This window comes from Pan troglodytes, chromosome 22 (genome assembly GCF_028858775.2).
Source record: "Pan troglodytes isolate AG18354 chromosome 22, NHGRI_mPanTro3-v2.0_pri, whole genome shotgun sequence".
NCBI classification, from domain to species: Eukaryota; Metazoa; Chordata; class Mammalia; order Primates; family Hominidae; genus Pan; species Pan troglodytes.
The window spans coordinates 48,033,045-48,177,223 of NC_072420.2; positions in this window are offsets into that span (position 1 = coordinate 48,033,045).

The following is a 144,179-nucleotide window of genomic DNA, read 5'->3' on the forward strand; positions in this document are numbered from 1 at the left end:
TAGATATTTCCATGTTTATACAGATGGCAGTGTAGATATTTCCATGTTTATAGAGATAGCGGTGTAGATATTTCCATGTTTATACAGATACCAGTGCAGATATTTCTATGTTTATAGAGATATCGCTGTAAATATTTCCATGTTTGCACAGATTGCGGTGGAGATATTTCTATCTTTACAAAAATAGCGGTGTAGATATTTCCATGTTTAGACAGATAGCTGTGTAGACATTTCCATGTTTACACAGATAGCGTTGTAGATATTTCCATGTTTATACTGATAGCGGTGTAGATACTTCCATAACTATACTGATAGCTGTGTAGATCTCACCATGTTTATACAGATGATTGTGTATGTATTTCCATGTTTATACAGATTGCGGTGTGGATATTTCCATATTTATACAGATCGCGGTGTAGATATTTGCATGTTTATACAGATAGTGGTGTAGATATTTCCATGTTTATACAGATAGCGGTGTAGATATTTCCATTTTTATACAGATCGTGGTGTAGATGTTTCCATGTTAATACAGATAGCGGTGTAGATATTTCCATGTTTACACAGATAGCTGTGTAGATATTTCCATGTTTATACAGATCGCGGTGTAGACATTTCCATCTGTCCACAGATGGCAGTGTAGATATTTCTAAGTTTATACAGATGGCGGCGTAGATATTTCCATGTTTATACAGATGGCTGTGTAGATATTTCTATGTTTATGGAGATACCGGTGTAGATAATTCCATGTTTATAGAGATGGCGGTGTAGTTATTTCAATGTTTATAGACATAATGGTGTAGATATTTCCATGTTTATACAGATAGCGGTGTAGAGATTTCCATGTTTTTACAGCTCGTGGTGTAGATATTTCCATCTTTATGCAGATGGCAGTGTAGATATTTCCATTTTTATAGAGATAGCAGTTATTTCCATTTTTACACAGATGGTGGAGTAGATAGTTCCATGTTTATGGAGATGGCGGTGTAGATATTTTCATGTTTATAAAGATGGCGGTGTAGATATTTCTAGGCTTATATAGATGGCGGTGTAGATATTTCCATGTTTATAGAGATAGCTGTGTAATTATTTCCATGTGTTTAAAGAAAGCGGTGTAGATATTTCCATCTTTATACAGATGGCTGGGTAGATATTTCCAAGTTTCTACAGATGGCAGTCTAGATATTTCCAGGTTTATAGAGATGCTGGTGCAGATATTTCCATGTTTATACAGATGACTGTGTAGATATTTCCATGTTTATACAGATGGCGGTGTAGATATTTCCATGTTTATAGAGATAGCGGTGTATATATATCCATATTTACACTGATAGAGGTGTAAATATTTCCATGTTTATTCACATGGCAGTGTAGGTATTTCCATGTTTATACAGATAGCAGTGTGGCTATTTCTACGTTTATACAGATAGCGGTGTAGATATTTCCATGTTTATACAGATGTCTTTGTAGTTAATTCCAGGTTTATACAGATGGCAGTGTAGATATTTCCATGTTTATACAGATAGTGGTGTAGATATTTCCATGTTCATACAGATGACTGTGTAGGTATTTCCATGTTTATACAGATGGTGGCGTAGATATTTCCATGTTTATAGAGATGGCGATGTAGATAATTCCATGTTTTTACAGATAGCGGTGAAAACATTTTCATGTTTATAGAGATATCGGTGTAGATATTTCCATGTTCATAAAGATGGCGGTGTAGTTTTTTCCATTTTTGTACAGATAGCGGTATAGATATTTCCATATTTATACAGATAGCGGTGTAGATATTTCCACGTTTATAGAGATAGTGGTGTTGGTATGTCCACGTATATACAGATAGCGTTGTAGATATTTCCATGTTTATACAGCTCGTGGTGTAGGTATTTCCATCTTTATAGAGATGTCAGTGCAGGTATTTCCATGTTTATGCAGATAGCGGTGTAAATATTTCCATGTTTATGCAGATAGCGGTATAGGTTTTCCATGTTTATAGAGATAGCGGTGTAGATATTTCCATGTTTATACAGATGACTGTGTAGACTTTTCCATGTGTATTCAGATGGCAGTGTAGATATTTCCATGTTTATACAGATGTAGGTGTAGATATTTCCATGTTTATGCAGATATCGGTGTCGATATTTCCATGTTTATATGGATAGCGGTGTAGATATTTCCATGTTTATAGAGATGGCTGTGAGGATATTTCCATGTTTATACAGATGGCAGTGTAGATATTTCCATGTTTATACAGTTAGTGGTGTAGATATTTCCATGTTTATACAGATGACTGTGTAGTTATTTCCATGTATATACAGACGGCCGTGTAGCTATTTCCAAGTTCATACAGATAGCCATGTAGTTATTTCCATGTTTTTACAGATAGCCGTGTAGACATTTCCATGTTTATAGAGATAGCGGTGTGGATATTTCCATATTTATTCAGATAGCGGTGTAGATATCTCCATGTTTATACAGGAAGAAGTGTAGATACCTTCATGTTTATACAGATCACGGTGTAGATATTTCCATCTTTCTACAGATGGCAGTGTAGATATTTCTACGTTTATACAGATGTCGGGGTAGATATTTCCATTTTTACACAGATCGCGGTGTAGATATTTCCATGTTTATGCAGATGGCGGTGTAGATACTTCCATGTTTACTGAGATTGCGTTGTAGGTATTTCCATGTTTATAGAGATAGTGGTGTAGATAATTCCATGTTTATAGAGATGGCAGTGTAGTTATTTCCATGTTTATAGAGATCGTGGTTTAGATATTTCCATGGTAACAGTCAGCGCTATAGATATTTCCATGTTTATACAGATAGTGGTGTTGGTATTTCCATGTTGATACACATAGCTCTATAGATATTTCCATGTTTATACAGCTCGCGGTGTAGATATTTCCATCTTTATATAGATGGCAGTGTATTAATTTCCATGTTTATGCAGATAGTGGTGTAGATATTTCCATTTTTATACAGATAGGGGTGTAGTTATTTCCACGTTTATAGAGATAGTGTTGTAGGTATTTCCATGTGTATACAGATAGCGGTGCAGATGTTTCCAAGTTTCTACAGATGTCTGTGTAGGTATTTCCACGTGTATACACAAGGTCGTGTAGATATTTTCATGTCTATAGAGATGGTGTTGTAGATATTTCCATGTATATACAGATGAGTGTGTAGATATTTCCATGTTTCTACAGATGGCGGTGTAGATATTTCCATGATTATAGAGATAGCGGTGTAGATATTTCCATGTTTATACAGATAGCGGTGAAGATATTTCCATGTTTATAGAGATAGCGTTGTATATATTTCCATCTTTGCACAGATTGTGGAGCAGATATTTCCATCTTTACACAGATAGCGGTGTAGATATTTCCATCTTTACACAGATAGCGTTGTAGACATTTCCATGTTTAAACAGATAGCGGTGTAGATAATTCCATGTTTATAGATATATCTGTGTAGGGGTTTCAATGTTTATACAGATAGTGGTGGAGTTATTTCCTTGTTTATACAGATAGCGGTGTGGATATTTCCATGCTTATAGAGATACAGGTGTAGATATTTCCATGTTTATAGTGTTAGCGGTGTAGATATTTCCATGTTTATTCAGATGGTGGTGTAGATATTTCCATGTTTATAGAGATGACTGTACAGGTATTTCCATGTTTTTACAGATGGTATTGTAGATATTTCCATGTTTATAGAGATAGCAGTGAAGATATTTCCTTGTTTATACAGATGGCGGTGTAGATATTTCCATGTTTATAGAGATAGCGTTGTAGATATTTCCATATTTATACAGATAACGGTGTATATATTTCCATGTTTATACAGATAGCAGTGTAAATATTTTCATGTTTATACAGATCACAGTGTAGATATTTCCAGGTTTATAGAGATAGCAGTGTAGATATTTCCATGTTTATACAGATAGCGGTGCAGATATTTCCATGTTTGTACAGATGGCGGTGTTGATATTTCCATCTATACACAGATGACCGTGTAGATATTTCAATGTTTATACAGATAGCGGTGTAAATATTTCCATGTTTATACAGATCGTGGTGTAGATATTTCCATGTTTATACAGATACCTGTGTAGAAATTTCCATGTTTATACAGACCGCAGTGTAGATATTTCCATGTTTATACAGATAGCGGTGTAGATGTTTCCATGTTTATACAGACTGCGGTGTAGATATTTCCATGTTTGTACAGATGGCGGTTTTGATATTTCCATCTATACACAGATGACCGTGTAGATATTTCCATGTTTATACAGATGGTGGCGCAGATATTTCTATGGATATGTAGATGGCGGTGTAAATATTTCCATGTTTATACAGATACCGGTGTAGTTATGTCTATGTTTATATTGATAGCAGTGTAGATATTTCCAAGCATATACACATGGCTGTGTAGATGTTTCCATGTTTATACAGATGGCGGTGTAGATATTTCCATGTTTAAACAGATAATTTTGTAAGTATTTCCATGTTTATACAGATGGCGGTGTAGATATTTCGATGTTTATAGAGATAGCAGTGGAGATATTTCCATGTTTATACAGATAGCGATGTAGATATTTCCATGTTTATACTGATTGCGGTGTAAATATTTCCATGTTTATACAGATCACGGTGTAGATATTTCCATGTTTATAGAGATAGCGGTGTAGCTATTTCCATGTTTATACAGATAGCGGTGTAGATATTTCCATGTTTATACAGACCGCGGTGTAGATATTTCCATGTTTATACAGATAGCGGTGCAGATATTTCCATGTTTGTACAGATGGCGGTGTTGATATTTCCACGTTTATACAGATGGCGGTGCAGATATTTCTATGGATATGTAGATGGCAGTGTAGATATTTCCATGTTTCTACAGATAGCGGAGTAGTTATTTCCATGTTTATATAGATAGCGGTGTAGATAATTCCATGTATATACACATGGCTGTGTAGATATTTCCATGTTTGTACAGATGGCGGTGTTTATATTTCCATCTATACACAGATGACCGTGTACATATTTCCATGTTTATACAGATGGCGGCGCAGATATTTCTATGGATATGTAGATGGCGGTGTAGATATTTCCATGTATATACAGATAGTGGTGTAGTTATTTCCATGTTTATATAGAGAGCGCTGTAGATATTTCCATGTATGTACACATGGCTGTGTAGATATTTCCATGTTTATACAGATGGCGCTGTAGATATTTCCATGTTTATACAGATAACTTTGTAAGTATTTCCATGTTTATACAGATGGCGGTGTATATATTTCGATGTTTATAGAGATAGCAGTGGAGATATTTCCATGTTTATACAAATAGCGGTGTAGTTATTTCCATGTTTATATAGATAGCGGTGTACATATTTCCATGTATATGCACATGGCTGTGTAGATATATCCATGTTTATACAGATGGCGGTATAGATATTTCCATGTTTATACAGATAACTTTGTAAATATTTCCATGTTTATACAGATGGCGGTGTAGATATTTCGATGTTTATAGAGATAGCAGTGGAGATATTTCCATGTTTATACAGATAGCGTTGTAGGTATTCCATGTTTATAGAGATAGCGGTGTAGTTATTTCCATGTTTATGCAGATAGTGGTGTAGATATTTCCATGTTTATACAGATAGCAGTGTAGATATTTCCATGTTTATACAGATCACGGTGTAGATAATTGCAGGTTTATAGAGATAACAGTGTAGATATTTACATGTTTATACAGATAGCGGTGTAGATATTTCCATGTTCATACAGATAGTGGTGTTGTTGTTTCCATGTTTATACAGATAGCGGTGTAGATATTTCCATGTTTATACAGCTTGCGGTGTAGATACTTCCATCTTTATACACATGGCAGTGTAGATATTTCCATGTTTATACAGATAGTGGTATTGATATTTCCATGTTTATACAGATGGCGGTGTAGATAGTTCCATGTTTCTGGAGATGGCGGTGTAGATATATTCATGTTGATAGAGATTGCGGTGTCCATATTTCCATGTTTATACAGATGGCTGTGTAGATATTTCCATGTGTATACCGATGGCAGTGTAGATATTTCCATGTTTATAGTGATGGTGGTGTAGATATTTCCATGTTTATACAGATGACTGTGTAGATATTTGCATGTTTATACAGATGGTGATGTAGATACTTCCATTTTTATAGAGATAACATTGTATATATTTCCATTTTTATAAAGATAGCGTTGTAGGTATTTCCATGTTTATAGAGATAGCGGTGTAGATATTTCCATGTTTATGCAGATAGTGGTGTAGATATTTCCATGTTTATACAGATAGCATTGTAGACATTTCCATGTTTATACAGATCGTGGTGTAGATATTTTCATGTTTATACAGATAGCGGTGTAGATATTTCCATGTTTATACAAATAACGGGGTAGATATTTCCATGTTTACAGAGATAGCGTTGTAGGTATTTTGATATTTGCACAGATTGGGGTGTACATATTTTCATCTTTACACAGATAGCGTTGTACATATTTCCATGTCTACACAGATAGCTGTGTAGATATTTCCATGTTTACACAGATATTGTTGTAGATATGTCCATGTTTATACAGATAGCGGTGTAGATATTTCCAAGCTTAGAAAGATAGTGGTGTAGATATTTCCATGTTTATACAGATAGCGGTGTAGATATTTTCATGTTTTTACAGATGGCGGTGTAGATATTTCCATGTTTATACTGATATTGTGTAGACATTTCCATGTTCATAGAGATAGCAGTGTAGATATTTCCATATTTATACAGATATCTGTTTTGATATTTCCATGTTTATACAGATAGCGGTGGAGTTATTTCCATGTTGATACAGATGGCGGTGTAGATATTTCCAAGTTTATACAGATAGCGGTGTAGTTTTTTCCATGTTTCTACAGATAGCGGTGTAGATATTTCCATGTTTATTCAGATAGCTTTGTAGGTATTTCCATGTTAGTAGAGATAGCGGTGTAGATATTTCCATGTTTATTCAGATAGCTGTGTAGGTATTTCCATGTTAATAGAGATAGCGGTGTAGATATTTCCATGTTTATACAGATGGCAGTGTAGATATTTCCATGTGTATAGAGATGGTAGTGTAGATATTTCCAGGTTTCTACAGATGGAGTTGTAGATATTTCCGTTTTTATACAGATGACTGTGTAGGTATTTTCATGTTTTTACTGATGGTAGTGTAGATATTTCCCTGTTTATACAGATAGCGGTGTGGCTATTTCCATGTTTATGCAGATAGCAGTGTTGATATTTCCATGTTTATAGAGTTGGCTGTGTAGATATTTCCATGTTTATACAGATGGCAGTGTGGTTATTTATATGTTTATACAGAAAGTGGTGTAGATATTTCCATGTTTATACAGATGACTGTGTAGGTATTTCCATGTTTATACAGACGGTGTTGTAGATATTTCCATGTTTATAGAGATACCCATGTAGATATTTCCATGTTTATACAGATAGCGGTGTTGTCATTTCCATGTTTATAGTGATAGCGGTGTAGATATTTCCATATTTACACAGATAGTGGTGTAGGTATTTCCATGTTTATAGAGATAACGGTGTAGATATTTCCATGTTTATACAGATAGCGGTGTAGATATTTCCATGTTTATACATATAGCAGTGTAGATATTTGCATGTTTACCGAGATAGCGGTGTAGATATTTCCATCTTTGCACAGATTGCGGTGTAGATATTTCCATCTTTACACAGATAGCGGGGTACATATTTCAATGTATACACAGATAGCTCTTTAGGTATTTCCATGTTTACACAGATATTGTTGTAGATATTTCCATGTTAATACAGATAGCGGTGTAGTTATTTCCATATTTAGAGAGATTTTGGTGTAGATATTTCCATATTTATACAAACAGCGGTGTAGATATTTCCATGTTTATACAGACAGTGTTGTAGATTTTCCATGCTTATACAGATAGCGGTGTAGGTATTTCCATGTTTATAAAGATAGCGGTGTAGATATTTGTATGTTTATACCGATAGCGGTGGAAATATTTGCATGTTTAGACAGATAGCTAAGTAGATATTTCCATGTTTATACAGATAGCGGTGGAGATATTTCCATGTTTATACAGATGGCGGTGTAGATATTTCCATGTTTATACAGATAGCGATGTGGCTATTTCCATGTTTATACAGATAACAGTGTAGATATTTCCATGTTTATAGAAATGGCTGTGAAGATATTTCCAGGTTTATACAAATGGCAGTGTAAATATTTCCATGTTTATATAGTGGTGTAGATATTTCCATTTTTATACAGATGACTTTGTATGTATTTCCATGTTTATACAGATGGCGTTGTAGATATTTCCATGTTTATACAGATAGCCATGTAGTTACTTCCATGTTTATACAGATAGCGGTGTAGGAATTTCCATGTCTATAGAGATAATGGTGTAAATATTTCCATGTTTACACACATGGCAGTGTAGATATTTCCATGTGTATACAAATGGCAGTGTAGTTATTTCCATGTTTATACAGATGGAGGTGTAGATATTTCCAAGTTTATACAGATAGCGGTGTAGATATTTCCATGTTTCTACAGATAGTGGTGTAGATATTTCCATGTTTATACAGATAGCTGTGTAGGTATTTCCATGTTTATAGAGATAGCGGTGTAGATATTTCCATGTTTATACAGATGTCAGTGTAGATATATCCATTTGTGTAGAGATGGCAGTGTAGATATTTCCATGTTTATAGAGATGGCTGTGTAGATATTTCCAAGTTTATACAGATGGCAGTGTAGCTATTTCCATGTTAACAGAGATAGCGGTGTAGATATTTCCATCTTTGCACAGATTGCGGTGTAGATATTTCCATCTTTACACAGATAGCGGTGTACATATTACCATGTTTACGCTGATAGCGGTGTAGATATTTCGATGTTTACACAGATAGTGTTGTAGATATTTACATGTTTATACAGATAGCGGTGTAGATATTTCTATGTTTATAAAAATAGCGGTGTAGATGTTTCCATCTTTATACAGATAGCGGTGTAGGTATTTCCATGTTTATACAGATTTCAGTGTAGGTATTTCCCTGTTTATAGAGATAGCGGTGTAGATATTTCCATGTTTATACAGATGGTAGTGTACATATTTTCATGTGTATACAGATGGCAGTGTAGATATTTCCATGTTTATTCAGATGGAGGTGTAGATATTCCCATGTTTATGTAGATGACAGTGTAGATATTTCCATGTTTTTACAGATGGCGGTGTGGATATTTCCATGTTTATTCAGATGGAGGTGTAGATATTACCATGTTTATGTAGATGACAGTGTAGATATTTCCATGTTTTTACAGATGGCGGTGTAGATATTTCCATGTTTATACAGGGAGCAGTGTGGCTCTTTCCATGTTTATACAGATAGCAGTGTAGATATTTCCATGTTTATAGAGATGGCTGTGCAGATATTTCCGTGTTTACACCGATGGCCGTGTAAATATTCCATGTTTATACAGATATTGGTGTAGATATTTCCATGTTTATACAGATGACTGTGTAGGTATTTCCATGTTTATACAGATGGCGGTGTAGATATTTCTATGTTTATAGAGATATTCAAGGAGATATTTCCGTGTTTATACAGATAGCGGTGTAGACATTTCCATGTTCATAGAGATAGCTGTGTAGTTATTTGCATATTTATACAGATAGCTGTGTAGGTATTTCCATGTTTATACAGGTAGAGGTGTAGATATTTCCATGTTTATGCAGATCTCGGTGAAGATATTTCCATCTTTCTACAGACGGCAGTGTCGATATTTCTATGTTTATAAAGATGGTGTTGTAGTTAATTCCATATTTATACAGACAGCGGTGTAGTTATTTCCATATTTATGCTGATGGCGGTGTACATATTTTCATGTTTATAGAGATGGCAGTGTACATATTTCTAAGTTTATAGAGATAGCAGTGTAGATAATTTCATGTTTATAGAGATGACAGTGTAGGTATTTCCATGTTTATAGAGATAGTGGTGTAGATATTTCCATGTTTATACAGATAGCGGTGTAGATATTTCCATTTTTATACAGATAGTGGTGTTGCTATTTCCATGTTTATACAGATAGCGGTGTAGACATTTCCATGTTTATACAGCTCGCGGTGTAGATATTTCCATCTTTATACAGATGGTGGTGTAGATATTTCCATATTTATAGAGATAGCCTTGTAGATATTTCCATGATTATACACATAGCGGTGTAGATATTTCCATGTTTATACAGATACCGGTGCAAGTATTTCCATGTTTATTCAGATAACGATGTAGATATTTAGATGTTTACAGAAAGCGGTGGAGATATTTCCATGTTTATATAGATAGCGGTGTAGATATGTCCATGTTTATACAGATAGCGGTGTAGGTAATTCCATGTTTATACAGATAGCAGTGGAGATATTTCCATGTTTTTACAGATACTGGTGGAGATATTTCCATGTTTATACAGATGGAGGTATAGACATTTCCATGTTTATACAGATGACTGTGTAGAAATTTTCATGTTTTTACAGATGGCTGTGTAGATACTTCCATGTTTATATAGATAGCGTTGTGGCTGTTTCCACGTTTTTACAGATAGCAATGTAGATATTTCGATGTTTATAGAGATGGCTCTGTAGATTTTTCCATCTTTATACAGATGGCAGTGTAGATATTTCCATGTTTATACAGATAGTGGAGTAGATATTTCCATGTTTATACAGATAGCGGTGTAGGTATTTCCAGGTATATACAGATGGCCTTGTAGGTATTTCCATGTTTATAGAGATAGCCATGTAGATATTGCCATGTTTATACAGATAGCGGTGTAGACATTTCCATGTTTATAGAGATAGCTGTGTAGATATTTCCATATTTATACAGAGAGCAGTGTAGATATTTCCATGTTTATAGAGATCGAGAGGTAGATATTTCCATATTTATACAGATTGCGGTGTAGATATTTCCATGTTTATACAGACAGCGGTTTAGATATTTCCATGTTTACAGAGAGAGCGGTGTAGATATTTCGATATTTGCACAGATTGCGCTGTAGATAATTCCATCTTTACACAGATAGCTGTGTACATATTTCCTTGTTTACACAGATAGCGGTGTATTTATTTCCATGTTTACACAGATAGTGTTGTAGATATTTCCATGTTTATATAGATAGCAGTGTCGATATTTCTATGTTTATAAAGATAGCGGTGTAGATGTTTCCATCTTTATATAGATAGCGGTGTAGATATTTCCATGTTTATACAGATGGTGGTGTAGGTATTTCCATATTTACAGAGATAGCGGTGTAGATATTTCCGTGTTCATACAGACGGCAGTGTACATATTTCCTTGTGTATACAGATGGCAGTGTAGATATTTCCATGTTTATACAGATGTAGGTGTAGGTATTTCCAGGTTTATACAGATGACAGTGTAGATATTTCCATGTTTTTACAGATGGCGGTGTAGATATTTCCGTGTTTATTCAGATGGCAGGGTTGATATTTCCATGTTTGTGCAGATAATGGTGTAGATATTTCCATGTTTATACAGAGAGCGGTGTAAAATATTTCCATGTTTATTCTGATGGTGGTGTAGATACTTCCATTTTTATAGTGATAGCGGTGTAATTTCCATGTTTATACTGATGGCGGTGTAGATATTTCCATGTTTATGCAGATAGCGGTGTGGCTACTTCCATGATTATAGAGATCGTGGTGTAGATATTTCCATATTTATACAGATAGCGGTGAAGATATTTCCATGTTTATACAGATAGCGGTGTAGATATTTCCATGTTTATACAGATAGCAGTGTAGATATTTGCATGTTTACAGAGATAGCGGTGTAGGTATTTCCATCTTTGCACAGATTGCGGTGTAGATATTTCCATCTTTACACAGATAGCGGTGTACATATTTCCATGTATACACAGATAGCTGTTTAGGTATTTCCATGTTTACACAGATAGTGTTGTAGATATTTCCATGTTTATACAGATAGCTGTGTAGATATTTCCATATTTATAGAGATTGTGGTGTAGATATTTCCATATTTATACAGATAGCGTTGTAGATATTTCCATGTTTATAAAGATAGCCGTGTAGATATTTCCATGTTTATAAAGATAGCGTTGGAGATATTTTCATGTTAATGCAGATAGCGACGTAGATATTTAGAAGTTTATACAGATAGCGGTGGTGATATTTCCATGTTTATATAGATAATGGTGTAGATATTTCCATGTTTATACAGATAGCGGTGTAGATACTTCCATGTTTATACAGATAGCGGTGTAGATATTTCCATGTTTGTAGAGATAGCGGTGTAGACATTTTCATATTTGCACAGTTTGCGGTCTAGATATTTCCATCTTTACACAGATAGCGATGTATATTATTCCATGTTTACACAGATATCTGTGTAGACATTTCCATGTTCACACAGATATTGTTGTAAATATTTCCGTGTTTATACAGATAGCGGTGCAGGTTCTTCCATGTTTATACAGATAGCGGTGGAGATATTTCCATGTTTTTACAGATACTGGTGGAGATATTTCCATGTTTATACAGACGGAGGTATAGACATTTCCATGTTTATACAGATGACTGTGCAGAAATTTTCATGTTTTTACAGATGGCTGTGTAGATATTTCCATGTTTATACAGATAGCGGTGTGACTATTTCCATGTTTATACAGATAGCAATGTAGATATTTCGATGTTTATAGCGATGGCTCTGTAGATATTTCCATGTTTATACAGATGGCAGTGTAGATATTTCCATGTTTATACAGATAGTGGTGTAGATATTTCCATGTTTATACAGATAGCGGTGTAGGTATTTCCATGTTTATACAGATGGCGTTGTAGATATTTCCATGTTTATAGAGATAGCCATGTAGATATTTCCATGTTTATACAGATTGCGGTGTAGACATTTACATGTTTATAGAGATAGCGGTGTAGATATTTCCATATTTATACAGACATCAGTGTAGATATTTCCATGTTTATAGAGATCGTGGTGTAGGTATTTCCATATTTATACAGATAACGGTGTAGATATTTCCATGTTTATACAGGCAGCCCTTTAGATATTTCCATGTTTTCAGAGAGAGAAGTGGAGATATTTCCATATTTGCACAGATTGCGCTGTAGATATTTCCATCTTTACACAGATATCTGTGTATATATTTCCATGTTTATACAGATAGCGGTGTATTTATTTCCGTGTTAACACAGATAGTGTTGTAGATATTTCCATGTATATTCAGATAGCGGTGTAGATATTTCCATGTTTATACAGATCGTGGTGTAGACATTTCCATGTTTATACAGACAGCAGTGTAGATATTTTCATGTTTATAGAGATAGTAGTGTAGATATTTCCATGTTTACAGAGATAGCGTTGTAGATATTTCAATCTCTGAACACGTTGCAGTGTAGATATTTCCATCTTTACACAGATAGCGGTGTACATATTTCCATGTTTACACAGATAGCGGTGTGGATATTTCCATGTTTACACAGATAGTGTTGTAGATATTTCCATGTTTATACACATGGCAGTGTCGATATTTCTATGTTTCTAAAGATAGAGGTGTAGATGTTTCCATCTTTATACAGATAGCGGTGTAGATATTTCCATACTTATACAGATGGTGGTGTAGGTATTTCCATATTTATAGAGATAGCGGTGTAGATATTTGCGTGTTCATACAGACGGCAGTGTACATATTTCCTTGTGTATACAGATGGCAGTGTAGATACTTCCATGTTTATACAGATGGAGCTGTAGGTATTTCCATGTTTATACAGATGACAGTGTAGATATTTCCATGTTTTTACAGATGGCGGTGTAGATATTTCCATGTTTATACAGATGGCAGGGTTGATATTTGAAGTTTGTGTAGATAATGGTGTAGATATTTCCATGTTTATACAGATAGTGGTGTAAAATATTTCCATGTTTATTCAGATGGTGGTGTAGATACTTCCATTTTTATACTGGTAGCGGTGTAATTTCCATGTTTATACAGATAGTGGTGTAGATACTTCCATGTTTTTACAGATGGCAGTGTAGATATTTCCATGTTTATGCAGATAGCGGTGTGGCTACTTCCATGATTATAGAGAACGTGGTGTAGATATTTCCATATTTATACAGATAAAGGTGTAGATATTTCCTTGTTTATAGAGATAGCGGTGTAGATATTTCCATCTTTAAACAGATAGCGGTGTACATACTTCCATGTTTACACAGATAGCGGTGTTGATATTTCCATGTTAACACAGATAGTGTTGTAGATATTTCCATGTTTATATAGATTGCGGTATAGATATTTCCATGTTTATAAAGATTGCGGTGCAGATATTTCCATGTTTATACAGACAGCCGTGGAGATATTTCCATGTTTATACAAATAACGATGTAGATATTTCCATGTTTATACAGATAGCGGTGGATATATTTCAATGTTTATACAGATGGTGGTGTAGATATTTCCATGTTTATAGAGATAGCCATGCACATATTTCCATCTTTATACAGACAGCGGTGTAGATTTTCCATGTTTAATCAGATTGCGGTGTAGATATTTCCATGTTTATAAAGATAGCGGTGCAGATATTTCCATGTTTATAGAGATAGCGGTGTAGACATTTCCATGTTTATACAGATAGCGATGCAGTTATCTCCAGGTTTATACAGATAGCGGTGTAGATATTTCCATGTTTATACAGATAGTGGTGTACATATTTCCATGTTTATAGAGATGGCGGTGTAGGTATTTCTATGTTTATAGAGATAGCGGTGTAGATAATTCCACGTTTATAGAGATGGTGGTGTAGGTATTTCCATGTTTATTCAGAGAGCGGTGTACATATTTCCATGCTTATACAGATAGTGGTGTTGATATTTCCATGTTTATACACATAGCGGTGTAGACATTTCCATGTTTATTCAGCTCGCGGTGCAGGTATTTCCATGTTTATACAGATGGCAGTGTAGGTATTTCCATGTTTATTCAGATAGCGGCGTAGATATTTCCATGTTTATACCGATAGCAGTTTAGATCTTTCCACGTTTATAAAGATAGCGGTGTAGGTATTTCCATGTGTATTCAGATAGCGGTGCAGATGTTTCCAAGTTTATACTGATGGTTGTGTAGATATTTCCATGTGTATACACATGGCAGTGTAGATATTTCCATGTTTATAGAGATGGTGGTGTAGATATTTCCATGTATAAACAGATGACTGTGTAGATATTTCCATGTTTATACAGATGGCAGTGTAGATATTTCCATGTTTATAGAGATAGCGGTGTAGATATTTCCATGTTTATACAGATACCAGTGCAGATATTTCTATGTTTATAGAGATATCGCTGTAAATATTTCCATGTTTGCACAGATTGCGGTGGAGATATTTCTATCTTTACAAAAATAGCGGTGTACATATTTCCATGTTTAGACAGATAGCTGTGTAGACATTTCCATGTTTACACAGATAGCGTTGTAGATATTTCCATGTTTATACTGATAGCGGTGTAGATACTTCCATAACTATACTGATAGCTGTGTAGATCTCACCATGTTTATACAGATGATTGTGTATGTATTTCCATGTTTATACAGATTGCGGTGTGGATATTTCCATATTTATACAGATCGCGGTGTAGATATTTGCATGTTTATACAGATAGTGGTGTAGATATTTCCATGTTTATACAGATAGCGGTGTAGATATTTCCATTTTTATACAGATCGTGGTGTAGATGTTTCCATGTTAATACAGATAGCGGTGTAGATATTTCCATGTTTACACAGATAGCTGTGTAGATATTTCCATGTTTATACAGATCGCGGTGTAGACATTTCCATCTGTCCACAGATGGCAGTGTAGATATTTCTAAGTTTATACAGATGGCGGCGTAGATATTTCCATGTTTATACAGATGGCTGTGTAGATATTTCTATGTTTATGGAGATACCGGTGTAGATAATTCCATGTTTATAGAGATGGCGGTGTAGTTATTTCAATGTTTATAGACATAATGGTGTAGATATTTCCATGTTTATACAGATAGCGGTGTAGAGATTTCCATGTTTTTACAGCTCGTGGTGTAGATATTTCCATCTTTATGCAGATGGCAGTGTAGATATTTCCATTTTTATAGAGATAGCAGTTATTTCCATTTTTACACAGATGGTGGAGTAGATAGTTCCATGTTTATGGAGATGGCGGTGTAGATATTTTCATGTTTATAAAGATGGCGGTGTAGATATTTCTAGGCTTATATAGATGGCGGTGTAGATATTTCCATGTTTATAGAGATAGCTGTGTAATTATTTCCATGTGTTTAAAGAAAGCGGTGTAGATATTTCCATCTTTATACAGATGGCTGGGTAGATATTTCCAAGTTTCTACAGATGGCAGTCTAGATATTTCCAGGTTTATAGAGATGCTGGTGCAGATATTTCCATGTTTATACAGATGACTGTGTAGATATTTCCATGTTTATACAGATGGCGGTGTAGATATTTCCATGTTTATAGAGATAGCGGTGTATATATATCCATATTTACACTGATAGAGGTGTAAATATTTCCATGTTTATTCACATGGCAGTGTAGGTATTTCCATGTTTATACAGATAGCAGTGTGGCTATTTCTACGTTTATACAGATAGCGGTGTAGATATTTCCATGTTTATACAGATGTCTTTGTAGTTAATTCCAGGTTTATACAGATGGCAGTGTAGATATTTCCATGTTTATACAGATAGTGGTGTAGATATTTCCATGTTCATACAGATGACTGTGTAGGTATTTCCATGTTTATACAGATGGTGGCGTAGATATTTCCATGTTTATAGAGATGGCGATGTAGATAATTCCATGTTTTTACAGATAGCGGTGAAAACATTTTCATGTTTATAGAGATATCGGTGTAGATATTTCCATGTTCATAAAGATGGCGGTGTAGTTTTTTCCATTTTTGTACAGATAGCGGTATAGATATTTCCATATTTATACAGATAGCGGTGTAGATATTTCCACGTTTATAGAGATAGTGGTGTTGGTATGTCCACGTATATACAGATAGCGTTGTAGATATTTCCATGTTTATACAGCTCGTGGTGTAGGTATTTCCATCTTTATAGAGATGTCAGTGCAGGTATTTCCATGTTTATGCAGATAGCGGTGTAAATATTTCCATGTTTATGCAGATAGCGGTATAGGTTTTCCATGTTTATAGAGATAGCGGTGTAGATATTTCCATGTTTATACAGATGACTGTGTAGACTTTTCCATGTGTATTCAGATGGCAGTGTAGATATTTCCATGTTTATACAGATGTAGGTGTAGATATTTCCATGTTTATGCAGATATCGGTGTCGATATTTCCATGTTTATATGGATAGCGGTGTAGATATTTCCATGTTTATAGAGATGGCTGTGAGGATATTTCCATGTTTATACAGATGGCAGTGTAGATATTTCCATGTTTATACAGTTAGTGGTGTAGATATTTCCATGTTTATACAGATGACTGTGTAGTTATTTCCATGTATATACAGACGGCCGTGTAGCTATTTCCAAGTTCATACAGATAGCCATGTAGTTATTTCCATGTTTTTACAGATAGCCGTGTAGACATTTCCATGTTTATAGAGATAGCGGTGTGGATATTTCCATATTTATTCAGATAGCGGTGTAGATATCTCCATGTTTATACAGGAAGAAGTGTAGATACCTTCATGTTTATACAGATCACGGTGTAGATATTTCCATCTTTCTACAGATGGCAGTGTAGATATTTCTACGTTTATACAGATGTCGGGGTAGATATTTCCATTTTTACACAGATCGCGGTGTAGATATTTCCATGTTTATGCAGATGGCGGTGTAGATACTTCCATGTTTACTGAGATTGCGTTGTAGGTATTTCCATGTTTATAGAGATAGTGGTGTAGATAATTCCATGTTTATAGAGATGGCAGTGTAGTTATTTCCATGTTTATAGAGATCGTGGTTTAGATATTTCCATGGTAACAGTCAGCGCTATAGATATTTCCATGTTTATACAGATAGTGGTGTTGGTATTTCCATGTTGATACACATAGCTCTATAGATATTTCCATGTTTATACAGCTCGCGGTGTAGATATTTCCATCTTTATATAGATGGCAGTGTATTAATTTCCATGTTTATGCAGATAGTGGTGTAGATATTTCCATTTTTATACAGATAGGGGTGTAGTTATTTCCACGTTTATAGAGATAGTGTTGTAGGTATTTCCATGTGTATACAGATAGCGGTGCAGATGTTTCCAAGTTTCTACAGATGTCTGTGTAGGTATTTCCACGTGTATACACAAGGTCGTGTAGATATTTTCATGTCTATAGAGATGGTGTTGTAGATATTTCCATGTATATACAGATGAGTGTGTAGATATTTCCATGTTTCTACAGATGGCGGTGTAGATATTTCCATGATTATAGAGATAGCGGTGTAGATATTTCCATGTTTATACAGATAGCGGTGAAGATATTTCCATGTTTATAGAGATAGCGTTGTATATATTTCCATCTTTGCACAGATTGTGGAGCAGATATTTCCATCTTTACACAGATAGCGGTGTAGATATTTCCATCTTTACACAGATAGCGTTGTAGACATTTCCATGTTTAAACAGATAGCGGTGTAGATAATTCCATGTTTATAGATATATCTGTGTAGGGGTTTCAATGTTTATACAGATAGTGGTGGAGTTATTTCCTTGTTTATACAGATAGCGGTGTGGATATTTCCATGCTTATAGAGATACAGGTGTAGATATTTCCATGTTTATAGTGTTAGCGGTGTAGATATTTCCATGTTTATTCAGATGGTGGTGTAGATATTTCCATGTTTATAGAGATGACTGTACAGGTATTTCCATGTTTTTACAGATGGTATTGTAGATATTTCCATGTTTATAGAGATAGCAGTGAAGATATTTCCTTGTTTATACAGATGGCGGTGTAGATATTTCCATGTTTATAGAGATAGCGTTGTAGATATTTCCATATTTATACAGATAACGGTGTATATATTTCCATGTTTATACAGATAGCAGTGTAAATATTTTCATGTTTATACAGATCACAGTGTAGATATTTCCAGGTTTATAGAGATAGCAGTGTAGATATTTCCATGTTTATACAGATAGCGGTGCAGATATTTCCATGTTTGTACAGATGGCGGTGTTGATATTTCCATCTATACACAGATGACCGTGTAGATATTTCAATGTTTATACAGATAGCGGTGTAAATATTTCCATGTTTATACAGATCGTGGTGTAGATATTTCCATGTTTATACAGATACCTGTGTAGAAATTTCCATGTTTATACAGACCGCAGTGTAGATATTTCCATGTTTATACAGATAGCGGTGTAGATGTTTCCATGTTTATACAGACTGCGGTGTAGATATTTCCATGTTTGTACAGATGGCGGTTTTGATATTTCCATCTATACACAGATGACCGTGTAGATATTTCCATGTTTATACAGATGTTGGCGCAGATATTTCTATGGATATGTAGATGGCGGTGTAAATATTTCCATGTTTATACAGATACCGGTGTAGTTATGTCCATGTTTATATTGATAGCAGTGTAGATATTTCCAAGCATATACACATGGCTGTGTAGATGTTTCCATGTTTATACAGATGGCGGTGTAGATATTTCCATGTTTAAACAGATAATTTTGTAAGTATTTCCATGTTTATACAGATGGCGGTGTAGATATTTCGATGTTTATAGAGATAGCAGTGGAGATATTTCCATGTTTATACAGATAGCGATGTAGATATTTCCATGTTTATACTGATTGCGGTGTAAATATTTCCATGTTTATACAGATCACGGTGTAGATATTTCCATGTTTATAGAGATAGCGGTGTAGCTATTTCCATGTTTATACAGATAGCGGTGTAGATATTTCCATGTTTATACAGACCGCGGTGTAGATATTTCCATGTTTATACAGATAGCGGTGCAGATATTTCCATGTTTGTACAGATGGCGGTGTTGATATTTCCACGTTTATACAGATGGCGGTGCAGATATTTCTATGGATATGTAGATGGCAGTGTAGATATTTCCATGTTTCTACAGATAGCGGAGTAGTTATTTCCATGTTTATATAGATAGCGGTGTAGATAATTCCATGTATATACACATGGCTGTGTAGATATTTCCATGTTTGTACAGATGGCGGTGTTTATATTTCCATCTATACACAGATGACCGTGTACATATTTCCATGTTTATACAGATGGCGGCGCAGATATTTCTATGGATATGTAGATGGCGGTGTAGATATTTCCATGTATATACAGATAGTGGTGTAGTTATTTCCATGTTTATATAGAGAGCGCTGTAGATATTTCCATGTATGTACACATGGCTGTGTAGATATTTCCATGTTTATACAGATGGCGCTGTAGATATTTCCATGTTTATACAGATAACTTTGTAAGTATTTCCATGTTTATACAGATGGCGGTGTATATATTTCGATGTTTATAGAGATAGCAGTGGAGATATTTCCATGTTTATACAAATAGCGGTGTAGTTATTTCCATGTTTATATAGATAGCGGTGTACATATTTCCATGTATATGCACATGGCTGTGTAGATATATCCATGTTTATACAGATGGCGGTATAGATATTTCCATGTTTATACAGATAACTTTGTAAATATTTCCATGTTTATACAGATGGCGGTGTAGATATTTCGATGTTTATAGAGATAGCAGTGGAGATATTTCCATGTTTATACAGATAGCGTTGTAGGTATTCCATGTTTATAGAGATAGCGGTGTAGTTATTTCCATGTTTATGCAGATAGTGGTGTAGATATTTCCATGTTTATACAGATAGCAGTGTAGATATTTCCATGTTTATACAGATCACGGTGTAGATAATTGCAGGTTTATAGAGATAACAGTGTAGATATTTACATGTTTATACAGATAGCGGTGTAGATATTTCCATGTTCATACAGATAGTGGTGTTGTTGTTTCCATGTTTATACAGATAGCGGTGTAGATATTTCCATGTTTATACAGCTTGCGGTGTAGATACTTCCATCTTTATACACATGGCAGTGTAGATATTTCCATGTTTATACAGATAGTGGTATTGATATTTCCATGTTTATACAGATGGCGGTGTAGATAGTTCCATGTTTCTGGAGATGGCGGTGTAGATATATTCATGTTGATAGAGATTGCGGTGTCCATATTTCCATGTTTATACAGATGGCTGTGTAGATATTTCCATGTGTATACCGATGGCAGTGTAGATATTTCCATGTTTATAGTGATGGTGGTGTAGATATTTCCATGTTTATACAGATGACTGTGTAGATATTTGCATGTTTATACAGATGGTGATGTAGATACTTCCATTTTTATAGAGATAACATTGTATATATTTCCATTTTTATAAAGATAGCGTTGTAGGTATTTCCATGTTTATAGAGATAGCGGTGTAGATATTTCCATGTTTATGCAGATAGTGGTGTAGATATTTCCATGTTTATACAGATAGCATTGTAGACATTTCCATGTTTATACAGATCGTGGTGTAGATATTTTCATGTTTATACAGATAGCGGTGTAGATATTTCCATGTTTATACAAATAACGGGGTAGATATTTCCATGTTTACAGAGATAGCGTTGTAGGTATTTTGATATTTGCACAGATTGGGGTGTACATATTTTCATCTTTACACAGATAGCGTTGTACATATTTCCATGTCTACACAGATAGCTGTGTAGATATTTCCATGTTTACACAGATATTGTTGTAGATATGTCCATGTTTATACAGATAGCGGTGTAGATATTTCCAAGCTTAGAAAGATAGTGGTGTAGATATTTCCATGTTTATACAGATAGCGGTGTAGATATTTTCATGTTTTTACAGATGGCGGTGTAGATATTTCCATGTTTATACTGATATTGTGTAGACATTTCCATGTTCATAGAGATAGCAGTGTAGATATTTCCATATTTATACAGATATCTGTTTTGATATTTCCATGTTTATACAGATAGCGGTGGAGTTATTTCCATGTTGATACAGATGGCGGTGTAGATATTTCCAAGTTTATACAGATAGCGGTGTAGTTTTTTCCATGTTTCTACAGATAGCGGTGTAGATATTTCCATGTTTATTCAGATAGCTTTGTAGGTATTTCCATGTTAGTAGAGATAGCGGTGTAGATATTTCCATGTTTATTCAGATAGCTGTGTAGGTATTTCCATGTTAATAGAGATAGCGGTGTAGATATTTCCATGTTTATACAGATGGCAGTGTAGATATTTCCATGTGTATAGAGATGGTAGTGTAGATATTTCCAGGTTTCTACAGATGGAGTTGTAGATATTTCCGTTTTTATACAGATGACTGTGTAGGTATTTTCATGTTTTTACTGATGGTAGTGTAGATATTTCCCTGTTTATACAGATAGCGGTGTGGCTATTTCCATGTTTATGCAGATAGCAGTGTTGATATTTCCATGTTTATAGAGTTGGCTGTGTAGATATTTCCATGTTTATACAGATGGCAGTGTGGTTATTTATATGTTTATACAGATAGTGGTGTAGATATTTCCATGTTTATACAGATGACTGTGTAGGTATTTCCATGTTTATACAGACGGTGTTGTAGATATTTCCATGTTTATAGAGATAGCCATGTAGATATTTCCATGTTTATACAGATAGCGGTGTTGTCATTTCCATGTTTATAGTGATAGCGGTGTAGATATTTCCATATTTACACAGATAGTAGTGTAGGTATTTCCATGTTTATAGAGATAACGGTGTAGATATTTCCATGTTTATACAGATAGCGGTGTAGATATTTCCATGTTTATACATATAGCAGTGTAGATATTTGCATGTTTACCGAGATAGCGGTGTAGATATTTCCATCTTTGCACAGATTGCGGTGTAGATATTTCCATCTTTACACAGATAGCGGGGTACATATTTCAATGTATACACAGATAGCTCTTTAGGTATTTCCATGTTTACACAGATATTGTTGTAGATATTTCCATGTTAATACAGATAGCGGTGTAGTTATTTCCATATTTAGAGAGATTTTGGTGTAGATATTTCCATATTTATACAAACAGCGGTGTAGATATTTCCATGTTTATACAGACAGTGTTGTAGATTTTCCATGCTTATACAGATAGCGGTGTAGGTATTTCCATGTTTATAAAGATAGCGGTGTAGATATTTGTATGTTTATACCGATAGCGGTGGAAATATTTGCATGTTTAGACAGATAGCTAAGTAGATATTTCCATGTTTATACAGATAGCGGTGGAGATATTTCCATGTTTATACAGATGGCGGTGTAGATATTTCCATGTTTATACAGATAGCGATGTGGCTATTTCCATGTTTATACAGATAACAGTGTAGATATTTCCATGTTTATAGAAATGGCTGTGAAGATATTTCCAGGTTTATACAAATGGCAGTGTAAATATTTCCATGTTTATATAGTGGTGTAGATATTTCCATTTTTATACAGATGACTTTGTATGTATTTCCATGTTTATACAGATGGCGTTGTAGATATTTCCATGTTTATACAGATAGCCATGTAGTTACTTCCATGTTTATACAGATAGCGGTGTAGGAATTTCCATGTCTATAGAGATAATGGTGTAAATATTTCCATGTTTACACACATGGCAGTGTAGATATTTCCATGTGTATACAAATGGCAGTGTAGTTATTTCCATGTTTATACAGATGGAGGTGTAGATATTTCCAAGTTTATACAGATAGCGGTGTAGATATTTCCATGTTTCTACAGATAGTGGTGTAGATATTTCCATGTTTATACAGATAGCTGTGTAGGTATTTCCATGTTTATAGAGATAGCGGTGTAGATATTTCCATGTTTATACAGATGTCAGTGTAGATATATCCATTTGTGTAGAGATGGCAGTGTAGATATTTCCATGTTTATAGAGATGGCTGTGTAGATATTTCCAAGTTTATACAGATGGCAGTGTAGCTATTTCCATGTTAACAGAGATAGCGGTGTAGATATTTCCATCTTTGCACAGATTGCGGTGTAGATATTTCCATCTTTACACAGATAGCGGTGTACATATTACCATGTTTACGCTGATAGCGGTGTAGATATTTCGATGTTTACACAGATAGTGTTGTAGATATTTACATGTTTATACAGATAGCGGTGTAGATATTTCTATGTTTATAAAAATAGCGGTGTAGATGTTTCCATCTTTATACAGATAGCGGTGTAGGTATTTCCATGTTTATACAGATTTCAGTGTAGGTATTTCCCTGTTTATAGAGATAGCGGTGTAGATATTTCCATGTTTATACAGATGGTAGTGTACATATTTTCATGTGTATACAGATGGCAGTGTAGATATTTCCATGTTTATTCAGATGGAGGTGTAGATATTCCCATGTTTATGTAGATGACAGTGTAGATATTTCCATGTTTTTACAGATGGCGGTGTGGATATTTCCATGTTTATTCAGATGGAGGTGTAGATATTACCATGTTTATGTAGATGACAGTGTAGATATTTCCATGTTTTTACAGATGGCGGTGTAGATATTTCCATGTTTATACAGGGAGCGGTGTGGCTCTTTCCATGTTTATACAGATAGCAGTGTAGATATTTCCATGTTTATAGAGATGGCTGTGCAGATATTTCCGTGTTTACACCGATGGCCGTGTAAATATTCCATGTTTATACAGATATTGGTGTAGATATTTCCATGTTTATACAGATGACTGTGTAGGTATTTCCATGTTTATACAGATGGCGGTGTAGATATTTCTATGTTTATAGAGATATTCAAGGAGATATTTCCGTGTTTATACAGATAGCGGTGTAGACATTTCCATGTTCATAGAGATAGCTGTGTAGTTATTTGCATATTTATACAGATAGCTGTGTAGGTATTTCCATGTTTATACAGGTAGAGGTGTAGATATTTCCATGTTTATGCAGATCTCGGTGAAGATATTTCCATCTTTCTACAGACGGCAGTGTCGATATTTCTATGTTTATAAAGATGGTGTTGTAGTTAATTCCATATTTATACAGACAGCGGTGTAGTTATTTCCATATTTATGCTGATGGCGGTGTACATATTTTCATGTTTATAGAGATGGCAGTGTACATATTTCTAAGTTTATAGAGATAGCAGTGTAGATAATTTCATGTTTATAGAGATGACAGTGTAGGTATTTCCATGTTTATAGAGATAGTGGTGTAGATATTTCCATGTTTATACAGATAGCGGTGTAGATATTTCCATTTTTATACAGATAGTGGTGTTGCTATTTCCATGTTTATACAGATAGCGGTGTAGACATTTCCATGTTTATACAGCTCGCGGTGTAGATATTTCCATCTTTATACAGATGGTGGTGTAGATATTTCCATATTTATAGAGATAGCCTTGTAGATATTTCCATGATTATACACATAGCGGTGTAGATATTTCCATGTTTATACAGATACCGGTGCAAGTATTTCCATGTTTATTCAGATAACGATGTAGATATTTAGATGTTTACAGAAAGCGGTGGAGATATTTCCATGTTTATATAGATAGCGGTGTAGATATGTCCATGTTTATACAGATAGCGGTGTAGGTAATTCCATGTTTATACAGATAGCAGTGGAGATATTTCCATGTTTTTACAGATACTGGTGGAGATATTTCCATGTTTATACAGATGGAGGTATAGACATTTCCATGTTTATACAGATGACTGTGTAGAAATTTTCATGTTTTTACAGATGGCTGTGTAGATACTTCCATGTTTATATAGATAGCGTTGTGGCTGTTTCCACGTTTTTACAGATAGCAATGTAGATATTTCGATGTTTATAGAGATGGCTCTGTAGATTTTTCCATCTTTATACAGATGGCAGTGTAGATATTTCCATGTTTATACAGATAGTGGAGTAGATATTTCCATGTTTATACAGATAGCGGTGTAGGTATTTCCAGGTATATACAGATGGCCTTGTAGGTATTTCCATGTTTATAGAGATAGCCATGTAGATATTGCCATGTTTATACAGATAGCGGTGTAGACATTTCCATGTTTATAGAGATAGCTGTGTAGATATTTCCATATTTATACAGAGAGCAGTGTAGATATTTCCATGTTTATAGAGATCGAGAGGTAGATATTTCCATATTTATACAGATTGCGGTGTAGATATTTCCATGTTTATACAGACAGCGGTTTAGATATTTCCATGTTTACAGAGAGAGCGGTGTAGATATTTCGATATTTGCACAGATTGCGCTGTAGATAATTCCATCTTTACACAGATAGCTGTGTACATATTTCCTTGTTTACACAGATAGCGGTGTATTTATTTCCATGTTTACACAGATAGTGTTGTAGATATTTCCATGTTTATATAGATAGCAGTGTCGATATTTCTATGTTTATAAAGATAGCGGTGTAGATGTTTCCATCTTTATATAGATAGCGGTGTAGATATTTCCATGTTTATACAGATGGTGGTGTAGGTATTTCCATATTTACAGAGATAGCGGTGTAGATATTTCCGTGTTCATACAGACGGCAGTGTACATATTTCCTTGTGTATACAGATGGCAGTGTAGATATTTCCATGTTTATACAGATGTAGGTGTAGGTATTTCCAGGTTTATACAGATGACAGTGTAGATATTTCCATGTTTTTACAGATGGCGGTGTAGATATTTCCGTGTTTATTCAGATGGCAGGGTTGATATTTCCATGTTTGTGCAGATAATGGTGTAGATATTTCCATGTTTATACAGAGAGCGGTGTAAAATATTTCCATGTTTATTCTGATGGTGGTGTAGATACTTCCATTTTTATAGTGATAGCGGTGTAATTTCCATGTTTATACTGATGGCGGTGTAGATATTTCCATGTTTATGCAGATAGCGGTGTGGCTACTTCCATGATTATAGAGATCGTGGTGTAGATATTTCCATATTTATACAGATAGCGGTGAAGATATTTCCATGTTTATACAGATAGCGGTGTAGATATTTCCATGTTTATACAGATAGCAGTGTAGATATTTGCATGTTTACAGAGATAGCGGTGTAGGTATTTCCATCTTTGCACAGATTGCGGTGTAGATATTTCCATCTTTACACAGATAGCGGTGTACATATTTCCATGTATACACAGATAGCTGTTTAGGTATTTCCATGTTTACACAGATAGTGTTGTAGATATTTCCATGTTTATACAGATAGCTGTGTAGATATTTCCATATTTATAGAGATTGTGGTGTAGATATTTCCATATTTATACAGATAGCGGTGTAGATATTTTCATGTTTATACTGAGTGTGTTGTTGATTTTCCATGTTTATACAGATAGCTGTGTAGATACTTCCATGTTTATACGGATATCGGTGTAGATGTTTCCTTGTTTATAACGATAGCGGTGGAAATATTTCCATATTTATACAGATAGCGGTGGAGATATTTCCATGTTTATACAGATGGCGGTGTAGATATTTCCATGTTTATACAGATAGCGGTGTGGCTATTTCCATGTTTATACAGATAGCAGTGTAGATATTTCCATGTTTGTAGACATGGCTTTGTAGATATTTCCATGTTTATAAAGATGGCAGTGTAGATATTTCCATGTTTATAGAGATAGTGGTGTAGATATTTCCATGTTTATACAGATGACTGTGTATCTATTTCCATGTTTATACAGATGGCGTTGTAGATATTTCCATGTTTATACAGATAGCCATGTAGTTACTTCCATGTTTATACAGATAGCGGTGTAGGAATTTCCATGTTTATAGAGATAACGGTGTAGATATTTCCATGTTTATACACATGTCAGTGTAGATATTTCCATGTGTATACAGATGGCAGTGTATGTATTTCCATGTTTATACAGATGGAGTGGTAGATATTTCCAAGTTTATACAGATAGCGGTGTAGATATTTCCATGTTTCTACAGATAGCGGTGTAGATATTTCCATGTTTATACACATAGCTGTGTAGGTATTTCCATGTTTATAGAGATAGCGGTGTAGATATTTCCATGTTTATACCGATGTCAGTGTAGATATTTCCATGTGTATATAGATGGCATTGTAGATATTTCCAGGTATATACAGATGGAGTTGTAGATATTTCCATGTTTATACAGATGACTGTGTAGGTATTTTCATGTTTTTACAGATGGCGGTGTAGATATTTCCATGTTTACAGAGATAGTGTTGTAGATATTTCCATTTTCATACAGATAGCAGTGTAGATATTTCTATGTTTATAAAGATAGCAGTGTAGATGTTTCTATCTTTATACAGATAGCGGTGTAGATATTTCCATGTTTATACAGATGGCGGTGTAGGATTTTCCATATTTATAGATATAGCGGTGTAGATATTTCCGTTTTCATACAGACGGCAGTGTACATATTTCCATGTTTATACAGATGACAGTGTAGATATTTCCATGTTTTTACAGATGGCGGTGTAGATAATTCCATGTTTATACAGATGGCAGGGTTGGTATTTCCATGTTTGTGCAGATAATGGTGTAGATATTTCCATGTTTCTACAGATAGCGGTGTAGATATTTCCATGTTTATACAGGTAGCAGTGTAGATATTTCCATGTTTATACAGCTAGCGGTGTAGGTATTTCCATGTTTATAGAGATAGCAGTGTAGATATTTCCATGTTTATACAGATGGCTGTGTAGGTATTTCCATGTATATACAGATGGTGGTGTAGATATTTCCATGTTTGTAGAGATAGCGATGTAGATATTTCTATGTTTATACAGACAGCGGTGTAGATATTTCCATGTTTATACAGATAGCGGAGTAGATGTTTCCATGTTGATACAGATCGCGGTGTAAATATTTCCAAGTTTATGCAGATGGCGGTGTAGATATTTCCATGTTTATAGAGATGGCGGTGTAGATATTTCTATGTTTATAGAGATAGCGGTATAGATAATTCCATGTTTATAGAGATGGTGGTGTAGGTATTTCCATGTTTATTCAGATAGCGGTGTACATATTTCCATGCTTATACAGATAGTGGTGTTGATATTTCCATGTTTATACACATAGCGGTGTAGAGATTTCCATGTTTATTCAGCTCGCGGTGCAGGTATTTCCATGTTTATACAGATTGCAGTGTAGGTATTTCCATGTTTATGCAGATAGCGGCATAGTTATTTCCTAGTTTATACAGATAGCAGTTTAGATCTTTCAATGTTTATAGAGATAGCTGTGTAGGTATTTCCATGTGTATTCAGATAGCGGTGCAGATGTTTCCAAGTTTATACTGATGGCTGTGTAGATATTTCCATGTGTATACACATGGCAGTGTAGATATTTCCATGTTTATAGAGATGGTGGTGTAGATATTTCCATGTATATGCAGATGACTATGTAGATATTTCCATGTTTATACAGATGGCGGTGTAGATATTTCCATGTTTATAGAGAGCGGTGTAGATATTTCCATGTTTATACACATAGCGGTGCAGATATTTCCATGTTTAGAGAGATTGCGGTGTAAATATTTCCAAGTTTGCACAGATTGCGGTGCAGATATTTCCATATTTGCAAAAATAGCGGTGTAGATATTTCCATGTTTACACAGATAGCTGTGTAGACATTTCCATGTTTACACAGATTGCGTTGTAGATATTTCCATGTTTATACTGATAGCGGTGTAGATATTTCCATGACTATACAGATAGCTGTGTAGATGTCACCATGTTTATACAGATGATTGTGTAGGTATTTCCATGTTTATACAGATTGCGGTGTAGATATTTCTATGTTTTTACAGATGGCTGTGTAGATATTTCCATGTATATACCGATACCGGTGTGGATATTTCCATGTTTATACAGACAGTGGTGTAGATATTACCATGTTTACACAGATAGTGGTTTAGATATTTCCATCTTTGCACAGATTGCGGTGTAGATATTTCCATCTTTACAAAGATAGCGGTGTAGATATTTCCATGTTTACGCAGATTGCGGTGTAGATATTTCCATGTTTACACAGATAGTGGTGTAGATATTTCCATGTTTATACAGATAACTGTGTAGTTATTTCCAGGTTAATACAGAAGACAGTGTAGATATTTCTATGTTTATATATCTGGCGGTGCAGATATTTTCATGTTTATACAGATGACGGTGTAGATATTTCCATTTTTATACAGATCGTGGTGTATATGTTTCCATGTTTATACAGATAGCGGCGTAGATATTTCCATGTTTACTAAGATAGTGTTGTAGATATTTCCATGTTTATACAGACAGCAGTGTAGATATTTCCATGTTTATACAGATAGCGGTGTAGATGTTTCCATGTTTATACAGATAGCGGTGGAGATATTTCCATGTTTATACAGATCGTGGTGTACATATTTCCATGTTTATGGAGATAGCGGTGTAGATATTTCAATATTTATACAGATAGCGGTGTAGATATTTCCATGTTTATTCAGATGTTGGAATAGATGTTTCCATGTTTATACAGATGGTGTAGATATTTCCATGTTTATACTGACAGTTGTGTAGATATTTCTATGTTTATACAGATAGTGGTGTAGATATTTCCATGTTTATACAGAGAGCGGTGTAGATATCTCCATGTTTACAGAGATGGCGCTGTAGATAATTCCATATTTGCACAGATTTCGGTGTAGATATTTCCATCTTTACACAGATAGCAGTGTGCATGTTTCCATGTTTACACAGATAGCTGTGTAGATATTTCCATGTTTACACAGAGAGTGTTGTAGATATTTCCATGTTTATACACATAGCGTTGTAGATATTTCCATGTTTATACAGATAGCGGTGGAGATCTTTCCATGTTTATACAGATGGCCATGGAGATATTTCCCTGTTTATACAGATGGCGGCGTAGATATTTCTAAGTTTATACAGATAGCGGTGTAGATATCTCCACGTTTATACAGATAGTGGTGTAGTTATTTGCATGTTTATACAGGTAGAGGTGTAGATATTTCCATGTTTATACACATCGCGGTGTAGATATTTCCATCTTTAAGCAGACGGCGGTGTAGATATTTCCATGTTTATAGAGATGGCGGTGTAGATATTTCTATGTTTATAGAGATAGCGGTGTAGATAATTCCATGTTTGTAGAGATGGTGGTGTAGCTATTTCCATGTTTATGAAGATAGCGGTGTAGATATTTCCATGCATATACAGATAGTGGTGTTGATATTTCCATGTTTATACACATAGCGGTGTAGACATTTCCATGTTTTTTCTGCTCGCGGTGCAGGTATTTCCATGTTTATACAGATGGCAGTGTAGGTATTTCCATGTTTATGCAGATAGCGGTGTAGATATTTCCATGTTTATACAGATAACAGTGTATATCTTTCCATGTTTATAGAGATAGCGGTGTAGGTATTTCCATGTGTATTCAGATAGCGGTGCAGATATTTCCAAGTTTATACTGATGGCTGTGTAGATATTTCCATGAGTATACACATGGCAGTGTAGATATTTCCATGTTTATAGAGATGGTGGTGTAGATATTTCCATGTATATACAGATGACTGTGTAGATATTTCCTTGTTTATACAGATAACTGTGCAGATATTTCCATGTTTATAGAGATAGCGGTGTAAATATTTCCATGTTTGCACAGATTGCGGTGCAGATATTTCCATCTTTACACAAATAGCGGGGTAGATATTTCCATGTTTACACAGATAGCCGTGTAGATGTCACCATGTTTATACCGATGATTGTGTAGGTATTTCCATATTTATACAGATTGCGGTGTAGATATTTCCATGTTTTTACAGATGGCGGTGTAGATTTTACCATGTATATACAGATAGCGTTGTGGATATTTCCATGTTTATACAGACAGCGGTGTAGATATTACCATGTTTACACAGATAGAGGTTTAGTTATTTCCATCTTTGCACAGATTGCGATGTATATATTTCCATCTTTACAAAGATAGCGGTGTAGATATTTCCTTTTTTGCACAGATTGCGTTGTAGATATTTCCCTGTTTACACAGATAGTGGTGTAGATGTTTCCATTTTTATACAGATAACTCTGTAGGTATTTCCATGTTTATACAGATGGCAGTGTAGATATTTGTATGTTTATACAGATGGCGGTGCAGATATTTTCATGTTTATACAGATGTCGGTGTAGATATTTCCATGTTTATGCTGATGGCGGTGTAGATATTTCCATGTTTTTGGAGATGGCGGTGTAGATATTTCTATGTTTATAGAGATAGAGGTGTAGATATTTCCATGTTTATACAGATAGCGGTGTAGATATTTCCATCTTTATACAGATGGCAGTGAAGATATTTCCATGTTTATACAGATAGTGGTGTAGATATTTCCATGTTTATACAGATGGAGGTGTAGATATTTCCATGTTTTTACAGATGACTGTGTAGATATTTCCATGTTTTCACAGATGGTGGTGTAGATATTTCCATGTTTATACAGAGAGCAGTGCAGATATATACATCTTTATAGAGATAGCGGTGCAGATATTTCCATTTTTGCACAGATTACAGTGTAGGTATTTCCATCTTTACATAGATAGCGGTGTAGATATTTCCATGTATACACAGATAGCTGTCTGGATATTTCCATGTTTACACTGATAGCTTTGTAGATATTTCCATGTTTATACAGATAGCAGTGTATATATTTCCATTTTTATAGAGATCGCTGTGCAGATATTTCCATGTTTATACATATAGCGGTGGAGATATTTCCATGTTAATACAGATAGCGGTGGAGATATTTCCATGTTTATACAGATCGTGGTGTACATATTTCCATGTTTATGGAGATAGCGGTGTAGATATTTCAATATTTATACAGATAGCGGTGTGGTTATTTCCATGTTTATTCAGATGTTGGAATAGATATTTCCATGTTTATACAGATGGTGTAGATATTTCCATGTTTATACTGACAGTGGTGCAGATATTTCTATGTTTATACAGATAGTGGTGTAGAAATTTCCATGTTTATACAGATAGCGGTGTAGATATCTCCATGTTTACAGAGATGGCGCTGTAGATAATTCCATATTTGCACAGATTGCGGTGTAGATATTTCCATCTTTACACAGATAGCGGTGTGCATGTTTCCATGTTTACACAGATAGCTGTGTAGATATTTCCATGTTTACACAGATAGTGTTGTAGATATTTCCATGTTTATACACATAGCGTTGTAGATATTTCCATGTTTATACAGACAGCGGTGGAGATCTTTCCATGTTTATATAGATGGCCATGGAGATATTTCCCTGTTTATACAGATGGCGGTGTAGATATTTCTAAGTTTATACAGATAGTGGTGTAGTTATTTGCATGTTTATTCAGGTAGAGGTGTAGATATTTCCATGTTTATACAGATCGCGGTGTAGATATTTCCGTGTTTATGCAGACGGCGGTGTAGATATTTCGATGTTTTTAGAGATGGCGGTGTAGATATTTCTAAGTTTATAGAGATAGAGGTGTAGATATTTCCATGTTTATACAGATAGCGGTGTAGATATTTCCATCTTTATACAGATGGCAGTGAAGATATTTCCATGTTTATACAGATAGTGGTGTAGATATTTCCATGTTTATACAGATGGAGGTGTAGATATTTCCATGTTTATACAGATGACTGTGTAGATATTTCCATGTTTTCACAGATGGTGGTGTAGATATTTCCATGTTTATACAGAGAGCAGTGCAGATATATACATCTTTATAGAGATAGCGGTGCAGATATTTCCATTTTTGCACAGATTACAGTGTAGGTATTTCCATCTTTACATAGATAGCGGTGTAGTTATTTCCATGTTTACACAGATAGCTGTCTGGATATTTCCATGTTTACACTGATAGCTTTGTAGATATTTCCATGTTTATACAGATAGCAGTGTATATATTTCCATTTTTATAGAGATCGCTGTGCAGATATTTCCATGTTTATACATATAGCGGTGGAGATATTTCCATGTTAATACAGATAGCGGTGGAGATATTTCCATGTTTATAGAGATGGCGGTGTAGATATTTCCATGTTTATACAGATAGCGTTGTAGATATTTCCATGTTTATACAGATAGCGGTGTAGATATTTCCATGTTTATACAGATAGCGGTCTTCGCATTTCCATGTTTATAAAGATAGCGGTGTATATATTTCCATGTTTATGCAGCTTGCGGTGTAGATATTTCCATGTTTATACAGATCGCAGTGAAGATATTTCCATGTCTCTACAGATAGTGGTGTAGATATTTCCATGTTTATACAGATGACGGTGTAGATAGTTCCATGTTTTTAGAGATGGCGGTGTAGATATTTTCAGGTTTAAAGAGATGGCGTTGTAGAAATTTCCATGTTTATAGAGATTGCGGTGTAGATGTTTCCATGTTTATAGAGATAGCGGTGTAGGTATTTCCATGTTTATAGAGATAGTGGAGTAGATATTTCCATGTTTATACAGATGGCTGTGTAGATATTTCCATGTGTATACAGATGGCAGTGCAGATATTTACATGTTTATAGAGATCGTGGTGTAGATATTTCCATGTTTATATAGATGACTCTGCAGATAGTTGCATGTTTATACAGATAGCGGTGTAGATGTTTCCATGTTTATAGATAACAGTGTAGATATTTCCATGTTTATAAAGATAGAGGTGTAGATATTTGCATGTTTATAGAGATAGCATTGTAGATATTTCCATATACATACAGATAACGGTGAAGATATTTCCATGTTTATACCGATGGCGGTGAAAATATTTCCATGTTTATACAGATGGTGGTGTAGATATTTCCTTGTTTATACAGATAGCGGTGTAGATATTTCCGTGTTTATGTAGAGAGCGTTGTAGATATTTCCATATTTATAGAGATAGCTGTGTAGGTAATTCCATGTTTATAGAGATAGTGGTGAAGATATTTCCATGTTTATACAGATGGCTCTGTAGATATTTCCATGTTTATAGAGATGGCAGTGTACATATTTCCATGTTTATAAAGATAGAGGTGTAGATATTTAAATGTTTGTACAGATGGCGGTCTAGATATTTCCATGTATATACAGATGGCAGTGTAGATATTTCCATGTTTATAGTGATGGTGGTGTAGATATTTCCAGGTTTATACAGCTCGCGGTGAAGATATTTTCATCTTTATAGAGATACCAGTGTAGATATTTCCATGTTTATACAGTTAGCGGTGTTGATATTTCCACGTTTTACAGATAGTGCTGTAGATGTATCCATGATTTTACTGATAGTGGTGCAGGTATTTCCATGTTTACGGACATAGCGGTGTAGATGTTTCCATCTTTGCACAGATTGCGGTGTGGCTATTTCCATCTTTACACAGATAGCTGTGTAGATATTTCCATGTTTATACAGATAGCGGTGTAGATATTTCCATGTTTATACAGATGGCAGTGTTGATTTTTCCATGTATCTACACATGACTGTGTAGGTATTTCCATGTTTATACAGATGGCTTTGTAGATATTTCCATGTTTATAGAGATAGCAGTGTAAATATTTCCATGTTTATACAGATCACGGTGTAGATATTTCCAGGTTTATAGAGATAGCAGTGTAGATATTTCCATGTTTATACTGATAGCGGTTTAGCTATTTCCATGTTTATACAGTCCGCGGTGTAGATATTTCCATGTTTATACAGATTGCGGTGCAGATATTTCCATGTTTATACAGACAGCAGTGGAGATATTTCCATGTTTATACACATAGCGGTGTACATATTTCCATGTTTATAGAGACAGCGGTGTAGGTATTTCCATGTTTATACAGATAGCGGTGCAGATATTTCCATGTTTATACAGATGCCTATGCAGATATTTCCATATTTATACAGAGGGCTCTGTAGATATTTCGATGTTTATACAGATGGCAGTGTAGATTTTTCCATGTTCGTACACATGACTGTGTAGGTATTTCCATGTTTATACAGATGGCTTTGTAGATATTTCCATGTTTATAGAGATAGCGGTGTAGATATTTCCATGTTTATACAGATAGCGGTGTAAATATTTCCATGTTTATACATATCGTGGTGTAGATATTTCCATGTTTATACAGATGACTTTGTAGGTATTTCCATGTTTATACAGATGGCGGTGTAGGTGTTTCCATGTTTAAAGAGATAGCTGTGTAGATATTTCCATGTTTATACAGAGAGCGGTGTAGATATTTCCATGTTTACACAGATGGCAGTGTTGATTTTTCCATGTATCTACACATGACTGTGTAGGTATTTCCATGTTTATACAGATGGCTTTCTAGATATTTCCATGTTTATAGAGATAGCAGTGTAAGTATTTCCATGTTTCTTCAGAGCACGGTGTAGATATTTCCAGGTTTATAGAGATAGCAGTGTAGATATTTCCATGTTTATACAGATAGCGGTTTAGCTTTTTCCATGTTTATACAGTCCACGGTGTAGATATTTCCATGTTTATACAGATAGCGGTGCAGATATTTCCATGTTTATACAGACAGCAGTGGAGATATTTCCATGTTTATACACATAGCGGTGTACATATTTCCATGTTTATAGAGACAGCGGTGTAGGTATTTCCATGTTTATACAGATAGCGGTGCAGATATTTCCATGTTTATACAGATGCCTGTGCAGATATTTCCATATTTATACAGAGGGCTCTGTAGATATTTCCATGTTTATACAGATGGCAGTGTATATTTTTCCATGTTCCTACACATGACTGTGTAGGTATTTCCATGTTTATACACATGGCTTTGTAGATATTTCCATGTTTATAGAGATAGCGGTGTAGATATTTCCATGTTTATACAGATAGCGGTGTAAATACTTCCATGTTTATACAGATCGTGGTGTAGATATTTCCATGTTTATACAGATACCGGTGTAGAAATTTCCATGTTTATACAGACCGCAGGGTAGATATTTCCATGTTTGTACAAGTAGCGGTGTAGATATTTCCATGTTTGTGCAGATGGCGGTGTTGATGTTTCCATCTATACACAGATTGCCGTGTAGGTATTTCCATGTGTATAAAGATGGCACTGTAGATATTTCCATGTTTATACAGATGGTGGTGTAGATATTTCCATGTTTATACAGATGACTGTATAGCTATTTCCATGTTTTTACAGATGGCATTGTAGATATTTCCATGTTTATAGAGATAGCAGTGTAGATATTTCCATGTTTATACAGATGGCGGTGTAGATATTTCCATATTTATACAGATAACGGTGTAGATATTTCCATGTTTATACAGATGCCTATGCAGATATTTCCATATTTATACAGAGGGCTCTGTAGATATTTCCATGTTTATACAGATGGCAGTGTAGATTTTTCCATGTTCCTGCACATGACTTTGTAGGTATTTCCATGTTTATACAGATGGCTTTGTAGATATTTCCATGTTTATAGAGATAGCGGTGTAGATATTTCCATGTTTATACAGATAGCGGTGTAAATATTTCCATGTTTATACAGATCGTGGTGTAGGTATTTCCATGTTTATACAGAAGGTGGTGGAGATATTTCCATGGATATGTAGAAGGCGGTGTAGATATTTCCATGTTTATACAGATAGCGGTGTAGATATTTCCATGTATATACAGATGGTTGTGTAGGTATTTCGATGTTTATACAGATGGCTGTGCAGATATTTCCATGTTTATACAGATGACTTTGTAGGCATTTCCATGTTTATACAGACGGCGGTGTAGGTATTTCCATGTTTATAGAGATAGCTGTGTTGATATTTCCATGTTTATACACATAGCGGTGTAGATATTTCCATGTTTATACAGATCGCGGTGTAGATACTTCCATGTTTATACAGACAGCAGAGGAGATATTTCCATGTTTATACACATAGCGGTGTACATAATTCCATGTTTATAGAGACAGCGGTGTAGGTATTTCCATGTTTATACAGATAGCGGTGCAGATATTTGCATGTTTATACAGATGCCTATGCAGATATTTCCATATTTATACAGAGGGCTCTGTAGATATTTCCATGTTTATACAGATGGCAGTGTTGATTTTTCCATGTTCCTACACATGACTGTGTAGGTATTTCCATGTTTATACAGATGGCGGTGTAGATATTTCCATGTTTATAGAGATAGCGGTGTAGATATTTCCATATTTATACAGATAACGGTGTAGATATTTCCATGTTTATACAGATAGCAGTGTAAATATTTCCATGTTTATACAGATCACGGTGTAGAAATTTCCACGTTTATACAGACCGCAGTGTAGATATTTCCATCTTTATACAGATAGCGGTGTAGATATTTCCATGTGTGTACAGATGGCGGTGTTGATGTTTCCATCTATATTCAGATTGCCGTGTAGGTATTTCCATGGGTATACAGATGGCATTGTAGATATTTCCATGTTTATACAGATGGTGGTGTAGATATTTCCATGTTTATACAGATGACTGTATAGGTATTTCCATGTTTTTACAGATGGCATTGTAGATATTTCCATGTTTATAGAGATAGCAGTGTAGATATTTCCATGTTTATACAGATGGCGGTGTAGATATTTCCATGTTTATAGAGATAGCGGTGTAGATATTTCCATATTTATACAGATAACGGTGTAGATATTTCCATGTTTATACAGATAGCAGTGTAAATATTTCCATGTTTATACAGATGGCTGTGCAGATATTTCCATGTTTATACAGATGACTTTGTAGGTATTTCCATGTTTATACAGATGGCAGTGTAGGTATTTCCAAGTTTATAGAGATAGCTGTGTTGATATTTCCATGTTTATACACATAGCGGTGTAGATATTTCCATGTTCATACAGATCGCGGTGTAGATATTTCCATGTTTATACAGACAGCAGAGGAGATATTTCCATGTTTATACACATAGCGGTATACATAATTCCATGTTTATAGAGACAGCGGTGTAGGTATTTCCATGTTTATACAGATAGCGGTGCAGATATTTGCATGTTTATACAGATGCCTATGCAGATATTTCCATATTTATACAGAGGGCTCTTTAGATATTTCCATGTTTATACAGATGGCAGTGTTGATTTTTCCATGTTCCTACACATGACTGTGTAGGTATTTCCATGTTTATACAGATGGCGGTGTATATATTTCCATATTTATAGAGATAGCGGTGTAGATATTTCCATATTTATACAGATAACGGTGTAGATATTTCCATGTTTATACAGATGCCTATGCAGATATTTCCATATTTATTCAGAGGGCTCTGTAGATATTTCCATGTTTATACAGATGGCAGTGTAGATTTTTCCATGTTCCTACACATGACTGTGTAGGTATTTCCATGTTTATACAGATGGCTTTGAAGATATTTCCATGTTTATAGAGATAGCGGTGTAGATATTTCCATGTTTATACAGAGAGCGGTGTAAATATTTCCATGTTTATAGAGATCGTGGTGTAGATATTTCCATGTTTATACAGAAGGTGGTGGAGATATTTCCATGGATATGTAGAAGGCGGTGTAGATATTTCCATGTTTATACAGATAGCAGTGTAGATATTTCCATGTATATACAGATGGTTGTGTAGGTATTTCGATGTTTATACAGATGGCTGTGCAGATATTTCCATGTTTATACAGATGACTTTGTAGGCATTTCCATGTTTATACAGACGGCGGTGTAGGTATTTCCATGTTTATAGAGATAGCTGTGTTGATATTTCCATGTTTATACACATAGCGGTGTAGATATTTCCATGTTTATACAGATCGCGGTGTAGATACTTCCATGTTTATACAGACAGCAGAGGAGATATTTCCATGTTTATACACATAGCGGTGTACATAATTCCATGTTTATAGAGACAGCGGTGTAGATATTTCCATGTTTATACAGATCGCGGTGCAGATATTTGCATGTTTATACAGATGCCTATGCAGATATTTCCATATTTATACAGAGGGCTCTGTAGATATTTCCATGTTTATACAGATGGCAGTGTTGATTTTTCCATGTTCCTACACATGACTGTGTAGGTATTTCCATGTTTATACAGATGGCGGTGTAGATATTTCCATGTTTATAGAGATAGCGGTGTAGATATTTCCATATTTATACAGATAACGGTGAAGATATTTCCATGTTTATACAGATAGCAGTGTAAATATTTCCATGTTTATACAGATGACGGTGTAGAAATTTCCACGTTTATACAGACCGCAGTGTAGATATTTCCATCTTTATACAGATAGCGGTATAGATATTTCCATGTGTGTACAGATGGCGGTGTTGATGTTTCCATCTATACTCAGATTGCCGTGTAGGTATTTCCATGGGTATACAGATGGCATTGTAGATATTTCCATGTTTATACAGATGGTGGTGTAGATATTTCCATGTTTATACAGATGACTGTATAGGTATTTCCATGTTTTTACAGATGGCATTGTAGATATTTCCATGTTTATAGAGATAGCAGTGTAGATATTTCCATGTTTATACAGATGGCGGTGTAGATATTTCCATGTTTATAGAGATAGCGGTGTAGATATTTCCATATTTATACAGATAACGGTGTAGATATTTCCATGTTTATACAGATAGCAGTGTAAATATTTCCATGTTTATACAGATGGCTGTGCAGATATTTCCATGTTTATACAGATGACTTTGTAGGTATTTCCATGTTTATACAGATGGCGGTGTAGGTATTTCCATGTTTATAGAGATAGCTGTGTTGATATTTCCATGTTTATACACATAGCGGTGTAGATATTTCCATGTTTATACAGATCGCGGTGTAGATATTTCCATGTTTATACAGACAGCAGAGGAGATATTTCCATGTTTATACACATAGCGGTGTACATAATTCCATGTTTATAGAGACAGCGGTGTAGGTATTTCCATGTTTATACAGACAGCGGTGCAGATATTTGCATGTTTATACAGATGCCTATGCAGATATTTCCATATTTATACAGAGGGCTCTTTAGATATTTCCATGTTTATACAGATGGCAGTGTTGATTTTTCCATGTTCCTACACATGACTGTGTTGGTATTTCCATGTTTATACAGATGGCGGTGTAGATATTTCCATATTTATAGAGATAGCGGTGTAGATATTTCCATATTTATACAGATAACGGTGTAGATATTTCCATGTTTATACAGATGCCTATGCAGATATTTCCATATTTATACAGAGGGCTCTGTAGATATTTCCATGTTTATACAGATGGCAGTGTAGATTTTTCCATGTTCCTACACATGACTGTGTAGGTATTTCCATGTCTATACAGATGGCTTTGTAGATATTTCCATGTTTATAGAGATAGCGGTGTAGATATTTCCATGTTTATACAGATAGCGGTGTAAATATTTCCATGTTTATACAGATCGTGGTGTAGATATTTCCATGTTTATACAGAAGGTGGTGGAGATATTTCCATGGATATGTAGAAGGCGGTGTAGATATTTCCATGTTTATACAGATAGCGGTGTAGATATTTCCACGTATATACAGATGGTTGTGTAGGTATTTCGATGTTTATACAGATGGCTGTGCAGATATTTCCATGTTTATACAGATGACTTTGTAGGCATTTCCATGTTTATACAGACGGCGGTGTAGGTATTTCCATGTTTATAGAGATAGCTGTGTTGATATTTCCATGTTTATACACATTGCGGTGTAGATATTTCCATGTTTATACAGACAGCAGAGGAGATATTTCCACGTTTATACACATAGCGGTGTACATAATTCCATGTTTATAGAGACAGCGGTGTAGGTATTTCCATGTTTATACAGATAGCGGTGCAGATATTTGCATGTTTATACAGATGCCTATGCAGATATTTCCATATTTATACAGAGGGCTCTGTAGATATTTCCATGTTTATACAGATGGCAGTGTTGATTTTTCCATGTTCCTACACATGACTGTGTAGGTATTTCCATGTTTATACAGATGGCGGTGTAGATATTTCCATGTTTATAGAGATAGCGGTGTAGATATTTCCATATTTATACAGATAACGGTGTAGATATTTCCATGTTTATACAGATAGCAGTGTAAATATTTCCATGTTTATACAGATGACGGTGTAGAAATTTCCACGTTTATACAGACCGCAGTGTAGATATTTCCATCTTTATACAGATAGCGGTGTAGATATTTCCATGTGTGTACAGATGGCGGTGTTGATGTTTCCATCTATACTCAGATTGCCGTGTAGGTATTTCCATGGGTATACAGATGGCATTGTAGATATTTCCATGTTTATACAGATGGTGGTGTAGATATTTCCATGTTTATACAGATGCCTGTATAGGTATTTCCATGTTTTTACAGATGGCATTGTAGATATTTCCATGTTTATAGAGATAGCAGTGTAGATATTTCCATGTTTATACAGATGGCGGTGTAGATATTTCCATGTTTATAGAGATAGCGGTGTAGATATTTCCATATTTATACAGATAACGGTGTAGATATTTCCATGTTTATACAGATAGCAGTGTAAATATTTCCATGTTTATACAGATGGCTGTGCAGATATTTCCATGTTTATACAGATGACTTTGTAGGTATTTCCATGTTTATACAGATGGCGGTGTAGTTATTTCCATGTTTATAGAGATAGCTGTGTTGATATTTCCATGTTTATACACATAGCGGTGTAGATATTTCCATGTTTATGCAGATAGCGGTGTAGATATTTCCATATTTATACAGATAACGGTGTAGATATTTCGATGTTTATACAGATGGCTGTGTAGATATTTCCATGTTTATACAGATGAATTTGTAGGTATTTCCATGTTTATACCGATGGCGGTGTAGGTATTTCCATGTTTATAGAGATAGCTGTGTAGATATTTCCATGTTTATACTGATAGCGGTGTAGATATTTCCATGTTTATACAGATCGCGGTGTAGATATTTCCATGTTTATACAGACAGCAGTGTAGATATTTCCATGTTTATACACATAGCGGTGTACATACTTCCATGTTTTTAGAGACAGCGGTGTAGGTATTTCCATGTTTATACAGATAGCGGTGCAGATATTTCCATGTTTATACAGATGCCTATGCAGATATTTCCATATTTATACAGAGGGCTCTGTAGATATTTCCATGTTTATACAGATGGCAGTGTTGATTTTTCCATGTTCCTACACATGACTGTGTAGGTATTTCCATGTTTATACAGATGGCTTTGTAGATATTTCCATGTTTATAGAGATAGCAGTGTAAATATTTCCATGTTTATACAGATCACGGTGTAGATATTTCCAGGTTTATAGAGATAGCAGTGTAGATATTTCCATGTTTATACAGATAGCGGTTTAGCTATTTCCATGTTTATACCGTCCGCGGTGTAGATATTTCCATGTTTATACAGATAGCGGTGCAGATATTTCCATGTTTATACAGACAGCAGTGGAGATATTTCCATGTTTATACACATAGCGGTGTACATATTTCCATGTTTATAGAGACAGCGGTGTAGGTATTTCCATGTTTATACAGATAGCGGTGCAGATATTTCCATGTTTATACAGATGCCTATGGATATATTTCCATATTTATACAGAGGGCTCTGTAGATATTTCCATGTTTATACAGATGGCTGTGTAGATATTTCCATGTTTATACAGATGACTTTGTAGGTATTTACATGTTTATACAGATGGCGGTGTAGGTATTTCCATGTTTATAAAGATAGCTGTGTAGATATTTCCATGTTTATACTGATAGCGGTGTAGATATTTCCATGTTTATACAGATCGCGGTGTAGATATTTCCATGTTTATACAGGCAGCAGTGGAGATATTTCCATGTTTATACACATAGCGGTGTACATACTTCCATGTTTATAGAGACAGCGGTGTAGCTATTTCCATGTTTATACAGATAGCGGTGAAGATATTTCCATGTTTATACAAATGCCTATGCAGATATTTCCATATTTATATAGAGGGCTCTGTAGATATTTCCATGTTTATAGAGATGGCAGTGTAGATTTTTCCATGTTCCTACACATGACTGTGTAGGTATTTCCATGTTTATACAGATGGCTTTGTAGATTTTTCCATATTTATAGAGATAGCGGTGTAGATATTTCCATGTTTATACAGATAGCGGTTTAGCAATTTCCATGTTTATACACAACGCGGTGTAGATATTTCCATGTTTATACAGATAGCGGTGCAGATATTTCCATGTGTGTACAGATGGCGGTGTTGATGTTTCCATCTATACACAGATTGCCATGTAGGTATTTCCATGTGTATACAGATGGCATTGTAGATATTTCCATGTTTATACAGATGGTGGTGAAGATATTTCCATGTTTATACAGATAGCATTGTAAATATTTCCATGTTTATACACATCACGGTGTAGATACTTCCAGGTTTATAGAGATAGCAGTGTAGATATATCCATGTTTATACAGATAGCGGTGTAGATATTTCCATGTTTGTACAGATGGCGGTGTTGATGTTTCCATCTATACACAGATTGCCGTGTAGGTATTTCCATGTGTATACAGATGGCATTGTAGATATTTCCATATTTATACAGATGGTGGTGTAGATATTTCCCTGTTTATACAGATGACTGTATAGGTATTTCCATGTTTTTACAGATGGCATTGTAGATATTTCCATGTTTATAGAGATAGCAGTGTAGATATTTCCATGTTTATACAGATGGCGGTGTAGATATTTCCATGTTTATAGAGATAGCGGTGTAGATATTTCCATATTTATACAGATAAGGGTTTAGATATTTCCATGTTTATACAGACAGCAGTGTAAATATTTCCATGTTTATACAGATCACGGTGTAGATATTTCCAGGTTTATAGAGATAACAGTGTAGATATTTCCATGTTTATACAGATAGCGGTTTAGCTATTTCCATGTTTATACACACCGCGGTGTAGATATTTCCATGTTTATACAGATAGTGGTGCAGATATTTCCATGTTTATACAGATGGCGGTGTTGATCTTTCCATCTATACACAGATGACCGTGTAGATATTTCCATGTTTATACAGAAGGCGGCGCAGATATTTCCATGGATATGTAGAAGGCGGTGTAGATATTTCCATGTTTATACAGATAGCGGTGAAGATATTTCCATGTATATACAGATGGCTGTGTAGATATTTCCATGTGTATACAGATGGCTGTGCAGATATTTCCATGTTTATACAGATGACTTTGTAGGCATTTCCATGTTTATACAGACGGCGGTGTAGGTATTTCCATGTTTATAGAGATAGCTGTGTTGATATTTCCATGTTTATACACATTGCGGTGTAGATATTTCCATGTTTATACAGACAGCAGAGGAGATATTTCCATGTTTATACACATAGCGGTGTACATAATTCCATGTTTATAGAGACAGCGGTGTAGGTATTTCCATGTTTATACAGATAGCGGTGCAGATATTTGCATGTTTATACAGATGCCTATGCAGATATTTCCATGTTTATACAGAGGGCTCTGTAGATATTTCCATGTTTATACAGATGGCAGTGTTGATTTTTCCATGTTCCTACACATGACTGTGTAGGTATTTCCATGTTTATACAGATGGCGGTGTAGATATTTCCATGTTTATAGAGATAGCGGTGTAGATATTTCCATATTTATACAGATAACGGTGTAGATATTTCCATGTTTATACAGATAGCAGTGTAAATATTTCCATGTTTATACAGATGACGGTGTAGAAATTTCCACGTTTATACAGACCGCAGTGTAGATATTTCCATCTTTATACAGATAGCGGTGTAGATATTTCCATGTGTGTACAGATGGCGGTGTTGATGTTTCCATCTATACTCAGATTGCCGTGTAGGTATTTCCATGGGTATACAGATGGCATTGTAGATATTTCCATGTTTATACAGATGGTGGTGTAGATATTTCCATGTTTATACAGATGCCTGTATAGGTATTTCCATGTTTTTACAGATGGCATTGTAGATATTTCCATGTTTATAGAGATAGCAGTGTAGATATTTCCATGTTTATACAGATGGCGGTGTAGATATTTCCATGTTTATAGAGATAGCGGTGTAGATATTTCCATATTTATACAGATAACGGTGTAGATATTTCCATGTTTATACAGATAGCAGTGTAAATATTTCCATGTTTATACAGATGGCTGTGCAGATATTTCCATGTTTATACAGATGACTTTGTAGGTATTTCCATGTTTATACAGATGGCGGTGTAGTTATTTCCATGTTTATAGAGATAGCTGTGTTGATATTTCCATGTTTATACACATAGCGGTGTAGATATTTCCATGTTTATGCAGATAGCGGTGTAGATATTTCCATATTTATACAGATAACGGTGTAGATATTTCGATGTTTATACAGATGGCTGTGTAGATATTTCCATGTTTATACAGATGAATTTGTAGGTATTTCCATGTTTATACCGATGGCGGTGTAGGTATTTCCATGTTTATAGAGATAGCTGTGTAGATATTTCCATGTTTATACTGATAGCGGTGTAGATATTTCCATGTTTATACAGATCGCGGTGTAGATATTTCCATGTTTATACAGACAGCAGTGTAGATATTTCCAGGTTTATACACATAGCGGTGTACATACTTCCATGTTTATAGAGACAGCGGTGTAGGTATTTCCATGTTTATACAGATAGCGGTGCAGATATTTCCATGTTTATACAGATGCCTATGCAGATATTTCCATATTTATACAGAGGGCTCTGTAGATATTTCCATGTTTATACAGATGGCAGTGTTGATTTTTCCATGTTCCTACACATGACTGTGTAGGTATTTCCATGTTTATACAGATGGCTTTGTAGATATTTCCATGTTTATAGAGATAGCAGTGTAAATATTTCCTTGTTTATACAGATCACGGTGTAGATATTTCCAGGTTTATAGAGATAGCAGTGTAGATATTTCCATGTTTATACAGATAGCGGTTTAGCTATTTCCATGTTTATACCGTCCGCGGTGTAGATATTTCCATGTTTATACAGATAGCGGTGCAGATATTTCCATGTTTATACAGACAGCAGTGGAGATATTTCCATGTTTATACACATAGCGGTGTACATATTTCCATGTTTATAGAGACAGCGGTGTAGGTATTTCCATGTTTATACAGATAGCGGTGCAGATATTTCCATGTTTATACAGATGCCTATGGATATATTTCCATATTTATACAGAGGGCTCTGTAGATATTTCCATGTTTATACAGATGGCTGTGTAGATATTTCCATGTTTATACAGATGACTTTGTAGGTATTTCCATGTTTATACAGATGGCGGTGTAGGTATTTCCATGTTTATAAAGATAGCTGTGTAGATATTTCCATGTTTATACTGATAGCGGTGTAGATATTTCCATGTTTATACAGATCGCGGTGTAGATATTTCCATGTTTATACAGGCAGCAGTGGAGATATTTCCATGTTTATACACATAGCGGTGTACATACTTCCATGTTTATAGAGACAGCGGTGTAGCTATTTCCATGTTTATACAGATAGCGGTGAAGATATTTCCATGTTTATACAAATGCCTATGCAGATATTTCCATATTTATATAGAGGGCTCTGTAGATATTTCCATGTTTATAGAGATGGCAGTGTAGATTTTTCCATGTTCCTACACATGACTGTGTAGGTATTTCCATGTTTATACAGATGGCTTTGTAGATTTTTCCATATTTATAGAGATAGAGGTGTAGATATTTCCATGTTTATACAGATAGCGGTTTAGCAATTTCCATGTTTATACACAACGCGGTGTAGATATTTCCATGTTTATACAGATAGCGGTGCAGATATTTCCATGTGTGTACAGATGGCGGTGTTGATGTTTCCATCTATACACAGATTGCCATGTAGGTATTTCCATGTGTATACAGATGGCATTGTAGATATTTCCATGTTTATACAGATGGTGGTGAAGATATTTCCATGTTTATACAGATAGCATTGTAAATATTTCCATGTTTATACAGATCACGGTGTAGATACTTCCAGGTTTATAGAGATAGCAGTGTAGATATTTCCATGTTTATACAGATAGAGGTTTAGCTATTTCCATGTTTATACAGAACGCGGTGTAGATATTTCCATGTTTACACAGATATCGGTGCAGATATTTCCATGTTTGTACAGATGGCGGTGTTGATATTTCCATCTATACACAGATGACCGTGTAGATATATCCATGTTTATACAGAAGGCTGCGCAGATATTTCCATGGATATGTAGAAGGCGGTGTAGATATTTCCATGTTTATACAGATACCGGTGTAGAAATTTCCGTGTTTATACAGACCGCAGTGTAGATATTTCCATGTTTATACAGATAGCGGTGTAGACATTTCCATGTGTGTACAGATGACGGTGTTGATGTTTCCATCTATACACAGATTTCCGTGTAGGTATTTCCATGTGTATACAGATGGCATTGTAGATATTTCCATGTTTATACAGATGGTGGTGTAGATATTTCCATGTTTATACAGATAGCAGTGTAAATATTTCCATGTTTATACAGATCACGGTGTAGATATTTCCAGGTTTATAGAGATAGCAGTGTAGATATTTCCACGTTTATGCAGATAGCGGTTTAGCTATTTCCATGTTTATACAGACCGCGGTGTAGATATTTCCATGTTTATACAGATAGTGGTGCAGATATTTCCATGTTTATACAGATGGCGGTGTTGATCTTTCCATCTATACACAGATGACCGTGTAGATATTTCCATGTTTATACAGAAGGCGGCGCAGATATTTCCATGGATATGTAGAAGGCGGTGTAGATATTTCCATGTTTATACAGATAGCGGTGAAGATATTTCCATGTATATACAGATGGCTGTGTAGATATTTCCATGTGTATACAGATGGCTGTGTAGATATTTCCATGTTTATGCAGATGACTTTGTAGCTATTTCCATGTTTATACAGATGGCGGTGTAGGTATTTCCATGTTTATAGAGATAGCTGTGTAGATATTTCCATGTTTATACAGATAGCGGTGTAGATATTTCCATGTTTATACAGATCGCGGTGTAGATATTTCCATGTTTATACAGACAGCAGTGGAGATATTTCCATGTTTATACAAATAGCGGTGTACATATTTCCATGCTTCTAGAGACAGCGGTGTAGGTATTTCCATGTTTATACAGATAGCGGTGTAAATATTTCCATGTTTATACAGATCGGGGTGTAGATATTTCCATGTTTATACAGATACCGGTGTAGAAATTTCCATGTTTATACAGACCGCAGTGTAGATATTTCCATGTTTATACAGATAGCGGTGTAGATATTTCCATGTTTGTACAGATGGCGGTGTTGATGTTTCCATCTATACACAGATTGCTGTGTAGGTATTTCCATGTGTATACAGATGGCATTGTAGATATTTCCATGTTTATACAGATGGTGGTGTAGATATTTACATGTTTATACAGATGACTGTATAGGTATTTCCATGTTGTTACAGATGGCATTGTAGATATTTCCATGTTTATAGAGATAGCAGTGTAGATATTTCCATGTTTATACAGATGGCGGTGTAGTTATTTCCATGTTTATAGAGATAGCAGTGTAGATATTTCCATATTTATACAGATAACAGTGTAGATATTTCCATGTTTATACAGATAGCAGTGTAAATATTTCCATGTTTATACAGATCACGGTGTAGATATTTCCAGGTTTATAGAGACAGCAGTGTAGATATTTCCATGTTTATGCAGATAGCGGTTTAGCTATTTCCATGTTTATACAGACCGCGGTGTAGATATTTCCATGTTTATACAGATAGCGGTGCAGATATTTCCATGTTTGTACAGATGGCGGTGTTGATATTTCCATCTATACACAGATGACCGTGTAGATATTTCCATGTTTATACAGAAGGTGGTGCAGATATTTCCATGGATATGTAGAAGGCGGTGTAGATATTTCCATGTTTATACAGATAGCGGTGTAAATATTTCCATGCATATACAGATGGCTGTGTAGATATTTCCATATTTATACAGATGGCTGTGTAGGTATTTCCATGTTTATAGAGATGACTTTGTAGGTATTTCCATGTTTATACAGACGGCAGTGTAGGTATTTCCATGTTTATAGAGATAGCTGTGTAGATATTTCCATGTTTATACACATAGCGGTGTAGATATTTCCATGTTTATACAGATCGCGGTGTAGATATTTCCATGTTTATACAGACAGCAGTGGAGATATTTCCATGTTTATACACATAGCGGTGTACATACTTCCATGTTTGTAGAGACAGCGGTGTAGGTATTTCCATGTTTATACAGATCGCGTTGCAGATATTTGCATGTTTATACAGATGCCTATGCAGATATTTCCATATTTATACAGAGGGCTCTGTAGATATTTCCATGTTTATACAGATGGCAGTGTAGATTTTTCCATGTTCCTACACATGACTGTGTAGGTATTTCCATGTTTATACAGATGCTTTGTAGATATTTCCATGTTTATAGAGATAGCGGTGTAGATATTTCCATGTTTATACAGATAGCGGTGTAAATATTTCCATGTTTATACATATCGTGTTGTAGATATTTCCATGTTTATACAGATACTGGTGTAGAAATTTCCATGTTTATACAGACCGCTGTGTAGATATTTGAATGTTTATATAGATAGCGGCGTAGACATTTCCATGTGTGTACAGATGGCGGTTTTGATGTTTCCATCTATACAGAGATTGCCGTGTAGGTATTTCCATGTGTGTACAGATGGCATTGCAGATATTTCCATGTTTATACAGATGGTGGTGTAGATATTTCCATGTTTATACAGATGACTGTATAGGTATTTCCATGTTTTTACAGATGGCATTGTAGATATTTCCATGTTTATAGAGATAGCAGTGTAGATATTTCCATGTTTATACAGATGGCGGTGTAGATATTTCAATGTTTATAGAGATAGCGATGTAGATATATCCATATTTATACAGATAACGGTGTAGATATTTCCATGTTTATACAGATAGCGGTGTAAATATTTCCATGTTTATACAGATCACGGTGTAGATATTTCCAGGTTTATAGAGATAGCAGTGTAGATATTTCCATGTTTATACAGATAGCGGTTTAGCTATTTCCATGTTTATACAGACCGCAGTGTAGATATTTCCATGTTTATACAGATAGCGGTGCAGTTATTTCCATGTTTGTACAGATGGCGGTGTTGATATTTCCATCTATACACAGATGACCGTGTAGATATTTCTATGTTTATACAGAAGGCGGCACAGATATTTCCATGGATATGTAGAGGGTGGTGTGGGTATTTCCATGTTTATACAGATAGCGTTGCAGATATTTCCATGTATATACAGATGGCTGTGTAGATATTTCCAAGTGTATACAGATGGCTGTGTAGATATTTCCATGTTTATGCAGATGACTTTGTAGGTATTTCCATGTTTATACAGATGGCGGTGTAGGTATTTCCATGTTTATAGAGATAGCTGTGTAGATATTTCCATGTTTATACAGATAGCGGTGTAAATATTTCCATGTTTATACAGATCGTGGTGCAGATATTTCCATGTTTATACAGATACCGGTGTAGAAATTTCCATGTATATACAGACCGCTGTGTAGATATTTCCATGTTTATACAGATAGCGGTGTAGACATTTCCATGTGTGTACAGATGGCGGTGTTGATGTTTCCATCTATACACAGATTGCCGTGTAGGTATTTCCATGTGTATACAGATGGCATTGTAGATATTTCCATGTTTATACAGGTGGTGGTGTAGATATTTCCATGTTTATACAGATAGCAGTGTAAATATTTCCATGTTTATACAGATCACGGTGTAGATATTTCCAGGTTTATAGAGATAGCAGTGTAGATATTTCCATGTTTATACAGATAGAGGTTTAGCTATTTCCATGTTTATACAGAACGCGGTGTAGATATTTCCATGTTTACACAGATATCGGTGCAGATATTTCCATGTTTGTACAGATGGCGGTGTTGATATTTCCATCTATACACAGATGACCGTGTAGATATATCCATGTTTATACAGAAGGCTGCGCAGATATTTCCATGGATATGTAGAAGGCGGTGTAGATATTTCCATGTTTATACAGATACCGGTGTAGAAATTTCCGTGTTTATACAGACCGCAGTGTAGATATTTCCATGTTTATACAGATAGCGGTGTAGACATTTCCATGTGTGTACAGATGACGGTGTTGATGTTTCCATCTATACACAGATTTCCGTGTAGGTATTTCCATGTGTATACAGATGGCATTGTAGATATTTCCATGTTTATACAGATGGTGGTGTAGATATTTCCATGTTTATACAGATAGCAGTGTAAATATTTCCATGTTTATACAGATCACGGTGTAGATATTTCCAGGTTTATAGAGATAGCAGTGTAGATATTTCCACGTTTATGCAGATAGCGGTTTAGCTATTTCCATGTTTATACAGACCGCGGTGTAGATATTTCCATGTTTATACAGATAGCGGTGCAGATATTTCCATGTTTGTACAGATGGCGGTGTTGATATTTCCATCTATACACAGATGACCGTGTAGATATTTCCATGTTTATACAGAAGGTGGTGCAGATATTTCCATGGATATGTAGAAGGCGGTGTAGATATTTCCATGTTTATACAGATAGCGGTGTAAATATTTCCATGTATATACAGATGGCTGTGTAGATATTTCCATATTTATACAGAGGGCTCTGTAGATATTTCCATGTTTATACAGATGGCAGTGTAGATTTTTCCATGTTCCTACACATGACTGTGTAGGTATTTCCATGTTTATACAGATGGCTTTGTAGATATTTCCATGTTTATAGAGATAGCGGTGTAGATATTTCCATGTTTTTACAGATAGCGGTGTAAATATTTCCATGTTTATACAGATCGTGGTGTAGATATTTCCATGTTTATACAGACAGCAGTGGAGGTATTTCCATGTTTATACACATACCGGTGTACATACTTCCATGTTTATAGAGACAGCGGTGTAGGTATTTCCATGTTTATACAGATAGCGGTGTAGATATTTGCATGTTTATACAGATGCCTATGCAGATATTGCCATATTTATACAGAGGGCTCTGTAGATATTTCCATGTTTATACAGATGGCAGTGTAGTATTTTCCATGTTCCTACACATGACTGTGTAGGTATTTCCATGTGTATACAGATGGCTTTGTAGATATTTCCATGTTTGTAGAGATAGCGGTGTAGATATTTCCAGGTTTATACATATAGCGGTGTAGATATTTCCATGTTTGTACAGATGGCGGTGTTGATGTTTCCATCAATACACAGATTGCCGTGTAGGTATTTCCATGTATATACAGATGGCATTGTAGATATTTCCATGTTTATACAGATGGTGGTGTAGATATTTCCATGTTTATACAGATGACAGTATAGGTATTTCCATGTTTTTACAGATGGTATTGTAGATATTTCCATGTTTATACAGATAGCAGTGTAGATATTTCCATGTTTATGCAGATGGCGGTGTAGATATTTCCATGTTTATAGAGATAGCGGTGTAGATATTTCCATATTTATACAGATAACGGTGTAGATATATCCATGTTTATGCAGATATCAGTGTAAATATTTCCATGTTTATACAGATCACGGTGTAGATATTTCCAGGTTTATAGAGATAGCAGTGTAGATATTTCCATGTTTATACAGATAGCAGTTTAGCTATTTCCATGTTTATACAGACAGCGGTGTATATATTTCCATGTATATACAGATAGCGGTGCAAATATTTCCATGTTTGTACAGATGGCCGTGTTGATATTTCCATCTATACACAGATAACCGTGTAGATATTTCCATGTTTATACAGAAGGTGGTGGAGATATTTCCATGGATATGTAGAAGGCGGTGTAGATATTTCCATGTTTATACGGATAGCGGTGTAGATATTTCGATGTATGTACAGATGGTTGTGTAGGTATTTCGATGTTTATACAGATGGCTGTGCAGATATTTCCATGTTTATACAGATGACTTTGTAGGTATTTCCATGTTTATACAGATGGCAGTGTTGATTTTTCCATGTTCCTACACATGACTGTGTAGGTATTTCCATGTTTCTACACATGGCGGCGTAGATATTTCCATGTTTATAGAGATAGCGGTGTAGATATTTCCATATATATACAGATAAAGGTGTAGATATTTCCATGTTTATACAGATAGCGGTGTAAATATTTCCATGTTTATGCAGATCGTGGTGTAGATATTTCCATGTTTACACAGATACCGGTGTAGAAATTTCCATGTTTATACTGATAGTGGTGTAGGTATTTCCATGTTTATACAGATAGCGGTGTAGATATTTCCATGTGTGTACAGATGGCGGTGTTGATGTTTCCATCTATACACAGATTGCCATGTAGGTATTTCCATGTGTATACAGATGGCATTGTAGATATTTCCACGTTTATACAGATGGTGGTGTAGATATTTCCATGTTTATACAGATGACTGTATAGGTATTTCCATGTTTTTACAGATGGCATTGTAGATATTTCCATGTTAATACAGACAGCAGTGGAGATATTTCCATGTTTATACACATAGCGGTGTACATATTTCCATGTTTATAGAGACAGCAGTGTATGTATTTCCATGTTTATACAGATAGCGGTGCAGATATTTCCATGTTTACACAGATGCCTATGCAGATATTTCCATATTTATACAGAGGGCTGTGTAGATATTTCTATGTTTATACAGATGGCAGTGTAGATATTTAAATGTTCCTACACATGACTGTGTAATTATTTCCATGTTTATGGAGATGTCTTTGTGGATATTTCCATGTTTATAGAGATAGCGGTGCAGATATTTCCATGTTTATACAGATAGCGGTGTATATGTTTCCATGTTTATACAGATAATGGTGTAGATATTTCCATGTTTATACAAATACCGGTGTAGTTTTTTCCATGTTTATACAGACCGCAGTGTATATATTTCCATGTTTATAGAGATAGCAGTGTAGATATATCCATGTTTGTACAGATGGCGGTGTTGATGTTTCCATCTATACACAGATTGCCGTGTAGGTATTTCCATGTGTATACAGATGGCATTGTAGATATTTCCATGTTTATACAGATGGTGGAGTAGATATTTCCATGTTTACACAGATGACTGTATAGGTATTTCCATGTTTATACAGATGGCGGTGTAGATATTTCCATGTTTATAGAGATAGCGGTGTAGATATTTCCATATTTATACAGATAACGGTGTAGAAATTTCCATGTTTATACAGATAGCGGTTTAAATATTTCCATGTTTATACAGATAACGGTGTAGATATTTCCATGTTTATAGAGATAGCGGTGTAGATATTTCCATGTTTATACAGATAGCGGTGCAGATATTTCCATGTTTGTACAGATGGCGGTGTTGATATTTCCATCTATACACAGATGAACGTGTAGATATTTCCATGTTTATACAGATGGTGGCACAGATATTTCTATGGATATGTAGATGGTGGTGTAGATTTTCCATGTATATACATATAGCGCTGTGCTTATTTCCATGTTTATATAGAGAGCGGTGTAGATATTTCCATGTATGTACAGATAACTTTGTAAGTATTAACATGTTTATACAGATGGCGGTGTAGATATTTCCATGTTTGTACAGATAACTTTGTAAGTATTTCCATGTTTATACAGATGGCGGTGTAGATATTTCGATGTTTATAGAGATAGCAGTGGAGATATTTCCATGTTTGTACAGATAACTTTGTAAGTATTTCCATGTTTATACAGATAGCGGTGTACATATTTCGATGTTTATACAGACCGCAGTGTAGATATTTCCATGTTTATACAGACAGCAGTGGAGATATTTCCATGTTTATACACATAGCGGTATACATATTTCCATGTTTATAGAGACAGCGGTGTATGTATTTCCATGTTTATACAGATAGCGGTGTAGATATTTCCATGCTTATACTGATCGTGGTGTAGATATTTCCATGTTTATAGAGATGGCGGTGTAGATATTTCCATGTTCATAGAGATAGCGGTGTTGATTTTTCCATGTTTATAGAGATAGCTGTGAGGATATTTCCATGTTTATACAGATAGGGGTGTAGATATTTCCATGTTTATAGAGATGGCGGTGTAGATATTTCCATGTTTATACAGATCACGGTGTAGATATTTCCAAGTTTATACAGATCATGGTGTAGATATTTCCATGTTTATACAGATCGCGGTGTTGATATTACCATGTTTATAGGGATAGCAGTGCAAATATTTCCACATTTATACAGATAGCGGTGTAGTTATTAGCAGGTTTATACAGATAGCGGTGTAGATATTTCCATGTATAAACAGATGTCTATGTATATATTTCCATGTTTTAACAGTTGGTGATGTAGATATTTCCTTGTTTATACAAATATCGGTGTAGTTACTTCCATGTTTATACAGATAGCGGTGTAGATATTTCCATGTATATACAGATGGCTGTGTAGATATTTCCATGTTTATACAGATGGCTGTGAAGATATTTCCATGTTTATACAGATGACTTTGTAGGTATTTCCATGTTTGTACAGATGGCGGTGTAGGTATTTCCATGTTTGTAGAGATAGCTGTGTAGATATTTCCATGTTTATACAGATAGCGGTGTAGATATTTCGATGTTTATACAGATCGCGGTGTAGATATTTCCATGTTTATACAGAGAGCAGTGGAGATATTTCCATGTTTATACACATAGCGGTGTACATATTTCCATGTTTATATAGACAGCGGTGTAAGTATTTCCATGTTTATACAGATAGCGGTGCAGATATTTCCATGTTTACACAGATGCCTATGCAGATATTTCCATATTTATACAGAGGGCTGTGTAGATATTTCTATGTTTATACAGATGGCAGTGTAGATATTTAAATGTTCCTACACATGACTGTGTAGTTATTTCCATGTTTATGTAGATGTCTTTGTGGATATTTCCATGTTTATAGAGATAGCGGTGCAGATATTTCCATGTTTATACAGATAGCGGTGTATATATTTCCATGTTTATACAGATCATGGTGTAGATATTTCCATGTTTATACAGATACCAGTGTAGATATTTCAATGTTTATACAGACCTCAGTGTATATATTTCCATGTTTATAGAGATAGCAGTGTAGATATTTCCATGTTTGTACAGATGGCGGTGTTGATGTTTCCATCTATACACAGATTGCCGTGTAGGTATTTCCATGTGTATACAGATGGCATTGTAGATATTTCCATGTTTATACAGATGGTGGAGTAGATATTTCCATGTTTACACAGATGACTGTATAGGTATTTCCATGTTTCTACAGATGGCGGTGTAGTTATTTCCATGTTTATAGAGATAGAGGTGTAGATATTTCCATATTTATACAGATAACGGTGTAGAAATTTCTATGTTTATACAGATAGCGGTGTAAATATTTCCATTTTTATACAGATAACGGTGTGGATATTTCCATGTTTATAGAGATAGTGGTGTAGGTATTTCCATCTTTATACAATAGCGGTGTAGATATTTCCATGTTTATATAGACCGCGGTGTAGATATTTCCATGTTTATACAGATAGCGGTGCAGATATTTCCATGTTTGTACAGATGGCGGTGTTGATATTTCCATCTATACACAGATGACCGTGTAGATATTTCCATCTTTATACAGATGGCGGCACAGATATTTCTATGGATATGTAGATGGTGGTGTAGATATTTCCATGTATATACAGATAGCGCTGTACTTATTTCCATGTTTATATAGAGAGCGGTGTAGATATTTCCATGTATGTACAGATAACTTTGTAAGTATTAACATGTTTATACAGATGGCGGTGTAGATATTTCCATGTTTGTACAGATAACTTTGTAAGTATTTCCATGTTTATACAGATGGCGGTGTAGATATTTCGATGTTTATAGAGATAGCAGTGGAGATATTTCCATGTTTATACAGATAGCGGTGTAGTTATTTCCATGTTTATATAGATAGCGGTGTAGATATTTCCATGTATATATACATGGCTGTGTAGATATTTCCATGTTTATAATGATGGCTGTGTAGATATTTCCATGTTTATACAGATAACTTTGTAAGTATTTCCATGTTTATACAGATGGCGGTGTACATATTTCGATGTTTATAGAGATAGCAATGGAGACATTTCCATGTTTATACAGATATCGGTGTAGATATTTCCATGCTTATACTGATCGCGGTGTAGATATTTCCATGTTCATAGAGTTGGCGGTGTAGATATTTTCATGTTCATAGAGATAGCGGTGTTGATTTTTCCATGTTTATAGAGATAGCTGTGAGGATATTTCCATGTTTATACAGATAGGGGTGTAGATATTTCCATGCTTATAGAGATGGCGGTGTAGATATTTCCATGTTTATACAGATCACGGTGTAGATATTTCCATGTTTATACAGATCATGGTGTAGATATTTCCATGTTTATAGAGATCATGGTGTAGATATTTCCATGTTTATACAGATACCGGTGTAGATATTTCCATGTTTATACAGACCGCAGTGTATATAATTCCATGTTTATAGAGATAGCAGTGTAGATATTTCCATGTTTGTACAGATGGCGGTGTTGATGTTTCCATCTATACACAGATTGCCGTGTAGGTATTTCCATGTGTATACAGATGGCATTGGAGATATTTCCATGTTTATACAGATGGCGGTGTAGATATTTCGATGTTTATAGAGATAGCAGTGGAGATATTTCCATGTTTATACAGATAGCGGTGTTGTTATTTCCATGTTTATATAGATAGCGGTGTAGATATTTCCATGTATATACACATGGCTGTGTAGGTATTTCCAAGTTTATACTGATGTCGGTGTAGATATTTCCATGTTTATACAGATAACTTTGTAAGTATTTCCATGTTTATACAGATGGTGGTGTAGATATTTCGATGTTTATAGAGATAGCAGTGGAGATATTTCCATGTTTATACAGATAGGGGTGTAGATATTTCCATGTTTATAGAGATGGCGGTGTAGGTATTTCCATGTTTATACAGATCACGGTGTAGATATTTCCATGTTTATACAGATCATGGTGTAGATATTTCCATGTTTACACAGATCGCGGTGTTGATATTACCATGTTTATAGGGATAGCAGTGCAAATATTTCCACATTTATACAGATAGCGGTGTAGTTATTAGCAGGTTTATACAGATAGCGGTGTAGATATTTCCATGTATAAACAGATGTCTGTGTATATATTTCCATGTTTTAACAGATGGTGATGTAGATATTTCCTTGTTTATACAAATAGCGGTGTAGTTATTTCCATGTTTATACAGATAGCGGTGTAGATATTTCCATGTATATACAGATGGCTGTGTAGATATTTCCATGTTTATACCTGATGGCTGTGTAGATATTTCCATGTTTATACAGATGACTTTGTAGGTATTTCCATGTTTGTACAGATGGCGGTTTAGGTATTTCCATGTTTGTAGAGATAGCTGTGTAGATATTTCCATGTTTATACAGATAGCGGTGTAGATTTTTCGATGTTTATACAGATCGTGGTGTAGATATTTCCATGTTTACACAGACAGCAGTGGAGATATTTCCCTGTTTATACACATAGCGGTGTACATATTTCCATGTTTATAGAGACAGCGGTGTATGTATTTCCATGTTTATACAGATAGCGGTGCAGATATTTCCATGTTTACACAGATGCCTATGCAGATATTTCCATATTTACACAGAGGGCTGTGTAGATATTTCTATGTTTATACAGATGGCAGTGTAGATATTTAAATGTTCCTACACATGACTCTGTAGTTATTTCCATGTTTATGCAGATGTTTTGTAGATATTTCCATGTTTATAGAGATAGCGGTGCAGATATTTCCATGTTTATACAGATACCGGTGTAGATATTTCCATGTTTATACAGACCGCAGTGTATATATTTCCATGTTTATAGAGATAGCAGTGTAGATATTTCCATGTTTGTACAGATGGCGGTGTTGATGTTTCCATCTATACAAAGATTGCCGTGTAGGTATTTCCATGTGTATACAGATGGCATTGTAGATATTTCCATGTTTATACAGATTGTGGAGTAGATATTTCCACGTTTACACAGATGACTGTATAGGTATTTCCATGTTTATACAAATGGCAGTGTAGTTATTTCCATGTTTATAGAGATAGCGGTGTAGATATTTCCATATTTATACAGATAACGGTGTAGAAATTTCCATGTTTATACAGATAGCGGTGTAAATATTTCCATTTTTATACAGATAACGGTGTAGATATTTCCATGTTTATAGAGATAGCGGTGTAGGTATTTCCATGTTTATACAATAGCGGTGTAGATATTTCCATGTTTATATAGACCACGGTGTAGATATTTCCATGTTTATACAGATAGCGGTGCAGATATTTCCATGTTTGTACAGATGGCGGTGTTGATATTTCCATCTATACACAGATGAATGTGTAGATATTTCCATGTTTATACAGATGGCGGCACAGATATTTCTATGGATATGTAGATGGTGGTGTGGATATTTCCATGTATATACAGATAGCGCTGTACTTATTTCCATGTTTATATAGAGAGCGGTGTAGATATTTCCATGTATGTACAGATAAGTTTGTAAGTATTAACATGTTTATACAGATGGTGGTGTAGATATTTCCATGTTTGTACAGATAACTTTGTAAGTATTTCCATGTTTATACAGATGGCGGTGTAGATATTTCGATGTTTATAGAGATAGCAGTGGAGATATTTAGATGTTTATACAGATAGCGGTGTAGTTATTTCCATGTTTATATAGATAGCGGTGTAGATATTTCCATGTATATACACATGGCTGTGAAGATATTTCCATGTTTATACAGATGGCGGTGTAGATATTTCCATGTTTATACAGATATCTTTGTAAGTATTTCCAAGTTTATACAGATGGCTGTGTAGATATTTCGACGTTTATAGAGATAGCAGTGGAGATATTTCCATGTTTATACAGATAGCGGTGTTGTTATTTCCATGTTTATATAGATAGCGGTGTAGATATTTCCATGTATATACACATGGCTGTGTAGATATTTCCAAGTTTATACTGATGTCGGTGTAGATATTTCCATGTTTATACAGATAACTTTGTAAGTATTTACATGTTTATACAGATGGTGGTGTAGATATTTTGATGTTTATAGAGATAGCAGTGGAGATATTTCCATGTTTATACAGATAGGGGTGTAGATATTTCCATGTTTATAGAGATGGCGGTGTAGGTATTTCCATGTTTATACAGATCACGGTGTAGATATTTCCATGTTTATACAGATCATGGTGTAGATATTTCCATGTTTACACAGATCGCGGTGTTGATATTACCATGTTTATAGGGATAGCAGTGCAAATATTTCCACATTTATACAGATAGCGGTGTAGTTATTAGCAGGTTTATACAGATAGCGGTGTAGATATTTCCATGTATAAACAGATGTCTGTGTATATATTTCCATGTTTTAACAGATGGTGATGTAGATATTTCCTTGTTTATACAAATGGCGGTGTAGTTATTTCCATGTTTATACAGATAGCGGTGTAGATATTTCCATGTATATACAGATGGCTGTGTAGATATTTCCATGTTTATACCTGATGGCTGTGTAGATGTTTCCATGTTTATACAGATGACTTTGTAGGTATTTCCATGTTTGTACAGATGGCGGTGTAGGTATTTCCATGTTTGTAGAGATAGCTGTGTAGATATTTCCATGTTTATACAGATAGCGGTGTAGATTTTTCGATGTTTATACAGATCGTGGTGTAGATATTTCCATGTTTACACAGACAGCAGTGGAGATATTTCCCTGTTTATACACATAGCGGTGTACATATTTCCATGTTTATAGAGACTGCGGTGTATGTATTTCCATGTTTATACAGATAGCGGTGCAGATATTTCCATGTTTACACAGATGCCTATGCAGATATTTCCATATTTACACAGAGGGCTGTGTAGATATTTCTATGTTTATACAGATGGCAGTGTAGATATTTAAATGTTCCTACACATGACTGTGTAGTTATTTCCATGTTTATGCAGATGTTTTGTAGATATTTCCATGTTTATAGAGATAGCAGTGCAGATATTTCCATGTTTATACAGATACCGGTGTAGATATTTCCATGTTTATACAGACCGCAGTGTATATATCTCCATGTTTATAGAGATAGCAGTGTAGATATTTCCATGTTTGTACAGATGGCGGTGTTGATGTTTCCATCTATACAAAGATTGCCGTGTAGGTATTTCCATGTGTATACAGATGGCATTGTAGATATTTCCATGTTCATACAGATGGTGGAGTAGATATTTCCACGTTTACACAGATGACTGTATAGGTATTTCCATGTTTATACAGATGGCAGTGTAGTTATTTCCATGTTTATAGAGATAGCGGTGTAGATATTTCCATATTTATACAGATAACGGTGTAGAAATTTCCATGTTTATACAGATAGCGGTGTAAATATTTCCATTTTTATACAGATAACGGTGTAGATATTTCCATGTTTATAGAGATAGCGGTGTAGGTATTTCCATGTTTATACAATAGCGGTGTAGATATTTCCATATTTATATTGACCGCGGTGTAGATATTTCCATGTTTATACAGATAGCGGTGCAGATATTTCCATGTTTGTACAGATGGCGGTGTTGATATTTCCATCTATACACAGATGAATGTGTAGATATTTCCATGTTTATACAGATGGCGGCACAGATATTTCTATGGATATGTAGATGGTGGTGTGGATATTTCCATGTATATACAGATAGCGCTGTACTTATTTCCATGTTTATATAGAGAGCGGTGTAGATATTTCCATGTATGTACAGATAACTTTGTAAGTATTAACATGTTTATACAGATGGCGGTGTAGATATTTAAATGTTTGTACAGATAACTTTGTAAGTATTTCCATGTTTATACAGATGGCGGTGTAGATATTTCGATGTTTATAGAGATAGCAGTGGAGATATTTCCATGTTTATACAGATAGCGGTGTAGTTATTTCCATGTTTATATAGATAGCGGTGTAGATATTTCCATGTATATACACATGGCTGTGTAGGTATTTCCATGTTTATACTGATGGCGGTGTAGATATTTCCATGTTTATACAGATAACTTTGTAAGTATTTCCATGTTTATACAGATGGCGGTGTAGATATTTCGATGTTTATAGAGATAGCAGCGGAGATATTTCCATGTTTATACAGATAGCGATGTAGATATTTCCATGCTTATACTGATCGTGGTGTAGATATTTCCATGTTTATAGAGATGGCGGTGTAGATATTTCCATCTTCATAGAGATAGCGGTGTTGATTTTTCCATGTTTATAGAGATAGCTGTGAGGATATTTCCATGTTTATATAGATAGGGGTGTAGATATTTCCATGTTTATACAGATCACGGTGTAGATATTTCCATGTTTATACAGATCATTGTGTAGATATTTCCATGTTTATACAGATCGCAGTGTTGTTATTACCATGTTTATAGGGATAGCAGTGCAAATATTTCCACATTTATACAGATAGCGGTGTAGTTATTAGCAGGTTTATACAGATAGCGGTGTAGATATTTCCACGTATAAACAGATGTCTATGTATATATTTCCAGGTTTTAACAGTTGGTGATGTGGATATTTCCTTGTTTATACAAATAGCGGTGTAGTTATTTCCATGTTTATACAGATAGCGGTGTAGTTATTTCCATGTATATACAGATGGCTGTGTAGATATTTCCATGTTTATACAGATGGCTGTGTAGATATTTCCATGTTTATACAGATGACTTTGTAGGTATTTCCATGTTTGTACAGATGGCGGTGTAGGTATTTCCATGTTTGTAGAGATAGCTGTGTAGATATTTCCATGTTTATACAGATAGCGGTGTAGATATTTCGATGTTTATACAGATCTCGGTGTAGATATTTCCATGTTTATACAGACAGCAGTGGAGATATTTCCCTGTTTATACACATAGCGGTGTACATATTTCCATGTTTATAGAGACAGCGGTGTATGTATTTCCATGTTTATACAGATAGCGGTGCAGATATTTCCTTGTTTACACAGATGCCTATGCAGATATTTCCATATTTATACAGAGGGCTGTGTAGATATTTCTATGTTTATACAGATGGCAGTGTAGATATTTAAATTTTCCTACACATGACTGTGTAGTTATTTCCATGTTTATGCAGATGTTTTGTAGATATTTCCATGTTTATAGAGATAGCGGTGCAGATATTTCCATGTTTATACAGATAGCGGTGTATATATTTCCATGTTTATACAGATCATGGTGTAGATATTTCCATGTTTATACAGATACCGGTGTAGATATTTCCATGTTTATACAGACCGCAGTGTATATATTTCCATGTTTATAGAGATAGCAGTGTAGATATTTCCATGTTTGTACAGATGGCGGTGTTGATGTTTCCATCTATACAAAGATTGCCGTGTAGGTATTTCCATGTGTATACAGATGGCATTGTAGATATTTCCATGTTTATAGCGATGGTGGAGTAGATATTTCCATGTTTACACAGATGACTGTATAGGTATTTCCATGTTTATACAGATGGCGGTGTAGATATTTCCATGTTTATAGAGATAGCGGTGTAGATATTTCCATATTTATACAGATAACGGTGTAGAAATTTCCATGTTTATACAGATAGCGGTGTAAATATTTCCATTTTTATACAGATAACGGTGTAGATATTTCCATGTTTATAGAGATAGCGGTGTAGGTATTTCCATGTTTATACAATAGCGGTGTACATATTTCCATGTTTATATAGACCACGGTGTAGATATTTCCATGTTTATACAGATAGCGGTGCAGATATTTCCATGTTTGTACAGATGGCGGTGTTGATATTTCCATCTATACACAGATGAACGTGTAGATATTTCCATGTTTATACAGATGGCGGCACAGATATTTCTATGGATATGTAGATGGTGGTGTGGATATTTCCATGTATATACAGATAGCGCTGTACTTATTTCCATGTTTATATAGAGAGCGGTGTAGATATTTCCATGTTTATACAGATAGCGGTGCAGATATTTCCATGTTTGTACAGATGGCGGTGTTGATATTTCCATCTATACACAGATGACCGTGTAGATATTTCCATGTTTATACAGATGGCAGCGCAGATATTTCCATGGATATGTAGATGGCGGTGTAGATATTTCCATGTTTATACAGAAAGCGGTGTAGTTATTTCCATGTTTATATAGATAGCGGTGTAGATATTTCCATGTATGTACACATGGCTGTGTAGATATTTCCATGTTTATATAGATGGCGGTGTAGATATTTCCATGTTTATACAGATAACTTTGTAAGTATTTCCATGTTTATACAGATGGCGGTGTAGATATTTCGATGTTTATAGAGATAGCAGTGGAGATATTTCCATGTTTATACAGATAGCGGTGTAGGTATTTCCATGTTTATACTGATCGTGGTGTAGACATTTCCATGTTTATAGAGATTGCGGTGTAGATATTTCCATGTTCATAGAGATAGCGGTGTTGATTTTTCCATGTTTATAGAGATAGCGGTGTGGATATTTCCATGTTTATACAGATAGGGGTGTAGATATTTCCCTGTTTATAGAGATGGCGGTTTAGATATTTCCATGTTTATACAGATCACGGTGTAGATATTTCCTTGTTTATACAGATAGCGGTGTAGATATTTCCATGTTTTTACAGATATTGGTGTAGATATTTCCATGTTTACACAGATTGCGGTGTAGATATTTCCATCTTTCTACAGATGGCATTGTAGATATTTCCATGTTTATACAGATGACTGTATAGGTATTTCCATGGTTTTACAGATGGCGATGCAGATATTTCCATGTCTATAGAGATAGCGGTGTAGATATTTCCATGATTATACAGATGGCGGTGTTGATATTTCCATCTATACACAGATGGCCGTGTAGATATTTCCATGTTTATTCAGATGGCGGCGTAGATATTTCCAAGGACATGCATATGGCGGTGTAGTTATTTCCATGTTTATACAGATAGCGGTGTAGGTATTTCCATGTTTACACAGATGGTGGTGTAGATATTTCCGTGTTTATACACATGGCGGAGTAGATACTTCCATCTTTATGGAGATGGCAGTGTAGATATTTTCATGTTCATAGAGATGGCGGTGTAGATATTTCCATATTTATAGAGATAGCGGTGTAGATATTTCCATCTTTCTACAGATGGCAGTGTAGATATTTCCATGTTTATACAGATGGCCGTGTAGATATTTCCATATTTATACAGATGTCTGTGTAGATATTTCCAGGTGTATACAGATGGTATTGTAGTTATTTCCATGTTTATACAGATGGTGGTGTAGATATTTCCATGTTTATTCAGATGACTGTGTAGATATCTCCATGTTTTTACAGATGGCAGTGTAGATATTTCAATGTTTATATAGATGGCGCTGTTGATATTTCCATGTTTATACAGATAACGGTGGAGATATTTCCATGTTTATACAGAGAGCAGTGGAGATATTTCCATGTTTATACACATAGCGGTGTACATATTTCCATGTTTATAGAGACAGCGGTGTAGGTATTTCCATGTTTATACAGATAGCGGTGCAGCTATTTCCATGTTTACACAGATGCCTATGCAGATATTTCCATATTTATACAGAGGGCTGTGTAGATATTTCTATATATATACAGATGGCAGTGTAGACATTTAAATGTTCCTACACATGACTGTGTAGGTATTTCCAAGTTTATACAGATGTCTTTGTAGTTGTTTCCATGTTTATAGAGATAGCGGTGCAGATATTTCCATGTTTATACAGATAGCGGTGTATATATTTCCATGTTTATGCAGATCATGGTGTAGATATTTCCATGTTTATAGAGACCGCAGTGTAGATATTTCCATGTTTATAGAGATAGCAGTGTAGATATTTCCATGTTTGTACAGATGGCGGTGTTGATGTCTCCATCTATACACTGATTGCCGTGTAGGTATTTCCATGTGTATACAGATGGCATTGTAGATATTTCCATGTTTATACAGATGGTGGTGTAGATATTTCCATGTTTACACAGATGACTGTATAGGTATTTCCATGTTTATACAGATGGTGGTGTAGATATTTCCAAGTTTATTGAGATAGCGGTGTAGATATTTCCATATTTATACAGATAACGGTGTAGAAGTTTCCATGTTTATACAGATAGCGGTGTAAATATTTCCATGTTTATACAGATCACGGTGTAGATATTTCCATGTTTATAGAGATAGCGGTGTAGATATTTCCATGTTTATACCGATAGCGGTGTTGATATTTCCATGTTTATACAGACCGCGGTGTAGATATTTCCATGTTTGTACAGATAGCGGTGCAGATATTTCCATGTTTGTACTGATGGCGGTGTTGATATTTCCATCTATACACAGATGACCGTGTAGATATTTCCATGTTTATACAGATGGCGGCGCAGATATTTCCATGGATATGTAGATGGCGGTGTAGATATTTCCATGTTTATACAGATAGCGGTGTAGTTATTTCCATGTTTATATAGATAGCGGTGTAGATATTTCCATGTATGTACACATGGCTGTGTAGATATTTCCATGTTTATACAGATGGCGGTGTAGATATTTCCATGTTTATACAGATAACTTTGTACGTATTTCCATGTTTATACAGATGGCGGTGTAGATATTTCGATGTTTATAGAGATAGCAGTGGAGATATTTCCATGTTTATACAGATAGCGGTGTAGATATTTCCATGTTTATACTGATCGTGGTGTAGACATTTCCATGTTTATAGAGATGGCGGTGTAGATATTTCCATGTTCATAGAGATAGCGGTGTTGATTTTTCCATGTTTATAGAGATAGCGGTGTGGATATTTCCATGTTTATACAGATAGGGGTGTAGATATTTCCCTGTTTATAGAGATGGCGCTGTAGATATTTCCATGTTTATACAGATCACAGTGTAGATATTTCCTTGTTTATACAAATAGCGGTGTAGTTATTTCCATGTTTATACAGATAGTGGTGTAGATATTTCCATGTATATAGAGATGGCTGTGTAGATATTTCCATGTTTATACAGATGGCTGTGTAGATATTTCCATGTTTATACAGAAGACTTTGTAGGTATTTCCATGTTTATACAGATGGCGGTGTAGATATTTCCATGTCTATAGAGATAACTGTGTAGATATTTCCATGTTTATACAGATCGCGGTGTAGATATTTCCATGTTTATACAGATCGCGGTGTAGATATTTCCATGTTTATACAGATCGCGGTGTAGATATTTCCATGTTTATACAGATATCGGTGTAGATATTTCCATGTTTACACAGATTGCGGTGTAGATATTTCCATCTTTCTACAGATGGCATTGTAGATATTTCCATGTTTATACAGATGACTGTATAGGTATTTCCATGTTTTTACAGATGGCGGTGCAGATATTTCCATGTCTATAGAGATAGCGGTGTAGATATTTCCATGTTTGTACAGATGGCGGTGTTGATATTTCCAGCTATACACAGATGGCCATGTAGATATTTCCATGTTTATTCAGATGGCGGCATAGATATTTCCAAGGACATGCAGATGGCGGTGTAGTTATTTCCATGTTTATACAGATAGCGGTGTAGGTATTTCCATGTTTACACAGATGGTGGTGTAGATATTTCCGTGTTTATACACATGGCGGAGTAGATACTTCCATCTTTATGGAGATGGCAGTGTAGATATTTTCATGTTCATACAGATGGCGGTGTAGATATTTCCATATTTATAGAGATAGCGGTGTAGATATTTCCATCTTTCTACAGATGGCAGTGTAGATATTTCCATGTTTATACAGATGGTCGTGTAGATATTTCCATATTTATACAGATGTCGGTGTAGATATTTCCATGTTCATAGAGATATCGGTATTGATTTTTTCATGTTTATAGAGATAGCGGTGTGGATATTTCCATGTTTATACAGATGCCTATGCAGATATTTCCATATTTATACAGAGGGCTGTGTAGATATTTCCATATTTATACAGATGGCTGTGTAGATATTTCCAGGTTTATACAGATGACTTTGTAGGTATTTCCATGTTTATACAGATGACTTTGTAGGTATTTCCATGTTTATACAGATAGTGGTGTAGATATTTCCATGTATATACAGATGGCTGTGTAGATATTTCCATGTTTATACAGATGGCTGTGTAGATATTTCCATGTTTATACAGATGACTTTGTAGTTATTTCCATGTTTATACAGATGGCGGTGTAGATATTTCCATGTTTATAGAGATAACTGTGTAGATATTTCCATGTTTATACCGATTGCGGTGTAGATATTTCCTTGTTTATACAAATAGCGGTGTAGTTATTTCCATCTTTATAGAGATGGCGGTGTAGATATTTCCATGTTTATACAGATCACGGTGTAGATATTTCCTTGTTTATACAAATAGCGGTGTAGTTATTTCCATGTTTATACAGATAGTGGTGTAGTTATTTCCATGTATATTCAGATGGCTGTGTAGATATTTCCATGTTTATACAGATGGCTGTGTAGATATTTCCATGTTTATACAGATGGCTGTGTACATATTTCCATTTTTATACAGATGACTTTGTAGGTATTTCCATGTTTATACAGATGGCGGTGTACATATTTCCATGTTTTTACAGATATCGGTGTAGATATTTCCATGTTTACACAGATTGCGGTGTAGATATTTCCATCTTTCTACAGATGGCATTGTAGATATTTCCATGTTTATACAGATGACTGTATAGGTATTTCCATGTTTTTACAGATGGCGGTGCAGATATTTCCATGTCTATAGAGATAGCGGTGTAGAAATTTCCATGTTTGTACAGATGGCGGTGTTGATATTTCCATCTATACACAGATGGCCGTGTAGATATTTCCATGTTTATTCAGATGGCGGCGTAGATATTTCCAAGGACATGCAGATGTCGGTGTAGTTATTGCCATGTTTACACAGATAGCGGTGTAGGTATTTCCATGTTTACACAGATGGTGGTGTAGATATTTCTGTGTTTATACACATGGCGGAGTAGATACTTCCATCTTTATGGAGATGGCAGTGTAGATATTTTCATGTTCATAGAGATGGCGGTGTAGATATTTCCATATTTATAGAGATAGCGGTGTAGATATTTCCATCTTTCTACAGATGGCACTGTAGATATTTCCATGTTTATACAGATGGCCGTGTAGATATTTCCATATTTATACAGATGTCGGTGTAGATATTTCCATGTGTATACAGATGGTATTGTCGCTATTTCCATGTTTATACAGATGGTGGTGTAGATATTTCCATGTTTATTCAGATGAATGTGTAGATATTTCCATGTTTTTACAGATGGCAGTGTAGATATTTCAATGTTTATATAGATGGCGCTGTTGATATTTCCATGTTTATACAGATAACGGTGGAGATATTTCCATGTTTATACAGAGAGCAGTGGAAATATTTCCATGTTTATACACATAGCGGTGTATATATTTCCATGTTTATAGAGACAGCGGTGTAGGTATTTCCCTGTTTATACAGATAGCGGTGCAAATATTTCCATGTTTACACAGATGCCTATGCAGATATTTCCATATTTATACAGAGGGCTGTGTAGATATTTCTATATTTATACAGATGGCAGTGTAGATATTTAAATGTTCGTACACATGACTGTGTAGGTATTTCCAAGTTTATACAGATGTCTTTGTAGTTATTTCCATGTTTATAGAGATAGCGGTGCAGATATTTCCATGTTTATACAGATAGCGGTGTATATATTTCCATGTTTATACAGATCATGGTGTAGATATTTCCATGTTTCTAGAGACCGCAGTGTAGATATTTCCATGTTTATAGAGATAGCAGTGTAGATATTTCCATGTTTGTACAGATGGCGGTGTTGATATTTCCATCTATACACTGATTGCCGTGTAGGTATTTCCATGTGTATACAGATGGCATTGTAGATATTTCCATGTTTACACAGATGACTGTATAGGTTTTTCCATGTTTATGCAGATGGTGGTGTAGATATTTCCAAGTTTATTGAGATAGCGTTGTAGTTATTTCCATATTTATACACATAACTGTGTAGAAGTTTCCATGTTTATACAGATAGCGGTGTAAATATTTCCATGTTTATACAGATCACGGTGTAGATATTTCCATGTTTATAGAGATAGCGGTGTAGATATTTCCATGTTTATACCGATAGCGGTGTTGATATTTCCATGTTTATACAGACCGCGGTGTAGATATTTCCATGTTTATACAGATAGCGGTGCAGATATTTCCATGTTTGTACAGATGGCGGTGTTGATATTTCCATCTATACACAGATGACCGTGTAGATATTTCCATGTTTATACAGATGGCGGCGCAGATATTTCCATGGATATGTAGATGGCGGTGTAGATATTTCCATGTTTATACAGATAGCGGTGTAGTTATTTCCATGTTTATATAGATAGCGGTGTAGATATTTCCATGTATGTACACATGGCTGTGTAGATATTTCCATGTTTATACAGAAGGCGGTGTAGATATTTCCATGTTTATACAGATAACTTTGTAAGTATTTCCATGTTTATACAGATGGCGGTGTAGATATTTCGATGTTTATAGAGATAGCATTGGAGATATTTCCATGTTTATACAGACAGTGGTGTAGATATTTCCATGTTTATACTGATCGTGGTGTAGACATTTCCACGTTTATAGAGATGGCGCTGTTGATATTTCCATGTTCATAGAGATAGCGGTGTTGATTTTTCCATGTTTATAGAGATAGCGGTGTGGATATTTCCATGTTTATACAGATAGGGCTGTAGATATTTCCCTGTTTATAGAGATGGCGGTGTAGATATTTCCATGTTTATACAGATCACGGTGTAGATATTTCCTTGTTTATACAAATAGCGGTGTAGTTATTTCCATGTTTATACAGATAGTGGTGTAGATATTTCCATGTATATAGAGATGGCTGTGTAGATATTTCCATGTTTATACAGATGACTTTGGAGGTATTTACATGTTTATACAGATGGCGGTGTAGATATTTCCATGTTTATAGAGATAACCGTGTAGATATTTCCGTGTTTATACAGATCACGGAGTAGATATTTCCATGTTTATACAGATAGCGGTGTAGGTATTTCCATGTTTACACAGATGGTGTTGTAGATATTTCCGTGTTTATACGCATGGCGGAGTAGATACTTCCATCTTTATGGAGATGGCAGTGTAGATATTTTCATGTTCATAGAGATGGCGGTGTAGATATTTCCGTATTTATGGAGATAGCGGTGTAGATATTTCCATCTTTCTACAGATGGCAGTGTAGATATTTCCATGTTTATACAGATGACTTTGTAGGTATTTTTTTTTTTTACAGATGGCGGTGAAGATATTTCCATGTTTATAGAGATATCTGTGTAGATATTACCATGTTTATACAGATCGCGGTGTAGATATTTCCATGTTTATACAGATCGCTGTGTAGATATTTCCATGTTTATACAGATCGCGGTGTAGATATTTCCATGTTTATACAGATATCGGTGTAGATATTTCCATGTTTACACAGATTGCGGTGTAGATATTTCCATCTTTCTATAGATGGCATTGTAGATATTTCCATGTTTATACAGATGACTGTATAGGTCTTTCCATGTTTTTAGAGATGGCGTTGCAGATATTTCCATGTCTATAGAGATAGCGGTGTAGATATTTCCATGTTTGTACAGATGGCGGTGTTGATATTTCCAGCTATACACAGATGGCCGTGTAGATATTTCCATGTTTATTCAGATGGCGGCGTAGATATTTCCAAGGACATGCAGATGGCGGTGTAGTCATTTCCATGTTTACACAGATAGCAGTGTAGGTATTTCCATGTTTACACAGATGGTGGTGTAGATATCTCCGTGTTTATACACATGGCGGAGTAGATACTTCCATCTTTATGGAGATGGCAGTGTAGATATTTTCATGTTCATAGAGATGGCGGTGTAGATATTTCCATATTTATAGAGATAACGGTGTAGATATTTCCATCTTTCTACAGATGGCAGTGTAGATATTTTCATGTTTATACAGATGGCCCTGTAGATATTTCCATATTTATACAGCTGTCTGCGTAGATATTTCCATGTGTTTACTGATGGTATTGTAGCTATTTCCATGTTTATACAGATGGTGGTGTAGATATTTCCATGTTTATTCAGATGACTGTGTAGATATTTCCATGTTTTTACAGATGGCAGTGTAGATATTTCAATGTTTATATAGATGGCGCTGTTGATATTTCCATGATTATACAGATAACGGTGGAGATATTTCCATGTTTATACAGAGAGCAGTGGAGATATTTCCATGTTTATACAGATAGCGGTGCTGTTATTTCCATGTTTACACAGATGCCTATGCAGATATTTCCATATTTATACAGAGGGCTGTGTAGATATTTCTATATTTATACAGATGGCAGTGTAGATATTTAAATGTTCCTACACAGGACTGTGTAGGTATATCCATGTTTATACAGATGTCTTTGTAGTTATTTCCATGTTCATAGAGATAGCGGTGCAGATATTTCCATGTTTATACAGATAGCGGTGTATATATTTCCATGTTTATACAGATCATGGTGTAGATATTTCCATGTTTATACAGATACCGGTGTAGATATTTCCATGTTTATACAGACCGCAGTGTAGATATTTCCATGTTTATAGAGATAGCAGTGTATATATTTCCATGTTTGTACAGATGGCGGTGTTGATGTTTCCATCTATACACTGATTGCCGTGTAGGTATTTCCATGTGTATACAGATGGCATTGTAGATATTTCCATGTTTATACAGATGGTGGTGTAGATATTTCCATGTTTACACAGATGAATGTATTGGTATTTCCATGTTTATACAGATGGCGGTGTAGATATTTCCAAGTTTATTGAGATAGCGGTGTAGATATTTCCATATTTATAGAGATAACGGTGTAGAAGTTTCCATGTTTATACAGATGGCGGTGTAGATATTTCCATGTTTATACAGATAGCGGTGTATTTATTTCCATGTTTATATAGATAGCGGTGTAGATATTTCCATGTATGTACACATGGCTGTGTAGATATTTCCATATTTATACAGATGGCGGTGTAGATATTTCCATGTTTATACAGATAACTTTGTAAGTATGTCCACGTTTATACAGATGGCGGTGTAGATATTTCGATGTTTATAGAGAAAGCAGTGGAGCTATTTCCATGTTTATACAGATAGCGGTGTAGATATTTCCATGTTTTTACTGATCGTGGTGTAGACATTTCCATGTTTATAGAGATGGCGGTGTAGATATTTCCATGTTCATAGAGATAGCGGTGTTGATTTTTTCATGTTTATAGAGATAGCGTTGTTGATATTTCCATGTTTATACAGATGCCTATGCAGATATTTCCATATTTATACAGAGGGCTGTGTAGATATTTCCATGTTTATACAGATGGCTGTGTAGATATTTCCATGTTAATACAGATGACTTTGTAGATATTTCCATGTTTATACAGATGAATTTGTTGGTATTTCCATGTTTATACAGATAGTGGTGTAGATATTTCCATGTATATACAGATGGCTGTGTAGATATTTCCATGTTTATACAGATGGCTGTGTAGATATTTCCATGTTTATACAGACGACTTTGTAGGTATTTCCATGTTTATACAGATGGCGGTGTAGATATTTCCATGTTTATACAGATAGCGGTGTAGGTATTTCCATGTTTACACAGATTGTGGTGTAGATATTTCCGTGTTTATACACATGGCAGAGTAGATACTTCCATCTTTATGGAGATGGCAGTGTAGATATTTTCATGTTCATAGAGATGGCGGTGTAGATATCTCCATATTTATAGAGATAGCGGTGTAGATATTTCCATCTTTCTACAGATGGCAGTGTAGATATTTCCATGTTTATACAGATGGCCGTGTAGATATTTCCATATTTATACAGATGTCTGTGTAGATATTTCCATGTGTATACAGATGGTATTGTAGCTATTTCCATGTTTATACAGATGGTGGTGTAGATATTTCCATGTTTATTCAGATGACTGTGTAGATATTTCCATGTTTTTACAGATGGCAGTGTAGATATTTCAATGTTTATATAGATGGCGCTGTTGATATTTCCATGTTTATACAGATAACGGTGGAGATATTTCCATGTTTATACAGAGAGCCGTGGAGATATTTCCATGTTTATACACATAGCGGTGTACATATTTCCATGTTTATAGAGACAGCGGTGTAGGTATTTCCATGTTTATACAGATAGCGGTGCGGATATTTCCATGTTTACACAAATGCCTATGCAGATATTTCCATATTTATACAGAGGGCTGTGTAGATATTTCTATATTTATACAGATGGCAGTGTAGATATTTAAATGTTCCTACACATGACTGTGTAGGTATTTCCATGTTTATACAGATGCCTTTGTAGTTATTTCCATGTTTATAGAGATAGCGGTGCAGATATTTCCATGTTTATACAGATAGCGGTGTATATATTTCCATGTTTATACAGATCATGGTGTAGATATTTCCATGTTTATAGAGACCGCAGTGTAGATATTTCCATGTTTGTACAGATGGCGGTGTTGATGTTTCCATCTATACACTGATTGCCGTGTAGGTATTTCCATGTGTATACAGATGGCACTGTAGATATTTCCATGTTTATACAGATGGTGGTGTAGATATTTCCATGTTTACACAGATGACTGTATAGGTATTTCCATGTTTATACAGATGGCGGTGTAGATATTTCCAAGTTTATTGAAAGAGCGGTTTTGGTATTACCATATTTATACAGATAACGGTGTAGAAGTTTCCATGTTTATACAGATAGCGGTGTAAATATTTCCATGTTTATACAGATCACGGTGTAGATATTTCCATGTTTATAGAGATCGCGGTGTACATATTTCCATGTTTATACAGATAGCGGTGCAGATATTTCCATGTTTGTACAGATGGCGGTGTTGATATTTTCATCTATACACAGATGACCGTGTAGATATTTCCATGTTTATACAGATGGCGGCGTAGTTATTTCCATGTTTATATAGATAGCGGTGTAGATATTTCCATGTATGTACACATGGCTGTGTAGATATTTCCATGTTTATACAGATGGCGGTGTAGATATTTCCATGTTTATACAGATAACTTTGTAAGTATGTCCATGTTTATACAGATGGCGGTGTAGATATTTCGATGTTTATAGAGATAGCAGTGAAGATATTTCCATGTTTATACAGATAGCGGTGTAGATATTTCCATGTTTATACTGATCGTGGTGTAGACATTTCCATGTTTATAGAGATGGCGGTGTAGATATTTCCATGTTCATAGAGATAGCGGAGTTGATTTTTCCATGTTTATAGAGACAGCGGTGTGGATATTTCCATGTTTATACAGATAGGGCTGTAGATATTTCCCTGTTTATAGAGATGGCGGTGTAGATTTTTCCATGTTTATACAGATCACGGTGTAGATATTTCCTTGTTTATACAAATAGCGGTATAGTTATTTCCATGTTTATACAGATAGTGGTGTAGATATTTCCATGTATATACAGATGGCTGTGTAGATATTTCCATGTTTATACAGATGGCTGTGTAGATATTATCATGTTTATACAGATATTGGTGTAGATATTTCCATGTATATACAGATGGCTGTGTAGATATTTCCATGTTTATACAGATGGCTGTGTAGATATTTCCATGTTTATACAGATGACTTTGTAGGTATTTCCATGTTTATACAGATGGCGGTGTAGATATTTCCATGTTTATAGAGATAACTGTGTAGATATTTCCATGTTTATACAGATCGCGGTGTAGATATTTCCATGTTTATAGAGATCGCGGTGTAGATATTTCCATGTTTATACAGATTGCGGTGTAGATATTTCCTTGTTTATACAGATAGCGGTGTAGATATTTCCATGTTTATACAGATGGTGGTGTAGATATTTCCATGTTTATTCAGATGAATGTGTAGATATTTCCATGTTTTTACAGATGGCAGGGTAGATATTTCAATGTTTATATAGATGGCGCTGATGATATTTCCATGTTTATAAAGATAACGGAGGAGATATTTCCATGTTTATACAGAGAGCAGTGGAGATATTTCCATGTTTATACACATAGCGGTGTACATATTTCCATGTTTATAGAGACAGCGGTGTAGGTATTTCCATGTTTATACAGATAGCAGTGCAGAAATTTCCATGTTTACACAGATGCCTATGCAGATATTTCCATATTTATACAGAGGGATGTGTAGATATTTCTATATTTATACAGATGGCAGTGTAGATATTTAAATGTTCCTACACATGACTGTGTAGGTATTTCCAAGTTTATACAGATGTATTTGTAGTTATTTCCATGTTTAGAGAGATAGCGGTGCAGATATTTCCATGTTTATACAGATAGCGGTGTATATATTTCCATGTTTATACAGATCATGGTGTAGATATTTCCATGTTTATAGAGACCGCAGTGTAGATATTTCCATGTTTATAGAGATAGCAATGTAGATATTTCCATGTTTGTACAGATGGCGGTGTTGATGTTTCCATCTATACACTGATTGCCGTGTAGGTATTTCCATGTGTATACAGATGGCATTGTAGATATTTCCATGTTTATACAGATGGTGGTGTAGATATTTCCATGTTTACACAGATGACTGTATAGGTATTTCCATGTTTATACAGATGGTGGTGTAAATATTTCCAAGTTTATAGAGATAGCGGTGTAGATATTTCCATATTTATACAGATAACGGTGTAGAAGTTTCCATGTTTATACAGATAGCGGTGTAAATATTTCCATGTTTATACAGATCACGGTGTAGATATTTCCATGTTTATAGAGATAGCGGTGTGGATATTTCCATGTTTATACAGATAGGGCTGTAGATATTTCCCTGTTTATAGAGATGGCGGTGTAGATATTTCCATGTTTATACAGATCACGGTGTAGATATTTCCTTGTTTATACAAATAGCGGTGTAGTTATTTCCATGTTTATACAGATAGTGGTGTAGATATTTCCATGTATATACAGATGGCTGTGTAGATATTTCCATGTTTATACAGATGGCTGTGTAGATATTTCCATGTTTATACAGATGACTTTGTAGGTATTTCCATGTTTATACAGATGGCGGTGTAGATATTTCCATGTTTGTAGAGATAACTGTGTAGATATTTCCATGTTTATACAGATCGCGGTGTAGATATTTCCATGTTTATAGAGATCGCGGTGTAGATATTTCCATCTTTCTACAGATGGCACTGTAGATATTTCCATGTTTATACAGATGGCCGTGTAGATATTTCCATATTTATACAGATGTCGGTGTAGATATTTCCATGTGTATACAGATGGTATTGTCGCTATTTCCATGTTTATACAGATGGTGGTGTAGATATTTCCATGTTTATTCAGATGAATGTGTAGATATTTCCATGTTTTTACAGATGGCAGTGTAGATATTTCAATGTTTATATAGATGGCGCTGTTGATATTTCCATGTTTATACAGATAACGGTGGAGATATTTCCATGTTTATACAGAGAGCAGTGGAAATATTTCCATGTTTATACACATAGCGGTGTATATATTTCCATGTTTATAGAGACAGCGGTGTAGGTATTTCCCTGTTTATACAGATAGCGGTGCAAATATTTCCATGTTTACACAGATGCCTATGCAGATATTTCCATATTTATACAGAGGGCTGTGTAGATATTTCTATATTTATACAGATGGCAGTGTAGATATTTAAATGTTCGTACACATGACTGTGTAGGTATTTCCAAGTTTATACAGATGTCTTTGTAGTTATTTCCATGTTTATAGAGATAGCGGTGCAGATATTTCCATGTTTATACAGATAGCGGTGTATATATTTCCATGTTTATACAGATCATGGTGTAGATATTTCCATGTTTCTAGAGACCGCAGTGTAGATATTTCCATGTTTATAGAGATAGCAGTGTAGATATTTCCATGTTTGTACAGATGGCGGTGTTGATGTTTCCATCTATACACTGATTGCCGTGTAGGTATTTCCATGTGTATACAGATGGCATTGTAGATATTTCCATGTTTACACAGATGACTGTATAGGTTTTTCCATGTTTATGCAGATGGTGGTGTAGATATTTCCAAGTTTATTGAGATAGCGTTGTAGTTATTTCCATATTTATACACATAACTGTGTAGAAGTTTCCATGTTTATACAGATAGCGGTGTAAATATTTCCATGTTTATACAGATCACGGTGTAGATATTTCCATGTTTATAGAGATAGCGGTGTAGATATTTCCATGTTTATACCGATAGCGGTGTTGATATTTCCATGTTTATACAGACCGCGGTGTAGATATTTCCATGTTTATACAGATAGCGGTGCAGATATTTCCATGTTTGTACAGATGGCGGTGTTGATATTTCCATCTATACACAGATGACCGTGTAGATATTTCCATGTTTATACAGATGGCGGCGCAGATATTTCCATGGATATGTAGATGGCGGTGTAGATATTTCCATGTTTATACAGATAGCAGTGTAGTTATTTCCATGTTTATATAGATAGCGGTGTAGATATTTCCATGTATGTACACATGGCTGTGTAGATATTTCCATGTTTATACAGAAGGCGGTGTAGATATTTCCATGTTTATACAGATAACTTTGTAAGTATTTCCATGTTTATACAGATGGCGGTGTAGATATTTCGATGTTTATAGAGATAGCATTGGAGATATTTCCATGTTTATACAGACAGTGGTGTAGATATTTCCATGTTTATACTGATCGTGGTGTAGACATTTCCACGTTTATAGAGATGGCGCTGTTGATATTTCCATGTTCATAGAGATAGCGGTGTTGATTTTTCCATGTTTATAGAGATAGCGGTGTGGATATTTCCATGTTTATACAGATAGGGCTGTAGATATTTCCCTGTTTATAGAGATGGCGGTGTAGATATTTCCATGTTTATACAGATCACGGTGTAGATATTTCCTTGTTTATACAAATAGCGGTGTAGTTATTTCCATGTTTATACAGATAGTGGTGTAGATATTTCCATGTATATAGAGATGGCTGTGTAGATATTTCCATGTTTATACAGATGACTTTGGAGGTATTTACATGTTTATACAGATGGCGGTGTAGATATTTCCATGTTTATAGAGATAACCGTGTAGATATTTCCGTGTTTATACAGATCACGGAGTAGATATTTCCATGTTTATACAGATAGCGGTGTAGGTATTTCCAGGTTTACACAGATGGTGTTGTAGATATTTCCGTGTTTATACGCATGGCGGAGTAGATACTTCCATCTTTATGGAGATGGCAGTGTAGATATTTTCATGTTCATAGAGATGGCGGTGTAGATATTTCCGTATTTATGGAGATAGCGGTGTAGATATTTCCATCTTTCTACAGATGGCAGTGTAGATATTTCCATGTTTATACAGATGACTTTGTAGGTATTTTTTTTTTTTACAGATGGCGGTGAAGATATTTCCATGTTTATAGAGATATCTGTGTAGATATTACCATGTTTATACAGATCGCGGTGTAGATATTTCCATGTTTATACAGATCGCTGTGTAGATATTTCCATGTTTATACAGATCGCGGTGTAGATATTTCCATGTTTATACAGATATCGGTGTAGATATTTCCATGTTTACACAGATTGCGGTGTAGATATTTCCATCTTTCTATAGATGGCATTGTAGATATTTCCATGTTTATACAGATGACTGTATAGGTCTTTCCATGTTTTTAGAGATGGCGTTGCAGATATTTCCATGTCTATAGAGATAGCGGTGTAGATATTTCCATGTTTGTACAGATGGCGGTGTTGATATTTCCAGCTATACACAGATGGCCGTGTAGATATTTCCATGTTTATTCAGATGGCGGCGTAGATATTTCCAAGGACATGCAGATGGCGGTGTAGTCATTTCCATGTTTACACAGATAGCAGTGTAGGTATTTCCATGTTTACACAGATGGTGGTGTAGATTTCTCCGTGTTTATACACATGGCGGAGTAGATACTTCCATCTTTATGGAGATGGCAGTGTAGATATTTTCATGTTCATAGAGATGGCGGTGTAGATATTTCCATATTTATAGAGATAGCGGTGTAGATATTTCCATCTTTCTACAGATGGCAGTGTAGATATTTTCATGTTTATACAGATGGCCCTGTAGATATTTCCATATTTATACAGCTGTCTGCGTAGATATTTCCATGTGTTTACTGATGGTATTGTAGCTATTTCCATGTTTATACAGATGGTGGTGTAGATATTTCCATGTTTATTCAGATGACTGTGTAGATATTTCCATGTTTTTACAGATGGCAGTGTAGATATTTCAATGTTTATATAGATGGCGCTGTTGATATTTCCATGATTATACAGATAACGGTGGAGATATTTCCATGTTTATACAGAGAGCAGTGGAGATATTTCCATGTTTATACAGATAGCGGTGCTGTTATTTCCATGTTTACACAGATGCCTATGCAGATATTTCCATATTTATACAGAGGGCTGTGTAGATATTTCTATATTTATACAGATGGCAGTGTAGATATTTAAATGTTCCTACACAGGACTGTGTAGGTATATCCATGTTTATACAGATGTCTTTGTAGTTATTTCCATGTTCATAGAGATAGCGGTGCAGATATTTCCATGTTTATACAGATAGCGGTGTATATATTTCCATGTTTATACAGATCATGGTGTAGATATTTCCATGTTTATACAGATAACGGTGTAGATATTTCCATGTTTATACAGACCGCAGTGTAGATATTTCCATGTTTATAGAGATAGCAGTGTATATATTTCCATGTTTGTACAGATGGCGGTGTTGATGTTTCCATCTATACACTGATTGCCGTGTAGGTATTTCCATGTGTATACAGATGGCATTGTAGATATTTCCATGTTTATACAGATGGTGGTGTAGATATTTCCATGTTTACACAGATGAATGTATTGGTATTTCCATGTTTATACAGATGGCGGTGTAGATATTTCCAAGTTTATTGAGATAGCGGTGTAGATATTTCCATATTTATAGAGATAACGGTGTAGAAGTTTCCATGTTTATACAGATGGCGGTGTAGATATTTCCATGTTTATACAGATAGCGGTGTATTTATTTCCATGTTTATATAGATAGCGGTGTAGATATTTCCATGTATGTACACATGGCTGTGTAGATATTTCCATATTTATACAGATGGCGGTGTAGATATTTCCATGTTTATACAGATAACTTTGTAAGTATGTCCACGTTTATACAGATGGCGGTGTAGATATTTCGATGTTTATAGAGAAAGCAGTGGAGCTATTTCCATGTTTATACAGATAGCGGTGTAGATATTTCCATGTTTTTACTGATCGTGGTGTAGACATTTCCATGTTTATAGAGATGGCGGTGTAGATATTTCCATGTTCATAGAGATAGCGGTGTTGATTTTTTCATGTTTATAGAGATAGCGTTGTTGATATTTCCATGTTTATACAGATGCCTATGCAGATATTTCCATATTTATACAGAGGGCTGTGTAGATATTTCCATGTTTATACAGATGGCTGTGTAGATATTTCCATGTTAATACAGATGACTTTGTAGATATTTCCATGTTTATACAGATGAATTTGTTGGTATTTCCATGTTTATACAGATAGTGGTGTAGATATTTCCATGTATATACAGATGGCTGTGTAGATATTTCCATGTTTATACAGATGGCTGTGTAGATATTTCCATGTTTATACAGACGACTTTGTAGGTATTTCCATGTTTATACAGATGGCGGTGTAGATATTTCCATGTTTATACAGATAGCGGTGTAGGTATTTCCATGTTTACACAGATTGTGGTGTAGATATTTCCGTGTTTATACACATGGCAGAGTAGATACTTCCATCTTTATGGAGATGGCAGTGTAGATATTTTCATGTTCATAGAGATGGCGGTGTAGATATCTCCATATTTATAGAGATAGCGGTGTAGATATTTCCATCTTTCTACAGATGGCAGTGTAGATATTTCCATGTTTATACAGATGGCCGTGTAGATATTTCCATATTTATACAGATGTCTGTGTAGATATTTCCATGTGTATACAGATGGTATTGTAGCTATTTCCATGTTTATACAGATGGTGGTGTAGATATTTCCATGTTTATTCAGATGACTGTGTAGATATTTCCATGTTTTTACAGATGGCAGTGTAGATATTTCAATGTTTATATAGATGGCGCTGTTGATATTTCCATGTTTATACAGATAACGGTGGAGATATTTCCATGTTTATACAGAGAGCCGTGGAGATATTTCCATGTTTATACACATAGCGGTGTACATATTTCCATGTTTATAGAGACAGCGGTGTAGGTATTTCCATGTTTATACAGATAGCGGTGCGGATATTTCCATGTTTACACAAATGCCTATGCAGATATTTCCATATTTATACAGAGGGCTGTGTAGATATTTCTATATTTATACAGATGGCAGTGTAGATATTTAAATGTTCCTACACATGACTGTGTAGGTATTTCCATGTTTATACAGATGCCTTTGTAGTTATTTCCATGTTTATAGAGATAGCGGTGCAGATATTTCCATGTTTATACAGATAGCGGTGTATATATTTCCATGTTTATACAGATCATGGTGTAGATATTTCCATGTTTATAGAGACCGCAGTGTAGATATTTCCATGTTTGTACAGATGGCGGTGTTGATGTTTCCATCTATACACTGATTGCCGTGTAGGTATTTCCATGTGTATACAGATGGCACTGTAGATATTTCCATGTTTATACAGATGGTGGTGTAGATATTTCCATGTTTACACAGATGACTGTATAGGTATTTCCATGTTTATACAGATGGCGGTGTAGATATTTCCAAGTTTATTGAAAGAGCGGTTTTGGTATTTCCATATTTATACAGATAACGGTGTAGAAGTTTCCATGTTTATACAGATAGCGGTGTAAATATTTCCATGTTTATACAGATCACGGTGTAGATATTTCCATGTTTATAGAGATCGCGGTGTACATATTTCCATGTTTATACAGATAGCGGTGCAGATATTTCCATGTTTGTACAGATGGCGGTGTTGATATTTTCATCTATACACAGATGACCGTGTAGATATTTCCATGTTTATACAGATGGCGGCGTAGTTATTTCCATGTTTATATAGATAGCGGTGTAGATATTTCCATGTATGTACACATGGCTGTGTAGATATTTCCATGTTTATACAGATGGTGGTGTAGATATTTCCATGTTTATACAGATAACTTTGTAAGTATGTCCATGTTTATACAGATGGCGGTGTAGATATTTCGATGTTTATAGAGATAGCAGTGAAGATATTTCCATGTTTATACAGATAGCGGTGTAGATATTTCCATGTTTATACTGATCGTGGTGTAGACATTTCCATGTTTATAGAGATGGCGGTGTAGATATTTCCATGTTCATAGAGATAGCGGAGTTGATTTTTCCATGTTTATAGAGACAGCGGTGTGGATATTTCCATGTTTATACAGATAGGGCTGTAGATATTTCCCTGTTTATAGAGATGGCGGTGTAGATTTTTCCATGTTTATACAGATCACGGTGTAGATATTTCCTTGTTTATACAAATAGCGGTATAGTTATTTCCATGTTTATACAGATAGTGGTGTAGATATTTCCATGTATATACAGATGGCTGTGTAGATATTTCCATGTTTATACAGATGGCTGTGTAGATATTATCATGTTTATACAGATATTGGTGTAGATATTTCCATGTATATACAGATGGCTGTGTAGATATTTCCATGTTTATACAGATGGCTGTGTAGATATTTCCATGTTTATACAGATGACTTTGTAGGTATTTCCATGTTTATACAGATGGCGGTGTAGATATTTCCATGTTTATAGAGATAACTGTGTAGATATTTCCATGTTTATACAGATCGCGGTGTAGATATTTCCATGTTTATAGAGATCGCGGTGTAGATATTTCCATGTTTATACAGATTGCGGTGTAGATATTTCCTTGTTTATACAGATAGCGGTGTAGATATTTCCATGTTTATACAGATGGTGGTGTAGATATTTCCATGTTTATTCAGATGAATGTGTAGATATTTCCATGTTTTTACAGATGGCAGGGTAGATATTTCAATGTTTATATAGATGGCGCTGATGATATTTCCATGTTTATAAAGATAACGGAGGAGATATTTCCATGTTTATACAGAGAGCAGTGGAGATATTTCCATGTTTATACACATAGCGGTGTACATATTTCCATGTTTATAGAGACAGCGGTGTAGGTATTTCCATGTTTATACAGATAGCAGTGCAGAAATTTCCATGTTTACACAGATGCCTATGCAGATATTTCCATATTTATACAGAGGGATGTGTAGATATTTCTATATTTATACAGATGGCAGTGTAGATATTTAAATGTTCCTACACATGACTGTGTAGGTATTTCCAAGTTTATACAGATGTATTTGTAGTTATTTCCATGTTTAGAGAGATAGCGGTGCAGATATTTCCATGTTTATACAGATAGCGGTGTATATATTTCCATGTTTATACAGATCATGGTGTAGATATTTCCATGTTTATAGAGACCGCAGTGTAGATATTTCCATGTTTATAGAGATAGCAATGTAGATATTTCCATGTTTGTACAGATGGTGGTGTTGATGTTTCCATCTATACACTGATTGCCGTGTAGGTATTTCCATGTGTATACAGATGGCATTGTAGATATTTCCATGTTTATACAGATGGTGGTGTAGATATTTCCATGTTTACACAGATGACTGTATAGGTATTTCCATGTTTATACAGATGGTGGTGTAAATATTTCCAAGTTTATAGAGATAGCGGTGTAGATATTTCCATATTTATACAGATAACGGTGTAGAAGTTTCCATGTTTATACAGATAGCGGTGTAAATATTTCCATGTTTATACAGATCACGGTGTAGATATTTCCATGTTTATAGAGATAGCGGTGTGGATATTTCCATGTTTATACAGATAGGGCTGTAGATATTTCCCTGTTTATAGAGATGGCGGTGTAGATATTTCCATGTTTATACAGATCACGGTGTAGATATTTCCTTGTTTATACAAATAGCGGTGTAGTTATTTCCATGTTTATACAGATAGTGGTGTAGATATTTCCATGTATATACAGATGGCTGTGTAGATATTTCCATGTTTATACAGAGGGCTGTGTAGATATTTCCATGTTTATACAGATGACTTTGTAGGTATTTCCATGTTTATACAGATGGCAGTGTAGATATTTCCATGTTTATAGAGATAACAGTGTAGATATTTCCATGTTTATACAGATAGCGGTGTAGATATTTCCATGTTTATACAGATCGCGGTGTAGATAATTACATGTTTATACAGATCGCGGTGTAGATATTTCCATGTTTATACAGATAGCGGTGTAGATATTTCCATGTTTTTACAGATATCGTTGTAGATATTTCCATGTTTACACAGATTGCGGTGTAGATATTTCCATCTTTCTACAGATGGCATTGTAGATATTTCCATGTTTATACAGATGACTGTATAGGTATTTCCATGTTTTTACAGATGGCGGTGCAGATATTTCCATGTCTATAGAGATAGCGGTGTAGATATTTCCATGTTTGTGCAGATGGCGGTGTTGATATTTCCATCTATACACAGATGGCCGTGTAGATATTTCCATGTTTATTCAGATGGCGGCGTAGATATTTCCAAGGACATGCAGATGGCAGTGTAGTTATTTCCATGTTTATACAGATAGCGGTGTAGGTATTTCCATGTTTACACAGATGGTGGTGTAGATATTTCCGTGTTTATACACATGGTGGAGTAGATACTTCCATCTTTATGGAGATGGCAGTGTAGATATTTTCATGTTCATAGAGATGGCGGTGTAGATATTTCCATATTTATAGAGATAGTGGTGTAGATATTTCCATCTTTCTACAGATGGCAGTGTAGATATTTCCATGTTTATACAGATGGCCGTGTAGATATTTCCATATTTATACAGATGTCTGTGTAGATATTTCCATGTGTATACAGATGGTATTGTAGCTATTTCCATGTTTATACAGATGGTGGTGTAGATATTTCCATGTTTATTCAGATGAATGTGTAGATAGTTCCATGTTTTTACAGATGGCAGTGTAGATATTTCAATATTTATATAGATGGCGCTGTTGATATTTCCATGTTTATACAGATAACGGTGGAGATATTTCCATGTTTATACAGAGAGCAGTGGAGATGTTTCCATGTTTATACACATCGCGGTGTACATATTTCCATGTTTATAGAGACAGCGGTGTAGGTATTTCCACGTTTATACAGATAGCGGTGCAGATATTTCCATGTTTACACAGATGCCTATGCAGATATTTCCATATTTATACAGAGGGCTGTGTAGATATTTCTATATTTATACAGATGGCAGTGTAGATATTGAAATGTTCCTACACATGACTGTGTAGGTATTTCCATGTTTATACAGATGTCTTTGTAGTTATTTCCATGTTTATAGAGATAGCGGTGCAGATATTTCAATGTTTATACAGATAGCGGTGTATATATTTCCATGTTTATACAGATCATGGTGTGGATATTTCCATGTTTATACAGATAGTGGTGTAGATATTTCCATGTATATACAGATGGCTGTGTAGATATTTCCATGTTTATACAGAGGGCTGTGTAGATATTTCCATGTTTATACAGATGACTTTGTAGGTATTTCCATGTTTATACAGATGGCAGTGTAGATATTTCCATGTTTATAGAGATAACAGTGTAGATATTTCCATGTTTATACAGATAGCGGTGTAGATATTTCCATGTTTATACAGATCGCGGTGTAGATAATTACATGTTTATACAGATCGCGGTGTAGATATTTCCATGTTTATACAGATAGCGGTGTAGATATTTCCATGTTTTTACAGATATCGGTGTAGATATTTCCATGTTTACACAGATTGCGGTGTAGATATTTCCATCTTTCTACAGATGGCATTGTAGATATTTCCATGTTTATACAGATGACTGTATAGGTATTTCCATGTTTTTACAGATGGCGGTGCAGATATTTCCATGTCTATAGAGATAGCGGTGTAGATATTTCCATGTTTGTGCAGATGGCGGTGTTGATATTTCCATCTATACACAGATGGCCGTGTAGATATTTCCATGTTTATTCAGATGGCGGCGTAGATATTTCCAAGGACATGCAGATGGCAGTGTAGTTATTTCCATGTTTATACAGATAGCGGTGTAGGTATTTCCATGTTTACACAGATGGTGGTGTAGATATTTCCGTGTTTATACACATGGTGGAGTAGATACTTCCATCTTTATGGAGATGGCAGTGTAGATATTTTCATGTTCATAGAGATGGCGGTGTAGATATTTCCATATTTATAGAGATAGTGGTGTAGATATTTCCATCTTTCTACAGATGGCAGTGTAGATATTTCCATGTTTATACAGATGGCCGTGTAGATATTTCCATATTTATACAGATGTCTGTGTAGATATTTCCATGTGTATACAGATGGTATTGTAGCTATTTCCATGTTTATACAGATGGTGGTGTAGATATTTCCATGTTTATTCAGATGAATGTGTAGATAGTTCCATGTTTTTACAGATGGCAGTGTAGATATTTCAATATTTATATAGATGGCGCTGTTGATATTTCCATGTTTATACAGATAACGGTGGAGATATTTCCATGTTTATACAGAGAGCAGTGGAGATGTTTCCATGTTTATACACATCGCGGTGTACATATTTCCATGTTTATAGAGACAGCGGTGTAGGTATTTCTACGTTTATACAGATAGCGGTGCAGATATTTCCATGTTTACACAGATGCCTATGCAGATATTTCCATATTTATACAGAGGGCTGTGTAGATATTTCTATATTTATACAGATGGCAGTGTAGATATTGAAATGTTCCTACACATGACTGTGTAGGTATTTCCATGTTTATACAGATGTCTTTGTAGTTATTTCCATGTTTATAGAGATAGCGGTGCAGATATTTCAATGTTTATACAGATAGCGGTGTATATATTTCCATGTTTATACAGATCATGGTGTGGATATTTCCATGTTTATACAGATACCGGTGTAGATATTTCCATGTTTATACAGACCACAGTGTAGATATTTCCATGTTTATAGAGATAGCAGTGTAGATATTTCCATGTTTGTACAGATGGCGGTGTTGATGTTTCCATCTATACACTGATTGCCGTGTAGGTATTTCCATGTGTATACAGATGGCATTGAAGATATTTCCATGTTTATACAGATGGTGGTGTAGATATTTCCATGTTTACACAGATGACTGTATAGGTATTTCCATGTTTATACAGATGGCGGTGTAGATATTTCCAAGTTTATAGAGATAGCGGTGTAGATATTTCCATATTTATACAGATAACGGTGTGGAAGTTTCCATGTTTATACAGATAGCGATGTAAATATTTCCATGTTTATACAGATCACGGTGTAGATATTTCCATGTTTATAGAGATAGCGGTGTAGATATTTCCATGTTTATACCGATAGCGGTGTTGATATTTCCATGTTTATACAGACCGCGGTGTAGATATTTCCATGTTTATACAGATAGCGGTGCAGATATTTCCATGTTTGTACAGATGGCGGTGTTGATATTTCCATCTATACACAGATGACCGTGTAGATATTTCCATGTTTATACAGATGGCGGCGCAGATGTTTCCATGGATATGTAGATGGCGGTGTAGATATTTCCATGTTTATACAGATAGCGGTGTAGTTATTTCCATGTTTATATAGATAGCGGTGTAGATATTTCCATGTATGTACACATGGCTGTGTAGATATTTCCATGTTTATAGACATGGCGGTGTAGATATTTCCATGTTTATACAGATAACTTTGTAAGTATTTCCATGTTTATACAGATGGCGGTGTAGATATTTCGATGTTTATAGAGACAGAAGTGGAGATATTTCCATGTTTATACAGATGGCTGTGTAGATATTTCCATGTTTATACAGATGACTTTGTAGGTATTTCCATGTTTATATAGATGGCGGTGTAGATATTTCCATGTTTATAGAGATAACTGTGTAGATATTTCCATGTTTATACAGATAGCGGTGTAGATATTTCCAAGTTTATACAGATCGCGGTGTAGATATTTCCATGTTTATACAGATCGCGGTGTAGATATTTCCATGTTTATACAGATAGCGGTGTAGATATTTCCATGTATTTACAGATATCGGTGTAGATATTTCCATGTTTACACAGATTGCGGTGTAGATATTTCCATCTTTCTACAGATGGCATTGTAGATATTTCCATGTTTATGCAGATGACTGTATAGGTATTTCCATGTTTTTACAGATGGCGGTGCAGATATTTCCATGTCTATAGAGATAGCGGTGCAGATATTTCCATGTTTGTACAGATGGCGGTGTTGATATTTCCATGAATACACAGATGACCGTGTAGATATTTCCATGTTTATACATATGGCGGCACAGATATTTCCATGGATATGTAGATGGCGGTGTAGATATTTCCATATTTATACTGATCGTGGTGTAGGCATTTCCATGTTTATAGAGATGGCGGTGTAGATATTTCCATGTTCATAGAGATAGCGGTGTTGATTTTTCCATGTTTATTGAGATAGCGGTGTGGATATTTCCATGTTTATACAGATAGGGTTGTAGATATTTCCATGTTTATAGAGATGGCAGTGTAGATATTTCCATATTTATACAGATCACGGTGTAGATATTTCCTTGTTTATACAAATAGCAGTGTAGTTATTTCCATGTTTATACAGATAGTGGTGTAGATATTTCCATGTACATACAGATGGCTGTGTAGATATTTCCATGTTTATACAGAGGGCTGTGTAGATATTTCCATGTTTATACAGATGACTTTGTAGGTATTTCCATGTTTATACAGATGGCGGTGTAGATATTTCCATGTTTATAGAGATAACTGTGAAGATATTTCCATGTTTATACAGATAGCGGTGTAGATATTTCCATGTTTATACAGATCGCGGTGTAGATATTTCCATGTTTATACAGATCGCGGTGTAGATATTTCCATGTTTATACAGATAGCGGTGTAGATATTTCCATGTTTTTACAGATATCGGTGTAGATATTCCCATGTTTACACAGATTGCGGTGTAGATATTTCCATCTTTCTACAGATGGCATTGTAGATATTTCCATGTTTATACAGATGACTGTATAGGTATTTCCATGTTTTTACAGATGGCGGTGCAGATATTTCCATGTCTATAGAGATAGCGGTGTAGATATTTCCATGTTTGTACAGATGGCGGTGTTGATATTTCCATCTATACACAGATGGCCGTGTAGATATTTCCATGTTTATTCAGTTGGTGGCGTAGATATTTCCAAGGACATGCAGATGGCGGTGTAGTTATTTCTATGTTTATACAGATAGCGGTGTAGGTATTTCCATGTTTACACAGATGGTGGTGTAGATATTTCCGTGTTTATACACATGTCGGAGTAGATACTTCCATCTTTATGGAGTTGGCAGTGTAGATATTTTCATGTTCATACAGATGGCGGTGTAGATATTTCCATATTTATAGAGATAGCGGTGTAGATATTTCCATCTTTCTACAGATGGCAGTGTAGATATTTCCATGTTTATACAGATGGCCGTGTAGATATTTCCATATTTATACAGATGTCTGTGTAGATATTTCCATGTGTATACAGATGGTATTGTACCTATTTCCATGTTTATACAGATGGTGGTGTAGATATTTCCATGTTTATTCAGATGACTGTGTAGATAGTTCCATGTTTTTACAGATGGCTGTGTAGATATTTCAATGTTTATATAGATGGCGCTGTTGATATTTCCATGTTTATACAGATAACAGTGGAGATATTTCCATGTTTATACAGAGAGCAGTGGAGGTATTTCCATGTTTATACACATAGCGGTGTACATATTTCCATGTTTATAGAGACAGCGGTGTAGGTATTTCCACGTTTATACAGATAGCGGTGCAGATATTTCCATGTTTACACAGATGCCTATGCAGATATTTCCATATTTATACAGAGGGCTGTGTAGATATTTCTATATTTATACAGACGGCAGTTTAGATATTTAAATGTTCCTACACATGACTGTGTAGGTATTTCCATGTTTATACAGATGTCTTTGTAGTTATTTCCATGTTTATAGAGATAGCGGTGCAGATATTTCCATGTTTATACAGATAGCGGTGTAGATATTTCCATGTTTATACAGATCGCGGTGTAGATATTTCCATGTTTATACAGATCGCGGTGTAGATATTTCCATGTTTATACAGATAGCGGTGTAGATATTTCCATGTATTTACAGATATCGGTGTAGATATTTCCATGTTTACACAGATTGCGGTGTAGATATTTCCATCTTTCTACAGATGGCATTGTAGATATTTCCATGTTTATACAGATGACTGTATAGGTATTTCCATGTTTTTACAGATGGCGGTGCAGATATTTCCATGTCTATAGAGATAGCGGTGCAGATATTTCCATGTTTGTACAGATGGCGGTGTTGATATTTCCATCTATACACAGATGACCGTGTAGATATTTCCATGTTTATACAGATGGCGGCACAGATATTTCCATGGATATGTAGATGGTGGTGTAGATATTTCCATGTTTATACTGATCGTGGTGTAGACATTTCCACGTTTATAGAGATGGCGGTGTAGATATTTCCATGTTCATAGAGATAGCGGTGTTGATTTTTCCATGTTTATAGAGATAGCGGTGTAGATATTTCCATGTTTATACAGATAGGGGTGTAGATATTTCCATGTTTATAGAGATGGCAGTGTAGATATTTCCATATTTATACAGAGCACGGTGTAGATATTTCCTTGTTTATACAAATAGCGGTGTAGTTATTTCCATGTTTATACAGATAGTGGTGTAGATATTTCCATGTATATACAGATGGCTGTGTAGATATTTCCATGTTTATACAGAGGGCTGTGTAGATATTTCCATGTTTATACAGATGACTTTGTAGGTATTTCCATGTTTATACAGATGGCGGTGTAGATATTTCCATGTTTATAGAGATATCTGTGAAGATATTTCCATGTTTATACAGATAGCGGTGTAGATATTTCCATGTTTATACAGATCGCGGTGTAGATATTTCCATGTTTATACAGATCGCGGTGTAGATATTTCCATGTTTATAGAGATAGCGGTGTAGATATTTCCATGTTTGTACAGATATCGGTGTAGATATTCCCATGTTTACACAGATTGCGGTGTAGATATTTCCATCTTTCTACAGATGGCATTGTAGATATTTCCATGTTTATACAGACCACAGTGTTGATATTTCCATGTTTATAGAGATAGCAGTGTAGATATTTCCATGTTTGTACAGATGGCGGTGTTGATGTTTCCATCTATACACTGATTGCCGTGTAGGTATTTCCATGTGTATACAGATGACATTGTAGATATTTCCATGTTTATACAGATGGTGGTGTAGATATTTCCATGTTTACACAGATGACTGTATAGGTATTTCCATGTTTATACAGATGGCGGTGTAGATATTTCCAAGTTTATAGAGATAGCGGTGTAGATATTTCCATATTTATACAGATATCGGTGTAGAAGTTTCCATGTTTATACAGATAGCGGTGTAAATATTTCCATGTTTATACAGATCACGGTGTAGATATTTCCATGTTTATAGAGATAGCGGTGTAGATATTTCCATGTTTATACCGATAGCGGTGTTGATATTTCCATGTTTATACAGACCGCGGTGTAGATATTTCCATGTTTATACAGAGAGCGGTTCAGATATTTCCATGTTTGTACAGATGGCGGTGTTGATATTTCCATCTATACACAGATGACCGTGTAGATATTTCCATGTTTATACAGATGGCGGTGCAGCTATTTCCATGGATATGTAGATGGCGGTGTAGATATTTCCATGTTTATACAGATAGCGGTGAAGATATTTCCATGTTTATATAGATAGCGGTGTAGATATTTACATGTTTGTACACATGGCTGTGTAGATATTTCCATGTTTATACAGATGGCAGTGTAGATATTTCCATGTTTATACAGATAACTTTGTAAGTATTTCCATGTTTATACAGATGGCAGTGTAGATATTTCGATGTTTATAGAGATAGCAGTGGAGATATTTCCATGTTTATACAGATAGCGGTGTAGATATTTCCATGTTTATACTGATCGTGGTGTAGACATTTCCATGTTTATAGAGATGGCGGTGTAGATATTTCCATGTTCATAGAGATAGCGGTGTTGATTTTTCCATGTTTATAGAGATAGCGGTGTGGATATTTCCATGTTTATACAGATAGGGGTGTAGATATTTCCCTGTTTATAGAGATGGCGGTGTAGATATTTCCATATTTATACAGATCACGGTGTAGATATTTCCTTTTTTATACAAATAGCGGTGTAGTTATTTCCATGTTTATACAGATAGTGGTGTAGATATTTCCATGTATATACAGATGGCTATGTAGATATTTCCATGTTTATAAAGAGGGCTGTGTAGTTATTTCCATGTTTATACAGATGACTTTGTAGGTATTTCCATGTTTATACAGATGGCAGTGTAGATATTTCCATGTTTATAGAGATAACTGTGTAGATATTTCCATGTTTATACAGATAGCGGTGTAGATATTTCCATGTTTATACAGATCGAGGTGTAGATATTTCCATGTTTATACAGATCGCGGTGTAGATATTTCCATGTTTATACAGATAGCGGTGTAGATATTTCCATGTATTTACAGATATCGGTGTAGATATTTCCATGTTTACACAGATTGCTGTGTAGATATTTCCATCTTTCTACAGATGGCATTGTAGATATTTCCATGTTTATACAGATGACTGTATAGGTATTTCCATGTTTTTACAGATGGCGGTGCAGATATTTCCATGTCTATAGAGATAGCGGTGTAGATATTTCCATGTTTGTACAGATGGCGGTGTTGATATTTCCAGCTATACACAGATGGCCGTGTAGATATTTCCATGTTTATTCAGATGGCGGCGTAGATATTTCCAAGGACATGCAGATGGCGGTGTAATTATTTCCATGTTTATACAGATAGCGGTGTAGGTATTTCCATGTTTACACAGATGGTGGTGTAGATATTTCCGTGTTTATACACATGGCGGAGTAGATACTTCCATCTTTATGGAGATGGCAGTGTAGATATTTTCATATTCATAGAGATGGCAGTGTAGATATTTCCATATTTATAGAGATAGCGGTGTAGATATTTCCATCTTTCTACAGATGGCAGTGTAGATATTTCCATGTTTATACAGATGGCCGTGTAGATATTTCCATATTTATAAAGATGTCTGTGTAGATATTTCCATGTGTATACAGATGGTATTGTAGCTATTTCCATGTTTATACAGATGGTGGTGTAGATATTTCCATGTTTATTCAGATGACTGTGTAGATATTTCCATGTTTTTACAGATGGCAGTGTAGATATTTCAATGTTTATATAGATGGCGCTGTTGATATTTCCATGTTTATACAGGTAACGGTGGAGAAATTTCCATGTTTATACAGAGAGCAGTGGAGATATTTCCATGTTTATACACATAGCGGTGTACATATTTCCATGTTTATAGAGACAGCGGTGTAGGTATTTCCACGTTTATACAGATAGCGGTGCAGATATTTCCATGTTTACACAGATGCCTATGCAGATATTTCCATATTTATACAGAGGGCTGTGTAGATATTTCTATATTTATACAGATGGCAGTGTAGATATTTAAATGTTCCTACACATGACTGTGTAGGTATTTCCATGTTTATACAGATGTCTTTGTCGTTATTTCCATGTTTATAGAGATAGCGGTGCAGATATTTCCATGTTTATACAGATAGCGGTGTATATATTTCCATGTTTATACAGATCATGGTGTGGATATTTCCATGTTTATACAGATACCGGTGTAGATATTTCCAAGTTTATACAGACCACATTGTAGATATTTCCATGTTTATAGAGATAGCAGTGAAGATATTTCCATGTTTGTACAGATGGCGGTGTTGATGTTTCCATCTATACACTGATTGCCGTGTAGGTATTTCCATGTGTATACAGATGGCATTGTAGATTTTTCCATGTTTATACAGATGGTGGTGTAGATATTTCCATGTTTACACAGATGACTCTATAGGTATTTCCAGGTTTATACAGATGGCGGTGTAGATATTTCCAAGTTTATAGAGATAGCGGTGTAGATATTTCCATATTTATACAGATAACGGTGTAGTAGTTTCCATGTTTTTACAGATAGCGGTGTAAATATTTCCATGTTTATACAGATCACGGTGTAGATATTTCCATGTTTATAGAGATAACGGTGTAGATATTTCCATGTTTATACCGATAGCGGTGTTGATATTTCCATGTTTATACAGACCGTGGTGTAGATATTTCCATGTTTATACAGATAGCGGTGCAGATATTTCCATGTTTGTACAGATGGCGGTGTTGATATTTCCATCTATACACAGATGACCGTGTAGATATTTCCATGTTTATACAGATGGCGGCACAGATATTTCCATGGGTATGTAGATGGCGGTGTAGATATTTCCATGTTTATACAGATAGCGGTGTAGTTATTTCCATGTTTATATAGATAGCGGTGTAGATATTTCCATGTATGTACACATGGCTGTGTAGATATTTCCATGTTTATACAGATGGCGGTGTAGATATTTCCATGTTTATACAGATAACTTTGTAAGTATTTCCATGTTTATACAGATGGTGGTGTAGATATTTCGATGTTTATAGAGACAGCAGTGGAGATATTTCCATGTTTATACAGATAGCGGTGTAGATATTTCCATGTTTATACTGATCGTGGTGTAGACATTTCCATGTTTATAGAGATGGCGGTGTAGATATTTCCATGTTCATAGAGATAGCGGTGTTGATTTTTCCATGTTTATAGAGATAGCGGTGTGGATATTTCCATGTTTATACAGATAGGGGTGTAGATATTTTCCTGTTTATAGAGATGGCGGTGTAGATATTTCCATGTTTATACAGATCACGGTGTAGATATTTCCTTGTTTATACAAATAGCGGTGAAGTTATTTCCATGTTTATACAGATAGTGGTGTAGATATTTCCATGTATATACAGATGGCTGTGTAGATATTTCCATGTTTATACAGAGGGCTGTGTAGATATTTCCATGTTTATACAGATGACTTTGTAGGTATTTCCATGTTTATACAGATGGCGGTGTAGATATTTCCATGTTTATAGAGATAACTTTGAAGATATTTCCATGTTTATACCGATAGCGGTGTAGATATTTCCATGTTTATACAGATCGCGGTGTAGATATTTCCATGTTTGTACAGATGGCGGTGTTGATATTTCCATCTATACACAGATGGCCGTGTAGATATTTCCATGTTTATTCAGATGGCGGCGTAGATATTTCCAAGGACATGCAGATGGCGGTGTATTTATTTCCATGTTTATACAGATAGCGGTGTAGGTATTTCCATGTTTACACAGATGGTGGTGTAGATATTTCCGTGTTTATACACATGGCGGAGTAGATACTTCCATCTTTATGGAGATGGCAGTGTAGATATTTTCATGTTCATAGAGATGGCGGTGTAGATATTTCCATATTTATAGAGATAGCGGTGTAGATATTTCCATCTTTCTACAGATGGCAGTGTAGATATTTCCATGTTTATACAGATGGCCTTGTAGATATTTCCATATTTATACAGATGTCTGTGTAGATATTTCCATGTGTATACAGAGGGTATTGTAGCTATTTCCATGTTTATACAGATGGTGGTGTAGATATTTCCATGTTTATTCAGATGACTGTGTAGATAGTTCCATGTTTTTACAGACGGCTGTGTAGATATTTCAATGTTTATATAGATGGCGCTGTTGATATTTCCATGTTTATACAGATAACGGTGGAGATATTTCCATGTTTATACAGAGAGCGGTGGAGGTATTTCCATGTTTATACACATAGCAGTGTACATATTTCCATGTTTATAGAGACAGCGGTGTAGGTATTTCCACGTTTATAGAGATAGCGGTGCAGATATTTCCATGTTTACACAGATGCCTGTGCAGATATTTCCATATTTATACAGAGGGCTGTGTAGATATTTCTATATTTATACAGATGGCAGTGTAGATATTTAAATTTTCCTACACATGACTGTGTAGGTATTTCCATGTTTATACAGATGTCTTTGTAGTTATTTCCATGTTTATAGAGATAGCGGTGCAGATATTTCCATGTTTATACAGATAGCGGTGTATATATTTCCATGTTTATACAGATCATGGTGTGGATATTTCCATGTTTATACAGATACCGGTGTAGATATTTCCATGTTTATACAGACCACAGTGTACATATTTCCATGTTTATAGAGATAGCAGTGTAGATATTTCCATGTTTGTACAGATGGCGGTGTTGATGTTTCCATCTGTACACTGATTGCCCAGTAGGTATTTCCATGTGTATACAGATGGCATTGTAGATATTTCCATGTTTATACAGATGATGGTGTAGATATTTCCATGTTTACACTGATGATTGTATAGGTATTTCCATGTTTATACAGATGGCGGTGTAGATATTTCCAAGTTTATAGAGATAGCGGTGTAGATATTTCCATATTTATACAGATAACGGTGTAGAAGTTTCCATGTTTATACAGATAGCGGTGTAAATATTTCCATGTTTATACAGATCACGGTGTAGATATTTCCATGTTTATAGAGATAGCGGTGTAGATATTTCCATGTTTATACCGATAGCGGTGTTGATATTTCCATGTTTATACAGACCGCGGTGTTGATATTTCCATGTTTATACAGATAGCGGTGCAGATATTTCCATGTTTGTACAGATGGCGGTGTTGATATTTCCATCTATACACAGATGACCGTGTAGATATTTCCATGTTTATACAGATGGCGGCGCAGATATTTCCATGGATATGTAGATGGCGGTGTAGGTATTTCCAAGTTTATACAGATAGCGGTGTAGATATTTCCATGTTTATACAGATCGCGGTGTAGATATTTCCATGTTTATACAGATCGCGGTGTAGATATTTCCATGTTTATACAGATAGCGGTGTAGATATTTCCATGTTTTTACAGATATCGGTGTAGATATTTCCATGTTTACACAGATTGCGGTGTAGATATTTCCATCTTTCTACAGATGGCATTGTAGATATTTCCATGTTTATACAGATGACTGTATAGGTATTTCCATGTTTTTACAGATGGCGGTGCAGATATTTCTATGTCTATAGAGATAGCGGTGCAGATATTTCCATGTTTGTACAGATGGCGGTGTTGATATTTCCATCTATACAAAGATGACCGTGCAGATATTTCCATGTTTATACAGATGGCGGCGCAGATATTTCCATGGATATGTAGATGGCGGTGTAGATATTTCCATGTTTATACAGATAGCGGTGTAGTTATTTCCATGTTTATATACATAGCGGTGTAGATATTTCCATGTATGTACACATGGCTGTGTAGATATTTCCAAGTTTATACAGATGGTGGTGTGGATATTTCCATGTTTATACAGATAACTTTGTAAGTATTTCCATGTTTATACAGATGGCGGTGTAGATATTTCGATGTTTATAGAGATAGCAGTGGAGATATTTCCATGTTTATACAGATTGCGGTGTAGATATTTCCATATTAAAACTGATCGTGGTGTAGACATTTCCATGTTTATAGAAATGGCGGTGTAGATATTTCCATGTTCATAGAGATGGCGGTGTTGATTTTTCCATGTTTATAGAGATAGCGGTGTGGATATTTCCATGTTTATACAGATAGGGGTGTAGATATTTCCCTGTTTATAGAGATGGGGGTGTAGATATTTCCATGTTTATACAGATCACGGTGTAGATATTTCCTTGTTTATAGAAATAGCGGTGTAGGTATTTCCATGTTTATACAGATCATGGTGTAGATATTTCCATGTTTATACAGATACCGGTGTAGATATTTCCATATTTATACAGACCGCAGTGTAGATATTTCCATGTTTATAGAGATAGCAGTGTAGATATTTCCATGTTTGTACAGATGGCGGTGTTGATGTTTCCATCTATACACTGATTGCCGTGTAGGTATTTCCATGTGTATACAGATGGCATTATAGATATTTCCATGTTTATACAGATGGTGGTGTAGATATTTCCATGATTTCAGACAAGACTGTATAGGTATTTCCATGTTTATACAGATGGCGGTGTAGATAATTCCAAGTTTATAGAGATAGCGGTGTAGATATTTCCATATTTATACAGATAACGGTGTAGAAGTTTCCATGTTTATACAGATAGCGGTGTTATTTCCATGTTTATACAGATCACGGTGTAGATATTTCCATGTTTATAGAGATAGCGGTGTAGATATTTCCATGTTTATACCGGTAGCGGTGTTGATATTTCCATGTTTATACAGACCGCGGTGTAGATATTTCATTGTTTGTATAGATAGCGGTGCAGATATTTCCGTGTTTGTACAGATGGCGGTGTTGATATTTCCATCTATACACGGATGACCGTGTAGATATTTCCATGTTTATACAGATGGCGGTGTAGTTATTTCGATGTTTATAGAGATAACAGTGGAGATATTTCCATGTTTATACAGATAGCGGTGAAGATATTTCCATGTTTATACTGATCGTGGTGTAGACATTTCCATGTTTATAGAGATGGCGGTGTAGATATTTCCATGTTCATAGAGATAGCGGTGTTGATTTTTCCATGTTTATAGAGATAGCGGTGTGGATATTTCCATGTTTACAGAGATACGGGTGTAGATATTTCCCTGTTTATAGAGATGGCGGTGTAGATATTTCCATATTTATACAGATCACGGTGTAGATATTTCCTTGTTTATACAAATAGCGGTGTAGTTATTTCCATGTTTATACAGATAGTGGTGTAGATATTTCCATGTATATACAGATGGTTGTGTAGATATTTCCATGTTTATACAGAGGGCTGTGTAGATATTTCAATGTTTATACAGATGACTTTGTAGGTATTTCCATGTTTATACAAATGGCCGTGTAGATATTTCCATGTTTATAGAGATAACTGTGTAGATATTTCCATGTTTATACAGATAGCGGTGTAGATATTTCCATGTTTATACAGATCGCGGTGTAGATATTTCCATGTTTATACAGATCGCGGTGTAGATATTTCCATGTTTATACAGATAGCGGTGTAGATATTTCCATGTTTTTACAGATATCGGTGTAGATATTTCCATGTTTACACAGATTGCGGTGTAGATATTTCCATCTTTCTACAGATGGCATTGTAGATATTTCCATGTTTATACAGATGATTGTATAGGTATTTCCATGTTTTTACAGATGGCGGTGCAGATATTTCCATGTCTATAGAGATAGCGGTGTAGATATTTCCATGTTTGTACAGATGGCGGTGTTGATATTTCCATCTATACACCGATGGCCGTGTAGATATTTCCATGTTTATTCAGATGGCGGCATAGATACTTCCAAGGACATGCAGATGGCGGTGTAGTTATTTCCATGTTTATAAAGATAGCGGTGTAGGTATTTCCATGTTTACACAGATGGAGGTGTAGATATTTCCGTGTTTATACACATGGCGGAGTAGATACTTCCATCTTTATGGAGATGGCAGTGTAGATATTTTCATGTTCATAGAGATGGCGGTGTAGATATTTCCATATTTATAGAGATAGCGGTGTAGATATTTCCATCTTTCTACAGATGGCAGTGTAGATATTTCCATGTTTATACAGATGGCCGTGTAGATATTTCCATATTTATACAGATGTCTGTGTACATATTTCCATGTGTATACAGATGGTATTGTAGCTATTTCCATGTTTATACAGATGGTGGTGTAGATATTTCCATGTTTATTGAGATGACTGTGTAGATAGTTCCAAGTTTTTACAGATGGCAGTGTAGATATTTCAATGTTTATATAGATGGCGCTGTTGATATTTCCATGTTTATACAGATAACGGTGGAGATATTTCCATGTTTATACAGAGAGCAGTGGAGATATTTTCATGTTTATACACATAGCGGTGTACATATTTCCATGTTTATAGAGACAGCGGTGTAGGTATTTCCACGTTTATACTGATAGCGGTGCAGATATTTCCATGTTTACACAGATGCCTATGCAGATATTTCCATATTTATACAGAGGGCTGTGTAGATATTTCTATATTTATTCAGATGACAGTGTAGATATTTAAATGTTCCTACACATGACTGTGTAGGTATTTCCATGTTTATACAGATGTCTTTGTAGTTATTTCCATGTTTATAGAGATAGCGGTGCAGATATTTCCATGTTTATACAGATAGCGCTGTATATATTTCCATGTTTATACAGATCACGGTGTAGATATTTCCATGTTTATACAGATACCGGTGTAGATATTTCCATGTTTATACCGATAGCGGTGTTGATATTTCCATGTTTATACAGACCGCGGTGTAGATATTTCCATGTTTATACAGATAGAGGTGCAGATATTTCCATGTTTGTACAGATGGCGGTGTTGATATTTCCATCTATACACAGATGACCGTGTAGATATTTCCATGTTTATACAGATGGCGGCACAGATATTTCCATGGATATGCAGATGGCGGTGTAGATATTTCCATGTTTATACAGATCACGGTGTAGATATTTCCTTGTTTATACAAATTGCGGTGTAGTTATTTCCATGTTTATACAGATAGTGGTGTAGATATTTCCATGTATATACAGATGGCTGTGTAGATATTTCCATGTTTATACAGATGGCTGTGTAGATATTTCCATGTTTATACAGATTACTTTGTAGGTGTTTCCATGTTTATACAGATGGCGGTGTAGATATTTCCATGTTTATAGAGATAACTGTGTAGATATTTCCATGTTTATACAGATCGCGGTGTAGATATTTCCATGTTTATTCAGATCACGGTGTAGTTATTTCCATGTTTATACAGATAGCGGTGTAGATATTTCCATGTTTTTACAGATATCGGTGTAGATATTTCCATGTTTACACAGATTGCGGTGTAGATATTTCCATCTTTCTACAGATGGCATGGTAGATATTTCCATGTTTATACAGATGACTGTATAGGTATTTCAATGTTTTTACAGATGGCAGTGCAGATATTTCCATATCTATGGAGATAGCGGTGTAGATATTTCCATGTTTGTACAGATGGCGGTGTGGATATTTCCATCTATACACAGATGGCCGTGTAGATATTTCCATGTTTATTCAGATGGCGGCGTTGATATTTACAAGGACATGCAGATGGCGGTGTAGTTATTTCCATGTTTATACAGATAGCGGTGTAGGTATTTCCATGTTTACACAGATGGTGGTGTAGATATTTCCGTGTTTATACACATGGCGGAGTAGATACTTCCATCTTTATGGAGATGGCAGCGTAGATATTTTCATGTTCATAGAGATGGAGGTGTAGATATTCCCATATTTATAGAGAAAGCGGTGTAGATATTTCCATCTTTCTACAGATGGCAGTGTAGATATTTCCATGTTTATACAGATGGCCGTGTAGATATTTCCATATTTATACAGATGTCTGTGTAGATATTTCCATGTGTCTACAGATGGTATTGTAGCTATTTCCATGTTTATACAGATGGTTGTGTAGATATTTCCATGTTTATTCAGATGAATGTGTAGATATTTCCATGTTTTTACAGATAGCAGTGCAGATATTTCAATGTTTACATAGATGGCGCTGTTGATATTTCCATGTTTATACAGATAACGGTGGAGATATTTCCATGTTTATACAAAGAGCAGTGGAGATATTTCCATGTTTATATACATAGCGGTGTACATATTTCCATGTTTATAGAGACAGCGGTGTAGGTATTTCCACGTTTATACAGATAGCGGTGTAGGTGTTTCCATGTTTACACAGATGGTGGTGTAGATATTTCCGTGTTTATACACATGGCGGAGTAGATACTTCCATCTTTATGGAGATGGCAGCGTAGATATTTTCATGTTCATAGAGATGGAGGTGTAGATATTCCCATATTTATAGAGAAAGCGGTGTAGATATTTCCATCTTTCTACAGATGGCAGTGTAGATATTTCCATGTTTATACAGATGGCCGTGTAGATATTTCCATATTTATACAGATGTCTGTGTAGATATTTCCATGTGTCTACAGATGGTATTGTAGCTATTTCCATGTTTATACAGATGGTTGTGTAGATATTTCCATGTTTATTCAGATGAATGTGTAGATATTTCCATGTTTTTACAGATAGCAGTGCAGATATTTCAATGTTTACATAGATGGCGCTGTTGATATTTCCATGTTTATACAGATAACGGTGGAGATATTTCCATGTTTATACAAAGAGCAGTGGAGATATTTCCATGTTTATATACATAGCGGTGTACATATTTCCATGTTTATAGAGACAGCGGTGTAGGTATTTCCACGTTTATACAGATAGCGGTGCAGATATTTCCATGTTTACACAGATGCCTATGCAGATATTTCCATATTTATACAGAGGGCTGTATAGATATTTCTATATTTATTCAGATGGCAGTGTAAATATTTAAATGTTCCTACACATGACTGTGTATGTATTTCCATGTTTATACAGATGTCTTTGTAGTTATTTCCATGTTTATAGAGATAGTGGTGCAGATATTTCCATGTTTATACAGATAGCGGTGTATATATTTCCATGTTTATACAGATCATGGTGTAGATATTTCCATGTTTATACAGACCGCAGTGTAGATATTTCCATGTTTATAGAGATAGCAGTGTAGATATTTCCATGTTTGTACAGATGGCGGTGTTGATGTTTCCATCTATACACTGATTGCTGTGTAGGTATTTCCATGTGTATACAGATGGCATTGTAGATATTTCCATGTTTATACAGATGGTGGTGTAGATATTTCCATGTTTACACAGATGACTGTATAGGTATTTCCATGTTTATACAGATGACGGTGTAGATATTTCCATGTTTATAGAGATAGCGGTGAAGATATTTCCATGTTTATACCGATAGCGGTGTTGATATTTCCATGTTTATACAGACAGCGGTGTAGATATTTCCATGTATATACAGATAGCGCTGCAGGTATTTCCATGTTTGTACAGATGGCGGTGTTGATATTTCCATCTATACACAGATGACAGTGTAGATATTTCCATGTTTATACAGATGGCGGCCCAGATATTTCCATGGATATGTAGATGGCGGTGTAGATATTTCCATGTTTATACAGATAGTGGTGTAGTTATTTCCATGTTTATATAGATAGCGCTGTAGATATTTCCATGTATGTACACATGGTTGTGTAGATATTTCCATGTTTATACAGATGGCCGTGTAGATATTTCCATGTTTATACAGATAACTTTGTAAGTATTTCCATGTTTATACAGATGGCGGTGTAGATATTTCGATGTTTATAGAGATAGCAGTGGAGATATTTCCATGTTTACACAGATAGCGGTGTAGATATTTCCATGTTTATACTGATCGTGGTGTAGACATTTCCATGTTTATAGAGATGGCGGTGTAGATATGTCCATGTTCATAGAGATAGCGGTGTTGATTTTTCCATGTTTATAGAGATAGCGGTGTGGATATTTCCATGTTTATACAGATAGGGGTGTAGATATTTCCCTGTTTATAGAGATGGCGGTGTAGATATTTCCATATTTATACAGATCACGGTGTTGATATTTCCTTGTTTATACAAATATCGGTGTTTTTATTTCCATGTTTATACAGATAGTGTTGTAGATATTTCCATGTATATACAGATGGCTGTGTAGATATTTCCATGTTTATACAGATGGCTGTGTAGATATTTCCATGTTTATACAGATGACTTTGTAGGTATTTCCATGCTTATACAGATGACGGTGTAGATATTTCCATGTTTATAGAGATAACTGTGTAGATATTTCCATGTTTATACAGATGGTGGTGTAGATATTTCCAAGTTTATTGAGATAGCGGTGTAAATATTTCCATATTTATACAGATAACGGTGTAGAAGTTTCCATGTTTATACAGATAGCGGTGTAAATATTTCCATGTTTATACAGATCACGGTGTAGATATTTCCATGTTTATAGAGATAGTGGTGTAGATATTTCCATGTTTATACCGATAGCGGTGTTGATATTTCCATGTTTATACAGACCGCGGTGTAGATATTTCCATGTTTATACAGATAGCGTTTCAGATATTTCCATGTTTGTACAGATGGCGGTGTTGATATTTCCATCTATACACAGATGACCGTGTAGATATTTCCATGTTTATACAGATGGCGGCGCAGATATTTCCATGGATATGTAGATGGCGGTGTAGATATTTCCATGTTTATACAGATAGCGGTGTAGTTATTTCCATGTTTATATAGATAGCGGTGTTGATATTTCCATGTATGTACACATGGCTGTGTAGATATTTCCATGTTTATACAGATGGCCGTGTAGATATTTCCAAGTTTATACAGATAACTTTGTAAGTATTTCCATGTTTATACAGATGGCGGTGTAGATATTTCGATGTTTATAGAGATAGCAGTGGAGATATTTCCATGTTTATACAGATAGCGGTGTAGATATTTCCATGTTTATACTGATCGTTGTGTAGATATTTCCATGTTTATAGAGATGGCAGTGTAGATATTTCCATGTTCATAGAGATAGCGGTGTTGATTTTTCCATGTTTATAGAGATAGCGGTGTGGTTATTTCCATGTTTATACAGATAGGGGTGTAGATATTTCCCTGTTTATAGAGATGGCGGTGTAGATATTTCCATGTTTATACAGATAGCGGTGCAGATATTTCCATGTTTGTACAGATGGCGGTGTTGATATTTCCATCTATACACAGATGACCTTGTAGATATTTCCATGTTTATACAGATGGCGGCGCAGATATTTCCATGGATATGTAGATGGCGGTGTAGATATTTCCATGTTTATACAGAAAGCAGTGTAGTTATTTCCATGTTTATATAGATAGCGGTGTAGATATTTCCATGTATGTACACATGGCTGTGTAGATATTTCCATGTTTATACAGATGGCGGTGTAGATATTTCCATGTTTATACAGATAACTTTGTAAGTATTTCCATGTTTATACAGATGGCGGTGTAGATATTTCGATGTTTATAGAGATAGCAGTGGAGATATTTCCATGTTTATACAGATAGCGGTGTAGGTATTTCCATGTTTATACTGATCGTGGTGTAGACATTTCCATGTTTATAGAGATGGCGGTGTAGATATTTCCATGTTCATAGAGATAGCGGTGTTGATTTTTCCATGTTTATAGAGATAGCGGTGTGGATATTTCCATGTTTATACAGATAGGGGTGTAGATATTTCCCTGTTTATAGAGATGGCGGTGTAGATATTTCCATGTTTATACAGATCACGGTGTAGATATTTCCTTGTTTATACAGATAGCGGTGTAGATATTTCCATGTTTTTACAGATATCGGTGTAGATATTTCCATGTTTACACAGATTGCGGTGTAGACATTTCCATCTTTCTACAGATGGCATTGTAGATATTTCCATGTTTATACAGATGACTGTATAGGTATTTCCATCGTTTTACAGATGGCGGTGCAGAGATTTCCACGTCTATAGAGATAGCGGTGTAGATATTTCCATGATTATACAGATGGCGGTGTTGATATTTCCACCTATACACAGATGGCCGTGTAGATATTTCCATGTTTATTCAGATGACTGTGTAGATATTTCCATGTTTTTACAGATGGCAGTGTAGATATTTCAATGTTTATATAGATGGCGCTGTTGATATTTCCATGTTTATACAGATAACGGTGGAGATATTTCCATGTTTATACAGAGAGCAGTGGAGATATTTCCATGTTTATACACATAGCGGTGTACATATTTACATGTTTATAGAGACAGCGGTGTAGGTATTTCCACGTTTATACAGATAGTGGTGCAGCTATTTCCATGTTTACACAGATGCCTATGCAGATATTTCCATATTTATACAGAGGGCTGTGTAGATATTTCTATATTTATACAGATGGCAGTGTTAATATTTAAATGTTCCTACACATGACTGTGTAGGTATTTCCATGTTTATACAGATGTCTTTGAAGTTAGTTCCATGTTTATAGAGATAGCGGTGCAGATATTTCCATGTTTATACAGATAGCGGTGAATATATTTCCATGTTTATACAGATCATGGTGTAGATATTTCCATGTTTATACAGATACCGGTGTAGATATTTCCATGTTTATACAGACCGCTGTGTAGATATTTCCATGTTTATAGAGATAGCAGTGTAGATATTTCCATGTTTATACAGATGGCGGTGTTGAAGTTTCCATTTATACACTGATTGCCGTGTAGGTATTTCCATGTGTATACAGATGGCATTATAGATATTTCCATGTTTATACAGATGGTGGTGTAGATATTTCCATGTTTACACAGATGATTGTATAGGTATTTCCATGTTTATACAGATGGCGTTGTAGATATTTCCTAGTTTATAGAGATAGCGGTGTAGATATTTCCATATTTATACAGATAACGGTGTAGAAGTTTCCATGTTTATACAGATAGCGGTGTAAATATTTCCATGTTTATACAGATCACGGTGTAGATATTTCCATGTTTATAGAGATAGCGGTGTAGATATTTCCATGTTTATACCGATAGCGGTGTTGATATTTCCATGTTTATACAGACCGCGGTGTAGATATTTCCATGTTTATACAGATAGCGGTGCAGATATTTCCATGTTTGTACAGATGGCGGGTGTTGATATTTCCATCTATACACAGATGGCCGTGTAGATATTTCCATGTTTATACAGACGGCGGCGCAGATAGTTCCATGGATATGTAGATGGCGGTGTAGATATTTCCATGTTTATACAGATAGCGGTGTCGTTATTTCCATGTTTATATAGATAGCGGTGTAGATATTTCCATGTATGTACACATGGCTGTGTAGATATTTCCATGTTTATACAGATGGCGGTTTAGATATTTCCATGTTTATACAGATAACTTTGTAAGTATTTCCATGTTTATACAGATGGCGGTGTAGATATTTCGATGTTTATAGAGATAGCAGTGGAGATATTTCCATGTTTATACAGATAGCGGTGTAGATATTTCCATGTTTATACTGATCGTGGTGTAGACATTTCCATGTTTATAGAGATGGCGGTGTAGATATTTCCATGTTCATAGAGATAGCGGTGTTGATTTTTCCATGTTTATAGAGATAGCGGTGTGGATATTTCCATGTTTATACAGATAGGGGTGTAGATATTTCCCTGTTTATAGAGATGGCGGTGTAGATATTTCCATGTTTATACAGATCACGGTGTAGATATTTCCTTGTTTATACAAATAGCGGTGTTTTTATTTCCATGTTTATACAGATAGTGGTGTAGGTATTTCCATGTATATACAGATGGCTGTGTAGATATTTCCATGTTTATACAGATGGCTGTGTAGATATTTCCATGTTTATACAGATGACTTTGTAGGTATTTCCATGTTTATACAGATGGCGGTGTAGATATTTCTATGTTTATAGAGATAACCGTGTAGATATTTCCATGTTTATACAGATAGCGGTGTAGATATTTCCATGTTTTTACAGATATCGGTGTAGATATTTCCATGTTTACACAGATTGCGGTGTAGATATTTCCATCTTTCTACAGATGGCACTGTAGATATTTTCATGTTTATACAGATGACTGTATAGGTATTTCCATGGTTTTACAAATGGGGATGCAGATATTTCCATGTCTATAGAGATAGCGGTGTAGATATTTCCATGTTTATACAGATGGTGGTGTTGATATATCCATCTATACACAGATGGCCGTGTAGATATTTCCATGTGTATTCAGATGGCGTCGTAGATATTTCCAAGGACATGCATATGGCGGTGTATTTATTTCCATGTTTATACAGATAGCGGTGTAGGTATTTCCATGTTTACACAGATGGTGGTGTAGATATTTCCGTGTTTATACACATGGCGGAGTAGATACTTCCATCTTTATGGAGATGGCAGTGTAGATATTTTCATGTTCATAGAGATGGCGGTGTAGATATTTCCATATTTATAGAGATAGCGGTGTAGATATTTCCATCTTTCTACAGATGGCAGTGTAGATATTTCCATGTTTATACAGATGGCCGTGTAGATATTTCCATATTTATACAGATGTCTGTGTAGATATTTCCATGTGTATACAGATGGTATTGTAGATATTTCCATGTTTATACAGATGGTGGTGTAGATATTTCCATGTTTATTCAGATGACTGTGTAGATATTTCCATGTTTTTACAGATGGCAGTGTAGATATTTCAATGTTCATATAGATGGCGCTGTTGATATTTCCATGTTTATACAGATAACGGTGGAGATATTTCCATGTTTATACAGAGAGCAGTGGAGATATTTCCATGTTTATACACATAGCGGTGTACATATTTCCATGTTTATAGAGACAGCGGTGTAGGTATTTCCATGTTTATACAGATAGTGGTGCAGATATTTCCATGTTTACACAGATGCCTATGCAGATATTTCCATATTTATACAGAGGGCTGTGTAGATATTTCTTTATTTATACAGATGGCAGTGTTAATATTTAAATGTTCCTACACATGACTGTGTAGGTATTTCCATGTTTATACAGATGTCTTTGAAGTTAGTTCCATGTTTATAGAGATAGCGGTGCAGATATTTCCATGTTTATACAGATAGCGGTGAATATATTTCCATGTTTATACAGATCATGGTGTAGATATTTCCATGTTTATACAGATACCGGTGTAGATATTTCCATGTTTATACAGACCGCAGTGTAGATATTTCCATGTTTATAGAGATAGCAGTGTAGATATTTCCATGTTTGTACAGATGGCGGTGTTGATGTTTCCATCTATACACTGATTGCCATGTAGGTATTTCCATGTGTATACAGATGGCATTGTAGACATTTCCATGTTTATACAGATGGTGGTGTAGATATTTCCATGTTTACACAGATGATTGTATAGGTATTTCCATGTTTATACAGATGGCGGTGTAGATATTTCCAAGTTTATAGAGATAGCGGTGTAGATATTTCCATATTTATATAGATAACGGTGTAGAAGTTTCCATGTTTATACAGATAGCGGTGTAAATATTTCCATGTTTATACAGATCACGGTGTAGATATTTCCATGTTTATAGAGATAGCGGTGTAGATATTTCCATGTTTATACCGATAGCGGTGTTGATATTTCCATGTTTATACAGACCGCGGTGTAGATATTTCCATGTTTATACAGATAGCGGTGCAGATATTTCCATGTTTGTACAGATGGCGGTGTTGATATTTCCATCTATACAAAGATGACCGTGTAGATATTTCCATGTTTATACAGATGGCGGTGCAGATATTTCCATGGATATGTAGATGGCGGTGTAGATATTTCCATGTTTATACAGATAGCGGTGTAGTTATTTCCATGTTTATATAGATAGCGGTGTAGATATTTCCATGTATGTACACATGGCTGTGTAGATATTTCCATGTTTATACAGATGGCGGTGTAGATATTTCCATGTTTATACAGATAACTTTGTAAGTATTTCCATGTTTATACAGATGGCGATGTAGATATTTCGATGTTTATAGAGATAGCAGTGGAGATATTTCCATGTTTATACAGATAGCGGTGTAGATATTTCCATGTTTATACTGATCGTGGTGTAGACATTTCCATGTTTATAGAGATGGCGGTGTAGATATTTCCATGTTCATAGAGATAGCTGTGTTGATTTTTCCATGTTTATAGAGATAGCGGTGTGGATATTTCCATGTTTATACAGATAGGGGTGTAGGTATTTCCATGTATATACAGATGGCTGTGTAGATATTTCCATGTTTATACAGATGGCTGTGTAGATATTTCCATGTTTATACAGATGACTTTGTAGGTATTTCCATGTTTATACAGATGGCGGTGTAGATATTTCCATGTTTATAGAGATAACCGTGTAGATATTTCCATGTTTATACAGATAGCGGTGTAGATATTTCCATGTTTTTACAGATATCGGTGTAGATATTTTCATGTTTACACAGATTGCGGTGTAGATATTTCCATCTTTCTACAGATGGCATTGTAGATATTTCCATGTTTATACAGATGACTGTATAGGTATTTCCATGGTTTTACAGATGGGGATGCAGATATTTCCATGTCTATAGAGATAGCGGTGTAGATATTTCCATGTTTATACAGATGGTGGTGTTGATATATCCATCTATACACAGATGGCCGTGTAGATATTTCCATGTGTATTCAGATGGCGTCGTAGATATTTCCAAGGACATGCATATGGCGGTGTATTTATTTCCATGTTTATACAGATAGCGGTGTAGGTATTTCCATGTTTACACAGATGGTGGTGTAGATATTTCCGTGTTTATACACATGGCGGAGTAGATACTTCCATCTTTATGGAGATGGCAGTGTAGATATTTTCATGTTCATAGAGATGGCGGTGTAGATATTTCCATATTTATAGAGATAGCGGTGTAGATATTTCCATCTTTCTACAGATGGCAGTGTAGATATTTCCATGTTTATACAGATGGTCGTGTAGATATTTCCATATTTATACAGATGTCTGTGTAGATATTTCCATGTGTATACAGATGGTATTGTAGATATTTCCATGTTTATACAGATGGTGGTGTAGATATTTCCATGTTTATTCAGATGAGTGTGTAGATATTTCCATGTTTTTACAGATGGCAGTGTAGATATTTCAATGTTCATATAGATGGCGCTGTTGATATTTCCATGTTTATACAGATAACGGTGGAGGTATTTCCATGTTTATACAGAGAGCAGTGGAGATATTTCCATGTTTATACACATAGCGGTGTACATATTTCCATGTTTATAGAGACAGCGGTGTAGGTATTTCCATGTTTATACAGATAGTGTTGCAGATATTTCCATGTTTACACAGATGCCTATGCAGATATTTCCATATTTATACAGAGGGCTGTGTAGATATTTTTATATTTATACAGATGGCAGTGTTAATATTTAAATGTTCCTACACATGACTGTGTAGGTATTTCCATGTTTATACAGATGTCTTTGAAGTTAGTTCCATGTTTATAGAGATAGCGGTGCAGATATTTCCATGTTTATACAGATAGCGGTGAATATATTTCCATGTTTATACAGATCATGGTGTAGATATTTCCATGTTTATACAGATACCGGTGTAGATATTTCCATGTTTATACAGACCGCAGTGAAGATATTTCCATGTTTATAGAGATAACAGTGTAGATATTTCCATGTTTGTACAGATGGCGGTGTTGATGTTTCCATCTATACACTGATTGCCGTGTAGGTATTTCCATGTGTATACAGATGGCACTGTAGACATTTCCATGTTTATACAGATGGTGGTGTAGATATTTCCATGTTTACACAGATGATTGTATAGGTATTTCCATGTTTATACAGATGGCGGTGTAGATATTTCCAAGTTTATAGAGATAGCGGTGTAGATATTTCCATATTTATATAGATAACGGTGTAGAAGTTTCCATGTTTATACAGATAGCGGTGTAAATATTTCCATGTTTATACAGATCACGGTGTAGATATTTCCATGTTTATAGAGATAGCGGTGTAGATATTTCCATGTTTATACCGATAGCGGTGTTGATATTTCCATGTTTATACAGACCGCGGTGTAGATATTTCCATGTTTATACAGATAGCGGTGCAGATATTTCCATGTTTGTACAGATGGCGGTGTTGATATTTCCATCTATACAAAGATGACCGTGTAGATATTTCCATGTTTATACAGATGGCGGTGCAGATATTTCCATGGATATGTAGATGGCGGTGTAGATATTTCCATGTTTATACAGATAGCGGTGTAGTTATTTCCTTGTTTATATAGATAGCGGTGTAGATATTTCCATGTATGTACACATGGCTGTGTAGATATTTCCATGTTTATACAGATGGCGGTGTAGATATTTCCATGTTTATACAGATAACTTTGTAAGTATTTCCATGTTTATACAGATGGCGGTGTAGATATTTCGATGTTTATAGAGATAGCAGTGGAGATATTTCCATGTTTATACAGATAGCGGTGTAGATATTTCCATGTTTATACTGATCGTGGTGTAGACATTTCCATGTTTATAGAGATGGCGGTGTAGATATTTCCATGTTCATAGAGATAGCGGTGTTGATTTTTCCATGTTTATAGAGATAGCGGTGTGGATATTTCCTTGTTTATACAGATAGGGGTGTAGATATTTCCCTGTTTATAGAGATGGCGGTGTAGATATTTCCATGTTTATACAGATAGCGGTGCAGATATTTCCATGTTTGTACAGATGGTGGTGTTGATATTTCCATCTATACACAGATGACCGTGTAGATATTTCCATGTTTATACAGATGGCGCCGCAGATATTTCCATGGATATGTAGATGGCGGTGTAGATATTTCCATGTTTATACAGATCACGGTTTAGATATTTCCTTGTGTATACAAATAGCGGTGTTTTTATTTCCATGTTTATACAGATTGTGGTGTAGATATTTCCATGTATATACAGATGGCTGTGTAGATATTTCCATGTTTATACAGATGGCTGTGTAGATATTTCCATGTTTATACAGATGACTTTGTAGGTATTTCCATGTTTATACAGATGGCGGTGCAGATATTTCCATGTTTATAGAGATAACTGTGTAGATATTTCCATGTTTATACAGATAGCGGTGTAGATATTTCCATGTTTATACAGATCGCGGTGTAGATATTTCCATGTTTATACAGATCGCGGTGTAGATATTTCCATGTTTATACAGATAGCGGTGTAGATATTTCCATGTTTTTACAGATATCGGTGTAGATATTTCCATGTTTACACAGATTGCGGTGTAGATATTTCCATCTTTCTACAGATGGCATTGTAGATATTTCCATGTTTATACAGATGACTGTATGGGTATTTCCATGGTTTTACAGATGGCGATGCAGATATTTCCATGTCTATAGAGATAGCGGTGTAGATATTTCCATGTTTATACAGATGGCGGTGTTGATATTTCCATCTATACACAGATGGCCGTGTAGATATTTCCATGTTTATTCAGATGGCGGCGTAGATATTTCCAAGGACATGCAGATGGCGGTGTAGTTATTTCCATGTTTATACAGATAGCGGTGTAGGTATTTCCATGTTTACACAGATGGTGGTGTAGATATTTCCGTGTTTATACACATGGCGGAGTAGATACTTCCATCTTTATGGAGATGGCAGTGTAGATATTTTCATGTTCATACAGATGGCGGTGTAGATATTTCCATATTTATAGAGATAGCGGTGTAGATATTTCCATCTTTCTACAGATGGCAGTGTAGATATTTCCATGTTTATACAGATGGCCGTGTAGATATTTCCATATTTATACAGATGTCTGTGTAGATATTTCCATGTGTATACAGATGGTATTGTAGCTATTTCCATGTTTATACAGATGGTGGTGTAGATATTTCCATGTTTATTCAGATGACTGTGTAGATATTTCCATGTTTTTACAGATGGCAGTGTAGATATTTCAATGTTTATATAGATGGCGCTGTTGATATTTCCATGTTTATACAGATAACGGTGGAGATATTTCCATGTTTATACAGAGAGCAGTGGAGATATTTCCATGTTTATACACATAGCAGTGTACATATTTCCATGTTTATAGAGACAGCGGTGTAGGTATTTCCACGTTTATAAAGATAGCGGTGCAGATATTTCCATGTTTACAGAGATGCCTATGCAGATATTTCCATATTTATACAGAGGGCTGTGTAGATATTTCTATATTTTTACAGATGACAGTGTAGATATTTAAATGTTCCTACACATGACTGTGTAGGTATTTCCATGTTTATACAGATGTCTTTGAAGTTATTTCCATGTTTATAGAGATAGCGGTGCGGATATTTCCATGTTTATACAGATAGCGGTGTATATATTTCCATGTTTATGCAGATCATGGTGTGGATATTTCCATGTTTATACAGATACCGGTGTAGATATTTCCATGTTTATACAGACCACAGTGTAGATATTTCCATGTTTATAGAGATAGCAGTGTAGATATTTCCATGTTTGTACAGATGGCGGTGTTGATGTTTCCATCTATACACTGATTGCCGTGTAGGTATTTCCATGTGTATACAGATGGCATTGTAGATATTTCCATGTTTATACAGATGGTGGTGTAGATATTTCCATGTTTACACAGATGACTGTATAGGTATTTCCATGTTTATACAGATGACGGTGTAGATGTTTCCAAGTTTATAGAGATAGCGGTGTAGATATTTCCATATTTATACAGATAACGGTGTAGAAGTTTCCATGTTTATACAGATAGCGGTGTTAATATTTCCATGTTTATACAGATCACGGTGTAGATATTTCCATGTTTATAGAGATAGCAGTGTAGATATTTCCATGTTCATACCGATAGCGGTGTTGATATTTCCATGTTTATACAGACCGCGGTGTAGATATTTCCATGTTTATACAGATAGCGGTGCAGGTATTTCCATGTTTGTACAGATGGCGGTGTTGATATTTCCATCTATACACAGATGACCGTGTAGATATTTCCATGTTTATACAGACGGCGGCGCAGATAGTTCCATGGATATGTAGATGGCGGTGAAGATATTTCCATGTTTATACAGATAGCGGTGTAGTTATTTCCATGTTTATATAGATAGCGGTGTAGATATTTCCATGTATGTACACATGGCTGTGTAGATATTTCCATGTTTATACAGATGGCGGTGTAGATATTTCCATGTTTATACAGATAACTTTGTAAGTATTTCCATGTTTATACAGATGGCGGTGTAGATATTTCGATGTTTATAGAGATAGCAGTGGAGATATTTCCATGTTTATACAGATAGCGGTGTAGATATTTCCATGTTTATACTGATCGTGGTGTAGATATTTCCATGTTTATAGAGATGGCGGTGTAGATATTTCCATGTTCATAGAGATAGCGGTGTTGATTTTTCCATGTTTATAGAGACAGCAGTGTGGATATTTCCATGTTTATACAGATAGGGGTGTAGATATTTCCCTGTTTATAGAGATGGCGGTGTAGATATTTCCATGTTTATACAGATCACGGTGTAGATATTTCCTTGATTATACAAATAGCGGTGTTTTTATTTCCATGTTTATACAGATAGTGGTGTAGATATTTCCATGGATATACAGATGGCTGTGTAGATATTTCCATGTTTATACAGATGACTTTGTAGGTATTTCCATGTTTATACAGATGGCTGTGTAGATATTTCCATGTTTATACAGATGACTTTGTAGGTATTTCCATGTTTATACAGATGGCGGTGTAGATATTTCCATGTTTATACTGATAGCGGTGTTGATATTTCCATGTTTATACAGACCGCGGTGTAGATATTTCCATGTTTATACAGATAGCGGTGCAGGTATTTCCATGTTTGTACAGATGGCGGTGTTGATATTTCCATCTATACACAGATGACCGTGTAGATATTTCCATGATTATACAGATGGCGGCACAAATATTTCCATGGATATGTAGATGGCGGTGTAGATATTTCCATGTTTATACAGATAGTGGTGTAGTTATTTACATGTTTATATAGATAGCGGTGTAGATATTTCCATGTATGTACACATGGCTGTGTAGATATTTCCATGTTTATACAGATGGCGGTGTTGATATTTCCATGTTTATACAGATAACTTTGTAAGTATTTCCATGTTTATACAGATGGCGGTGTAGATATTTCGATGTTTATAGAGATATCAGTGGAGATATTTCCATGTTTATACAGATAGCGGTGTAGATATTTCCATGTTTATACTGATCGTGGTGTAGACATTTCCATGTTTATAAAGATGGCGGTGTAGATATTTCCATGTTCATAGAGATAGCGGTGTTGATTTTTCCATGTTTATAGAGATAGCGGTTTGTATATTTCCATGTTTATACAGATAGGGGTGTAGATATTTCCCTGTTTATAGAGATGGCGGGGTAGATATTTCCATATTTATACAGATCACGGTGTAGATATTTCCTTGTTTATACAAATAGCGGTGTTTTTACTTCCATGTTTATACAGATAGTGGTGTAGATATGTCCATGTATTTACAGATGGCTGTGTAGATATTTCCATGTTTATACAGATGGCTGTGTAGATATTTCCATGTTTATACAGATGACTTTGTAGGTATTTCCATGTTTATACAGATGACGGTGTAGATATTTCCATGTTTATAGAGATAACTGTGTAGATATTTCCATGTTTATACAGATGGCGGTGTAGATATTTCCAAGTTTATAGAGATAGCGGTGTAGATATTTCCATATTTATACAGATAACGGTGTAGAAGTTTCCATGTTTATACAGATAGCGGTGTAAATATTTCCATGTTTATACAGATCACGGTGTAGGTATTTCCATGTTTACAGAGATAGCGGTGTAGATATTTCCATGTTTATACCGATAGCGGTGATGATATTTCCATGTTTATAGAGACCGCGGTGTAGATATTTCCATGTTTATACAGATAGCGGTGTAGATATTTCCATGTTTGTACAGATGGCGGTGTTGATATTTCCATCTATACACAGATGACCGTGTAGATATTTCCATATTTATACAGACGGCGGCGCAGATAGTTCCATGGATATGTAGATGGTGGTGAAGATATTTCCATGTTTATACAGATAGCGGTGTAGTTATTTCCATGTTTATATAGATAGCGGTGTAGATATTTCCATGTATGTACACATGGCTGTGTAGATATTTCCATGTTTATACAGATGGCGGTGTAGATATTTCCATGTTTATACAGATAACTTTGTAAGTATTTCCATGTTTATACAGATGGCGGTGTAGATATTTCGATGTTTATAGAGATAGCAGTGGAGATATTTCCATGTTTATACAGATAGCGGTGTAGATATTTCCATGTTTATACTGATCGTGGTGTAGATATTTCCATGTTTATAGAGATGGCGGTGTAGATATTTCCATGTTCATAGAGATAGCGGTGTTGATTTTTCCATGTTTATAGAGACAGCGGTGTGGATATTTCCATGTTTATACAGATAGGGGTGTAGATATTTCCCTGTTTATAGAGATGGCGGTGTAGATATTTCCATGTTTATACAGATCACGGTGTAGATATTTCCTTGTTTATACAAATAGCGGTGTTTTTATTTCCATGTTTATACAGATAGTGTTGTAGGTATTTCCATGTATATACAGATGGCTTTGTAGATATTTCCATGTTTATACAGATGGCTGTGTAGATATTTCCATGTTTATACAGATGACTTTGTAGGTATTTCCATGTTTCTACAGATGGCGGTGTAGATATTTCCATGTTTATACCGATAGCGGTGTTGATATTTCCATGTTTATACAGACCGCGGTGTAGATATTTCCATGTTTATACAGATAGCGGTGCAGGTATTTCCATGTTTGTACAGATGGCGGTGTTGATATTTCCATCTATACACAGATGACCGTGTAGATATTTCCATGTTTATACAGATGGCGGCACAAATATTTCCATGGATATGTAGATGGCGGTGTAGATATTTCCATGTTTATACAGATAGTGGTGTAGTTATTTACATGTTTATATAGATCGCGGTGTAGATATTTCCATGTATGTACACATGGCTGTGTAGATATTTCCATGTTTATACAGATGGCGGTGTAGATATTTCCATGTTTATACAGATAACTTTGTAAGTATTTCCATGTTTATACAGATGGCGGTGTAGATATTTCGATGTTTATAGAGATAGCAGTGGAGATATTTCCATGTTTATACAGATAGCGGTGTAGATATTTCCATGTTTATACTGATCGTGGTGTAGACATTTCCATGTTTATAAAGATGGCGGTGTAGATATTTCCATGTTCATAGAGATAGCGGTGTTGATTTTTCCATGTTTATAGAGATAGCGGTTTGTATATTTCCATGTTTATACAGATAGGGGTGTAGATATTTCCCTGTTTATAGAGATGGCGGGTTGGATATTTCCATATTTATACAGATCACGGTGTAGATATTTCCTTGTTTATACAAATAGCGGTGTTTTTACTTCCATGTTTATACAGATAGTGGTGTAGATATTTCCATGTATATACAGATGGCTGTGTAGATATTTCCATGTTTATACAGATGGCTGTGTAGATATTTCCATGTTTATACAGATGACTTTGTAGGTATTTCCATGTTTATACAGATGACGGTGTAGATATTTCCATGTTTATAGAGATAACTGTGTAGATATTTCCATGTTTATACAGATGGCGGTGTAGATATTTCCAAGTTTATATAGATAGCGGTGTAGATATTTCCATATTTATACAGATAACGGTGTAGAAGTTTCCATGTTTATACAGATAGCGGTGTAAATATTTCCATGTTTATACAGATGACGGTGTAGGTATTTCCATGTTTACAGAGATAGCGGTGTAGATATTTCCATGTTTATACCGATAGCGGTGATGATATTTCCATGTTTATAGAGACCGCGGTGTAGATATTTCCATGTTTATACAGATAGCGGTGCAGATATTTCCATGTTTGTACAGATGGCGGTGTTGATATTTCCATCTATACACAGATGACCGTGTAGATATTTCCATGTTTATACAGACGGCGGCGCAGATAGTTCCATGGATATGTAGATGGCGGTGAAGATATTTCCATGTTTATACAGATAGCGGTGTAGTTATTTCCATGTTTATATAGATAGCGGTGTAGATATTTCCATGTATGTACACATGGCTGTGTAGATATTTCCATGTTTATACAGATGGCGGTGTAGATATTTCCATGTTTATACAGATAACTTTGTAAGTATTTCCATGTTTATACAGATGGCGGTGTAGATATTTCGATGTTTATAGAGATAGCAGTGGAGATATTTCCATGTTTATACAGATAGCGGTGTAGATATTTCCATGTTTATACTGATCGTGGTGTAGATATTTCCATGTTTATAGAGATGGCGGTGTAGATATTTCCATGTTCATAGAGATAGCGGTGTTGATTTTTCCATGTTTATAGAGACAGCGGTGTGGATATTTCCATGTTTATACAGATAGGGGTGTAGATATTTCCCTGTTTATAGAGATGGCGGTGTAGATATTTCCATGTTTATACAGATCACGGTGTAGATATTTCCTTGTTTATACAAATAGCGGTGTTTTTATTTCCATGTTTATACAGATAGTGTTGTAGTTATTTCCATGTATATACAGATGGCTTTGTAGATATTTCCATGTTTATACAGATGGCTGTGTAGATATTTCCATGTTTATACAGATGACTTTGTAGGTATTTCCATGTTTATACAGATGGCGGTGTAGATATTTCCATGTTTATACCGATAGCGGTGTTGATATTTCCATGTTTATACAGACCGCGGTGTAGATATTTCCATGTTTATACAGATAGCGGTGCAGGTATTTCCATGTTTGTACAGATGGCGGTGTTGATATTTCCATCTATACACAGATGACCGTGTAGATATTTCCATGTTTATACAGATGGCGGCACAAATATTTCCATGGATATGTAGATGGCAGTGTAGATATTTCCATGTTTATACAGATAGTGGTGTAGTTATTTACATGTTTATATAGATAGCGGTGTAGATATTTCCATGTATGTACACATGGCTGTGTAGATATATCCATGTTTATACAGATGGCGGTGTAGATATTTCCATGTTTATACAGATAACTTTGTAAGTATTTCCATGTTTATACAGATGGCGGTGTAGATATTTCGATGTTTATAGAGATAGCAGTGGAGATATTTCCATGTTTATACAGATAGCGGTGTAGATATTTCCATGTTTATACTGATCGTGGTGTAGACATTTCCATGTTTATAAAGATGGCGGTGTAGATATTTCCATGTTCATAGAGATAGCGGTGTTGATTTTTCCATGTTTATAGCGATAGCGGTTTGTATATTTCCATGTTTATACAGATAGGGGTGTAGATATTTCCCTGTTTATAGAGATGGCGGGGTAGATATTTCCATATTTATACAGATCACGGTGTAGATATTTCCTTGTTTATACAAATAGCGGTGTTTTTACTTCCATGTTTATACAGATAGTGGTGTAGATATTTCCATGTATATACAGATGGCTGTGTGGATATTTCCATGTTTATACAGATGGCTGTGTAGATATCTCCATGTTTATACAGATGACTTTGTAGGTATTTCCATGTTTATACAGATGACGATGTAGATATTTCCATGTTTATAGAGATAACTGTGTAGATATTTCCATGTTTATACAGATGGCGGTGTAGATATTTCCAAGTTTATAGAGATAGCGGTGTAGATATTTCCATATTTATACAGATAACGGTGTAGAAGTTTCCATGTTTATACAGATAGCGGTGTAAATATTTCCATGTTTATACAGATCACGGTGTAGGTATTTCCATGTTTACAGACATAGCGGTGTAGATATTTCCATGTTTATACCGATAGCGGTGATGATATTTCCATGTTTATAGAGACCGCGGTGTAGATATTTCCATGTTTATACAGATAGCGGTGCAGATATTTCCATGTTTGTACAGATGGCGGTGTTGATATTTCCATCTATACACAGATGACCGTGTAGATATTTCCATGTTTATACAGACGGCGGCGCAGATAGTTCCATGGATATGTAGATGGCGGTGAAGATATTTCCATGTTTATACAGATAGCGGTGTAGTTATTTCCATGTTTATATAGATAGCGGTGTAGATATTTCCATGTATGTACACATGGCTGTGTAGATATTTCCATGTTTATACAGATGGCGGTGTAGATATTTCCATGTTTATACAGATAACTTTGTAAGTATTTCCATGTTTATACAGATGGCGGTGTAGATATTTCGATGTTTATAGAGATAGCAGTGGAGATATTTCCATGTTTATACAGATAGCGGTGTAGATATTTCCATGTTTATACTGATCGTGGTGTAGATATTTCCATGTTTATAGAGATGGCGGTGTAGATATTTCCATGTTCATAGAGATAGCGGTGTTGATTTTTCCATGTTTATAGAGACAGCGGTGTGGATATTTCCATGTTTATACAGATAGGGGTGTAGATATTTCCCTGTTTATAGAGATGGCGGTGTAGATATTTCCATGTTTATACAGATCACGGTGTAGATATTTCCTTGTTTATACAAATAGCGGTGTTTTTATTTCCATGTTTATACAGATAGTGTTGTAGGTATTTCCATGTATATACAGATGGCTTTGTAGATATTTCCATGTTTATACAGATGGCTGTGTAGATATTTCCATGTTTATACAGATGACTTTGTAGGTATTTCCATGTTTATACAGATGGCGGTGTAGATATTTCCATGTTTATACCGATAGCGGTGTTGATATTTCCATGTTTATACAGACCGCGGTGTAGATATTTCCATGTTTATACAGATAGCGGTGCAGGTATTTCCATGTTTGTACAGATGGCGGTGTTGATATTTCCATCTATACACAGATGACCGTGTAGATATTTCCATGTTTATACAGATGGCGGCACAAATATTTCCATGGATATGTAGATGGCGGTGTAGATATTTCCATGTTTATACAGATAGTGGTGTAGTTATTTACATGTTTATATAGATAGCGGTGTAGATATTTCCATGTATGTACACATGGCTGTGTAGATATTTCCATGTTTATACAGATGGCGGTGTAGATATTTCCATGTTTATACAGATAACTTTGTAAGTATTTCCATGTTTATACAGATGGCGGTGTAGATATTTCGATGTTTATAGAGATAGCAGTGGAGATATTTCCATGTTTATACAGATAGTGGTGTAGATATTTCCATGTTTATACTGATCGTGGTGTAGACATTTCCATGTTTATAAAGATGGCGGTGTAGATATTTCCATGTTCATAGAGATAGCGGTGTTGATTTTTCCATGTTTATAGAGATAGCGGTTTGTATATTTCCATGTTTATACAGATAGGGGTGTAGATATTTCCCTGTTTATAGAGATGGCGGGGTAGATATTTCCATATTTATACAGATCACGGTGTAGATATTTCCTTGTTTATACAAATAGCGGTGTTTTTACTTCCATGTTTATACAGATAGTGGTGTAGATATTTCCATGTATATACAGATGGCTGTGTAGATATTTCCATGTTTATACAGATGGCTGTGTAGATATTTCCATGTTTATACACATGACTTGTAGGTATTTCCATGTTTATACAGATGACGGTGTAGATATTTCCATGTTTATAGAGATAACTGTGTAGATATTTCCATGTTTATACAGATGGCGGTGTAGATATTTCCAAGTTTATATAGATAGCGGTGTAGATATTTCCATATTTATACAGATAACGGTGTAGAAGTTTCCATGTTTATACAGATAGCGGTGTAAATATTTCCATGTTTATACAGATCACGGTGTAGGTATTTCCATGTTTACAGAGATAGCGGTGTAGATATTTCCATGTTTATACCGATAGCGGTGATGATATTTCCATGTTTATAGAGACCGCGGTGTAGATATTTCCATGTTTATACAGATAGCGGTGCAGATATTTCCATGTTTGTACAGATGGCGGTGTTGATATTTCCATCTATACACAGATGACCGAGTAGATATTTCCATGTTTATACAGACGGCGGCGCAGATAGTTCCATGGATATGTAGATGGCGGTGAAGATATTTCCATGTTTATACAGATAGCGGTGTAGTTATTTCCATGTTTATATAGATAGCGGTGTAGATATTTCCATGTATGTACACATGGCTGTGTAGATATTTCCATGTTTATACAGATGGCGGTGTAGATATTTCCATGTTTATACAGATAACTTTGTAAGTATTTCCATGTTTATACAGACGGCGGTGTAGATATTTCGATGTTTATAGAGATAGCAGTGGAGATATTTCCATGTTTATACAGATAGCGGTGTAGATATTTCCATGTTTATACTGATCGTGGTGTAGATATTTCCATGTTTATAGAGATGGCGGTGTAGATATTTCCATGTTCATAGAGATAGCGGTGTTGATTTTTCCATGTTTATAGAGACAGCGGTGTGGATATTTCCATGTTTATACAGATAGGGGTGTAGATATTTCCCTGTTTATAGAGATGGCGGTGTAGATATTTCCATGTTTATACAGATCACGGTGTAGATATTTCCTTGTTTATACAAATAGCGGTGTTTTTATTTCCATGTTTATACAGATAGTGTTGTAGGTATTTCCATGTATATACAGATGGCTTTGTAGATATTTCCATGTTTATACAGATGGCTGTGTAGATATTTCCATGTTTATACAGATGACTTTGTAGGTATTTCCATGTTTATACAGATGGCGGTGTAGATATTTCCATGTTTATACCGATAGCGGTGTTGATATTTCCATGTTTATACAGACCGCGGTGTAGATATTTCCATGTTTATACAGATAGCGGTGCAGGTATTTCCATGTTTGTATAGATGGCGGTGTTGATATTTCCATCTATACACAGATGACCGTGTAGATATTTCCATGTTTATACAGATGGCGGCACAAATATTTCCATGGGTATGTAGATGGCGGTGTAGATATTTCCATGTTTATACAGATAGTGGTGTAGTTATTTACATGTTTATATAGATAGCGGTGTAGATATTTCCATGTATGTACACATGGCTGTGTAGATATTTCCATGTTTATACAGATGGCGGTGTAGATATTTCCATGTTTATACAGATAACTTTGTAAGTATTTCCATGTTTATACAGATGGCGGTGTAGATATTTCGATGTTTATAGAGATAGCAGTGGAGATATTTCCATGTTTATACAGATAGCGGTGTAGATATTTCCATGTTTATACTGATCGTGGTGTAGACATTTCCATGTTTATAAAGATGGCGGTGTAGATATTTCCATGTTCATAGAGATAGCGGTGTTGATTTTTCCATGTTTATAGAGATAGCGGTTTGTATATTTCCATGTTTATACAGATAGGGGTGTAGATATTTCCCTGTTTATAGAGATGGCGGGGTAGATATTTCCATATTTATACAGATCACGGTGTAGATATTTCATTGTTTATACAAATAGCGGTGTTTTTACTTCCATGTTTATACAGATAGTGGTGTAGATATTTCCATGTATATACAGATGGCTGTGTGGATATTTCCATGTTTATACAGATGGCTGTGTAGATATTTCCATGTTTATACAGATGACTTTGTAGGTATTTCCATGTTTATACAGATGACGGTGTAGATATTTCCATGTTTATAGAGATAACTGTGTAGATATTTCCATGTTTATACAGATGGCGGTGTAGATATTTCCAAGTTTATATAGATAGCGGTGTAGATATTTCCATATTTATACAGATAACGGTGTAGAAGTTTCCATGTTTATACAGATAGCGGTGTAAATATTTCCATGTTTATACAGATCACGGTGTAGGTATTTCCATGTTTACAGAGATAGCGGTGTAGATATTTCCATGTTTATACCGATAGCGGTGATGATATTTCCATGTTTATAGAGACCGCGGTGTAGATATTTCCATGTTTATACAGATAGCGGTGCAGATATTTCCATGTTCGTACAGATGGCGGTGTTGATATTTCCATCTATACACAGATGACCGTGTAGATATTTCCATGTTTATACAGACGGCGGCGCAGATAGTTCCATGGATATGTAGATGGCGGTGAAGATATTTCCATGTTTATACAGATAGCGGTGTAGTTATTTCCATGTTTATATAGATAGCGGTGTAGATATTTCCATGTATGTACACATGGCTGTGTAGATATTTCCATGTTTATACAGATGGCGGTGTAGATATTTCCATGTTTATACAGATAACTTTGTAAGTATTTCCATGTTTATACAGATGGCGGTGTAGATATTTCGATGTTTATAGAGATAGCAGTGGAGATATTTCCATGTTTATACAGATAGCGGTGTAGATATTTCCATGTTTATACTGATCGTGGTGTAGATATTTCCATGTTTATAGAGATGGCGGTGTAGATATTTCCATGTTCATAGAGATAGCGGTGTTGATTTTTCCATGTTTATAGAGACAGCGGTGTGGATATTTCCATGTTTATACAGATAGGGGTGTAGATATTTCCCTGTTTATAGAGATGGCGGTGTAGATATTTCCATGTTTATACAGATCACGGTGTAGATATTTCCTTGTTTATACAAATAGCGGTGTTTTTATTTCCATGTTTATACAGATAGTGTTGTAGGTATTTCCATGTATATACAGATGGCTTTGTAGATATTTCCATGTTTATACAGATGGCTGTGTAGATATTTCCATGTTTATACAGATGACTTTGTAGGTATTTCCATGTTTATACAGATGGCGGTGTAGATATTTCCATGTTTATACCGATAGCGGTGTAGATATTTCCATGTTTATACAGACCGCGGTGTAGATATTTCCATGTTTATACAGATAGCGGTGTAGGTATTTCCATGTTTCTACAGATGGCATTGTAGATATTTCCATGTTTAAACAGATGACTGTATAGGTATTTCCATGGTTTTACAGATGGCGATGCCGATATTTCCATGTCTATAGAGATAGCGGTGTAGATATTTCCATGTTTATACAGATGGTGGTGTTGATATATCCATCTATACACAGATGGCCGTGTAGATATTTCCATGTTTATTCAGATGGCGGCGTAGATATTTACAAGGACATGCATATGGCGGTGTATTTATTTCCATGTTGATACAGATAGCGGTGTAGGTATTTCCATGTTTACACAGATGGTGGTGTAGATATTTCCGTGTTTATACACATGGCGGAGTAGATACTTCCATCTTTATGGAGATGGCAGTGTAGATATTTTCATGTTCATAGAGATGGCGGTGTAGATATTTCCATATTTATAGAGATAGCGGTGTAGATATTTCCATCTTTCTGCAGATGGCAGTGTAGATATTTCCATGTTTATACAGACGGCCGTGTAGATATTTCCATATTTATACAGATGTCTGTGTAGGTATTTCCATGTGTATACAGATGGTATTGTAGATATTTCCATGGTTATACAGATGGTGGTGTAGATATTTCCATGTTTATTCAGATGACTGTGTAGATAGTTCCATGTTTTTACAGATGGCAGTGTAGATATTTCAATGTTTATATAGATGGCGCTGTTGATATTTCCATGTTTATACAGATAATGGTTGAGATATTTCCATGTTTATACAGAGAGCAGTGGAGATATTTCCATGTTTATACACATAGCGGTGTACATATTTCCATGTTTATAGAGACAGCGGTGTAGGTATTTCCACGTTTATACAGATAGTGGTGCAGATATTTCCATGTTTACACAGATGCCTATGCAGATATTTCCATATTTATACAGAGGGCTGTGTAGATATTTCCATGTTTATACAGATGACTTTGTAGGTATTTCCATGTTTATACAGATGGCGGTGCAGATATTTCCATGTTTATTGAGAAAACTGTGTAGATATTTCCATATTTATACAGATAGCGGTGTAGATATTTCCATGTTTATACAGATCGCGGTGTAGATATTTCCATGTTTATACAGATCGCGGTGTAGATATTTCCATGTTTATACAGATAGCGGTGTAGATATTTCCATGTTTTTACAGATATCGGTGTAGATATTTCCATGTTTACACAGATTGCGGTGTAGATATTTCCATCTTTCTACAGATGGCATTGTAGATATTTCCATGTTTATACAGATGACTGTATGGGTATTTCCATGGTTTTACAGATGGCGATGCATATATTTCCATGTCTATAGAGATAGCGGTGTAGATATTTCCATGTTTATACAGATGGCGGTGTTGATATTTCCATCTATACACAGATGGCCGTGTAGATATTTCCATGTTTATTCAGATGGTGGCGTAGATATTTCCAAGGACATGCAGATGGCGGTGTAGTTATTTCCATGTTTATACAGATAGCGGTGTAGGTATTTCCATGTTTACACAGATGGTGGTGTAGATATTTCCGTGTTTATACACATGGCGGGGTAGATACTTCCATCTTTATGGAGATGGCAGTGTAGATATTTTCATGTTCATAGAGATGGCGGTGTAGATATTTCCATATTTATAGAGATAGCGGTGTAGATATTTCCATCTTTCTACAGATGGCAGTGTAGATATTTCCATGTTTATAGAGATGGCCGTGTAGATATTTCCATATTTATACAGATGTCTGTGTAGATATTTCCATGTGTACACAGATGGTATTGTAGCTATTTCCATGTTTATACAGATGGTGGTGTAGATATTTCCATGTTTATTCAGATGACTGTGTAGATATTTCCATGTTTTTACAGATATCAGTGTAGATATTTCAATGTTTATATAGATGGCGCTGTTGATATTTCCATGTTTATACAGATAACGGTGGAGATATTTCCATGTTTATACAGAGAGCAGTGGAGATATTTCCATGTTTATACACATAGCGGTGTACATATTTCCATGTTTATAGAGACAGCGGTGTAGGTATTTCCACGTTTATACAGATAGTGGTGCAGATATTTCCATGTTTACACAGATGCCTATGCAGATATTTCCATATTTATACAGAGGGCTGTGTAGATATTTCTATATTTATACAGATGGCAGTGTTAATATTTAAATGTTCCTACACATGACTGTGTAGGTATTTCCATGTTTATACAGATGTCTTTGAAGTTAGTTCCATGTTTATAGAGATAGCGGTGCAGATATTTCCATGTTTATACAGATAGCGGTGAATATATTTCCATGTTTATAGAGATCATGGTGTAGATATTTCCATGTTTATACAGATACCGGTGTAGATATTTCCATGTTTATACAGACCGCAGTGTAGATATTTCCATGTTTATAGAGATAGCAGTGTAGATATTTCCATGTTTGTACAGATGGCGGTGTTGATGTTTCCATCTATACACTGATTGCCGTGTAGGTATTTCCATGTGTATACAGATGGCATTGTAGATATTTCCATGTTTATACAGATGGTGGTGTAGATATTTCCATGTTTACACAGATGATTGTATAGGTATTTCCATGTTTATACAGATGGCGGTGTAGATATTTACAAGTTTATAGAGATAGCGGTGTAGATGTTTCCATATTTATACAGATAACGGTGTAGAAGTTTCCATGTTTATACAGATAACGGTGTAAATATTTCCATGTTTATACAGATCACGGTGTAGATATTTCCATGTTTATAGAGATAGCGGTGTAGATATTTCCATGTTTATACCAATAGCGGTGTTGATATTTCCATGTTTATACAGACCGCGGTGTAGATATTTCCATGTTTATACAGATAGCGGTGCAGATATTTCCATGTTTGTACAGATGGCGGTGTTGATATTTCCATCTATACACAGATGACCGTGTAGATATTTCCATGTTTATACAGATGGCGGCGCAGATATTTCCATGGCTATGTAGATGGCGGTGTAGATATTTCCATGTTTATACAGATAGCGGTGTAGTTATTTCCATGTTTATATAGATAGCGGTGTAGATATTTCCATGTATGTACACATGGCTGTGTAGATATTTCCATGTTTATACAGATAGCGGTGTAGATATTTCCATGTTTATACAGATCGCGGTGTAGATATTTCCATGTTTATACAGATATCGGTGTAGATATTTCCATGTTTACACAGATTGCGGTGTAGATATTTCCATCTTTCTACAGATGGCATTGTAGATATTTCCATGTTTATACAGATGACTGTATAGGTATTTCCATGTTTTTACAGATGGCGGTGCAGATATTTCCATGTCTATAGAGATAGCGTTGTAGATATTTCCATGTTTGTACAGATGGCGGTGTTGATATTTCCAGCTATACACAGATGGCCGTGTAGATATTTCCATGTTTATTCAGTTGGCGGCGTAGATATTTCCAAGGACATGCAGATGGCGGTGTAGTTATTTCCATGTTTATACAGATAGCGGTGTAGGTATTTCCATGTTTACACAGATGGTGGTGTAGATATTTCCGTGTTTATACACATGGCGGAGTAGATACTTCCATCTTTATGGAGATGGCAGTGTAGATATTTTCATGTACATACAGATGGCGGTGTAGATATTTCCATATTTATAGAGATAGCGGTGTAGATATTTCCATCTTTCTACAGATGGCAGTGTAGTTATTTCCATGTTTATACAGATGGCCGTGTAGATATTTCCATATTTATACAGATGTCGGTGTAGATATTTCCATGTGTATACAGATGGTATTGTAGCTATTTCCCTGTTTATACAGATGGTGGTGTAGATATTTCCATGTTTATTCAGATGAATGTGTAGATATTTCCATGTTTTTACAGATGGCAGTGTAGATATTTCAATGTTTATATAGATGGCGCTGTTGATATTTCCATGTTTATACAGATAACGGTGGAGATATTTCCATGTTTATACAGAGAGCAGTGGAGATATTTCCATGTTTATACACATAGCGGTGTACATATTTCCATGTTTGTAGAGACAGCGGTGTAGGTATTTCCATGTTTATACAGATAGCAGTGCAGATATTTCCATTTTTACACAGATGCCTGTGCAGATATTTCCATATTTATACAGACGGCTGTGTAGATATTTCTATATTTATACAGATGGCAGTGTAGATATTTAAATGTTCCTACACATGACTGTGTAGGTATTTCCAAGTTTATACAGATGTCTTTGTAGTTATTTCCCTCTTTATAGAGATAGCGGTGCAGATATTTCCATGTTTATACAGATAGTGGTGTATATATTTCCATGTTTATACAGATCATGGTGTAGATATTTCCATGTTTATAGAGACCGTAGTGTAGATATTTCCATGTTTATAGAGATAGCAGTGTAGATATTTCCATGTTTGTACAGATGGCGGTGTTGATGTTTCCACCTATACACTGATTGCCGTGTAGGTATTTCCATGTGTATACAGATGGCATTGTAGATATTCCCATGTTTATACAGATGGTGGTGTAGATATTTCCATGTTTACACAGATGACTGTATAGGTATTTCCATGTTTATACAGATGGTGGTGTAGATAGTTCCAAGTTTATTGAGATAGCGGTGTAGATATTTCCATATTTATACAGATAACGGTGTAGAAGTTTCCATGTTTATACAGATAGCGGTGTAAATATTTCCATGTTTATACAGATCACGGTGTAGATATTTCCATGTTTATAGAGATAGCAGTGTAGATATTTCCATGTTTGTACAGATGGCGGTGTTGATGTCTCCATCTATACACTGATTGCCGTGTAGGTATTTCCATGTGTATACAGATGGCATTGTAGATATTTCCATGTTTATACAGATGGTGGTGTAGATATTTCCATGTTCACACAGATGACTGTATAGGTATTTCCATGTTTATACAGATGGTGGTGTAGATATTTCCAAGTTTATTGAGATAGCGGTGTAGATATTTCCATATTTATACAGATAACGGTGTAGAAGTTTCCATGTTTATACAGATAGCGGTGTAAATATTTCCATGTTTATACAGATCACGGTGTAGATATTTCCATGTTTATAGAGATAGCGGTGTAGATATTTCCATGTTTATACCGATAGCGGTGTTGATATTTCCATGTTTATACAGACCGCGGTGTAGATATTTCCATGTTTGTACAGATAGCGGTGCAGATATTTCCATGTTTGTACTGATGGCGGTGTTGATATTTCCATCTATACACAGATTACCGTGTAGATATTTCCATGTTTATACAGATAGCGGTGTAGTTATTTCCATGTTTATATAGATAGCGGTGTAGATATTTCCATGTATGTACTCATGGCTGTGTAGATATTTCCATGTTTATACAGATGGCGGTGTAGATATTTCCATGTTTATACAGATAACTTTGTAAGTATTTCCATGTTTATACAGATGGCGGTGTAGATATTTCGATGTTTATAGAGATAGCAGTGGAGATATTTCCATGTTTATACAGATAGCGGTGTAGATATTTCCATGTTTATACTGATCGTGGTGTAGACATTTCCATGTTTATAGAGATGGCGGTGTAGATATTTCCATGTTCATAGAGATAGCGGTGTTGATTTTTCCATGTTTATAGAGATAGCGGTGTGGATATTTCCATGTTTATACAGATAGGGGTGTAGATATTTCCCTGTTTATAGAGATGGCGCTGTAGATATTTCCATGTTTATACAGATCACAGTGTAGATATTTCCTTGTTTATACAAATAGCCGTGTAGTTATTTCCATGTTTATACAGATAGTGGTGTAGATTTTTCCATGTATAAAGAGATGGCTGTGTAGATATTTCCATGTTTATACAGATGGCTGTGTAGATATTTCCATGTTTATACAGATGACTTTGTAGGTATTTCCATGTTTATACAGATGGCGGTGTAGATATTTCCATGTTTATAGAGATAACTGTGTAGATATTTCCATGTTTATACAGAACGCGGTGTAGATATTTCCATGTTTATACAGATCGCGGTGTAGATATTTCCATGTTTATACAGATCGCGGTGTAGATATTTCCATGTTTATACAGATATCGGTGTAGATATTTCCATGTTTACACAGATTGCGGTGTAGATATTTCCATCTTTCTACAGATGGCATTGTAGATATTTCCATGTTTATACAGATGACTGTATAGGTATTTCCATGTTTTTACAGATGGCGGTGCAGATATTTCCATGTCTATAGAGATAGCGGTGTAGATATTTCCATGTTTGTACAGATGGCGGTGTTGATATTTCCAGCTATACACAGATGGCCATGTAGATATTTCCATGTTTATTCAGATGGCGGCATAGATATTTCCAAGGACATGCAGATGGCGGTGTAGTTATTTCCATGTTTATACAGATAGCGGTGTAGGTATTTCCATGTTTACACAGATGGTGGTGTAGATATTTCCGTGTTTATACACATGGCGGAGTAGATACTTCCATCTTTATGGAGATGGCAGTGTAGATATTTTCATGTTCATACAGATGGCGGTGTAGATATTTCCATATTTATAGAGATAGCGGTGTAGATATTTCCATCTTTCTACAGATGGCAGTGTAGATATTTCCATGTTTATACAGATGGTCGTGTAGATATTTCCATATTTATACAGATGTCGGTGTAGATATTTCCATGTCATAGAGATATCGGTATTGATTTTTTCATGTTTATAGAGATAGCGGTGTGGATATTTCCATGTTTATACAGATGCCTATGCAGATATTTCCATATTTATACAGAGGGCTGTGTAGATATTTCCATGTTTATACAGATGGCTGTGTAGATATTTCCAGGTTTATACAGATGACTTTGTAGGTATTTCCATGTTTATACAGATGACTTTGTAGGTATTTCCATGTTTATACAGATAGTGGTGTAGATATTTCCATGTATATACAGATGGCTGTGTAGATATTTCCATGTTTATACAGATGGCTGTGTAGATATTTCCATGTTTATACAGATGACTTTGTAGTTATTTCCATGTTTATACAGATGACGGTGTAGATATTTCCATGTTTATAGAGATAACTGTGTAGATATTTCCATGTTTATACAGATTGCGGTGTAGATATTTCCTTGTTTATACAAATAGCGGTGTAGTTATTTCCATCTTTATAGAGATGGCGGTGTAGATATTTCCATGTTTATACAGATCACGGTGTAGATATTTCCTTGTTTATACAAATAGCGGTGTAGTTATTTCCATGTTTATACAGATAGTGGTGTAGTTATTTCCATGTATATTCAGATGGCTGTGTAGATATTTCCATGTTTGTACAGATGGCTGTGTAGATATTTCCATGTTTATACAGATGGCTGTGTACATATTTCCATTTTTATACAGATGACTTTGTAGGTATTTCCATGTTTATACAGATGGCGGTGTAGATATTTCCATGTTTTTACAGATATCGGTGTAGATATTTCCATGTTTACACAGATTGCGGTGTAGATATTTCCATCTTTCTACAGATGGCATTGTAGATATTTCCATGTTTATACAGATGACTGTATAGGTATTTCCATGTTTTTACAGATGGCGGTGCAGATATTTCCATGTCTATAGAGATAGCGGTGTAGATATTTCCATGTTTGTACAGATGGCGGTGTTGATATTTCCATCTATACACAGATGGCCGTGTAGATATTTCCATGTTTATTCAGATGGCGGCGTAGATATTTCCAAGGACATGCAGATGTCGGTGTAGTTATTGCCATGTTTATACAGATAGCGGTGTAGGTATTTCCATGTTTACACAGATGGTGGTGTAGATATTTCTGTGTTTATACACATGGCGGAGTAGATACTTCCATCTTTATGGAGATGGCAGTGTAGATATTTTCATGTTCATAGAGATGGCGGTGTAGATATTTCCATATTTATAGAGATAGCAGTGTAGATATTTCCATCTTTCTACAGATGGCACTGTAGATATTTCCATGTTTATACAGATGGCCTTGTAGATATTTCCATATTTATACAGATGTCGGTGTAGATATTTCCATGTGTATACAGATGGTATTGTCGCTATTTCCATGTTTATACAGATGGTGGTGTAGATATTTCCATGTTTATTCAGATGAATGTGTAGATATTTCCATGTTTTTACAGATGGCAGTGTAGATATTTCAATGTTTATATAGATGGCGCTGTTGATATTTCCATGTTTATACAGATAACGGTGGAGATATTTCCATGTTTATACAGAGAGCAGTGGAGATATTTCCATGTTTATACACATAGCGGTGTTTATATTTCCATGTTTATAGAGACAGCGGTGTAGGTATTTCCATGTTTATACAGATAGCGGTGCGGATATTTCCATGTTTACACAAATGCCTATGCAGATATTTCCATATTTATACAGAGGGCTGTGTAGATATTTCTATATTTATACAGATGGCAGTGTAGATATTTAAATGTTCCTACACATGACTGTGTAGGTATTTCCATGTTTATACAGATGCCTTTGTAGTTATTTCCATGTTTATAGAGATAGCGGTGCAGATATTTCCATGTTTATACAGATAGCGGTGTATATATTTCCATGTTTGTACAGATCATGGTGTAGATATTTCCATGTTTATAGAGACCGCAGTGTAGATATTTCCATGTTTGTACAGATGGCGGTGTTGATGTTTCCATCTATACACTGATTGCCGTGTAGGTATTTCCATGTGTATACAGATGGCACTGTAGATATTTCCATGTTTATACAGATGGTGGAGTAGATATTTCCATGTTTACACAGATGACTGTATAGGTATTTCCATGTTTATACAGATGGCGGTGTAGATATTTCCAAGTTTATTGAAAGAGCGGTGTTGATATTTCCATATTTATACAGATAACGGTGTAGAAGTTTCCATGTTTATACAGATAGCGGTGTAAATATTTCCATGTTTATACAGATCACGGTGTAGATATTTCCATGTTTATAGAGATCGCGGTGTACATATTTCCATGTTTATACAGATAGCGGTGCAGATATTTCCATGTTTGTACAGATGGCGGTGTTGATATTTTCATCTATACACAGATGACCGTGTAGATATTTCCATGTTTATACAGATGGCGGCGCAGATATTTCCATGGATATGTAGATGGCGGTGTAGATATTTCCATGTTTATACAGATAGCGGTGTAGTTATTTCCATGTTTATATAGATAGCGGTGTAGATATTTCCATGTATGTACACATGGCTGTGTAGATATTTCCATGGTTATACAGATGGCGGTGTAGATATTTCCATGTTTATACAGATAACTTTGTAAGTATGTCCATGTTTATACAGATGGCGGTGTAGATATTTCGATGTTTATAGAGATAGCAGTGAAGATATTTCCATGTTTATACAGATAGCGGTGTAGATATTTCCATGTTTATACTGATCGTGGTGTAGACATTTCCATGTTTATAGAGATGGCGGTGTAGATATTTCCATGTTTATACAGATCACGGTGTAGATATTTCCTTGTTTATACAAATAGCGGTGTAGTTATTTCCATGTTTATACAGATAGTGGTGTAGATATTTCCATGTATATACAGATGGCTGTGTAGATATTTCCATGTTTATACAGATGGCTGTGTAGATATTTCCATGTTTATACAGATATTGGTGTAGATATTTCCATGTATATACAGATGGCTGTGTAGATATTTCCATGTTTATACAGATGGCTGTGTAGATATTTCCATGTTTATACAGATGACTTTGTAGGTATTTCCATGTTTATACAGATGGCGGTGTAGATATTTCCATGTTTATAGAGATAACTGTGTAGATATTTCCACGTTTATACAGATCGCGGTGTAGATATTTCCATGTTTATAGAGATCGCGGTGTAGATATTTCCATGTTTATACAGATCGTCGTGTAGATATTTCCATGTTTATACAGATACCGGTGTTGTTATTTACATGTTAATACAGACCGCAGTGTAGATATTTCCATGTTTATAGAGATAGCGGTGTAGATATTTCCATGTTTGTACAGATGGCGGTGTTGATGTCTCCATCTATACACAGATTGCCGTGTAGGTATTTCCATGTGTATACAGATGGCATTCTAGATATTTCCATGTTTATACAGATGGCGGCACAGATATTTCTATGGATATATAGATGGCGGTGTAGATATTTCCATGTATATACATATAGCGGTGTAGTTATTTCCATGTTTATATAGAGAGCGGTGTAGATATTTCCATGTATGTACACATGGCTGTGTAGTTATTACGATGTTTATACAGATGGCGGTGTAGATATTTCCATATTTATACAGATAATTTTGTAAGTATTTCCATGTTTATACAGATGGCGGTGTAGATAATTCGATGTTTATAGAGATAGCAGTGGAGATATTTCCATGTTTATACAAATAGCGGTATAGTTATTTCCATGATTATATAGATAGCGGTGTAGATATTTCCATGTATATACACATGGCTTTGTAGATATTTCCATGTTTATACAGATGGCGGTGTAGATATTTCCATGTTTATACAGATAACTTTGTAAGTATTTCCAAGTTTATACAAATGGCGGTGTAGATATTTCGATGTTTATAGAGATAGCAGTGGAGATATTTCCATGTTTATACAGATAGCGGTGTAGATATTTCCATGTTTATACTGATGACGGGGTAGATATTTCCATGTTTATAGAGATCGCGGTGTAGATATTTCCATGTTTATACAGATCTTGGTGTAGATATTTTCATGTTTATACAGATCGCGGTGTTTATATTACCATGTTTGTAGGGATAGCGGTGCAAATATTTCCAAATTTATACAGATAGCTGTGTAGTTATTTGCATGTTTATATAGATAGCGGTGTAGATATTTCCATGTATAAACAGATGACTCTGTATATATTTCCATGTTTATACGGATGGCAGTGTAGATATTTCCTTGTTTATACTAATAGCGGTGTAGTTATTTCCATGTTTATACAGATAACGGTATAGATATTTCTATGTATATACAGATGGCTGTGTAGATATTTCCATGTTTATACAGATGGCTGTATAGATATTTCCATGTTTATACAGAGAGCAGTGTTGATATTTCCATGTTTTCACAGATATTGGTGCAGATATTTCCATGTTTACACAGATTGCTGTGTAGATATTTCCATCTTTCTAAAGATGGCATTGTAGATATTTCCATGTTTATTCAGATGGCATTGTAGATATTTCCATGTTTATATAGATGGTGGTGTAGATACTACCATGTTTATACAGATGGCGGTGTAGATAGTTCCATGTTTATGGAGATGGCGGTGTAGATATTTTCATGTTTATAGAGATAGCGCTGTAGGTATTTCCTTGTTTATACAGATAGTTGTGTAGATACATCCATGTTTATACAGATGGCTGTGTAGATATTTCCATGTGTATACAGATGACTCTGTACATATTTGTATGTTTACTCAAATGGCGGTGTAGATATTTAAATATTTTTACAGAAAGCAGTGCAGATATTTCCATATTTATACAGATAACGGTGTAGATAAATCCATGATTTTACAGATAGCGATGTAGATATTTCCATGTTTATACAGATATTGGTGTAGATATTTCCATGTTTACAGAGATAGCGGTGTAGATATTTCCATCTTTGCACAGATTGCGGTGTATATATTTCCAACTTTACACAGATAGCGGTGTAGATATTTTCATATTTATACAGTTCTTGGTGTAGATATTTCCATCTTTCCACAGAAGGCAGTTTAGATATTTTCATGTTTATACAGATGACAGTGTAGATATTTCCATGTTTTTACAGAAAGCGGTGTAGATATTTCCATCTTCATGCAGATGGCAGTGTAGATATTTCCATGTTTATAGAGATGGCGGTGTAGCTATTTCTATGTTTATAGAGATAGCGGTGTAGTTATTTCAATGTGTATAGAGATGGAGGTGTAGGTATTTCCATGTTTATAGAGATAGTTGTGTAGATATTTCCATGTTTATACAGATAGCAGTGTAGGTATTTCCATGTTTATACAGATAGTGGTGTTGGTATTTCCATGTTTATACAATTAGCGTTGTAGATATTTCCATGTTTATACAGCTCGCGGTGTAGATATTTCCATCTTTAAAGAGATGGCAGGGTAGATATTTCCATGTTTATAGAGATGGCGGTGTAGATATATTCATGTTTGCACAGATAGTGGTGAAGATATTTCCATGTTTATACAGATAGCGGTGTAGATATTTCCAGGTTTATACAGATCGTGGTGTAGATATTTACATGTTTATACAGATAGTGGTGTAGATATTAACATGGTTATACAGACCGCGGTGTAGATATTTCCATGTTTACACACATAGCGTGATAGATGTTTACATGTTCATACAGATTGCGGTGTAGATATGTCCATGATTATTCAGATAGCGGTGTAGGTATTTTAATGTTTATACAGGTAGCGGTGGAGATATTTCCATGTTTATGGAGACTGCGGTATTGATATTTCCATGTTTATACAGATAGCGGTGTAGATATTTCCATGTTTACGGAGCTAGCGGTGTAGATATTTCCATTTTTGCACAGATTGCTGTGTAGATATTTCCATTTTTACACAGACAGCTGGGTAGATATTCCCAAGTTAACACAGATAGCTGTGTAGATATTTCCATGTTTACACAGATAGCATTGTATATATTTCCATGTTTATACAGGTAGCGGTGTAGATATTTCCATGTTTATACAGATAGCAGTGGAGATATTTTCCTGTTTATGCAGATAGTGATGTAGATATTTCCATGTTGATACAGATAGCGGTGTAGCTATTTCCTTGTTTATAGAGATAGCCGTGTAGATATTTCCATGTTTATACAGATGGCTGTGTAGATATTTCCATGTTTGTACAGATGGCAGTGTAGATATTTCCACGTTTATACAGATGGCGCTGTAGATATTTCCATGTTTATACAGATGGCAGTGTAGATATTTCCATGTTTATACAGATAGCGGTGTAGATATTTCCTTGTTTACAGAGATAGCCGTGTAGATATTTCCATCTTTGCACAGATTGCGGTGTCAATATTGCAAAATTTACACAGATAGCGGTGTAGATATTTCCAAGTTTACACAAATAGCTGTGTAGGTATTTCCATGTTTACAGAGATAGCATTGTAGATATTTCCATGTTTATACAGATTGCAGTGTAGTTATTTCCATGTTGATACAGATAGAGGTGTAGATATTTCCTTGTTTATACAGGTAGCGGTGTAGAAATTCCCATGTTTATACAGATCGCTTTGTAGACATTTCCATCTTTCTACAGATGTCAGTGTAGATATTTCCAAGTCTATACAGACGGCAGTGTAGATATTTCCATGTTTATACAGATGTCCGAGTCGTTATTTCCAGGTTTATGCAGATGGCGGTGTAGATATTTCCATGTTTATAGGGATGGCTGTGTAGTTATTTCTATGTCTTTAGAGATAGCGGTGTAAATATTTCCATGCTCATAGAGATGGTGGTGTAAGTATTTTCATGTTTATAGAGATAGCGGTGTAGATATTTCCATGTTTATACAGATAACGGTGTTGTTATTTCCATGTTTATACAGATAGCGGTGTAGATATTTCCATGTTTATAAAGCTCGCGGTATAGATATTTCCATCTTTATACAGATTGCAGTGTAGATATTTCCATGTTTATACAGATAGCCGTGTAGATATTTACATGTCTATAGAGGTAGCGGTGTAGGTATTTCCATATTTATACAGATTGCTTTGTAGATATTTCCATCTTTATACAGATAGCGGTGCAGACATTTCCATGTTTATACAGATAGCGGTGTGGCTATTTCCATGTTTATACAGATAGCGGTGTGGGTATTTCCATGCTTATACAGATAGCGGTATAGATATTTCCATGTTTATAGAGATGACTGTCTAGATATTTCCATGTTTATACAGCTTTCCATGTAGATATTTCCATGTTTATACAGATGTTGGTGGAAGCATTTCCATGTTTATACAAATGACTGTGAAGTTATTGCCATGTTTATACATATGTCAGTGTAGATATTTTCATGTTTATAGAGATAACGATGTAGATATTTCCATGTTTATACAGATAGCGGTGTAGACATTTCCATATTTATAGAGACAGCATTGTAGATATTTCCATATTTATACAGATAGCTGTGTAGATCTTTCCAGGTTTATACAGATAGCGGTGTAGATATTTCCATTTTTATACAGACAGCGGTGTAGATATTTCCATGTTTATAGAGATGGCGTTGTAGGTATTTCCATGTTTTTAGAGATAGCGGTGTAGATATTTCCATGATTATACAACTCGCAGTGCAGATATTTCCATCTTTATACAGATGGCAGTGAAGATTTTTCCATGTTTATAAAGATAGTGGTGTACATATTTCCATCTTTATACAGATGGCGGTGTAGGTACAGCCATGTTTCTGAAGATGGCGGTGTAGATATTTTCATGTTTATAGAGATGGCGGTGTAGATAATTCCATGTTTATACAGACTGCGATGTACATATTTCCCTGTTTATAGAGAAAGCGGTGTTGGTATTTCCATGTTTGTAGAGATAGAGGTGTAGATATTTCCATATTTCTACAGATAGCGGTGTAGGTATTTCCATGTTTATACAGATGGCGGTGTAGATATTTCCATGTTTCTACATATGGCGGTGTAGATATTTCCTTGTTTATACAGATAGCTGTGTAGATATTTCCATGTTTATATAGATAGCGGTGTAGATATTTCCATGTATATACACATGGCTCTGTAGATATTTCCATGTTTATACAGATAACTTTGTAAGTTTTTCCGTGTTTATACAGATGGCGGTGTAGATATTTCGATGTTTATAGAGATAGCAGTGGAGATATTTCCATGTTTATACAGATAGCAATGTAGATATTTCCATGTTTATACTGATTGCAGTGTAGATATTCCCATGTTTATAAAGATGGCAGTGTAGATATTTCCATGTTCATAGAGATTGCGGTGTTGATTTTTCCATGTTTATAGGGATAGCGGTGTGGATATTTCCATGTTTATACAGATAGGTGTGTAGATATTTCCATGTTTATACAGATAGCATTGTAGATATTACCATGTTTATACAGATGGCGATGTAGAAAATTCCATGTTTATAGAGATGGCAGTGTAGATATTTCCATGTTTATTTAGATAGCGGTGGAGATATATCCATGTTCATAGAGATAGCAGTGAGGATATTTCCATGTTTATATAGACAGCAGTGTAGATATTTCCATTTTTATAGAGA